The 144,179-nt window shown below is 40.7% G+C and overlaps 3 protein-coding genes across 5 annotated transcripts; all 3 read left to right on the plus strand.

Annotated features, from left to right (window-relative positions):
* The first annotated feature begins 4,259 nt into the window (after positions 1 to 4,259).
* On the plus strand, positions 4,260 to 14,495 carry CCDC112 (coiled-coil domain containing 112). 2 transcript variants are annotated; one of them, XM_056513081.1, is made up of 10 exons: positions 4,260 to 4,333; positions 4,676 to 4,791; positions 5,939 to 6,060; positions 7,624 to 7,713; positions 8,831 to 8,906; positions 9,469 to 9,859; positions 10,626 to 11,018; positions 11,773 to 11,868; positions 12,389 to 12,507; positions 12,588 to 14,495. In XM_056513081.1, the coding sequence occupies exons 1-10, from the start codon at positions 4,286 to 4,288 to the stop codon at positions 12,616 to 12,618; spliced, it is 1,482 nt and encodes a 493-aa protein (XP_056369056.1). In that variant the 5' UTR covers positions 4,260 to 4,285; the 3' UTR covers positions 12,619 to 14,495. The 2 variants fall into 2 exon arrangements, with proteins under 2 accessions (XP_056369056.1, XP_056369057.1); XM_056513082.1 differs by lacking the exon at positions 11,773 to 11,868 and having other exon boundaries at positions 4,262 to 4,333; positions 12,588 to 12,674.
* PGGT1B (protein geranylgeranyltransferase type I subunit beta) lies at positions 13,041 to 48,931 on the plus strand. Its single transcript, XM_056513083.1, is given in 10 exon segments — positions 13,041 to 13,177; positions 17,987 to 18,105; positions 26,189 to 26,256; positions 31,258 to 31,409; positions 32,797 to 32,929; positions 38,419 to 38,464; positions 40,124 to 40,308; positions 40,632 to 40,740; positions 44,399 to 44,533; positions 44,536 to 48,931. Coding segments are annotated over 10 exon segments (1,128 nt in total). The 3' UTR covers positions 44,580 to 48,931.
* An 11,635-nt stretch (positions 48,932 to 60,566) lies between these two features.
* On the plus strand, positions 60,567 to 95,144 carry TRIM36 (tripartite motif containing 36). 2 transcript variants are annotated; one of them, XM_056514308.1, is made up of 10 exons: positions 60,567 to 60,788; positions 70,480 to 70,714; positions 77,712 to 78,037; positions 80,977 to 81,123; positions 82,123 to 82,218; positions 83,090 to 83,343; positions 83,935 to 84,059; positions 84,847 to 85,140; positions 85,409 to 85,706; positions 90,336 to 95,144. In XM_056514308.1, the coding sequence occupies exons 1-10, from the start codon at positions 60,729 to 60,731 to the stop codon at positions 90,688 to 90,690; spliced, it is 2,190 nt and encodes a 729-aa protein (XP_056370283.1). In that variant the 5' UTR covers positions 60,567 to 60,728; the 3' UTR covers positions 90,691 to 95,144. The 2 variants fall into 2 exon arrangements, with proteins under 2 accessions (XP_056370283.1, XP_056370282.1); XM_056514307.1 differs by lacking the exon at positions 60,567 to 60,788 and adding an exon at positions 69,568 to 69,639.
* Positions 95,145 to 144,179: the final 49,035 nt, after the last annotated feature.

Raw genomic sequence — 144,179 nt, forward strand, 5'->3', positions numbered from 1 at the left:
TTCATTCAGAATTGTTTGCTTACTGGCATACTATCTCTTTTTGGTTCTTTCAAGTATGAATGTGGGAAATATTTTCTTTCTGCTTTTATAACAGAAAAGGAAGATAAACAAGGAGATAATAACAAAAGAGGCAAGAATGGGAAGCGATGTGAAAATAGATTAAAATAATTAGAGAACGGAGAAAAAAAAAGAGAAGGAAATAATTGGAGTGGAAAAGGAATTAGTAGGATTAATAACTATTCATTTATCTCTTATATAGCTATAAATCAGGATAAAGTGAAGAACACTAAAATGGTGTTCGCTTGGGACCCTTGGACTTTTCCAGGGTTTTCTCTTTTCCCCTTAGGTTTCTGTTTTAATTTTACTGTGAAATCTAGATTTAGTGAGGGTTCAGAGAAGGGGAGGGGAGTGGAGGGGAGGGAAGGGGAGGGAACTCATAGGAAAATGCGATGGCCCCTCAGTCCTCATCAAATAAAGAGAAGCTGATGGTATCAATATAGGGTCAGGTCATCCTATAAAGAGGGATAGAGACAGCCAAAGGGCTGAATGGAGACACTAAAAGCTTGCTGTTGGTTTCTAAAAAAGACCAAACCAAACCAAACCAAACCAAACCAAACCAAACCAAACCAAACAACAAAAACAAAAAACCCAAAACAACAACAACAACAAAACAGAAACAAAAAACAAAAACCCAACAAAACAAAACAAAAAAACTCCAGAAGCTAAGCCTGTAGTAGCTATCCTGTGCTTCTCAGATGACACCTGGTGGACAAAAGCTAAAGAGATGAAAGCATTCTGCCTTCATAGGACAGATCCTTGATCCTTGCTCACTTACTGCAGGTGCACCTATCAACTGCCCTCCACACTCTGCTTATTCACCCCACATCCCCAGTCCACTACTACAGTTGCCCAGAATAAGCACATATCACCCATATACCACAATAGCTTTTTTTCAGTGCTCATATCCATTTTATTTATTCTTAATTATTATTCTGACTCATGTCCTGAGTTTGTTTAATTCTGACTTGAAAGTCTGAGGCTAGGCTCAGGTGGGTACCCTATTTCCAAAAATGAAAATACAGGAAAAGCCCATGGTAGCAGCAACAGGGTGCTTTTATGGTGTGGGATAACTAGACAATTTTATGAATGCCTTCATAAGTGGATAGTTGGGCTCAGAGGGCTAAAAACTTTAGTTTCTTCTGATTATTAATTTACTCTTCCTCTTTTGAACTAATTCCAGTTTGCTTCTGTTACAGTCTGTCTTTTCTGCGTGATGCTTTACAGTTACCTTACTGCATCCCTGGTGAGGTCTCAGAAATAAGTTAGAAATATGAAGGTGGAAAATAGGCACTCTGAAGAGAAGTGTTAAGTTCTGGTGCAGTCTTGTTTCTCTGTTTGACTCAAAGGATTTCAGAAAATGGCAGATATTGCTGAATCAATGCTGTGCCATAGGAGGCCTCTGCCATAAATAAGGTGACCATGATCAATTGTTTGATTGCTGGCATTGCATCTTCCAGGTTAACAGCTTTTTTTCTTTGCCTTTTTTCCTGTTCTATGTATATTTTATTCCTTTAAATGTTAACAACTTTATTTTTTCCTTGGTGTATATCCATGTCTTCTTTTTGTGCCAAATCTTGGAAGATTTTATGAAACAAAACACACAGAGAAGTCAGTGATTCATTGACTTTAAACACAAAGCTAAGCTGAAAAAGAATGTGGTAGACATCAGAAGGAAATTACATAATTATCTAGATTACTTCTTCTGGATTCAGATTACCTGTTTGGCAAACAGGCCATCCAAGAGTCATGGCATCATATTTGGACTGGCTGGTAGAGTTAACATTCAAACAGCTGTGCTTTGTGTTTGTAAGCCACAACAGTTGAGAGCATGGGAGCATGTGTCCATCTGTTGGAAGGTAGGAGGTGCCTGCAGAGAGACCTGGAACAGTTGGATGGATGGGCAGAGTCCAATAAGATGAAGTTTAACAAGTCCAAGTGCTGAGTCCTGCATTTTGGCCACACTAATGCCCTGCAGTGTTACTGGCTGGGGTCGGTGTGGCTGGGCAGTGCCCAGGCAGAAAGGGACCTGGGGGCACTGACAGACAGCTGACTGAACATGAGCCAGCCCTGTGCCCTGGTGGCCAAGGAGGCCAATGGCCCCTGGCCTGGGTCAGGAATAGTGTGGCCAGCAGGAGCAGGGAGGTCATTGTTCCCCTGCATTCAGCACTGGTGAGGCCACACCTTGAGTGCTGTGTCCAGTTCTGGCCCCTCGGTTTGGGAAGGACGTTGAGACACTTGAGTGTGTCCAGAGGAGGCAACAAGGCTGGTGAGGGGCTGGAACACAAACCCTGTGAGGAATGGCTGAGGGAGCTGGGGCTGTTCAGCCTGGAGAAAAGGAGACTCAGGGGTGACCTTATCACTCTACAGCTTCCTGAAAGATGGTTGTAGGCAGGTGGGGGCTGGTCTCTATCACCAGGCAGCAATCAATAGAATCAGAGGACACAGTCTAAAGCTGCACCAGGGGACATACAGATTGGATATTAGGAAAAAGTTTTTCACAGAAAGAGTGATAAAATACTGGAATGGTCTGTCCAGGGAGGTGGTGGAGTCACCATCCCTGGATGTGTCTAAAAGACTGGATGTGGCACTTGGTGCCATGGTCTAGTTGAGGTGTTGGGCTGGGTTGGACTCGATGATCTTGAAGGTCTCTTCCAACCTAGTCATCCTGTGAATTCTGTGAGATCAGACCACGGCTCGGCTCCTGGTGAACAGTGTTCAGGTGATATCTCCAACACCTCCCACAAAGACCAGCAGGCTTGGGGTGTGCAAGAGGCTGGGAAGGGAGACACAGCTGGGACAGCTGGCCCAAACTGACCAATGGGACATTCCATACCATACAATGTTGTTAAAATAAAAGCTAAGGGGTGGTGAATTTTTTTTTATTAAGGTTTTTGTCTTCTAAAGCAACTGCTACATATACTGGAACCATATTCCCAGGAAGTAGCCAGACATCACCTGCTAAGAGCAATTAGAGAATAAATCTTTTTGCTTCATAATGTGGCCTTTGCCTTGATCTCAACCAATGAGTTTTTAATCTCATTTTCTCCCCCTGTCCTGCTGAGCAGAGCAAGAGATGGAGCACCATTGCGGAGTCCTGGTACCCAGTCAGGTACCCTGGAACCCACTACAGGCATACCCTGGCTGAAATAAGTTTTGCTCTGCAGAGAGAATGAAGTAATGTCCTGGCACTGCTGAAAGCTGGCATTCATTTTTATATCAGCATTACAACTTGATTTCCAAGGCCCTGCTGCCCAAAGCCAGAAGTAACCAAATCTAATTATGCTCTGATACCTGAAATAACCCTGCATATGGTCTCCAGAACAACTCCATGAAGTCCTCAGGATTCTGAGTAATTCACAAGTAAATTTAAACAATCATAAAGATTGACCAGCCAGAAACAGGTGAGCTACTGAACAGTACCTGAGTTACACTATAAGTGAACACATCTTATTAAAGCACTTTCTGAAAACAGATTTCTGTAGAGCAGTCCCCAACCAGTGACCAATTTGCTGCTCACAGTAACACAAAACTTGGAAGGGCTGACAATTACCAAAAGAAAGCTAACACAACTTACTTTTTTCTCTTACACCCAATAGTGAAGGCCAAGGCAAGGAAGCCTTTGAAGCACTGCTGAGAAGAGAATACTTTTACAAGCCTTTCTGTGAGAACAACCTTCTTTATTTTATACTGAAGGCTATTTCCAGGTTTTGAAATGTTCTCCTTTACTTTTTAGTTCTTAAACACAAAGAGAACAAGTATAGTCATAAAATACAAAGAGGAAAAATGTATCTGGAAAGTGCTGTTAAAAACATCAATTAATAAAATGTCTTCAGCATAGACCTTCGGGCAGATCTGTGAATCTGTTTGTGTCCTGCAGCCGGGAGAACACCGGCTCCTAAAATCTCCGTAGCAGGAAAGCCACTGGATAAATAATTATTTCTGTTCCACAGAAACGTTAAATAACAATCCGTTTGGAAATTCGATTTGCATACACGAGTGACAAACAAGACCTCAGAGCCCACCCCCAAGAACTTACTGAATCATGTGGAACTCTTCACATGCTGACAGGATAACGAGGGTACATCCCGACTTTCCTGAGGGAAGCGATCCATACAAACCCTCGAAGATGAGTGAAGCCAGGCCAGCGAGGGGGGCCAGGGAAATAAAGAGTTAAAGGGAGCCATGAGGGCGCGGCCGCCCCTCCCCTGGGCGGGCCGGCGGCAACATGGCCGCGCTGGCCCCGGCGCTGGCGGCGGCGGCGGGGCGGCTGCAGGTAAAGGCCGCCGGCAGCCGGGCACGGCGGGGCCCCTGCTCCCGGAGGAGCCCCTGCTCCCGGAGGAGCCCCGGCCCCCCGGGGAGCCCCGGCCCGCTCCGGTGTGTGGGCTGGCCGCGGGACCCAGCCCCTGGCAGCGCCCCGGGAACGCACCCTCGTGTGGGCGGGCGGGTCGCTCCTCACCCCAGTTCAGTGCCCGCGCCGCTTAAAATTCATTGAACCGCGCCACGAGAAAAGCGAACGCTGCGCTGTGGTGTTGTCTGCTTGAAAGAAACCGACGAGCGTTAAAAAAAAAAATTTAAAAAATTGGTTGCTAATAACAGTTGATTTTGTTATCTACAGAATGAAAGCTGTTCCAGTACTGCAGGTGCTGGCCGACAATTTCAGAGCCGGAAGATCAAAGCTGAACGAGCTAAGAAAGTTGAATTCATAAGAACTGCAGAAAAGCTAAAAGCTCAGTAAGTTAAACACTTTATCATAAGTCTGTTTTCATTCTGTTCTGGAGGTAACATTAATTCGAGGTTCAAAGTAAGAATACATGGTAATGAAATATTTAGGCTAAAGGTTTCCTTTTCAGGAGCTCAAATTCTTGTGGTTGTTACAGTAGCTCAGGATGGGCTTATGAGCTTCAAAATGCCCCGTTGTTTGAATTACCACTTGGACTTAGGCCAGTCATGTAGTAAGAATTTAGTAAGAATTGCTGCTCTTAGGTGCACAGAAAAGGAAGTGTGTGTGGCACAATTGAGTTCTCAGTCTTCCTTCTTAGCTGTGCTTACCCTCTAAAGCCCTTAAGACATACCGACAAAAGGGGAACTGTAGCAACAGAAGGTTGAAAGACTTCATCTCGAATATCTAGGTTGCTGTTTTGAAAAACAAGGGTTCAAGGCAGCTCAGGCACAGAGGTGATTTAAATCTGCTTCTCCACATCTTGACCAAGTGCTGATAACAACTACACTGACAGCAAAAGAATAGGGAGTTTTCTTCTCGAACAGATGAGCTTTATGGAGAATGGCTCATGTAGCCATCTGACTGAAGGAGAGGTTTGCAGTTGTGAATCCTGTTTGAACAGGGCACTTAAGTATCATACCAGAGTTTTACACTGCGTGGCTGAATCGAGTTCACCTTGATTACTTTGGATTTTGGGTTGTGGCTCAAAATTTGACTGCTGGGTACTGTAAATGTTCCCAAGCCACTTGAAATGAGGCATGCCATTTAACTGTGGCTCAGCATCCCTCAGTGATGTTGTCTGTGCTGGGGCTCCATCTAGGTGTGCCACTGCATTAATACAGCCTGCCTGTCTGCACTTTCCAGAGAAAACTTTTGCAAGGCTCCCAGAGAGAAAACATGCATATAAAAATTCAGTGTGTAAACCACTGCGTGCTGAGATGATTTCCTTGTTAAGTTCTTGTTAAAGTTCTTGAGTTACTGTGGTGTGTAGTCTTACAGCTGCACAAATTTTCCTTGAAAACAGCTGTAGAACAAACCAGGGGTTTGTATAAAATCTAAGACAGTCCTGGTTAACACAGCCTGCACACTAACCTTGGAAAATCCTGGGCCTTTGCTGAGTGTTTGTGCCTTACTCAGTGTGGCACCCTTTCTTCCTAGGCTTGCAAATATAGAAAAAGACAAAACTGGACACCTTTATAACAGGAAGAGTGATTTCAGGGTAGAATACAGATTACTAGAGGAACTGGAACACAGCATGACTGTCAGCAGGAAAATGGAAAGTAAGTGAAGTTTTATTTGGGCTTGTTTGCTTTTTATTTTCTTTAACATACTTTAATATACATGTTTTTGTAAATGGTTTAAAAATCAGAAGTACAGAGAGATGAATTTAGGTGGAAGATAGATACTGATAAGTGTAGTATTTCACCATGTGCTTATAAACACACAATTCATTGCAAAATTCAGAATCATAAACATTTTGGGCCTCATTTGTTATTAACTGTTTTCTTTTAGTCTTCAACATAAAACCACTGGTGGTGGAAAGGTACTGTTCAAGAAACTTGGAATCAATTTTGTTTGTGCATTGCAAAACCTAATGTAAGGCATTAGATTTTGTAGCTAAGGCATAGTAAAAATATTCTTACCTCAACATTCACACACTTGCCTTTAAATATCCTTTTAAACGAGTTTGTGTTTGCATTTTTTGAGTTTCTGGGCATGAATATTCCTAGTTCAAACAGTGCTGTGAAATGGTACACAGTCTGTCCTACAGTATCTCTTCCACTTACATACCATAGTACAATTCAAGAAATAAAATTACTCCCTTTACTCACAGTATTTGAATTCTTTCAACAATAATCACATAAATCATGGTATGCCATCTGATACAGATCAAACTAAGTTGAAGAAAGGAAAGGAACATAGAAACAATTAAAAGTATACTTTCTTAAAAATCTGCATATGTTCTGATGTGCACCTTTTATTTAAGGAATTTTAGAATATCGTTTACATCTTGCAGTCCTTAAGAAATGTAAATTTTTGAGGAATGACTAAGCTGATAAGTTTAGAATTTTTTCCATGAGTAAGAAGGGAGCATGGAATATGGATGGAAGTGATGGTAGGAGATAATGAAGAGGACAGTGATGAGAGCAGTACATGTCAGATGTGAAGAAGTATGTCCTAAAAGATATACTCCCCCCACAAAATCCTCATTTACTCTGTTGAGGTCTTTCAGCATGATCTTTGTGCTTTAAGATTTTCTGTGGTCTCAGCAGGAACCTGTACTTTCCTTAATCCAAATCTTTTAGGATAGCAGATACAGCTCCTTAGTATCTAAAATGTAGTCAGAACTTCATCCTCTTCAGTAGATGGAGTCATGAGTAGCCAAGTGGTAACAATGCAAATAAGTGCACACATGTTTGGAGCACATGGAAACATTGATTCTTCACTAACACAACAAATAAATTAATCTTATTGAAGTAGTGCATTCATATAAAGTTTGTTTTCTCTTCATAAATGGGTGTTTTGAAGCCTAGGTGAAAGTCTGCCTCAAAACTCTGAAGCTATCAGCTGCATGTTTTCAAAGCTCCCCTTTAGAAATGGGAGCTACTGATTTTAAAATCTACTTATGCTGTGTAGGGAGCTAACATGGACCACATGGACAGCTACATACAATTGCCAGTTAAAATGCTTAGTATTATGACAGTTTTTTATCATTAAACAGAATTTGTGTCCCTGCTTAGATTAAACCCCTAGTTTTAGACACTTCATTGCTGTTGTTCTTTTATTGAATGTAACACCCAAAGAAACTGCTTGAACTATCAGCACCGTATTTTGTTTAACAGAAGCTAAAATCCTGCAGCAGCTATCAAAAATACAAAACAACGTGAAGAGACTTCAGCAGCAATTAAAAGATGTGAAGCCTACACCAGAGTGTAAGTCATGATAACAGATTTTAAAACATTTTCCTCTACAGGTTTCTTATATAGATGTCTTTCTCTGCAGATTTGGGACACTCCTCCAGTCTTTATGATTTTCAGGAATCTGGAAAGGCAGGACTAAACCTAAAAATGGCAGAAGCCTAAGAAATTATGAAAGATTGTTCAGTTTGATGTGGAAACAGAAACTTACTTGGTCTTACAAGTGGTGTGTGTGTGTTTCTTGAGGCTGTTGAAAGCCAGATTCCTATTTATAACATTTGCCTAATGCAAAATAAACTTGGTATTCTACTACCATGTAACTTGCTTTGATCTGGTAAGAGGTCACAGAGTAGGTTCAACAGGGAACTCATTTCTAGCCACCACATGGTTTGAAATGTAAATTGGAATATTCTACAAAAAATGCTGCAGCAGTTTGTTCAGGTTGGATGTTTTAAAACTTTTGGGAAATACGCTCTGAAAGAACCATCCTTGTATGGTACCTACTACCTTTTGTGGAGCTCAGGTTGAGAGCCTCCTACTAGCCTTTCTGATGGTAGATAAAATGCATCCCATTTCATTTATTCAGTGTTTCATCTATTAAAAAGTCTAATCTAATGGATGGATTTTCTTCCACTACAAAACATATCTTCTCTGGACAGCTGCTATTACTGTCTCAAGTCAGGACTACAGGATGCTGACAGTACAGGACAAAGTATTACTCTGATGTTTCTTTGTTAGCCTTGTAAAAGTAGTGCCTGCAGGATCACTGAAGTCCTGCATAAACCAGAGTTGAGTGTGCTTAAGTCACTAACTGCATTGCTATAAAAAACAAAAGTGGAACTCTAGAATAAGTCTTATTTTGGGAATCAGTTGAAGGTTAGTCAAGATGAGACTTCTTCAAGGGAAATAAAGATTAATACTGGGTTTTGCATCCAGTTAGGTCCCTTCATAAACACCTTTTGAATAAATAAGAGTCTGTCTTCTAAGGCTGTTTGAAATGGAGATGCATGCTTCTTTGTACACTGAAATATGCGTTCTGAAAGTCTCCACAAGTCCTGCATTTCTGGATAGTGCTGATAAATACTGTAGACTTCCTAAGTTTTATGCTTTTTTTCTTCTTTTCCTTTTTTAGTTGTTGAAAAGATCAAAGAAATGATGGAAGAAATTGAAAATGCAATCAATGCTTTTAAAGAGGAACAGAGGCAAATGTATGTTTATACATGCTTCAGCTACTAGAAAAAATGCTTTCATGAGACACAATGAAAACTTAGCATTAATCTAGCAAAACTGTTCTTACTATTTACTCTTTTGGTAGTGATTCCTGTGGTATGTGAATCAGAGCACAAGCTATCAGCGTTGGAATCCTGATAAACTGCCTTTTGGAGAGGGTGTTTATACAGCTATTGCAGCACCCCAATGTAACAATGATTTCCCTATGAATAGGCTTTTTATGAGAGGCTGTAGAAGAGATTAGATTATGGGGGTTTTGTGGTTGCCCTTTCATTGTTTAAGTGGGTTTAGGGGGTTTCTTCTCTCTGCTGGTGTCAGGAGGGGATTGAGTTAATTGTACGTGTGGCACAAACGTATTCTTTCAGAAAAAGAGTTACTTAATTCTCATTGTGTAGAGCTTTATTATGGGATTATTACAACTGTGCTGTTACCACTTCAGTTCTTAATCTTTGAAGAACAGCTCTTGTGTGTCATTGAACAATTCCAAAATTCATTTTTGGTGAATGGACAATGAGTTTTTTTTTTCTTCTCACATTTCAGATATCAACAGCTTTTGAAAGAGGAAAAAGCTGTCATTAATGAGCTCAGTCTCTTCGAGAGAAAAGTGGAACTGTGGGCATTAGGGAGCTCAATAGCAGCAAAAGCTTGGAAATTACCATCAGCCAGGGTCACAGTTGATAAAACACTGGAAAATCATCTACCCAGAGAAGTAATAGAGTTTGAAAGATTTCTTCAGCGAACAGGAGGGCGGCAAGGAGGCTGGGATGATTATGATCATCAAAATTTTCTGAAAATACGGACAAAATACAGAGGAAGGCTGTCTTACATGGATGAAGCGCTTGAGTATCTCAGTGGAAGAACAAAAGAAGATATAGAACAGCATGACAAATGGTATCAAGAATATGTAATTTTACATGAAAGAAAGAAAGAGGTAAAGTAACCTCTCTAAGGCTTTTGAACATTTCAGAAAGCATACTTATTTTTGAAATGCATACTCTCTTCTTTTTGTATCTGCCTCTCCAGTAGTAGTGCTAGGCAGATTTCTCTTACACTTGATGGTATATAATGAGGTCTTTAGCATCCCCAACCTCCCAAAGTATTTGTCTGTAATAAATAATTGCAAATAAGCAAAGACATAACACAGAGAAGTGGGCTATGCATTGCCAAAGAATATTACAAATGCTTTTGAAGTCAGTAATCCAGGAAGTTATATGCCAAGCCCAGAGCAGTTAGTGATCCTCTCTTCCTGTTACATGTGCCTCTAAGAACCTCTGTCCCACTGTATAAGCAATACACCTAAGACAGACTGACATAAGTAATAAAAGATCTGTTGACATACGAACTACAATACAAGAGTGGGTTAATTGGGGAAAAAAAGTAAGAACTGAAATAAGTTTGCATTAAAAAAACATATTACATCAACATTCATAACTGCCCAAAGTTATTATGATTGCTGTAATTGAAACAGTTTTAGCAGACACCTGTTAAACCTGCTTGTGTGATCCATAAAATAAAAAAAAAAAAAAAAAAGAGAGAAAACATATAGGTACTTCTTGGTTTTAAGTTTTGCCTTCAGTAGACTTAATTCCTATGTACATTTTGTGTCCTTGGAACAAATGTCTTCATCAGACTGAATCAATGTGAATATGTAAAATTTTCATGAAAACCTTGGATTTTTTTCCTATGGTGTCTTGCAGTCAATTAAAAAGTGGAAAGAAAAGCAACAGCAAGAGAAAGAAAGAAATTTGAAGGAGAAATCAGAAAAAATGCTCAAGGAAAGGCTACAGCGTGAAGAAGCTCAGAAGCAAAAAGCAGAAGAAGAAAGAAAAAGAAAACAAGCCAAAGTTGAAGTCTGGAAGAAACAGAAAGTAGTAGCATTTGCAATAGATCAAGTGTCACAACTAAAACTAGAGGAGAAAATGCAACAAAAAGAGCGCCAAAGCCACGTGAAGTTACTGTTGGAAAGGAATACTTTGCAAAAAAAAGTAAAGGAGGAACTTGAAAAGCTTGAAAATGAGAAGAGAGAGGAAACTGAAAAGGAGGGAAGGAAAAAAATTGCTGCAGAAGAAATTTCTAAGTTTCAAGAGCATGTGCGTAATTTCATCTCCATTTTTGCATGTCATTGTTTTAAATTTCGTATTCCTCCTACAATATAATCAGCTAAATAGGTTTTAAAACCCAAGTTTCATTCATCTAAATCCACTATTGATTTATTGCAAATAACAGCATCTATTGCAGACAAACAGTATGAAACCTGATTTTAGACAAAGATGCTCCTTTTTTTCAGTAGTTCTACAGGATTACTCAAGCTTATATTTCTTTATCCACATAGAAGCGATTTGATTTCTTCAGAAAATAATTTATTTGGGAAAAACTACTTGGGCTATGCTGCCTAAGGAGACGTCAGGGGACTTGAGTGTTTTATTCAAATGGGAGGTAGAAAGAGTTGTTTGAATATCCTGTGGGTTTCAGTACCTGTTAGGCAAAGTCAGATCCCGTATCAATGTAAATTCAATTACTGGAGAATTGATATTACTGTCAGCGTTCACACCAAAGTTTTATAATCAGAGTTGAAACTATAACTTTTTTTTTTTTTTTTTACCAAGCCATGTAACTATAATTTGTTTATGCAGCACAAGCCATAGCATGTTTCACCTAGTGAAGCCTTATTCTTTAGTATTCCAATAATTTCAAACAAAAACAAACAAAAAAGCAACCAAAGAAAAAACAAAACAACCCCCTAAAAAACCCAACAAAATCAAGCTGTGAAAAGGCTATATGTATATTTTTATATAATTTGTTGTGCTTCCAAAGAAAAGTTTGCTTTTCCACTCATGTTTTCAGGCTCTACATAAACTGGAGCTAAGGGTTTTACAGAAACACGCTAAGGAGATAGAGAAAGAAGAAAGACAAAAAAGATTGGCAAAGTTAAGAGAGAAGGTAACCTTTTGTTTTAACCAGAGATGTGTGTGGCTTGGTGGTTGAAACAGAGTTTTTTCGTTAATCTAAAAAGCAATTGTTTTTAATTATCTAAATGGTTGATAAAGGAAAACAAAAACTTATGCCTGTTATCAGGAGGCAGAATTGCAGCAGGCATAGTTGTTCCTGAGTTTAAAAAAGCGGGGAAAAATCCCTGGTATTTATGTATCTCATGGCAGCCTTTTCCTGGATAAGGCCTACAGGTTATAAAAGTGTGCTACTAGATGGGTGGTGGCTTTTATTTTTTCAAATAGTTTTCTACCACTGGTTAAATAAGTAGGCTGTCTCCCAGAAGCATTTTGCGTGCACTGGGTTTTTAGGAGTTTAACCTTTTAAATTACTAAATTACTAAATTATTAAAATTTAATGGCGGCAAGCAGTGTCACCGCCTTCTATGGTGAAGACCCAGTGAGCGTGATGGAACTCGTTCTGTGATGAACAAAAAAGACTGATTATTTTTGGTTGTTTGTTTCTCTCTGAGGTCGAGATTCCGGTCACCAGGGACCGATCCAGGTTGAACAGACCTTCCAAGGGCGGCGAGGAAAGCAGGCAGGAGATGGCACCAGCAGCTGCAGAGCCAGCGCTGCGCGTTTCCCAGAGGTGAGGAGGGACCGACGGACCATGGTGCGGCACCATGCCAGTTTACTTGTGTGCTTTATACCTTTTTGCTTTGTTGCCAGAGCCGTGCCAGCCTGGAGAGGAGGGTCGTAGCTGCGCGCCAGCCTGTCCCTGTCGCAGGACGAAGCAGCAGCCGGCATTTCCAGGGAGCCGGCACAGAGCTGGCTTGACCCATGGCGTGTATTACCTCTGCATTCCTTGAGTGCCGGCTTTGGCACGCCGGCTGCCAGACCGGCCGGCTGTGATGTCCCTTAAGACGCGTTAAAAGCGCGTTTTCCCCGCTGGTGGCTGTGGCGGCCCTTGAGCGTGGGGTCGCCGCTCTGGCCCCCGCCGCATGAACTGAGGGGCCCGTCCCCCTTTCCTCAGCTCCGTCCCCCTTCCCTCGCCCCGCTCCGTCCCCCTTTCCTCAGCTCCGTCCCCCTTCCCTCGCCCCGCTCCGTCCCCCTTCCCTTCCGTTTCCCCGCCCCGGGCCGTGACGCGATCCGGGCGCGCCGGGCGCGGGCAGCAGCGGCGAGATGGAGATGGCGGCGGCGGCGGCGCCGTGCCCGGGAGAGCCGGAGCGGCTGGACTTCCTGCGGGAGCGGCACGTGCGCTTCTTCCAGCGGTGCCTCCAGATCCTGCCCGAGCGCTACTCGTCCCTGGAGACCAGCAGGTAGCAGCGGGCCGGGCTCGTCCGGCGGGCCCCCGCCCGTCCCGGGCCCGGCCGCGCTCCCCTCCCGGCGGGCGGTCGCGGTGGCGGGGAGGCCCCGCCGCAGCGCTGCCGCCTCCCGCGGCCGGGGACAGCGAGCAGCGCCCCGCGGCCGGGAGGAGAAATCCCTGTAAACCCGCCCGCCGGCAGACGGCTCCCGAAAAACGTGTGTTGATGTAGGGGTGTAGTCGCTGCTCGCGTAAACTGCTTGATGTCCACGAGGGAAGACTTGTTGATCCTTCTAATCGGTTTTAAATCCAGTGCTTCACTCCCTTAATCCGCCCTGGAAGCCATTTTAAAATAAATCACTTAAGCTTTGCTTCGGCACGCTTGTTCATGTAACATACTTGTTCATGTAACAAATATTTTTTAAGTCTTCATTACCTAGTATAAAAGACAAAATACTAGTGAAGTATGTTCCTTACTTTGAATTGGAGGGACATTTGTTCCTCTGATGGCTTCAGAGTGTACTTACTTGATATTCTTCAAGTCTTCATGTGAGATAGTTGCATAGGAGGTATAAGAATACTAGGAGTGTGATTACCAAGCTGCACATGTTGGAGACATGTAGACGGTTTGATCATCTTACTCGGCCAATAAAGTAGTAAGATTCTCTCCACTTTATAATGTCATCCTGTGAGGAATGAGCCATGGCTTTGATCAGGTCATCCTGCTTTATTTCAGTTGAGAGCGCAAACACCTAGAACTAGAGCATAAGCATGTAAGGACTAGAACAGATTGTGCTGGGCTGTGTGTGATATAACACAACTTTATATTGAAAAGTTAGAAATGGAGTCACTGGAGAGGGACTTCCAAGGTGGTTAAGGGACTGGAGCATCTGTGCTATGAGGATGGGCCTGTTCAGCCTCAAGAAGAGATGACTGGAGAGGGTCTTAGCAATGCATTAAAATATGTTAAAGGGTACATAGCGAGAGGATGGGACCAGACTCTTTAAGTGGTCTGTGGGACAGGGCAAAGAGCAGCAGACACAAACACAGGAAGGTCCTTCTCAATAAAAGAAAAAACTTCCTCACATTGGGGGTGACTGGTCACTGAACCAGACTGCCTGGAGAGGTTACAGAGTTTTCTTCCCTGGAGATATTCAAAACCTGCCTGGACACAATCCTGTGGAAACTGCTCTTGGTAAACCTGCATTAGGAGAAAGGGGTTGTACTAGATGATTTCCAGAGGTCCTTTCCAACCCCAGCTACTCTGTAATTTTGTTAAATTTTGTTTGCAGAATTGTAAGTAATTTACTCATTAAAAATTAGCTGGTGTTTCAGTCTACTTTCTCATTTATTTTAGGTGACAGCAAGAGGAAATCTAGGCCTCCTATGCTCAGCGTGTATAGGCTTTAATATTACCAGAACATGCAGCTGTACTAGGGCAATAACACAAACAGCTAGCCTTAGTCCCATTTGGAAACAGCTGAAGAAATGGGTTGTCTTTGGCCTAGAGAAGGAAGGATCTAATCAGTCTTCAACTAGTGGGAAACTACTTACAAGGAAGTTGGATGTGTACTGTTTGCAGCATACCATGGTGATGGGGTTGGAGGCTGTGGGAATGAGGGAAGAATTGTTTGGCTGTAGGAAAAATGTCTTCACTGTTAGGAGAGTTAACTGTGAAAAGCTTGCCTGTTCAAGTGATGGAGTCACCTCTGATGATGTGGCTTCTCAGAGTTCTAGGGCATCTCCTCTGAGGCCCCTTGTTCTTCAGAAGGTGGGACCAGTGATCTCCAGGGGCCCTTGACAACATAGACATATTCTGCAGGGGTGCACACCTGTCTCTTGACAAATTCTAAGCAGGGCATTGAACCACAAATGCATCATCTCCAGTTTGACTTCAAGGGTATTAAGTTTACCTTTTTGCCAAGTTCAAGGTCACCGAGTTCAGCAAGCCTTTAGCAAATCTCTGGAGTTGACACAGTTGAAGAAAGAAATGCTATTACTGTTTTATTCATATTTCCCCTGTTCCTGAATTGGAGTGGTTCCATTTTAAGTTAGATGGAAAAACTCAGTTAAATTAAAGAGATTTGTTAAATAAATAAATAAAGTTATTTATCAGATTTTTTTTACTGTGCTGCAATAGAAAACTGTGTGTGTTGTCACCAAACAAGGGTGGTAGGGACTGACATTTTCTTCAATATTCTGGTGCATTCCAGCTTAAGTTGTAGATTGTTAAACTGTAATGGAGAATAAAGAAAATTAATTTCATGTTCTCTGCTCAACTTCTTGCCTCAAAGCCTTTATAATTGTTCTTATCTGTAGTTATTTGTGTGCAACAGTAGTTGCAGCAAGAGTAGTTTTTAAACATTCTCATTGGTAGTGTTTCATATTCACTGATTGTCAGTGCTGTGAGAGTTTGCAGTAGAATGCAACTTTCCTGGTCTCTGAAGTCTTTAAGATTCTGATGCTTCATGGTGCTCTTTGTAGCACGCTTAATCAGTTTCTCAAATTTGTCACTTCAAATGCTTTCTGAATTTGTCTGAAATTGTAGTCTTTGTCCATGCTTGAAGAAAAAGGGGTCTGTAAATGGCTGTAAATGAAGTTTTTACACTTCTTGGCATGTGTCTGTCACGTGAGGTGCTGCTAAGAGTTGTTTTTGCTGTGACATATGTGTGATAATTTTCTGTGAGGGAGGATAGCATATGGAGTAAAGATGCAGTACCTAAACAGTTGTATTGTAACCTGTGTATGACCACTGGTGCCAGACACTCTTGCCCACCATAAATAAATTCTGTCACACTACAGGCTGTTCTTTAGTAATGCTGGAGACAGACAGTCAACTCTGAACAAGTAAACTGAACCCTAATTATATGTAAAACCACTTCTAAAATTCATATATCTGACATATGCATTTTTAACTGTAGATGACATTTGCTGTCTGTGTTGTATGTATTGCCTTGTGGTTTGGACCTATTTTGCAGTAGTTTCTAGTGCTGATGTTGACATGTTTGTGCCTTAGTGGAAGTAACTTAGCTGGGTAAAATATAGTGAAAATATCTTTTTAATAGTTCTAGTAAAAGATTTGTCAGAGTTAATGAAAATCAGAATGTACAGGCAGTATTTCAAAGAAATAGTTTATGGTAACTGAACAGTAACGTCCTTGTTTTTTTTTTAATAAAAGTAGTGATTTAAAAAAAAAAATTAGTTTTTTATTATCCAGAGTGAGATTTTGGGTTGAATCTGATCTGATGGATGGTAAAAGTTGATATAAACCTTGAAGTGTTAATTTTGCACAGTTGTCTTTGAAAGACAATTTCTTAGTAATCAGAAGGGTTAAAACATGCTCTTGTTCTTCATAGAAATACTTTTGGGTGCAACTTACTTTTTTGGCTTTCTCTTCTCAATTATTTGAAATAGTAACAGTAAAGATACATATTTTACCAGCCCACTGGTAGGAATATCACCCAGGAGGTTGTGCCATTTTGAGATTAGCATCTGTTGCGTTGTCATTTGGCTGGTGTGTTTTAATTATAATAATTATTTTGGATGTGTTCTTTGGGCTGAGTCATCACCATTTTTTCTGTGGTCTTACTGTTGGTGGTTCTAATGAGGAACCTCATGCAGAAATTGAGTGGCTGTGGAGGCTCCTGTCCACATCTGCCTCTTCAGGGTACCAACTACTGGTAGCCAAGGTGGCTCACCAGTTTGTGAGGTAAATTAAAACTTATTCTCGTAAGGAAAGTTGGTATCAACTGTTGCATTTTCTTGGCATGCTGAATTACAGTTTCGGCATGTGTAACAGTTGTTTCAGAATCCATCATCTTATCTGGTGTAAGGAGAACAAGAATTTCTAGAAGGATCAGCGGACAAGCGTGGGTGGCAAAATATACATCCAGCTAATTTTAGGCTGAGTCAGAATGTCCAAGGTACCATTACATGAGCATTTTCTCATAGCAAGTTCTCCCAAGTTCTAACCCAGTGCTGTTGCTTTGGTGCTCTGTCAGAGTGAGTAATGCACTGTTGAAGGGCCATGCCCTGTGTGGTTGCGATGGTTTGTGCTAAAACAAACCCAGCAAAGAAGGTGTTAGTTAGCAGGTATAGCTAACAGACATACCACACATTCATGGAAGGAAACAAGTTGTAGGAGAGATGGACATTCAGCATGCTAGCTACTCCACTGCTCTGTTGGATACTTGAATGTGACATGCTTAATTTTAGATGTTTAAGTAAGGTAGTAATCTAGGCTGCTTTACACCCAAGGACCAGAAATATGTACCTCTAGATGTTAATTCATCCTATATGCCTATTTATGCATTGTTTGCTTACAAAGTATGCTTTGCTGTTTGACATTGACATCTAAGCATCTGAAATTGGTTTTGGGACACAATGAGATGCAGCTTACTATAGTTAAATGTTACCTTGCATATGCACCTAATGCATGTTTAAGGGATTGTTCATGTAAGAATTCTCCACAGAGAGCTAGTGCTCCATATGTTAATTCCATAGTCTAGTTTACTGTGCAGTGGGTTGTTTTGTTGGGCTTTTCTTTTGAGTAAACAGGTGCTTAGGTAAATTTTTAATTGACATACCATTATTATATAAAAGGAAGGGCAGTTTATGTGAAAGACCTTGTTGAGGTAGAGGAATGTTTTCACTACAAAGAACATTATTTTGTCCAGTAGATGACTTTCATGTATTCTAAGCTAGGCTCTATGTTGCACCACTGTCAAAGGCTGAGAATTCATAGATGTATCTGTTGCTGCAACCATTTGTTAATTTCCCCATGATATTTATGGTGGGAAGTGTAAGTCTTATCTTTTTCTTTTAGGTTGACAATTGCATTTTTCGCACTCTCTGGTCTGGATATGTTGGATTCCTTAGATGTGGTGAACAAAGATGATATAATAGAATGGATTTATTCCCTGCAGGTCCTTCCCACAGAAGACAGTGAGTGAGTTTTTAGTTTTTTTTATTGATATTAACATTTTTGCTTTTGCTTTTTACTTGGGGAATAGTGGATGACTCTTGTTTTTATAAAATACAAGGTTGACCTTCCTGAGGTGCAGTCCTGATAATTTCAGGTAGTGATGTTGAGCAAATGCTGGATATAGATCCCTCACAAGGGATAAAGCCAGGAAAAGCAGAAATTAATTTGAAGATAAGCCAGTATAAAATAGTATAATAAAGTTGCACCTCTTGGCATTTCAGAGGAATGTTTCACCTGGTTCTAGAAGAAATGCATATGTTGTGAAATATTACAAGTCTAATAGTGGTTGTATTGCCACTCCAATGCGAGGAGCTGTGGTCACAGGCGTGGTTATTTACAACAGCTTTTGGAGAATTTGAGGAGTAAGGGTAAGAAGCAAAAAGGATAAACACAGTCCCTGGTTGATGTTCTTTAGATCTGTGAAGGTTGAATTTACCCAAAGTTTTGAGAAGGAATAATGCTGCCGCTAAATCCCAGCTGTCCTCAGATTGAAAGGTGCATGGTAGAAGAGCTGGGAGGGAACTGGCAGGAAATGTCCCTTTCCTGGTTGATTTGACAGAAGTTTGGGAGGTGCTGTTCCTGTGGGTTAGTTGGTGTTGGCAGTTTGTTTTGTGGCAGCCCAGGTGAATGGCTGGTAGCACTAGAAGGGCTGGGGAGGAGGGAGGGATACGTGGGTGAGGCACTCTGCTCTATGACAGAGGGTGCTGGCATGTTAAATGCTGCTGTGGACATAGCTCCAGGCTGCTGGAAAAGGCAGTTCCAGTTGCCTGTGTGTAAAATCATGAGTGTGTACTTTGGATGGATGTAGAATGAAAATTGTATGTTTCCTTTTATTGTCTTTTAAAATTATATACAGCAGATTAGATTTCTAAAATTGGCATTATGAAATAAGTATATGGAAGTCTGAACTGCTGATGCTTTCTTTTTACAGTAATAAAAAAAAATAATTTTTCTTACTCTGGACTTGGATTACATCAGATCCACCACAGGAACTAGTTCTGATAGATTTTTTTCTTTCTTGTATTGTATTCCAGGATTGATTCTTGAAAATTAGGAGTTCAAGTTACATAAATATTCCCACAAAGCTTTTTAATGATTAGAAGCTTCCTGTGCTTTACTGTTAAGAAATCTTTTCACAGTGTACATGCTTTGTTTCTAGGAGTTGCTTACTTTGTGACTTTTATCCCAGTCTTCAGGACTTAATTCCAGAAGAGCAGGGAAGTTTGCAAGAAGAGAGATTAGAGCAGGCATTTCTGTTTGCTTGTTTGTCTTTGACAGTATACAGTACTTCTCTGGGGGTTCTACCTGGCCAGTGTTTAAAATGTTGCTATTGTCTAGAGCCTCCTAGGGAGGGCAGTAAAAGTCTCAGCATGCAGATGTGGAGGCTGACAGTTCAGTAGAGATGTGCTCCTCTTTTTCTAGCTGTCATCCGCTCATAAAACTGAGAGGAGTTTTGGGGAGGGCACTTTTGGCAGCGCACTCTGTGCTTTTCAAGTAATAAATCTCTGCTTTTCATTAGAAGAACAAGCTTCCCTTCAGTCTTTTATTTTTTTATCATAATGTAATAACTCTTGTTCTTATGCTTTTGGTAATAACACTGCTCTTGTGTGGTCACTTGACCACTAAAACTTCAGCATTATTTGTATTTTGTCTTTGCTTTTTCTATTGGACTATAGAAAGTGCAAAATGTAAATGATGCTGATAACAACAGGTTGGGTATTGAATGACTGAATGTGAAGAAGGGAACACCTACACTCTGGTAATGTCTACTTTCAGTAAAATGTATTGGCTCTCTGCTTTTTAATCCTGGGTGGGTGCAGTGCTTGTTAGTTGGCAGTTTCCCAGCAGCAGTGCTACTACTCCCTCTTTCGGCCTCTTTGAAGAAGTAACTAAACTGTGGTAGCAAACAGACACTGAAGTTTTTGGTTTCAGAGTGCTTGTGCATCTCTAGTTAAAGAGGAGATTGCAAGTTTGATGGATTGGAATCTGTCCTGGTTGAAAAAAATACAAAACAGAAAACCAAAACCAGGAAACACAACATTTTACTTTTAAAGAAACATGCTATTGCAGCATGTTTTTTTCATGCATTCTGATAAATCTCTATTTTTATTTACTTCTTTTAATACTTTGAGAGTAAAAATTAAAATACTGTTTTATAATTATGAATTCCACCAGTTGAAAGTAACTGCATTGTATTCAATAAAAGTCTTCACTAAGTTTGGTTCTGGGACTGAAAACCAATTTAAAAGCTTCATTTTAACGGAAATGTGTTTTTACAGAATCCTGGGGTTTGTTCATGATTTCATCAATGGTTGAATTTCTAAAATTTGGTATCAGTCAAAAAGAGAATTCCTGTAATTCTTATTAGAAAAACAGATTTCTCTGCTTTTCACATTTGTCCCTCCAGAGATTCCTTTATGCACAGCGCTTAACTTGATTTTTATTTAAAGCAATTTTTAAGATGGCAAATTCAAATTATTTTGAGAGCTACTGCTACCTTACAGTCTTTTTTTTCCAGTGAATGGGAAACAGAGCTCTGCAAACTTAGCATCTGTTTATTTTTACAATAACTTCTAACTGTAGGTGTGCTGGCTGGGTTAGAATTAATTTTTTCCTGGTAGCCTCTAGTCTTCTATTTTGAGCCTGGTACTAAAGGAGTGTTTTGGTCTTTTAGCTATTGCAGAGCAGTGCCAGTTAAGGCTGGCTCTTCTTGCCTCCTCTGCACTCCTTTTGCCATGGCAGATACAACAGGGGACCCAGCCAGGACAGCTGACCGAGGCTGACCTCAGGACTGACTGGAGGGACACTCCACACCATCTGGAATAATACTCAGCAATAAAACTTGAGAAAATAAGGAGAAAGGGGGCAATACTAGTGGTTCTGGCATTTGTCTTCCTGAGTTACCCTTAAACTTGCTTAGGCCCTGCTTTCTGGGAAGTGGCTGTACACCTGCCTGGCTGATGGGAAGTAGTAAATTAATTCCTGCTTTGCTTTGCTGTGTGCCCACAACTTCTGCTACACCTATCAAACTGTCTCTGTTTCAATCTCTGAGTTTTCTCTTCACCTCTCTGTTTTCTTGCCTCAGCTGCTAGTTGGAGTCAGCCCACTGCAGCAGAGTGTTAGAACCTGCAAGAAAATTCAGAATTTCATGGTTTAGAGCACTTCTTAGATAAAGTCTCGCTATACCCTGTGACAGTTTTAAGTGATATGTTTGTATTTACTGGTGTGTTATATATTGATGGCTAATGATACCTTCACATCAGAGGCTTGTAGCCTTTGCAATTTTATGTGAAACTAAAGCTCACTAATGCTTAACTGGTGAGATCTTGATATACTGAGTAAGATAGCAAACATATGCTCTGTCAGCCTAATCAAAATGCAGTTAAGGAAGCTGAAGATTGGGGTCTGTCGGGATAGACTGTATTCTTCTGTGGGTTTATTGTAGCTATGATTCAAACAAATAATGTCCTTTAGGTATCATAATTTTAACTCAGGTCTTCCAGAGACTTGTTCTAATTTGGAGGGAATGGCATGTCACGTGTGCAAACTGACCCTTACACTGAAACACATTCTTAGCTTCCACTCACTGCTGCCTTCTGCTTGTTCAAAGGGCTCCTGTCTTCTATAACTCATGTAAATAGTTTGGCTTTGTCTTGCATAGATTTTTGGCCATTGTTACCTTTCCTTCCCTTTTAGTGAATGCTTTGCTTAGGTGCATAGCTACTACGTGTTTTGTATGTTCACAGCCAGAAGACCTGTTTCCTTTTAGAAAGAAGTTGAAATCTTAAGAAGTGGTTTTTGTTTCTTCATTTTGAGGAGATTAATGTTCTTTTACAAGACTCAACCAGAAATGATAACGTTTTAAGACTAACACATTATTTTTTGAAGTGTTAGTGAGATTGGGAAAGGGTTAACAAAAAACCCTCTTGTAACTAGTTACTTGTTCTTAAGATCATTATCATGTCAGTGTTTTACTGGTTTTGTTCTCATAGTGCAGCTCCTTGACAGAATTCCAAGTTTATTTTAACTACCTAAAATGCAACTCATAGCAATTTAAGAAATATGTATTCCAGTTTCTTGCAAGTCACTTTCAGAGCCAGTTCAGCACTTTTAAAAGAGAGTGAATCCAGAGCTTTGTACCCAAGTAGTGTAATTGCACAGTGGAAGCATGCTGCTTGGCCATATTCATCCACCATCCTCCCCCACAGGAACAGTGGTATTTGTTTGACCCTGCTTGAGAGCTTGCTGAAGTGGCAGAAAAACATGCATTTATTTATCTAACAGAAGGTTAGCTTTGTGTTGCACTGGTGAATTGTGTTGATTGGGAGTGCCAGTGCCAGTCCACTAAGGGAGAGGGAAGAAAATTGTTGTTTTTGACAGCTGGATGCTTCACTAGCTTTGCTGTACTAAGAAATGGAACCAAAAGGAACACTGGGATACACCTTATTTTTTGGTCTGAATCCCCAAGACACATGGATACCAGACTGAAAACCAGTATGCTACATGACAGACCTAGAACTTACTGTATCAAAGTCTAAATTTAGATTTGTGTTAATGATTCTTTCTTCTGATGTGGCAGTATTGAAAATAAAGTATAAAGTGACATTGACTGTTTTGAAATCATTGATGTATGTGTGCTTTCTGATCATGAGTTCCTTGAGCAAAAATACAAATTCCACCACAGCGTAACTTTCTTTTATGTCTACATTTGGAATATTTATCTGAACGTGTAATGGACTTCCATTTTAGATAATGCAACTTTACATTTAGTGACATCCTCTAGTGCTTTGATTTGCAAGAACAATTGCAAGCTCTAGTTCAGTGAGAAGAGCTTAGCCTTGCTTTTATCTGAATGTAATGACTGAATCAGCCTATATTAAAGCTGTGATTTTTTTTATATAAGATTTTAGTTATGTATGTAAACTCCTGTACTTAGCAAAAGGAGACAAGCCTTGCAGCCAGAGTAATGCATGGAAAATCTGAATGTGAAAAAGTAGTGGTAAAGGTTTATCAATCCTTCAGTGCAAGAGAAACTATAAAATATAAAAAACCAAAATCCCCTGTCTGTAAAAAAAGAGCTCTTAGGATGAGCTATCTGTGGTCATCACTTGACGCTCTTTTACATATCTTAAGGACTTTCTGGCTTAAGGACGCCTAAGTAACATCTTTATTTTCACAGCTCTTGATTTAAACATTAAGTCTTTTGGTTTTGGAAAAGGGTCAGTTTTCTTTTCTAATGTGTCAGGCGTGCCTTTTCAGCTCTCAAACCACCACAAATAGTTACACAGCTGTCTTAAGCTCCTGCAGAAAGTGGCTAAGTAAGGGTAATGGTGGAAGTGAACAGCAGGTGGTACCATTTCATAGCTGCAGTTGAACTGATGCACAGCAAACTCTGCTGGAGCTGAACTGGCTACCTGAGCAGATTTTCCCAAGGGAAAAGCATATAAGCTGTGATCTCATCCTTTTAATTTGGGTCTATTTAATTTTTAATTCTATTTCTGATTCTGACCACCCATTTTTTGTTCAGGAAAGTGAAGAGTTTGATTAGCAATACCAAGCTATGACATGAAAAAAGAAGTACAATTAAATTGCAATAAAATAGTGAAGGCAACTTTACAGAAGATGAAATTTGACATTGTAAAGTTTTTTTCATAAACTGAAAGACAATCATTTCCTGTAACTCACTTTAGGTTCTTTTTCGGTTTTCAACTTGTATGTTCACAGGATGCTAAAAACCCATTTTGAGACACTACCTCAGTGTTCCAGAGTCATGTGGTTAAAAACAAGCTTTTTTCACTTCCTGTTTTAATGCTTCCTTCATCAACTCAGAATTCTATTTTTTACTTCATGTACTGTGACTAGAGACTTAGCAACTCACTTGTAATACCAAAAGTCTAGGAAGCGTCTATTGCAGGCACATTAATGCATTTGGGGACAGGATAAAATTCCCTGCAAAGTTTGCCCTAAAGTTTTCCCCAAAGAACATGCTGGTCTTCTGTTTTTCCTAGAAGCCAGTGTGTGACTGGGGAGTGAGAGACGAGAAGTACTGACAAAAAGTTTCAAAATAGATTTTAAATTCATAGAAATACAGTTAAAAGTCTAAGTCAAATTTTGAAATTTTCTAGTTGGTAGGAGTTTAGTAGTACAAGAAAGGTTTTGAAATACTACATGAAAATTGAACATCTAAAGGAAGTAATAGATCGTGATTTCATTAATAAACTTTATTTTTAATCTACTTGTGTATAGCATCTGTGAATTTGGAAGGCAATCAAAGTGGCCCTGTAACAGCGCACTAACTTGGGTTTCATACTGCCATTTCTACCTTGATAATGAATTATAAACTATACTCCAAAAGGCCAGTGGTGGGGGTCAGTATTTCTGGGGTGAGCCCTTCTGTCTAGCAACTGTCAGCTGAGTTCTGTTCAGTTGCAGAGCTGTCTTAATTGTAGCATGTTTCCTTTGCAGCAGGCCAGAATAGCTGTGTTAGTAGCATAATAACTCTTTTCTGGATGAAAGGTTTCCATGCTAGTATATTTTCAAAGTGAGTATTCTAATTTGCTTAAACACTTAGGACACAGATTCATTTTTACTGAGAATGAATGTGAATGGTGATTTTTTTTCTTTTTTTCCACAATATTGGAAATCTAGGAAATCTGGGACTTACTGAGCAGGAATTCTAGGTCTTCTGTTACTGATTTATTCACAGTGTATAATTTTTGAAATGGTGATGCTTTTTTTGGGCAATGTCCTTCAGGACCTTAGATTAGTCTTAAGGACTCATTTAATTTTTTTGCTTTCCAGAGACTGAGACAACATGAAATGTGAATTTTGACTCTGCAAATGTACAGACAAATCTTCTCTGCTAAGAATTTTTATATTATAATAAAATAAAACTATTATTAATTTTTTGTTTCTGTTTCCTCTATGTGGATCTGATTATGGCACACAATATTTTAAGCAGGCTGAAGTTGCATTTGTTATGTGTGTAGAATCATTAAAAAGTGCTTTTAACTGAACTGTGGAGGAAGTGGAGAATTGCAGGTGTTGTGCTCCATGTCAGTTAGATCCAAAGACTTATGTTGCAGAGAAACTTGCATACTTCAGGCCAGCTTGAAATTCTTAAGCTAATAAAACCTTTCTAGTTTAGATTTTGTGTATGTACAGAGTAAATTTAAAATTAGAAGGTAATATGCTGCTAAATTACATTAGACCACATTGTATAGTGATGTTATTTAGAGCTTTCAGCTTTATAACTATTCATTCTTATTTATTCAGGTGCAGTTTTCCCTAATATCCATGAGGATTTTTAGCTTAAAGGCTGAATAACTCAAAAGAGGTGGTGAAATTTAGGAACACCCAGGTGCTGTTTGACTGTGACATTCGTTAGGCTTTTAGTTTGAGACACTGAGCAAACAGCTGAGGTTTTGCCATGCAAAAGCAGGTTTGAGCCTGCAAAGCTGTACTTAAATCTTGGCAGTGTTTGGTTCACTCTTCTATGTGCTAAATGCTCGGGTATTGTGACATGTTTGGAACAAATTACACTGTATCACTGAGAGAAATGTTAGATAGCTACAGTGTGCTTAAAACTGAGAATTGTTTGTCCTTCTAATGTTGGGAAGTATCTTGAAACAGTTCTGCTTCGGAACAGACGGTATTACCAGGCAGGAATCCAGAGAGGAATAAAAAAATATGTTAACTCTGGCCATTTTCCCAGGGGAGCAGTCCTTTTCTCTTTTTAGTCTTATAAGCATGGAAGACAAATCTGACGATACAAACTGTATTTCCACCAAATTAAAAAAAAAATATTATGCTTTGTATTTTGTCACTACAGCAGTAAGTAAATTAAGTTTGCTTGTGGTTTTTCTTATTTTTTTGTTAATCAGAGAGATAACAAACTAAGGTTGGGGACTGAGAGACGTGCACACTTTATTAAGGCTGTGAATAGTGTTGAACTAATGGGTCTTGATCTCATTAGAGAATTACGGTTTATAATTAATGTTTCAACAAAACAAGTTAGTTGAGTATTGTTTTAATCTTTTCCAGGATCAAACATGAATCGCTGTGGATTCAGAGGTTCTTCATATTTAGGGATGCCATTCAATCCCTCCAAGGTCAGTTAAGAATATGTATGTGAAATGTTTCCAATTAGGCAGTAAATGATCTTGTGTCTTTTTTATAATACTAACTGCTTAATTACAGAATGTGTAGAGGGTAGGGAATTTTTTGCTGTTGATGCTGAAATATTTGCAGAACTTTTAAGAAACGTGCATAAGAAGCATATTAAAATGATACCTAGAGTTTCAATTTTCACAGCAGTGAAGAAACTGACATACAAATTGTAGCTGTCTCAGTGCAGCCTCCTCCTTCTCTGATCTTTACTAACAGAGGAAAAGTTCTCCAGCTGAAGAATTGTCGTGAGGTAGAGAAGGGCAGAATGGCTTTAATTAAGTGGTGCAGAACATGCTGTTCTTTGGTATGATAGGAAGGTTCAGGCTGGAAAGGGCCTTAAGATCATCTAGCTCCTATCCCCTTGCCACAGGCAGGGACGTCTTCCACGAGACCAGATTGCTCAGGACCTCATTCAGCCTGGCCTTGGATGCTTCCAGGGATGGGGATTCCATGGCTCTGGACAATCTGTTCCAATGCCTCACCACCCTCACAGTAACAGATTTCTTCCTGATGTGTAATCTAAAACTGTCCTCTTTCAGTTCAAAGCCATTCCGCTTGTCCTGCCACTGCATGCTCTGTTAAAAATGCTCTCTTCCTCTTTCTTGTAGTGTCCCTTCAGGAAGTGGAAGGCTGTAATTAAGTCACCTCAAAGCTTTTTCTTATAGTAGAGGTCCTCCAACCCTCTAAAGCACTTAGTGGCTCCTCTGGATGTGTTCCAAGAGATTCCCGTCCTTCCTGTGCTGAGAACCCCAGGGCTGGACACATATTCCACATGGGGTCTCACCAGAGGGTCAGAATCCCCTCCCTCCCCTGCTGCCCATGCTGCTTTGGATGCAGCCCAGGACACACCTGCTTTCTGGGCTGTGAGTGCTCATGGCTGAGTTGTGTCCATCCTCTGACCCAGCAGGGCCCCCAAACCCTTTGCTGTCAATGACTTCTCTTCTTCTCCCAGTCTGGGCTTGTCCTGACCTGGGTGTAGTACCTTTCACTTGGTCTTACTAAATCTCATGAGGTTCTCATGACCCACTTCTGGAGCTTGTCCAGGTCCTTTGAGAAAGGTGATTTCCATCTGATGCCAAAGTGTCTGGTGCCATGTAGGCCATCCCGTTGTTAAAAAGCCACCTAAAATCTTGGCAGTGACACCAGCCAGGGAGGCATGTATTAACAGACTGGGCCTGACTGTTTTTCCAAAGCCAGTGTCTGCAGCTGCAACAGGTATTTCTCTTCCTGTGTTGAATCATGCATATTTGATTGCAGCTTATACCTACCTAGACTTAGGCTAGGCTCTGTTCATCCCTGTTTGTCACAACCATAAGAAAGCATGCTTTGAATCCCAGTTTAACTCAAGAGAGTTAAACTTTCACATGAAAAGAAAATGCCTTTAGTAAAAGACAGAAATGAGGTTAGCAAAGGCTCGTTTGGTGCACTCACAGATTTTTCATCCACTTCTCAGTATGATTTGACCTTTCACTCTCAAACACAGGACAAAATTACTGCACTTCTTTCACAGTCCTTCCTGCACACTGGCATCTACTTTCCTTTTCCAGCTGTATCACACCTTTACCAGCTCTACAGTGTAGTACTTTAAATCAGTGCATACTTTTGGAAGCCTTTTTTAAAATCCTCCCCAGTGTATAAAGCTAGAAGAGTTTATTCTGGATATAGTTCTGAGATCTTGTAAAGGTTCATGAAGATAAAAATTCTGTAAGATTGGCAGAGCATTGTTTACCCCTCCCAGCATTTCCTGGTGTTTTAATTAAATCCTCTACTGCCATTAGTAGATGCTTCATACTGAAATGTCATATTTACTGGAAATGTTTCAGTCCATTGGTGTCTTAGAATATGTTGGCTAATAAACATATGAAATAAAGGGGATGGAATCATGTTACCTGTAGAAATTAAATACAAGGTCACTGTCTTTAGAAAATTGTTTCCACATGGATGTGTTTATTCAGCATTGCAGTTCTTTTTTCATTGTATCTACATTTGAGGGATTGCATCTGTTTGATTTATTGGCAAAGAAGGGTTAAAGCATATCCAGCACTGTTGCCTGAAATGTTCTAAAATGACTCAGAAAAAAAGACTTGAAATTCACTGCTATGACTCTGGGGTGTGTTTATGGACACATATTTTTTCTTTTTTTATTATTTAAAAGTGTTCTGTTAAATCTGCCTTGAAAAATATTTTTTTAAAAAGTCTGGAAGGATTTTGGATTTGCATTGACATTTGCTATCTATTACATGCCTCAACAGTGATTTCATTCTTGAGCTATAAGAAGGTGCCAAACCAGAGGTAGCCAAATCTATTCAGTCACTAGGGACCCTTTTAAATAACGGAAAAAAGCGAGGGTTTTGTTAGACTATCCAGCTTTACTAAATCTCTCAAGGACAGACCATTTGGATTTAGTTTGGGAGTTGTGGTAGTTTAGCTGTTGCTTTTGAGGTGTTTGACAGTAGTGTCTTTGCAGCTTTTTGAGTCTGAAGCAAAGCTGAAACAAAAGCATATCCACCAACTCACAGCACAGCCCTCACGAGCTATAACAGCCTTAACTATGAACAAAGGCTGAGTGGCTCCTCTACCACATTTAAAGCACTATTACTTTTAGAATTAGAAGATAATTGTGTACTGAAATGGCTCCAGATTTTTTAGTCTCTCTGATTTGGTGTTATTGAAGTATAAACTAGTTTTTTAACTTAGGGGTGAACAGTCTCCTCAAAGTTTCAAATAGGCCTAGATCTTTTCAGTATATTTAAAGTGTTGTGAATCAGTTTTAGGGCTCAATGCAAAGCCTATATTTGCAACTTTTATGTAAGATTTTTAATTAACATATACTTTCATATGGGAGGGGAAAAAGATGTCTTGTGTTCCTAACACAATGTTGTATTTTCTCAAGGCTGCAACACTGATACTGGTGAAAAGTGAATAATTAAAAATATTTTGCAGAATGAATCACAAAAAAGATAACAATAAATAGAATATAAAAGTAAATGTAAGATAAAAATAAATACTATAAAGACCCAGATAAGCCTGGGCCAAAATACCTCTGTACTACATATTTATTTATTTTAAGCAAACATCTCTGTATTATATTTTTAGGGGTCTACTGAAAAGTGTCTCTGCCTGTGGCAGGAGAGTTGCAACTAGATGACCTTAAGGTCCCTTCCAACCCCAGCCATTTTGTGGTTCCATGAAATGGCAAGGTCTTGCAGAATAGTTGTGAAATGAGTAAAGAGATTAGAGAAGCAGTGACACCTTGAATTAGTGGTTAGATGGCAACATACCGTGACTTTTACTCAAATTAGCTAAATCAGCTAAAATCATGTGCTTTAGATGAAGTCATTAAATTGTGAAAAACACACCTCTAAAGCTGAGGCTACCCTCTTCCAAGTGAAGACCCCACACAACTGAACACCTGCAAAATGTATTCTGAAATACATCAAAGCAGGTAAAAGATAGATTGTGCAATAGCTGTTAGGTAGACATGTATTTAGAAATTAGATAACTGCATACTTATGTATTTTGAAAGCATAATTGTGCTTCTTGGCAGTAGTCAGGTGTGTTGGCTTGGTGGACTTAGCACCCAGAACACAGCTCTGTACAGAGGTGTCAAAAACTTAACTCTGTGTGCAGTTTGGCACCCTGGGTGGAGGAACCCTGTCTTGGTACAACAGTGACAGGTGTGAGAAAACAGTTTTTTGAAAGTGGGACTGCACCAGTGCAAGTGCATGTTTAGTAGCATTCCATTAGTGTTTGAGGGGATCTTGCCCATGCTTCTGCAGCAGAGTTCCTTAGCTCTGCAGTGTTCAGTGGGAATTCTTGGTGGCCTTGAGTTATGTTTTAATAGCTGTTCTAATTGATGTGGAAGGCAACACTGTCACATCACTGAGCCAAGTTTAAATGTTTGAAAGCTTCGCTCAACTTACATCTTTTAAGTGTTAATTCTTTTAAAGAAGGCTGAGATTGTGGAGAACATGATGGTAATGCCAGTGGAGCAGAGCTGTTTACTCCATCTCTGAGATCCAAGTAAGTCTGTTCCCTGTGGGACCTACAGACTAATTCTCACAAAAGGCGAAGTGAATAGAGAACAGGCCATGGCCATACCCCCTTTGTTGTCTTCTCTGAGTATGTCTGCACCAGTGCATTAGCTCAGGTCAGTAGAGACCACGTTACAAAAGCAATTTAATGTGCCCTGTATGTCTATTTAATGTGCAGGGTAGGAGACAGTGATGGGGCACTGGCAGTAGAGGGATGGGAGTGGGAGCTATTGAGACCTGTGCTGCCTCCTCAAGAGAGGGTACACGACTGGAAATGAGGGAGAGGAGGTGTTTCTCAGTTGACATTCTGTGATGCTTGTGAGTCCCTTTCAATTCAGGATATTCTGTGTTTTCATGATTATTTGGTGTATGAATATTTCATTTGAACTCTTGATTATTATTTTAAAATAGAGGTGAAAATAGGTAAGTGGCTAATTTGGTATTGCTTCAATTGACAGATTGCGAATAATCTCTCACACTGCTTTCTACTTGTAGATCATGTTGTAAAATCTCTGCTGAGGGGTCCTCCTGAGGTTTGGCTGTTAAGAGTGCTTACCCAGCTGCCAGGAAACTAATGCCTAGGTGGTGTGTCAGGACAAACTTCAGTACCATTGAGGACATCTCATGTTTTTCATTAACTATTTCGCAAATGGAACTCTTTGCAAAGCTTTTTTCCAAAGCTTCCTACTCACCAAGTGTTTAGAAGAGCAGCAGAGTTATGCAGTAGCTTAGTTTGATGAGGAAAGCTGTGCAGGATACCTTCAGTTTAACTGCAAGTTAAACTTGTGTGAGTGAAGGGAAAAGTAATTTGTTTACCTCTTACCTCAAAAAAAACAAAAAAAACAAACTTTGCTGTAGTGTAAGATCTTGTAACGTTTCAATATTTCTATTTTTTTCCTCTTTTTTTAGGGTCCAGGTATATCTCATCCCTATGATAGTGGGCACATAGCAATGACTTACACAGGACTATCATGTCTGGTTATTCTTGGAGATGATTTAAGTCGGGTTAATAGGGATGCCATACTGGCAGGACTGAGAGCTCTCCAGCTGGAGGATGGAAGGTAAAAGATACTTTATATGCTGCAACTCCCACAACCCACATGTGAAATTAAACATAAGAAACATGTTTTTTATGGAAGTAGCTATCTTTGTTCTGTTAGAACATAGTTCGATTGGTAGTCATGTAAGTCATAGAACATGTGCTGTCTTCTTGCAAGTAGTTAAGTCATCAGAGGATGCTAACTAGCTCTTCTAACCAAATGAAGGCTTGCCAAGCAGCAAATCTTAGAAGAAACAATTAAAGGTTTGTTTATTGTCACAGGTAATTCAGCCATTTACCTATATTGCAAAAGCATTTAGGTTGAAAAAGACCCTTGAGATGATGAAATCCAGCTCTTAATCCAGCACTAAACCATGTCCTTAAGTGCCATATCATGTCTTTTAAGTACCTTTAGGGATGATACCATTTCCCTGGACATCCTGTTCCAGTGCTAGACAACCCTTCTGATGAAAAATTTTTTTCTAATACCTAATCTACACCTCTTCTGGTGCAACTTGAGGCCATTTCCTCTGTCTCTCCTGGGAGAGGAGACCAACCCCACCTTGCCACCTTTCAGGTAGTTGAGTCCTCTAGAGTTCTTTTCTCCAGGCTGAGCTCTACAAGCTCCCTCAGGTGCTTCTCATCAGATTTGTGCTCCAAACCCTTCCGCAGCTCCACTGCCCTTCCCTGGACAAGCTCCAGCACCTCAGTGTTCTTCCTTGTTGTGAGGGGCCCAAAATGGAACACAAAGCTCGAGGTGTGGCTTCACCACTGGCCAGTGCAGGGGCATGGTTACTGTCCTGGTACTGCTGGCCACTTTCTGATACGAACATCCAAGTCCTGGGCATCCATCATCTTGAGAATCTCTGAGAATGTGCCAAAATCACCCAATACAAAAATTTTAAAATGTTCATAGAGTTTGGTGAGACTGTTACAATAACTAATGAAAAACTGATTCACCATTTGTATTAGAAATTATAGTATTAGCAATTACCTTTATATATACCTGGGAAACTAGTCCTCAAGTTGCAGCAAGAAAAGAAAGCCTTGTGAGCTATTAGGATTCCTAGGAAGTCAAATCATTCTGCCCAAAAGAGGAAAAATGGTAAGTCATGTATCTGTATATAGTGTAATAGGTGAAAGGCTCTAAGCATAAACATCTTGGAATAAATAAACACCAGTGTCATTATGTTGCTGGAAATAGTTACTCAGGCTCCTAAATGTTTATAGTTCCATGCATTTTCCTTGGCTTAGAATTGCATCTTCTAAAAAGAAAATGCAGTATAGCTTTGGGTTATATTTATGAGACTACTGTAAACTAATCTGTAAAGAAAACACTGTTCAATCCTTGAACTGCATTTTGTATTTTCTTGTGTAACAGTGTCTAAAGACAGAAATGTTTCTTTCAGTTTCTGTGCAGTGCTGGAAGGAAGTGAGAATGATATGAGGTTTGTGTACTGTGCTTCCTGTATCTGCTACATGCTCGATAACTGGTCAGGCATGGATATGAAGAAAGCAATAGACTACATTAGAAGAAGTATGGTGAGTGTTCACAAAATGTTCCTTCTTCCTGTGCTTTAAGGCATATAGTCTTTTTCTCTTAACTAAAAAAATGGCTAAAAAAATCTCTGTCCCAAATGTATTGCAGTAATTTCTTATTTTCTTCCTGCTCTATCGAGTTGAGAATTACAAAGTACATTGGTTTTTTGCATTTGTATTTTCATTAAAATGTGTCTGCTAGCAAGATAATTTTATTTGGTCTGTTTGTTCATTGCAAATTAACCCTCTTTATTTAAAATAGTTAAGCAATTGAAAGCAAGATTTTAAAAACTAAGGTATGATATTTGCATAACTTAGGAGAAGTGCATAAAGCACTTTTGAAAAGTGTGCCAATAAGATCCTCACATTTCATTGAGCTGTAGTACCACTTTTTAAATGATAGATTCAAATAAACTAATTGACATCAGTTCATGCTTAAGTGTTTCCAGCCATGCACTTCATAATTTATTTATTAGATTACTTGGAATGAAAGAAAATATTAATGAGTACGTACACTTTTTTTTCTATGTCTGTGCAAGTTTCCTTCATATTTGATTGGAGTAAAGGAGCTTTTCATTTTTTTTCATGTTGTTTTATTAATTTAATTGAGTTACATCTTCAAAGATTGAAACAATGTTTTAAGGAAGCTGAGCAAACTTGAAAATTGCAGTTCCCTGAGTGTGAGTAAACACAGATTAAACTCTGGTGGTCCACAAAGAAGACTCGAATTTATGATGACACACAACTTCTGTTGTAAATGAGCATTTTCAGCACTTGCTGCCAGCAGCAAGATTGTAAAATTTATGTGAGAAGCAAATTTTTAAAAAGACTTCAAAATCTCCTTCTTCAGACTGAACTGTTTTTTTATTTTTAAAGTAGGTAGTCGGATGTCTTAATATTTCTTGCTGTACACCTCAAGAAGCTTTCTGGCACACTGCTATAGTCCTGGACAGACTGAGATGATCAAGGTTGGGGCTCAGTCATACAAGGATATAGACCTGCAGTCTGGTCACACTCTAGTAGCACCTTTTATCCCATTTTCCCCTTTGTTTCCCCATACTTGTTCTTCCCCAGTCTGATTTGATATTTCTGTTTCTTACCATTGGCTCTTTCCCTAGCCATCCCATAGTAAGTTATGCTTACCCTTGCCCTGCATTCTCCAGAAAACAGTCCATGATAAGGGGGTTTCTCTACAGTCCTGGAATCTTCTCCCCTGCATCCCATAAGAGCCTTTCTCCTGTAGTTGGTAGCTCACCTTAGTTAGCATGGGTTCTCAGCATGAGAATATCCCTGCTGAATCCTCTCAGTGGGTTTCACCCTAGGACAGCGATTTATCCATTCTTTCACAGTCTGAGGGAGGAGCTTAGGCAGAGTGCTTGCTCTTACTGATTTGGTTGGTTGTTCCTCCTCTTATCCTTTCTGGCCTTAATGTTTACTGAGATCAGTCTTTAGTCAAATAGCTTAGCAGAGATACAATAGGACAATCAAATGTTTAAAAAGAGTAGAAAACAAAACACAAGAGCAAAGTCCTCATTGTAGTTCTGTATATCACATTGTCTGTTAGTTAACCTTATGAACATTTGAGTAGCAGTTTTGGTCCCAAGGGAAATGGTGGAACGAGGGAGGGGACAAGGAAAGTTTGGTTGAACTGTGAAAGGTATGAATCAGCTTGTGTAAACGGAGTGTTCAATATACTAGGAGTCTTTATTCTGGAAATGAGATTGTTAAGTAGAGTGTGAAAGAGATACATAAAGTAACAGGTAGCACTGAAAAAATAAAGGGAGTGAGAAGCAACTATTTCTTTCTAAGACAGAACAGCCAGCATCAGATGAGGCCACTAATGGAGCAGGCAAGTGGAGATTTTTTTGAAAGTTTAGACTTTTGAAGTGTACTGGAGCTTTACAGTGTAGTGTGATCTTGAACCAAATTTATACTTTGCTTGTAGAATTTAGCATTAATTGTTGTGCCTGCAAATTCCAGTCATTATGTTCCTACTGGAAAAATTGATACCATTTAAAAAAAAATTAATAGTTGAAGCCTGAACATGGCAAGACATCTTAGAAAGCCTCCTACTAATACTTCAGTTCATCAGTAAAGTAGAACTGACTCTTGGCCTCGTCAAAGTTCAGAAGACACTGGCTTATCACAAAGATTGTATCTTTTCCTAGCTAGGTCAGAGAGTAACTTAGGGAGATGCTATAAGTAATTCTGTAGGCAGCAGTCATCCTAGTGCGTGGAAATGTGCAGCAAGACATGCTGTATTTTTGTACAGTTTTACTGTGAATTGGTAGGTTAACTATACACTGTTCAGTAGGACTTTTTTAAGCCACTGATGTGCAGTGAATTCACTGCAGAGTTGGTATGCACGTGTGCACTACTAGTTCTGTGTTTTCTGGGTTTGCACTCCTTGGTGCCACCAGTATTTCAGTGAATTAATTCAGTTGCAAGGTAATTCTAGGAAAAGACACAAAACCTTTGCATCCTGCTTGGTCGCATTTAGAACCTGCATATGTGTCTGAAGAAGTCTCAGACATTCAGGGACTAGCCCATTGTGAATATCATTTTACAACAGTGGTTGTTCCTTCCTTTCATTCATTCATCTCTTTCCACCACTTTCCTTGAGATGTATTTCTGTTCAATTACCTGTCACAGGAGCCAAGTATTTCTTAAAAGTGTATCTTATAGGTGCAATGAGTGTGGAATGTGGCATCCAAGAATGTTTTAGCTTGATTTCTCTCATTAAGATTTTGTAGATGGTGCTAAAACTTACCTGTAAAATAGAACAATTTAAATAGATTATTTCATAAGTAACTATACAATTAATATTGCAATTTATTGTAAGTGCTTATTCCCGTTTTGCTACATCACCTCCTTCTGACACTTTTTTTTAGTTATAGAACGAAAGAGATTGCATTGCTCAGCACTAGTGCTTTGACAGAAAGGTGTGGTTTTGATTCACTGTTGTATGTCACTCGTTTGCACCTAGATGAAGCACATGACAGTTAACAGAACTTTTCAGTGTTTCAAAGTGGCATGCATGTGAAGTGCAACTGATCTGGACTGAGAGTAATATGACTGATTAAACACAATACTCTTTGTAATAAGCTTGTGGATTTTTTAGCTTATTCTTTGGAATTTGTTGCTTTTAGTGATGCACTATAAGAATTGTGATATACAATTCAATGCAGCTGAGTGGGGAAGTGGATTTGTGTAATTAGACATGTCAAGAACGCAAGGAGATTGGAACATAAACAATGTCTAAAATGTTAAAAATAATTGAATCTGTATACAGAATAGACAGCCTTCTTGTTGTCATTTGACTGAAAAAGTGTTTATACAATGCTGATCACAAAGATAATTCTGGATCAGTGTTGTTGTCAGTAGAATAGTCAGATTCCAACACACAATTTTTATCAGTGTAGGTTAATTCTTGTCTTCACATTCAAAACTCAGATATATCACTAATCAAAAGACAGCAGATGCTAGGATGATGAGATTTTGAATGACTTCCAGAGACTCAAAAACACTGCTCTTTGGAACAATGCTTGGTTTTTTTTCAGAGATATTGCAAGAAGCTTTAAAAATATCTTCTTCTTCTTCTAGTATAGTCTTCTTCAAATGCAGTTATATTGGTCTATTGATATAATTAAGCTGGTTGTAGAACTTGTAGGTTTTGAAGTGAAGATTTTACCCAACTGGATTTACACGTTTCCTGAGGATAGTATTTAATTATGCAGTTGTCATGTTGCAGTAATCAAGAGCTCCTTTTGCACACAATTTCTTGAGTCTTTTCAAAAGAACAAAGAAATAAAAGTCTTCCCTAGCTCTTCAGGGCACACAGGTCCCCAAAGAACAGCTGCTGTGTGTAAATAAATAGGCATCAGTTAGCCAAGGGTTGGCTATTGTGCAGTCCAACATAGTAGTGTCTGGGATGCACTTTACAGCTTTCCTCCAGAGCTAATTATTTTGTCATACATAAAGCAAGCCACCTCCTCTTTAAATTGCTGTTTGTAGAGTTAATTAGCTTTGCCAGCATAGCTTTGCTAATCAGCTTGCCTTTTCTTAGCAATTAATGTGTCTGTGGAGTGTGGTAGCACATTTGTATTGCATTCTCAAAAGGCAGTGAAAAAGTAAGAGTTCACACTGTGTGCTTTAACATTCAGAAGTTCATAGAGATTACTGAAATTTACTGCTTCAAACTTGAGAAATCAAACTGCAGCTTGAAGTGTATGTATATTAATCTTTTTAGTTGCTTCAGCTTGCAGCAACAACTCAAAACCAGGAATACAGTTTTAACTGTAGCTTCTGTGTCTTCTTCTGTTTACATTTTTCTTCTCAATGTCAACTTTAAAAGCAGATGTACAAAATAATCCTTAGGTAATTTCTAAAAATGTTATAGTCCTGTAGCCATTCCTTGGTTAGGACTGTGGGAGTTATTAGTGGTTTTCAAAGTGTCCTGGATCTACTAGCCACTGTTTTAGAGAAAACGTGAGAAATTCATAGTTATCACCTGGAGGATATGGGAGAAAGATTTTTTTTCTTTTCTGTTTGATCAGATACTGATCATTTATTGAGCAGTTGATGTAGAATATATAGGATCTATGTCATTTAACTTCAAAAGTTACACCTCATTGTTTCTACTAAGCAATTTGGTATTTGTTCAGAGATAATTCTATGGAAGTACTCTGTGAACTCTTGTAAAATAAACATTTTCCATTTTATGAATAATTTCTATATGATCCTTTGTTTCTTTTAATGTAAAATGATTTAATGGATTTTTAGGGAAGAAAGGTTATTATTCTTACATATACATGTGTTTCTAGATTGCTCATGACAGATGTGACCTATGATATTCTTGGTGCTTTGTCAGACTTGAGTTTCTCCTTTTGTTGCACTTAACAGAGTCATTTTTCAGCACTGTAACGGGATTTTTTAGCAGTAATATTTTATAGGCCAATTCAAGTTTATTCCAATGCATGTAGTAATTTTCTTCTTGCTTCTGGCTCCCTTCTCATTTTTTTAAAGCCTGATATACTTGCTTCTTACTAAAGTATTGCTTCGATTTGAGTATTCTACACAAAGTAGTACTTTGTATTTTACCTCTTTTTAATGTTAAGCTGCTCTTGTATTAGAGACCAATTAAATTACCTATTTAATTTTGTTTTGTTTTGATTACATATCTATTTTTTCCTTTTTATATCTGCATTACATGCTTTTTTCTTTGTGACAAAGATATGTTTGCCCTTTTTCAGTTTCCTAACATATGTCTCAACTAAAATTAATTCTATGAAAGTCATAAAAACTGCCTGCATTGAAACATGTCTGATTTGTTAACTCTTTTGTGCCAAGAACTTTCGGAGGTTCAGAATTTAATCAGGTTAAATTGTGGTAATGATCTGATGGTAATTTTGCTGGTGAGCTAAGAAATTGCAATGTCTGTCAAAGTGCTGTGGTTCTAAAGTAACTGCTTTGTGGGTTTTTTTTTCCTTCAGTCTTATGATAATGGCCTGGCACAGGGAGCTGGACTGGAATCTCATGGTAAGAATGTCAAAATGTTCTACACCTTTCAGAGTGATACTGAAAATGCTTTAGGAGGTGCAGGGTATGCCATACCTTTCCTTCTTTTCTGATTTTGAGGAAGTGGTGTGGGAAGGAGCAAGTCCAAAACATGCCTCCAAATATCACTTCTTCTTCCTTTAAATCTAGCTTAATATCTGAACAGGCAGGCTCTTAATCACCTCCATTGATCTTACCTCATGAGTGTTTTGTTGGAAGGTGTTGCTTGTAGGTTCTCAGCTGTTGCTGACAGAGCAAACTTTTTCCTCACGTGCCATTGTTACTCTGAGGATTTTTATCTGCAAGAGATTCTGTAATGTAGCTGATCATTTCCAAGTTCAACAGCTTTGGTAAAACCCAGAAACATTTCCTCTAGTAATTACAGCATCTCTTACGGGTTCAAATCTTGAAGCAAGAATTGGCAGATCTGAAGACAGGAATCCCCAGGAGACTGCTATTTTTAAGTGAAATGTTTCTATGCCATGTGAAAGTAGCAGTGATAGAGGAGCTTTTGACTTTCTGGTGATTGGTATTAAATCTAGTGCTGTGGTCTGTTTGACAAGGTGGTGATTAGTCAAAAGTTGGACTTGATGATCTTGGAGGACTTTTCCAATCAAAATGATTCTATAATCCTATCAAATGTTTGTTATCTTTATCTTTAGTGTTGAGTTTTGATAGGATTTTGTCGGTTTCCTTCTTGCTGGATCAATAAAGCTGAAAATTTTAAATTACGCCCCTAGGTATTATAACAATTGATTAACTAACTTTCTGTGGAATGTTAGTGATAATGAAGAGCAGTACTTCAGCACTGCATTTCAGTATCTGAAAATAATCCTGCAGCTCCTAGGGTCTTCCAGCACCAGGATATTGTAAGGAACTTTGGGGCCCGAATCACCTGTCAGCAGCATGTTTATGGTCTTTCCCAGCCTCTTACTTTATCATATCAGGTATTAGACTCAAAATAAACTTTGATGGGCTTTAAAAAATGATGTCAGGGCTACACATAGAACATGAGTTATCTTTTTTGCCATACAGTTTGCTTGACAGTAAAAAAATCCTTAGAAGCACAATTTGTATATATTACAGCCATGAGAGTCCAGTAGTCTTTTTCATCATATTAACTGTGACCTGCCGCTTTTTTTTTTTTTTTTTTTAATAATTTTGGTTTGAATTTTTTCTCTTCTTCTGCTCACCAGACACTTCCATCTGTTTATATCCTCTGGGGAATTGTGTCTGAGGCTGGCTTCGGCATCTCTGCTTCAGTCTGATTGCTGGAATTCCAACAGATTCCTTTTTTAAGCTACAAATGAAGAAATGTTTCTGTTGCAATGCCATTTACTTATTTCTGCACTGCTGTGTAATATAAATTGCACAGCATTGAGAGAAAAAACAGCTTTAAAAAAATGAGCTGGTTTATTTCTGCGAGAGCTGAGTTGAGGTTTTTTTCTCCCCCCTTTGACATACCTGCTGAACTAGAGTTTTCTTAGTTATTTGGATTTTAGACTTAAATTTAACTTCTTTGTACTTTTAGAAGTCCATTGATTTAATTGCTAATAACTTAGTTAAATCTCTGACTGAGGTCATACAGGCTTCAGAAAATCTGTATATCAAAGCACTGCAAACCCTGCTCTCCCTTCACAGGTGGCTCTACATTTTGTGGTATTGCATCACTGTGTTTGATGGGCAAACTGGAGGAAGTTTTTTCAGAAAAAGAATTGAACAGAATTAGAAGATGGTGTATAATGAGGCAACAGAATGGCTACCATGGACGACCCAACAAACCTGTGGACACTTGCTATTCCTTTTGGGTGGGAGCAACATTGAAGGTAGTGTACAGAACAGCTGTAGGGGTAGTAATTGGCTTGTTTTGATTTATTTAAGCACCATTTTCTTTGCTTGGAAGAGTTAGATATTTGACCAACATTTGTTCCAATAAGCATCAATGCCTATAAATGTCTTTTATCTTGCAAAAAATGCATGAAATGGAGGTTTACCAAATTAATTGGTATCTGTGCTGTCACTTCTTATCTGCCCATCTTACAATAGGCACTATATTCTACTGTTAAAAATACACTAAGACTTAGTTAAAGACTTAGTGTTAAAAATACACTAAGACTTTTATTACTGTTACGATCTAATTTCTTTACAGCTCTTGAACATATTCCAATATACAAACTTTGAGAAAAACCGAAATTACATCCTGTCAACTCAAGACCGCCTTGTTGGTGGATTTGCCAAGTGGCCAGACAGCCATCCAGGTAAAATAACTTCTCAAAATTGCAGTGAGTGTGTTCTAAGTAAGAAATACATTCCAACAGCCAGACATCTGAGAGATGCAAGAGAAACCGTAACCTTCAAAAAAAACCAAAAGAAAAGATAAACCCTCGAAATGTAATAAAGCTTTCATTCTTGAAGTGGAAAGAGGGAGATGAAGTTTGTCCTTGTTTAGTCACAGAGGAGGTGAGCTATTGTTGTTTATATTACTGTTAAAAGAATATCACTATCTGTTTAGTATGTATTTAACTGTTCTGCTTACAGGGAATATTGTGTTGTAGGTATCTCTCTAAATTAAGTTTAAGACACCAAAACATTTGTTTCTTTAGTAAATTAATAATTTAAGCTTATTCAGAAGGGATTGATGTATGTAAAAACAGTCGAAGTTTACACAGTTATATACTATGATTTATAGATTGTGGTCATATGAATATGTCTGAAAGCTAGTTACTACGCTTTTGGAACTGGATAATTTGAAGTAGTGGAAAGAACTCAAAAGGATGCTAAAATCTTTTAAAAGTTGTTAAAATTCAATTAAGGTGTTGCAAACTTGGGAAAACAAGGCTTGTGCCAGTAGTGTTTGCCCGTGACATTTTGTACAGGAAGATAAACTGTCTTTTAAACTAGCCAAATAAGATAAAAATTTAGTCATAATAAAGGAACAGTCTGTTTAGAATCTGTGCCCTGATATTTAATCCTTTCGTAATTTCATTTTGACCAACAGTTCAGAATTTTTCAAGGTGAACCCACACTAAAAATACAGTTCTTGTGATAGATTTGCTTCTGCCTCTTCCCTTAAAAACATCTTAGGATTTCTGAGGAATTTAGATGCGTTTACTCCTCATCGTATAGATCATTTGGAGGGAGTATTTTAGTTTATCTTAATGAACATTTTACCTTGTGAGTCAGAGATTTAAAAAGTCTGTTTCAAATACCCATCATATGCAAAGTGCCTTAACCTGTCTTAATTTCCTTTTATGACAAGGTTGCCCCCCTAGTTGACCAAGGGAAGCCAGTTGATGTAATTTAAGACTTTCAGTACTGTTGCTTCCAGGATCCTTCTGGACAAACTATCTAGTACATGGCTAGGTAAACACATCATGGGATGGGGGAGCAACTAGTCCACGCATTGGGCAAAAAGGGTTATAGTGCATGGGGTGACATCAGACTGGTGACCTGTCACTAGAGGGGACAGGTCTAGTCCTGTGCTCTTCAACATCTTCATTAATGACTTGGATGCAGGAAGGAGGACTGAGTGAGTTCACAAACAACTTGGGAGTAGCTGTTGACTCCCTTGGGGGCTAAAGGAGTCTTGCAGGGAGACCTTGGCAAATTAGAGAGATGGGCAATCATCAACCATATGAAGTTCTACAGGGGCAAGTCCTGCATGTGTGGATTGACTGGGAAACAAGAGGCTGAAGAGCACTGCTGCTGAAAGGGCCCTGGGAGTCCTGGTTGATGACAAATTAAATATAAGCCAGCAGTGCCCTGGCAGGCAGGAGGGTCACACCTGTCCTGCTCTGCTCTGAGCTGGGGCAGCCTCACCTCCAGTGCTGGGGCAGCTCTGGGTGCCACAACACAAAAAGACACTGAGCTGTCAGAGAGTGTCCAAAGGAGCCGTGAGGGTGTGAAGGGTTTGGAGGGGAAGCCGTGTGAGGAGGGGCTGAGGGCACTTGAACTCTGATCTGTGGTGACAGGGACAGGACATGAGGGAGTGGCCTGAAGTTGCATCCGGGGAGGTTTAGGTTGGATATTAGGAAAATGTTTTTCACCCAGAAAACCGAGGGTGTTTGGTCACTGGAGCAGGCTCCTCAGGGAAGTGGTCACAGCACCAGCCTGAGAGAGTTCAAGAAATTTTTGGCAACGCTCTCAGGCACATGGAATGACTCTTGGGGAATCCTATGCAGAGCCAGGAGTCAGACCTTGATCGACTTTGTGGGGTTCTTCCAACTCAGGGTATTTTATTATTCTGTGATTCTGTCTTTTAACACAATTGTGACTGTTTGAGATAAGATTTAACAAAGGCAAGACAAATAATTGTTTTTCTTTGTCGTATGTGTGCATGTTTGTGTATTTTCCAGGCTTACTGTAGCATTTTTTTTCATTAGGTGGTTGATGGCATGAGTCTGTGGTCATGTTTTGAAGGAAAAAGTAAAAAATTAGTGCAGTTCTGATATGAAGAAAGACTGTAAATGCAACATTGCAAAGATTGCTTCTGAGGACTTGTATTTTCATTGTTACAGATACGCAGCTGAGCTTCCTGCAAGCTCAGTCTCATGTCTGAAAGGCAAGATTTCTTTTGATCCTGTCTACACTAGAAAGATTCCTAAGACTTAATCAGAACTAGATTTTAACTTCTATAGCTCCTGGTTTACAAAAAGTCTGTTAAAATTTGGGGACTTAAGCGGTCATTGCTGTGCAACAATGTTTTTAGGAAGGCTAGACGAAATTTCAGAAGACGGTCAACTGCTTGTGATAATCTATGTGTTATATGGATTTGCAATATTAACAAGTAACTCTTTCCAGCTGATTATTCAGGAAAATACTATTTTGTAGTCTTGCTGTGTTCCCATGCTAACAGACATCAAAACCTTGTTGGTTGTGAAGGTCACTAGCATTATTTAACACAGAAATGATAGAACAAGATAAAACAACCTCAGGTTATACCAGAGGAGGTGTAGATTAGATAGCAGGAAAAATTTCTTCACCAGAAGGGTTGTAAAATGTTGGAAGAGCCTAGTCTAGGCAGTGTTTCAGTGACCATCCCTGGAGATATGATGTGATATGATATGATATGATATGATATGATATGATATGATATGATATGATACTTAGGAACATGGTTTAGTGGTGGTCTTGGTAATGTTAGGTTAAGGATTGGTCTCTGATCTTAGAGGTCTTTCGCAGCCTAAATGCTTCTGTGATCATTTTAGTGAGACATTATTGACACCTCCACAGAGTGCTATGTGTTGTGATTTTCCATGGGGCACATGAAATTCCCATTGTCTTTCGATCTTTCGCCTGTGATTTCGTGGGCAGATGATCCAATCTGACTGCTTGCTGCTACCCAGAGGAGATTGGCAAGCTGTAACCCTGGTGTAAGGTGGGCAGCAGGAGCGGCATGGAACAGGAGAGTAAGAGTATCCCATTGTGCTGGCAGTCATCTCTTGATCAAGCTGCATTAATTCCTATCCTTATGTAATCTCCCAGGAAAAAGGGAAGATAGGAACAGTAATGGCTTCTTCAGTTTCTCTAAGTCTTGTGGCTGGCAGCTGTTGGCACTAATTTTGTTGTTTCAGTAGTTAGGTGCTCATAAAGTAACCAGCCAAGAAATGCTTGCAAGAAAAAAAATTTGCTTTCTGGACCGGTTATTTTCAGATACTTAAATCCTTTTTCTTTGTGGCTGTGGCACTTAGAAAAAATAAAGTAATGCACAAGTTGTTATAAAAGACATCTGGACTATAGTTCATGCTGGTAGCTTTGGGCAGAACTGTTTTCTTTCCATCAAAACACAGGTTTAAAATACAGCACCTGATTATTTGTTTTCCTTGGCTGTAATTACTCAGAAGTGTTTGAATTTGGGAGCACTAGGCTGTTACAGCCTGAAATAATTTTATTTTTCCTTTTCTGTCCTTTTTTCAGATGCTTTACATGCCTATTTTGGGATCTGTGGTCTGTCATTAATTGGAGAATCTGGTATTTGCAAAGTTCATCCCGCCCTGAATGTAAGCACAAGAGCATCAGAGCGTCTTCACCACCTTCATCAGATCTGGAAAACACGGACTTTAAACAGCGTTCAGATGGCACACACCTCTCTACATGACTGATTTAGACTTGAATTTAGTTCTGGTAGCATAATTGTAGCCCAGGGTTAAAAGCCATGCATAACCAATGTGCTCTTTTAAGTGCTGGAGTCATACAATCAGATCTGTGTTGCTGGCATCACTTTGATATAGGGAGTTGCCTTCAGCAGGTTATTCTGCATTGTGAAAAGGGGAATATTTTGTTTATATAGAAGTTTGTCACCGCAGACTGTAAATGGCTTTTCAGATGGCTTTACTTCTGAGAAATCCCTTGAGGCATTTAAACTTCATTTTAATTTTATTTTTTTAAATTTGTGCATACTGTGTCAAACTATATAATGGGGAGTATTTTCAAAACTGTTTACATATCATACAGTATAGCACAGAACATTGAAGTTCTTTATAATCTTACTGTTTGACATATTTTTGGGTAGAGAATCTCTCATATTAAGTCTCAGTTAAAAGTTACCTATTATCAACTTTCAGATTCCATAAACTTTGTTTTTCACGAACAAATTAATTAAATACAAATAAAATTATTTTATTCAATATACTGGACTTTTAAAGTTGTGTGGCCTTACTAAGTGGATTTCATAATTCTTCTGAGTAGGTTTTACACAGATGCAGTAGATTGTTAGCCAGACAAAGAGTTTTCATCTGAAATAGTTTCTTCATGAGAAGTTCACTAAGAATGTGGCATATTGATGTGTGTCATTAAGAGATATTCAGCCCAGTCTTTTGGAAGCATACCTGTATGCAAGAGTAGCATTAGAACCTGCTTCTAAAGACAAACCTTTGCAATACATTGAAGTTGTTAAAATTAGAGTAATGATTAACATTCTCAGCTTCTTTTGTGCTTTACTAGTGCCTTACTTTGTATGCTTGAAGTGCTGTTCAGAGTTGAAGCAAGTAACTTTGCAGCTGGTGTGTTTGTGGCAGGTCAGTTTGTTCATTCAGTAGACACCACAATGTCTTTCTACTTGCCAGTCATTAACAGCACTTTTTTTTTCCTAAAGGTTCCAAAGACAGCTGAAGACTTCTTAAAACAGATTAGGTGCACCATTTGCCACTGCTGAGTCCAAAGAGACAGGATGTGTAGACCATTTTGGCCAGCAGAAAGAGCTTTGGGGATAAACATGATTCCTGTCTTGCAATGCAGGGCAAGTGAAAAGGGTAGTGTAGTTTAACTAGGTAGCTGCCTAACACATGCCAGAGAAGTCCAGTAGGTATCTTTAGGCTATCAGAACAATCCCATTGTCCAAACCCATAGCAGCCTTCCTACCTAAATACATTTTATTTCTATAGCAGATTGATTTATATGGGAGCATAACTAGTGATAGAGATCTGCCTGAGCAAGAGCAGATCTTTATCACTAAAGCACAGGAGGAGCAGGGTAAGCTGTGTGATCTAGACATATCCCAGTAGACACTTTACTTGGAGGAGGAGAGACTCAATTGTTGGAAAAACTAGGAAGTCCATAGGGGTTGGAACCAGGAGAAGTATGAGGTTAGTTCTGGAGAGTGGGGATGAGGTGCTTGAGTAGGACTACTGTAGAGTAGGAGAAATGAGAACTGGGAGACACTGAGGCTGGAGGCAAGAGCAAAGAATGTGGAGTAATAATGGAACCAAACTGGTGGAAAGGATTTGAGCTGCCTAGGGTAAGATTAGGGAGCAAAAGAAAGGTACTGACTCAAAAATATGAAGGAGTTAAGGGACAAAGGTAGAGCTTGGGAATTGGTTTTATTGCCCACATGCTGATATGACCAGAAATGCGGTCACAAGTAAAAAGAACTAGCCAGATACCTAAAAGAGAGGATCTGCCACATAGGGGACTAACTACAGCAGTTCCTGTGGGAATCCCATTTTCCTGAATAGGCTTAATGGAATGTTGGTCAGCAAAGGCTGATGTAGCTTCCCTGAGCAGAAATCTCTTAGGTCATGGGGGTCCATCTAGATGAAGGCCCATTTAAAACCAAACAACAAAAATCTTGAAGTAAAAATTGACCAAAAAAGCATGGTATTTTCTTGTCTTTATGTGAGATGGTGGCCACAAATTGACTTCATGGTAGGATAGGGTGGGTTTTTGGTACGTGGTGTAGTTACAATGGGGATGAGATGTAATTGTAGCTACCCATCCCTACCAGTGCTTCTCTGCCTTGCTGAACCACCTTTGGTTCACCTTAGTGAATCATCTTTGAGTTTTTTTCCCTGGTAGAGGGAATAGCTTTGAATTTCTGAAGAGTTGAATAAGGTGTTCTTAGTCTCTGCTGGGAAACAGCCTAAATATTTGTTCTTTCTTAGCTTCATGAAAAAGTATGTATTTGATTATCATGAGGCAAATCCACTGCACAATCCTAAACAATGGATCCTGAGTTACCAGATTGTCTCTGTGAGGGACATTAGAGTCCCTCAGCAGAAAATATGGGGATAACATAAAAAAATCATGAAAAATCATGTGAAAAAAATAATGAAAAATCATACTATGGGGATAACAGTGAAAAATCATATTATGTGGACAAGAAAAATTCTCATGGCAAGTAATTTAGTTATCTGCCTCAAAAAGCAGGTAACATTTCTTGCTATGTTTTCTGTATCTGTAAACTACCCTGGGTTCTTTATATGGATTTTATGTTTCTTACCTCCTTGGCCTCCAGTTATTTTGCAACATCTTTTCAGGCTGCATGTTGACAGCAGAGCTAGCCTTTCCCAAACATTGCATGAGGTGTATTTGTTTCTTGTTAACTCCCAAAGTTTGATGAAGGCCATAAAATAAATATGTTTTCACCTCACACTGAGTATCTAATTACTTTAATTCTTTTGAATTCTTTAATCTTTTTTTAAGTTGACAAAAATCTGTACTAATAACCAACACGGCATTCATGCTTTGTCATTCCAAATGTCCCAACTGATGTCAGGCAAACAATGATGAATGTTCCTGTATAGCAGACATTTGGATCCTGAGTGTATTGAATTGCCTCTCTGATTTTTGTGGTTTATTGTGTCTTCTGACTAGAAAAATTTTAAATGAGAAATTAGTGAACAAGAGTTTCACAGAAATCCATAACCTAAAATCACTTTTAAAGGGGATACATCAAAATAGAGCTAAAACTTAAATGTGAACTGTGAAGTTTAAATGTAGCTAGAAAAAGTAAATCATGTGATTATTACCTACCTCTAATAATTTTGTGTTAACCACAGCTTTACATTGCTGAGCCTGAACCTACATAAGAAATTAATGCATTAAATGACTTTACCATATAAAATCACTTGGTTATCGGGCTGACAAATGTGAGTGCCTCTGTCCTATCTGAAACTATCCCAAACTATGTGTTGCCCAAGTTTCTTTTCCAGACAAACAGCTTTAAAATGATACGTTGAACAAAGGAGGTCAAATGTATCTTTTCCATAGGATCTGAGGGCTGGGGATTTAAACATTGTCACGTTAGGGCTTTCAGGCCCACTTGGTCTGTATATAGCTGCTGGCAGATACAGTAACACCACTTTGGAAGGCTGCTTCCAAGCATGGTTGTATTTATACATTTTCATATTGAGAACTGTTTTTTCTAAGTGGAACAATCATCCTCGCTGAAAAAAACTAGCAAGTTAATTGGGTATTGCAGAAATACCTGAAGTACCAGTGCTGAATCACATATTAACAGTACCTTGCTCTATGCTCTATTGGCCAAGGTAAAAGACTACCTGAGAGCAGCTAAAGAAGCTGTATCAAATGTGCTTTCTCCATGGATGCCAGTATAAAAATCAAATACTCTGTAGAAACTGTTGTGTTCCCTAAAAAATACATTTCAAGTTTTTGCCTAGTGAGCCATTCAGTATGGGGTTGCCTGATATAAAAGGGAAGAAACAGTGATTTCCAAAGTCAGAGCCTTTTATGGGCAGCCCATCTCATAGCATTTTGGAGAAACACTGCTGTCAGTGTCCCTGTGGAGGTCAAAGAGATGTCAGGACATGCATAAGAAGCAGAGAGGCCCTAGGTAAGAAGATGCTATTGCTGTAACTAAATATGAGACATCTCCAAAATTCATCAGTTGAATGAGATTATTGGTGTGTTTACGTTGATGTTAAATACTGTGGTGGTTCTGAAAAACTCTTCTTTTGCTTTTGCAAGAAAAGACCACTTAAAAAGTTTTCCTCACTTCAGATGACATTGGATGAAAAAGATAGTCTCAACATCTTTATACTAAATGGTTATTAAATTACTCCACTGAAGTGGTTACAGTATGTTGTAAATTTACACTTTCCATTCACCGTTTTTAAGCTTTTGTGTTCCTGGTCTCTATTTGCCTGATCAGTTTCTGAGTTTAATAAAAATCAATGAACTGTTGGGAAACGGAGGTAAAACTCTAATTTCTTTTGAACTGTAGCTTTTGTTATGTCTTTTTTTCCAAGTTACACGTTCTGAGTGAGGACCTGTCTTCCCAAGGGCACAGAGGTTTTCAAGCTGAACCCACCAAAGGCAGCAAACCCTGACACTACTGCTTTATTTTTGAGGCACTGGAAAAGTGCCTTGTTTGATAACTACATCATGAGAACGTCATAGAATGGTCTGAATTGGAAGGGACCTTAAAAATCATCTGATCCAACCCCCAGCTGTGGGCAGGGAGACCTCCCACCAGATCAGCCCAATCCAACCTATATTTGAACAGTTCCAGGGATGGGGCATCCACACCTTCTCTGGGCAAACCTTTTCCCAGTGCCTCACCACCCTCACAGTGGAGAATTTTTTCCTAATATTTACTCTCTCTGTTTTAATCCATTCTCCCTTGTCCTGTCACTACATGCACTTGTAAAAAGCCGTTTCTGACTTTTTTGTAGGGTCCCTTTGGGTACTGGAAATACTCCTACTGCTGTAGGTCTCCCCAGAGCCACCTTCTTCCCAGATCAAACAACCCCTTCTCAGCCTGTTTTCACAGGAGGGATATTCTAGCCCTCTGACCATCTTCATGGCCTCCTCTGGACGCACTCCAAAAGGTGCATGTCCTTCTTATGTTGAGGATGTCAGAGATAGATGCAGCTCTCCAAATAGGATCTCACTAGAGCAGAGCAGAGGGCCAGAATCCCCTCCCTCCCCTGCCCACGCTGCTCTGGATGCAGCTGAGGACATGTTTGGTTTTCTGTTCTGTGAGTGCCCATGGCTGGGTCATGTCCAGCCTCTCACCCACCAGCACCCGCCAGTCCTGCTCACCGGGCTGCTCTCAATCCATTCTCTGCCCAGCCTCTACTCCTGTCTGCAGGATCTTCCACTTGGCTGCACTAAACTCCATGAGGTTTGAACAAGCCCTCTTCTCAATCCTGCCTATGTTCCTCTGGATGCCCTCCCTTCCTTCTGGTGTGTGGACAGCACCAAGCAGCTCAGAGTCACTGGCACACTTGCTGAGGGTTCTCTCATTCCCACTGTCCTTGCTGCCCACAGGGATGTGGAGCAGTGCCAGTCCCAATACCAGCCCCTGCACAAGGGGTTGACCACACACTGACCACATCACTGGTCCCTACCTAGGCGTTCAGGGTTGACCACAGCTCTTTTGAGTGAGACTATACAGCCCATTCCTTATCCATTGAGTGGTTCACCCTCTCCAGTTTAGGCCAAGGATGTTACAGAGGACAGTGTCAAAGGCTTTGCACAAATCCACATATATGATGTCAGTTGCCCTTTCCACACCCATCAGTCTAAGCCCATTTCAGAAGGTCACAAAAATTGTCAGGCACTATTTGCCCTTAGTGAAGGCTGGCTGTCACAAATCACTGCTTATTTTCCACATGCCTTAGCATAATATCTAGAAGAATTTGCTCCATGATCTTGCCTTCCACCAAGGTGAGACTGGCATCCTTTGAAACGTTGATCTGGTGGTACAGGCTCTGTACTTGAAAATGGCACTGGACTGGACTGGACTGGACAAGCTGCTACCACTGGAGAACAAGTCAGATTCTGAGGAAGAATATGGCCCTGACTTGCAGTAAAAAGAGAAAGTTCATCGAGGAAGAAGAAATCTGTGTAATAACAATCTTCACTCTCTCAATTGAAGAATTAAAAATGTTCCAGAAAGAGCTTTCAACTTGCCACATAAGTTGTTTATATTAAATTCACAAATGTGAGGAGGGAGATATGAATGTAGCAGCTGTGTTTTGACAATTTTAGCCTGCTTATGAAAGTGGCTTCCATGTTAACTCCTAACAGTGATGATAACCAAGCCCTGGTACGAGGATCAGGAGCTACTCTGTTGTGTCAGGTCTGGCTGAGTTGGTTTTCCCTTAGCTGCCCTCACAGTGCTGTGCTTTGCACTGGTGGCTGGAAAGGTGCTGGTAACCCAGTGGTGCTTTGGTGCAGCATCAGCAGTGTCTCCCCAGCATTCTTGCCTGCCCCATCAGTAGGCTGGGTGAGGCTCTGGGGGAAGACACAACCAGGCCAGCTGACCCAAACTGACCCAAGGGATATTTCATAGCATATTACATCTGCTCAGATATAAAGATAAGAAAAAGAGGAGGAAGGGGGACATTTTTTATTTACTATATTTGCCTTCTGGAGCAACCAATCCAGGTGCTGAAGCCTTTTTTCTGGCAGTGGCTGAATATGGCTTGCCAGTGGGATGTAGAGAATAAACCTATTTTTTTCTCTTTGCTTGTGCATGAGGAAACTTTCACTTTTGCTTTAGTAAACTGTCTTACCTTTTCAATCTTATTTTCCCTTTCCTGTCCAGCTAGGAAGGACAGTGATGGTGGCTTGGTAGATATCTGGTGCCCATCCCAGGTCAACCCACCACACCTGTGCACCCCTGGAGCATCACCTTGGATCTGGAAGAGCGTGGAGGCTTTCATGAGGCTATTTCTACAGGATCCAGCTTGGGCTTCCATCCAGAACTCTCCTGCTATTCCCTTTGCTCCAGACATGAGACAAAGGCTCTGCCTCACCCTGGGAGGGAGGATCCCACCCTATCCTTTTATGTGAAATCTGCAAAAGAAAAATTTGAAGTGAAAATTACAGAAGTCAAGGGAGTTCTTCTGTGGTTTATCACCTTTCATGAGTGCTTGTGGGACAAGTGCTTATGCTGCCTAGGAAGCTAACATGCAAGTCTGCTGTTGAAGTTGCATGCTGCCTTTGTATGATTTAAAGGTTCCCCTAAGCACAGAGCTATATTCATTTGCTGTTTTGCTGTCCAGAAGTCTTTGTTTAGCAACCTTCGTTAAATTACAGCCAAGTCTTACTAAAATAAGCTCACTTATTGCAAGTTGCATCTCCATCTTTGTCCCAAAATCCATTCTGCTTATTTTATCATTAAAATCTCCTTTGAATTCAGAGCCTGTCAACCTGTGGAAAGGTATCATCTGTATAAACCTGTTGCTCTGGTGCATTTGTCAGGGGTGCTCTTGCACAACAGGTTAGACTAAGAATTATTTGGCATGGTGTAGGGACATTTTATCCTGCCTTGGGGCATTTTAGTGGACTTACTTACAGTTCCTTGGATTCCACTTTATTTTATTTTTTTTAACAGCACACTACCTCCCCTGAACCCCTAACCTGTGAATTCTTAAACCAGGGAGAGTTTTGCTCTGGTGGGACAGTTTATTGTAGTGCCAGTCTGTGAGGTACATAGATGGGAAAGTGTCTATAAATATCACAAAAATACTTCAGAGGAAATCAGAAATCTTGGCTAGATTGGGCATACATGCACTCTGATCTGTACATTTGTACTTCACAGATCAGCTGCCCTCGAGAGGCACTCGCTGGCCAGCATCTTCCAAAATATCCTCTGAAATACGCTGCTCTCTGGTGAGGCCAAGGTCTGCTCAAGAGAAGACCTGGTGAAGCTTCCCAGCACAGGCACAGAGCTCTTCTGTATTTCTGTATGCAGCTCTATATATAACTCCCTGTGTGTGGCCAGAGTGAGTCCTGCAGGACGGTGATAACGTGCCCTCTGTGACTTCCCAGTTGCTATAGATAGCTTCCTGTGCAAACTGCTACTACCACCAAATTTTTCTGATGGCTCCATGCCTCGACATCTGTTTTCAGTGTAAAAAACCTCCAGCCTCAAACAACTTTATTCTACAGGATGAGGAGCTGCTGGTACAAGTGAGGACTGTGGTGATGGGCATCTAAAGAAAAGGTGTTAACTGAGTTAATAAGGTGAGCTTCCCTGGCCATAAGACAAGTCCTCACCCCTTCCCTTCTGCCAGCCCTGGTTTATCCTAGCTTATATTAAATGCAGGAAGGAGTGAACAGCAGAGGCATGTGTTTACTCTGCCCAGGATGCTCATTCCTTCTGCTGAGGGGCATTGCCAGCTCTGAGCACGAGTTGGGAACGGCAGCAATCAGTGGGAAAGCTGTTCCCCAGCCCTGTGACAGCTACTGAGCTCAGTGGCCACCAGCACAGACCAGCCAGGCATCCAAGCCTTGCTCTGCCCCTCAGGGCCCGTGCACAGCAGGCACTGAGCTCTGCGTACACATTTCTGCCTCTTCCCTGGGATGGTCAAACACTGCACTGCCCTCACCCTCTGCCTGCAGCCTCTCGGGTCTGCTGCAGGCTTCCTCATCTCCTGTGACTCCAAGCCATGGTCCTGAGGCCACAGGAAAGGCAGGTCCTGCATAAAGCAAGCACAAGCACACTGTTTTTGGTCCAGCAGAAGCCTGAGCAAACATGCAGGCATTTGAGATGTTGCGTAGCGTCTGTTCCCCAGGGAGAGCAGCTTTTTAAGCCAAAGGCTCCACTGACTGTGGAGAGCAACAGTTCCCACAGTTTCCCTTCTATAAAAGGAAATCAAATTCTGCAGCAGCTGTTGATATGATAGCCAGTCTGGGCTGGACCCCCCTCCCATCCCCTTAGTGGCTGCCCAGCCTACTCCAACTACCCACAGGCCACTTGTCCTGTCAGAACAAACTGAGCTTTCTGGTGCTTTTTGGTGCTGGTTGGATTTGGGATCAATGAGAATGTAAAACAAGCCTTTTCCTTTTTTTTTTTTTTTTTTTTTTAATAACTTTTTAAATAGCTAAATGCCCCAACCTTGGTCACTTCAGTGAGGTTCTGTGCTCTGGAAACACTGGCAAATGAAGATTCAGGCACTTTAGATGTGCCTTGTCTTAGGGGCTGAGACAGATCTAGCCTAAACACTTCTGCTCATCTACTGCTGTCAGTCAGGAGCAGATTATTCTTGTTTATTTTATACTAATGGTAAAAAAAATTAAACTGGGGTAAAATGTCCATTCTGCCATCATTTTACATACCTCAGTTCAACATAAATGCAGTAAAAATGTAATGAATAATGCAATATTCCAACCTAGTGTGAGTTTGTCTAACTTCTTTGAAATCCTTGCCTGACAAGGATTTATTTGGGGAGGGCATTGAGAGGGGTCACCCTTGGCACACTAACATGCATTTGACTTTCCTCTCCCAGCAGGGCAAAGTGAGTGTGCCTCTGTGGATTCAGTGTGTTGTAACTGAATTGGAGGGAAGTCTGTTCCACTCAGTCAGGCTGCTGCATCAGGGAGGCTCTTCCAGGTATGCTGATGAGAGCTGCTGTAGATGTCAAGCAGTCTGTAGAAGTCGAAGGAATGAAAATAAATTTGCATGGGAATCCAGAGAGATTCAATTTTCTACAAACTCCAGAAGAGTGAGTAGCACTTGTGGGCCCATGGCAGGGACTCACATCATGAGTGAGTGCTTCTGCCTGTGACCCGTGAGATGAAGAGAACCAAGGTCACACAGCAAGGCTGGCAACAGCTCACTTTGCTCAGTGGTACCTGTGGGACAGCACCTGGAGCCATGGCTTTCTGCTCTGCACCCTGTGCTGGCTCTGCACCTCATGGTGCTTTGTTTGTCCTGCATAGCAGCACACCTGGGGGCCAGGCAGAGTCACAATTTGGGGGTTTGGACCCCAAATGCTGCTAGCCAGCCTTAGCATCAATCTCAGATCCAGGACAAATGTATGCACCACCTCTCCACACTCCACACCACAGGACTAGGGAGCAAGAGTGTCACTGCACTCCACCCTTGGCTTTTTATTAGCACTAAAAGGAACAATTTTCTTTGCAGTGATTTCAGACAAACTCCCCCAAGTGACATTTCTGACCTTTTGCTCTGTGGTGCTCATCCCTTGATATACACAAGCCAACTTTGTTGGAGCCACCTTTTCTTTGACAGGTCACCAGAGCCTTTGTCAGCCTTGAGAGGAGGAAGGAGGTGCAGGAGCTCTCAGCAGTGCGGCGCTGCCTGCCCAGGGCAGCAGAGCCAGTGCTCCTGCAGGCACGCACTCCAGCAGCACGGCACTGCCTCAGTGCTGATGCTGGGGCTGGTGCTAAATGGAGCTGTTGGTGTGGGGGCTCAGGAGAGCCTCAGATGCTGGGCACACAGGTAAGGTGCTGTGTGACACTGGGAGGGGCAGCCCTTGGGCACAGCAGGATCTGCATCCGCCTCGCTCCGCGCAAAGTCGGTCTGCAGGGAGCTCAATCCACCTTCAGAGGGGATTTAAGACTTCATTAACCCACAGCTAAATGCAGGGGATGAATTTCATTGTAGGAGCGCAGCATGCTGTTTTGAAAAAGGAAAGTTAGCTCAAACCTAATCCTGGTATAGTTAAGCTGAACTATTAAGCTGAAATAAAAGTGCAGGAGCCCAGCTGACACACTTAAACCTCGAAGGCATGAATTGGACAGGCTTTGTAGAAGGGTGTACTAGTCTCTGAAGGCCAGCTGGGCCTAAAAAGCTTTCATGTCTATGCTTCATTCTTCAGAGCCTTTACACTTACAGACCTGCCCCTTTTTCAAAACACACAGAATTTCTAAAACATACATGATATTTGCATGCAGATCTCAGCAGCGCTCATCTTTCACTTATCCTTCTCTGATTTGCATGTCTCCGATTTCTTCATTAGACACATTGTTTAAAGTAACTGAATAGAATCAGTAAATTAACAGACTCAAGCTTGCTGTGTTTTGCTTAATTGATATTTGTTAAAAATCTAGATAGCCCAAATTCTCTTTGCATTATCCAACTTGATTAAGTGAAGTAGCAACAAAAATGGCAATTACATGATATATTCATGGTATGCATAATTATGTACTTTAGCTTATTCCTCATAAATATCTAATAATGTACTCAATGCATTAAATTTTAATAATGTCTACATACTTAACCCATATTTTTTAAATGAGTTTGTTCCCAGGGGCATGTGACACTCTGCTGGTATCACATGGGACAGGCTAGGAGGAAATCATACATAAAGATAATTTTTCAAACAGACTCAGTTTTCTCTCTATACTTTATTTTGTAGCTTGTGTCTCAAAAATATTGAATGAATATATTAATGGAACTGTAACAGTCTTTAAAGGCACCAAGACAAAAAGCCTAGAGATAGGTATCTCCAGTGTCAAAAAGGTCTGAGCACAAAATATCTGGCTACAGTATATAATGGATTGGGAATTAACTTTTTAATTTTATTTATAAAATTAAATGTATAAATTTTATTTATACATTTGCCTGTGCCCAAGAACATACAGCCAGAAGTAAGGAAAATGAAAGGTAAAGCAAAGGGTGAAAACCTTCCTTCAAGTAGGTTGTGTTAACCACAGAGGAGCAGCAGAACTGCATCAGCATCCCCTGTTATTTATTGGCCAAGTAAATCCTATGTGTTTAGTGACTTCATGTTTTTGCTATTTTCTATTAGATTAAAACATATAAAAAATAAATAAAACCCTGTTTCAGTTCATTGGGGAATGGGGGGGGGCAGTAAAAATTAGATCACTAAAGAAGTTTAGAGACATTGAAAGGGTAAAAATCAAACTGTCCAGAAGAAAGGTGTGATTTGGCAGCTGCATCAAGTGAGAGACCTGGGGATCCCAGGCTAAATCTGAATACTGAGAGAATTTAAACATGGTTGTCAGGGTGAGGGTGCAGGAGTTTGCCATCCTGAAAGGGATCTCAGTTAAAATGTAGAAGAGATGCAGGAGCAGACGGTTTTCTGACTGCTTGTCAAGAGACTTTGGAAAATTTTTCTTCTCTGTTTTGCCCCCGAGCAGCACAGGTGAGGGAAAAAATGGGGGGGGATAAATGATCTTGTGGTGCTTAGAAAATCTATAGAGATGGGGTTTATTGCAAGGAGAGGTTTAGGTCTGCATGAAGTACAGTGTTCTTTGAAATAGTTTGGTCTCATCTGTTTCATGGAAATTTTTATTTCTGCCAGTGACAGTTCACATCTACATCACTCCCTGCAGAAGGAAGGAGTTTATATAAAATTCATAAACTATTCACATGGATTCTCTTTCGTATTACTCAAGCTGGATGCAGGCCTCTGAAGGCTGTTCTGAGAGTAAAAGCAGGTCACAGTCTTTACCAGAGACACGCACACTCACATTTAGGAGGTTGTTTTTCCCCTGATTTCAAACGTTTGCTCACATGTACAATTCAACAGTGAAGCATTTCATGCTGAATACTAGCACAGTTTTCTACTATTTTTAACACCACCTTTTTTCACTGTTCAGTGACATAGGAGTCATCTGAGATGAAAGGACATCCACACGGATCCATTTGCCCCCTGCATGTTATAAAATGGAAGTGCTCTTTCTCTCCTCTGCACTGAATAATTTGTGCTAGCCCTTAACCATATCACCACCTGCAACTGGTTTCAAACACCTTTTAAGTAGATTTCCCCAGCTGATGATGGCCAATAAGTTCAAGTGCATTTAGAGGAGCACAGTGGGAGGAGACCAGCCCCACTGTGGTGCTAGACTGCTACTGAGGACATGTGCATGACTGGATTCCCTGTGCAATGGAAATGGGAAAATACCTCACTGTCCTAGGGGAACTGAAAGACAAAAGCATCTGAGTAGGCTTCACTGCTCAGATTTGGTTTAGAAGTCAACTAAGACAGAGAAGGAAATCAAAGAGAAAACCTAGAGCTGTCACTGTTGTCCTGGGAGAATCAACATAATTCACAGGTCAGAGAACACAAATTTCCTTTGTGTTTTAATTTGTGTACCAACATGCAACAACAGAACCCTGTGTTGCATGGCATTTCAGGATTGAAATACAGGACCAGTTTTTCCACTGATGCAAAATTATACCAATTAGTTTATATAATTTGATAATCTGACTGGTATCCTTATTTTTTTGGAGACCTGCTTCAAGTTTAAGTAACAGATAACAAATATGATCTTGTATGTTTCACTTTAAACAATATGACATACTCTTAGGTAATTTCACAACAACAGAAGGTTTGAATTGGTTTTCAGACATCCTGGTTCCTCAGAGAGGAACTGACGTAAAAGCCGGAACAAAAGAAGGAAGAGTACAAAAAGCAGTTTCATATCTTGGATTTATGTGGAACAGGTGAGGAGCTATTTTCAGCACACAGCCCACCTCAGTAAAGGTTGTGTAAAACACAGCCATCAGTTACTGAGAGGGGTGAAAGTCCCTGGGCCACCAGCTGCAATGCAAATCTCCATCTGTCCACAGCCTTCCAAGTGCACATTCCCCTGTCAGCCTTCTGCCACTCAAGACAAAGGCTAGCACAAGCTGCCTGCTATCCAAGGGGAAGTAAACAGGAGCCCTCAGAATGGCTGCAGGAATCCACATCTTCTGCAGAAGATAGTCCCAGTGCCTAACTAGTCTAGTGGAGAGACCTTGTGTAAACGATGCTGAGCTGTCCAGAAGGCTCTGCTCAGGCTTGCTGGACTTGCAGAAAAACACTTTTCTGCAGGGCTGATGGCAGAGAGTGCTGCTTGGGAGGATGCCATTGCTGAAGCTGTGAAATCAATGCAAAAGTGGTTTCCTCATGCTTTACTATCACTGGCAGCCATCTGAACCTGGAGTGCTAACAGAGCTAATCCTGAAACAAAACCACTCCAGGAAGAGATCATGAAAGAACCATCAGCTTCTTCCATCTTCTCCTATATCCTTCTTGCCCTGGCTGATTTCATGACTTAAGCTACATTTACATCTCTTTACATTTGCATTTACATTTATCAATTTATGGAAGTGGGACAGGAGGAGGTGAAGGAAGAGGAACAAGGAATCATCCATTTTTTGCTTAAGTCCTTGAATTACAGTTCAGGCTGACCAGAACCTACAAGGTTTGGCAGAAATAGAAAACCCACAACCCAAATACAATTATTGAAGAAAAAAAAAAAAAGACAGCAGCCAGAAATTCAGAGCACATAGTTCAGCGTACTGGTATGGTTTGTGGCTAAAGAACACAAGACAAAACTCTGATTTGGAGCAGATCTATGGTGTATGCACCAGAGGAGACTCTTGTCTCACATACTTTGGCTGATGGTTTTTGGGAGTTGCTTTACCTAAACATGACAAAGCTGCAGAGAGATTCAGATGCAGGTGTGCCTTCTGCTGAAAGGGTTCCAGTGGAGTGAGCAGCTTGTGCTGTGGGGCACAAAGGGCTGTAAATTCCCTGCCTTTTCACACAGCCTGTCATTACCGAGCCACAGGGTCAAAGGTATGTTTGTTCCTGGTGCTGGTTAACGTTTGGAGATTCACACTGGCATCGTGGCACACCCTTCTTTGTGACACAGCAGAGCTGCCACCCACACGGGTTCCTGCAGATGGCTGCTGGACTTTAGCAGCTTGGGACAAGCAAGGTATTCCTTCAGGCTGTCCCTGTCCCAGCCTCAGCCAGCACTCAACACTGGCACAAAGAAATTACAGTAGTGAAAATTTCCTACATGACTGCCATTTGGTGAGCTGCAATCAGGAAGGAAAATATCTCACACTCAGCTAAATTATATATGAAGGATTTCTCAGCTGTGTGGGTGATGACATCTGATTGTCCCCAGTGCCACTGTCCATTGTTTATTCCTGGGCTTTTTGCACAAAAGCAAGAAGTGGAGCGCTGAAAGCCTGTCTATATCGTAATAATGAGTTATTTGATTAATGGGTCATTTGATATACATAATTACACAATATCCAGTAACAGAAAAGTCTCGAGCTATTCATGAGTCCTGCATCCCGAGAAAGGAAGGATATACTATTTCAGTGAGTAGCCTGTAGAGAGAATTTGAGATAACATTACTACTATATCAATATCTTAGGAAATGCAGCCTCCGAGGGGATACATTATACTGTTATAAAATACTCTTTGGTGTGTTTTCACCACACAGGGGTGATGTGCTCCGTGGGCTACCTGATAGCCACAGCGTAAGAAGGGCTTGTCACCTTCCACCTCTCAGCTTGGAACAGGACTGTGAGACAGCAGTGGGCTGGCCATCCACCTGTCCCTCTCCCCCAGGCCTTGCCTGTATGAGGAAGTTTGACTCCAGAATTGGAAGGAAAGAGCTGGCTGAAGTGAACTGCAGTTCCTCTGCCAGAAGCAAGGTATATGTAAGGCCTGGAGTGGGGAGAGGCATGGAGCAGAAATGTGATGTCTGCCCCATGTCAAACACCAACACCCTTGCCCACTGTGTCTGGGTGGCTGAGCAGTGCTTCATCTGATTGCTGATCCTGCTTGGTGTGAACATTTCAGTGGGACTGAGGGTTGCATTCAACAAGCAGTGGAGGGTGCTCGGGTTGCTGGAACTAGTTTTTCTGTCACAATTGTATACAGGCATGTTATATCCATCTCATCCCTAGAAGCTGCATCAGGCCTGGGATGAAGAAAAAGAGATAATAGAAAGATTTCTTCTTTATGTTTGAGTTACCACACGACCAGCCAAGTGCAAACACACGAGGCAGATCATACATGCAATTATGCACATTAGTAGGTGTTCTCTGTTAAGACACAATTTGTCATTTAAACAAAAGCTTAGAATTCAATAAAACCAGATGGAGCCTGGGTACCAACGCACCCTGCTGCTCCTCAGCACAGATCCACTGCAAGCTGTGCTTTGAGAAGGGGCATGCCCACCTCGCACCAGCAGCATCCCGATGCCAGGGGCTCAGCGACGGACACAGCGCTCTGGGATTTGACGAGACGCCGGTAGGTGTAACTTTGCCAGCTTTAAAGCGCTCCCGCGGCATCCCAGCAGCGGCCAGGGGCGGTGCTCCGGGGCACCTCCGGGTGCCTGGCAGTCCTGCCCCAGGATGCGAGATCCCCGGGAGCATCCCGAGAGCCGCGAGCGGGTGGGCGGGCAGAGCGCCAGCGGCAGCAGGACAGCCCTCGGGAGAGCTCCGGGCGCAGGGCCGGCGTGATCCCGCCGGGAGATCCGCCCGGAGCGCGCCATGGAGGCGGCGGACAGCGCCCGGTTCGGCTACATCCTGGAGCTGCTGAAGCGGGACAAGGTAGGGACCCCTCGGGACAAGGCAGGGACGAGGCAGGGACCCCGCGGGACAAGGCAAGGACAAGGCAAGGACAAGGCAGGGACAAGGCAGAGACACCGAGGGACAAGCGCCCGCGGGACACACGGCTCGCTTCCTCGGGATTTCAATGGGAATGCGGGGGCAGGAGCGGCTTCTCTCTGCAGCCAAGGTACTCCGGAGGGTCGGCTGATGTTTGCCGCGAACTTCCGAGGCTGCGAGGTGGAAAAGTTAAAAAGTAAATTCGGTGCGAAGCGTCCCTCAGCCCAGCACAGCTGGGCGGGCATCTGCCGCGCTGGCAGCCCTGCTCCTGCTCCGTGTGTGAGAACTAAAGTTTCAGGTGTGCCTTCTATTCATTCATTTATTTGTTTATTTAATGAAGATGCCACAATATTTTTAAACTTAAAAAATAAGTGCGGCAAATAATGGTGCTGTTGGAAATACTGCGTGTTCCGGGCTCATCCTGATGGCTTTCCAGCATACCTCCACAGGCTGCCTTCACAGCCAGTTCTCTGTGCACCTCTTTCTCCTCCTCCCTCTCCTCCACACCCTCTGCTAAAAGTTCTGCAAGAACCTCTAGAGCAGGTGAATGAGGAGCTCCCTGGATGTTTTTCTGCTTCTCCTTGCCTGGGAGTAATCATGCCAGGGCTTTAAAGGAAAATTCAGTCTTCTTCTGTCCATTTTACACACCAAACAAAATCATAGTGTTTCAGGCCAGAAACTCCTTGTGCCTGGAATGTCCCTGTAGTGGGGTGCTACATCTGCCCCTTATCCCACAGTTAGGCAGTTTCTTAATTCTGTAATTAGTTCAGACACCCTCTGCAAGAGCATATGGCTCGATAGACAGCAGAGCTGGCACAGTAGTGTGAAATATGCATGTTTATTACAAACAGTGCTGTTGTTTATACATAGACAATGACATTGCCAAGTCCCATCATCACACTGTACATGTACACATGTACATTTGATGTACATGAAGAAAAGGAGAGCAGTGCCAGTTGTCTGACAGCCACGGGCTTTCCACAGTGGCGATCAGCTTGAGCTTCTCCAACACCCTGCTCTGAGACCTCTTGCCCTCCACACTTTCCTTTTGCATTTTTTGAACCTTCAGACCAGGGTTTTAGATTACAGTCTCTCTGTAATTTATTGATGTTATCCAGAAGCTTGGAGGTGTTCTGCTGGGATAATTAAACTGCTTTCTCAGATGACATAAATCATGCCAGCAAAAGGACTCTTCTGCATGGTAAACTGTATTTGCTTGGGGTCAGGGTATTGCTGCTTAGAGGTTCCAGCACTCCAGTCTTCCTATTCCCACTTCCCCCATTCAATAAAGCTTTTGCATTAAAGCCTGGAAGCATTAATATTCTTTGAGTTAATTGCATCTGGTTTTCACTGAACAAAGACCTATTAGAAAATCAGGATGCAACAAGAACACTTTACACTGGCACACTCTCCTCTCAATATGCAGGGTCCCTGCAGGTACAATGCATCAGCTCTTGAACCCTGGGCATATGACCCCTTTTGGCAGGCATGCTGTTTTTCCACTTAGCTGGCAACCTCCGTCAGACCTCTCAAACAGGGCAAATCATTATATATCACTTTTCCCTGGGGGAATGTCACTTCAAAAACCTGTTATCTTTTTTTAATGATCTGTACTCATTATTCTCCTGACTCCCCTTCGCACATACAACTTGCACATAGTACCTAGAACAGAAATATGAAAGTAGCACTTTTAGTTCCAATAAGACAGTCCTTGTGTAATCCATATATCCACCACATCTGTTTAGACTCACTACAATACTCTGAGATATTCTGGGCCTCCATGGCACCTGTCACAAATGTCAGAGTAGCATCTGAGAACTCCAAAATACCCCTGAGAGACAGATTAACAACTAACTGCATTTTGTATCAGAGGCACTGGTGCAGAAGGGGATTGTATGACCTTCTTTCAGGACTCTCAAATCTCAGTTCAAACCACAGCGAGGACACTCATCTGTCTCAAAATGATGTGTTATTCCAGAAATGGTCTCAGGCTTCTTCCAACCCTGCCTCTTCCCTATCCCTCCCCCATATCAATCCCTGTAAATTAACTTTTGCAGTAGTCAAAACACACACACTCCTATCCCAGTTATTCACCCAAACTCCAATTTAGTTTTACTTTCGTGGGGATAGGTTTTCTTTTTTGAAATGCATACAATTTTCTTTAGAGAATTTTTAGATGCTGTAAAGAAGCAATCGTATCTGATTGCTAAATGATACCATCTGTTTTGCAAAACCATTTTTGAGCATTTTTCTGTAAGTAGAATACAATCAATAAGCTGATATAAACCAATGTGAGTTTCAGAGGGAAGCTAACAACACCAACACTATCCCTGAGATCCCATTATTTAATTGAAATTAGGATCTTGCCATGCTCTATTTTTTAATCAAGGTCCTCACCCTCCCTTTTTTCCTCACTTGACTGCTTTGTTTTACCATATATTCCACATGGTTTGCAGAAACCAAGTTTGTGGCTCATAAGGAAGAGCTTTTAAAAGCTGTTCTCCAGAAAAAGCATTTAGAGAAATAGATACTACTGAAAACAAGCCCTAAAACCCATATGATATGATCATGAGAAAAACAGAAAAATAATTTTAAGATCATTTCAAGTTCTGCATGCTCTCCACCTTCAACCTGCAGGTGACGTCAGTTTCTGTCCCTGCCTTCTGCCTGATTTCATGTAATGAAAATTCTCTTGTGGTAGCATTTTAGCATTTGACAGTAAGAGGCAGAGTTATGCAGGGCCTCAAACTGAAATCTCAATGAGGATCTGGAGAGGAGAACTGCAACATTCACCTGTGGCTGTGGTGGCTGGCAGGTGGCTCTGGGCTGCCTGACTCCCCTGAACTGGAGCTGTGGTCCTCATGCTAAAGAAGATACGGCTTTCCTATTTCTTTCTTACGTGAAGGGAAGTGCTTCTTTGGGGTTTGGGTCCCTATGAGGAAAATTCTCTAACAGCAATTTTCTTCCTTCTACAGAGTATTGAAAAGCATGCCAGAATATGTGTATATTGTGAGGGGTATTTGCACAAAGAAGTGACTCTGGCTGAAAGATAACCTGGAGGTCAGTGTCAGGCAGGAGCTTTGTTAGGTACTTCAGAGAGGTCTGAATTTGAAATCTAGCAGTTCAAGAGCAGTTAAAATCCAACCTGCCTGTCTTGGCTGCTTTTAACCAGTTACTTGTCTGGGTTAGCCAGCCGTGTGACAGAGGTGTGTTTCCACATCTTAGACATGTCCTCATCACTCCAACAGTTTCCCTGAAGCACCTAGAAGCACATGGGATGTGACAAGGCAAGGGTGAGCTGCCAGCTTTGTCTTCTGTAACAGGGGTATCCACAGTCTGAAGTGAAGGAGAGAAGCTCCTGATGTGTCCCATGTGTACTGTACTATTGATTGTGTCGTATCTTTATGGTGTTAGAAACTGAGCCTGCGACTGGTTTTCTTGTATTTTTTTTCCTTTTTTCATGCAAATTGTTTATATTCTAAATCCTTTTCAAAATAACCTTGCATTTTCTTTCTGCTAAACTGTAATAATTTCTTTAGAGGTAGGACTCTCTCTTAATTCAGAGCTAGAAGATATTTTGATTTGAAGGTCTTTTATTTTGGGGAATCTTTTTCATTAGAATTCTCTCATTTGCTTGGTAAGTGATTACAATCTATGAAAGAGCAGATTCCTCTGTGTGGAATATTGTATGTAGCTGCTCCTTGGATCCTCTGCAGCTTTCCAGGTGTCCTGGAACCAAAGCAGAGCACTGTACATGTGGTAGTAAGTTAAAAAGCAAAGACACACTGAACCAGTCTAGCACACTTTGAGATATGCTAGCTACAAATCCTACCCAAAGCTAGTTTCAGACCCAGTATTCTGGCAGTTCAATGAGTGCAGTCTTTACTGACTCATCACTCTGCATAGCAGTGGCACGTGGGACCCTCTGAACTTGTCCAGTCCAGCTGATCAGGTTATGGGATCTGTTAGGAAACCCGTCCAGCCTTGAGGATTATGGTCTGTAGCACATCTCTGCAGAGAAGACAAACAACCCTGAACCAAGGGATTAGAGACTGATATTTTTGTTTTATGATGAGATCCTCAGGCCATAGTTATGCTTACTTTGAAACACCCAAGGTCTACAGATCCTTGCTAGCTCTTCAGGGTCACACAGTTGAAGGGCAGCCATCGTGAAGACAAAACTGAGCCTCTATTCCTGAGCCAGGCACATTTCTCTCAGGCAGCATAAACTCCTGCCTTATTGCTGAGGGGACAATATATCTTTCAACCTGCATGACTGGGAAAATCCTGTGGGTAGAAGTCATCTTCATTAGGTTCAACTGTTCAGGACTAAGCAAAGAAGCAAATTTCATCACTGCCAGTTTACAGAGAGCAGGAGGAGGCTAACACCCCTCTGAACTCATCCTGGAAGAAAATACATTGAGCAGGGAGAAAAATTTCTGTTTGATAGCTCAGTCCCCAGGTCAGTCATATTAGCTCTGTTCTCATCCTGCGTATCTCCACTGTGATGCATTGGATCTAATATTTTCACTCAGAGGAAGGCAGACCAGCAGGAAACTGACTCAGACTCAAGCTGTGGTTGCAAAAACAGCATGAAAATAAATGTTGTGAAAAGTTTTGGTCTGAGGACTTACTGAAGGCAGAAAAGGTGTTGGCAGAACCTTCCTGGTGCTTTGGGACAGGCTTGTGTTTTTTCCTGCAGTAGGACTGCAGCTGCACTGTTTAACAAGTGTAGGATTTTTACTTTATTTTGGAAGGCAGTGCTGCATCCTTCCTGAAACTATCATGATAGTTAATGCAAATGAGCACTTGGGAGATTTCTGCATATCAGTCATCGAATTTAGAAGCATATTTAACCTGAGGTGGGGGGGGAAACAGGATGGCAGTGCCCATCCATCCTAGTTTCTGTTTTCCTCTGCTGTCTTGGGAGTGCAGGGCATGCTGTAACTCGTGGTCAGACCCTGTCTGCCAAGGCAACAGGGCTGAATTTTGAAGGAGGTGTAGAGCTACTTAACCTGCCCAGGTAGTACTCCATGCAAAAGGAGTCCCTTGTGAGCAGAATGGGTGTCCAATAGATGCACATTTTTGGCTGGAAACAAAGCAGAAGGATAGATCTGACTTCTGTAACCATGCTGATCTTATTAACGCCCTTTTCAGAAGCTCAGGACAGGAGTCTCTTCTGACACTGGTTTGTGCTCTTATCTTTTTAATGTATCAGCCATTCCTAGCTGTTGCTTTTTCCTCCCAGTACCTGAAGTTAATGAGAATTTTGGCACAGCAAATTTAGTAGTCCTGAGTCAGGGGAGGATCAAAAGGCTAGTATAAAGATGTAAGTGCAGAAGAGGGAGTTTTGCCCTTTGGAGACCTTCAAAGACATTTTCTTCCATGTAATGTCTTTATGTGATGGAGGTGGTAATTAGACTCTTGCTCTAAACTATCCAGAAGCCAGAGCAAACAGGTACACAAACAAGATAATACCTTAATGATCTATTAAGAGATTGAACAAAGAATCATTCACAAGTCCTGGCAGTAACAGTAGCTGGCAATGTGGTCCATGTGAAGACTTCAAGAGGACAGGGGAAATGTGTGCTCCAAATGTGTGTTTGTGCTAGCAGCACCCACCTGTGCTGGCATCTGCACCTCTGCCAGGGAGCACAGAATGGTTTTCCTTGCTGAGCCACCAAGGACAAAATTTCTTTCTACTGTATCAAAGGCAGCCCTAGAGCCAAGGGGGCTTTGCTCTAGTCTGAGACTGATAGTTTATTTGGCCCTGCATCCACAACAGTCCAGAACCAGTGGTGGGTAGTGTGCTACTGCAGACAAGTGCTTATTAAAAGCTACCTGCCTGTAAGGAAAGCTGGAATCAGGAAAGCTGGGGATTAGTAGAGGTGGGTAAGATATAATGTACTTATTCAGAGGCTTGCAAATCATTATTCAAAACACAATTGGAAGGCTGACAAGACATGACCTTACCAACCAGTTCTCCCCACGCCCAGCTAAGCGACATGTTTCAGTTTGAATACACATACTGTACATTTACTGGCATTATCAGAACAATTTCAAGCAGAGAACTCTGTATTTTTACGACACTGGTTGCCAAAGTAAAAGCCAAATAATATCTTTATAACTCTTCTGCAGAAAGTTCTTCTTTGTAGTACTGGACATGTAAAAAATCACCTCTGTCTTCATGATTTCTGAGTGTAAATTTCCATTAAAGTTTTATATCCAAACCACTGAAACCCAGGTGTAAATAATGCTCAAATAAGGCATTTCAACTGTGTTTGTTTTATTGACTCGTGTGAAAAGTACTTTTGAGGGGAAAAGGGAATTTCTTATCCTGATGTTTTTCTTTGAATAGGCAAGTAGGTCAAATTTGGTCAAACTGGCAACGTTTCATCATTCACATAAGCCAGGCTTCATGTATTTTAATTAACTAAACCTCCTTCCACTGTGTAATGTGAGGACAGTGCATGCTTTCACTCCAAGCTTGCTAACTGGTGTTCCTTCTGCCCTAGGCTAATGCTATGTTAACTATTGCCACTGCAACAGTTGTGTCTGCACCTTGCCAAAACCTGAAGGTGCTGGTAATTTAAAAGTATTTTCTGTCTGTTCTGGTGGATGGTGAGAAGGGTATTTACTACCCCTTTTCCAATAGAAACATGCTGTAAGGGAAGGGTAGGATGTGCTGGCCATCCTAACCACTTCCCCACCTAATTTTCATCCTAGCTGCCACAAAAGCTGCCTGGTGCATGCCTCCTGCACGATATTTGAGAACCCATGGCAGCCAGACAAAGTCCCCAGTGACTGGAAAAGGGGAAACACCATACCTATTTTTAATTAGGGGGCAAAGGAAGGTCTGGGGAATTATAGACTTGTGACCCTTGCCTCTGTGCCTGGGAAGATCATGGAACAGATCCTCATGGAAAAATGTTAAGGCACATGAAAAACAAGGAGGTGGTCTGACATAGCAAGCACAGCTTCAATAAGGGCAAATTGTGCCTGGCCAAACTGGTCACCTTTGTGATAGGGTGACTGCAAGAGTTGACAAGGGAATTCTAAGAGATGACTTCTGTAAAGCCTTTGATATGGTCCCCTATGACATCCTTATCTCCAAATTGGAGAGACACGGATTTGACTGATGGACTATTTGGAAGATGAGGAATTGGCTGGCTGGCTGGAGCCAGAGAGACGTGGCCGATGGCTCTGTGCTCAGGTGAAGGCCAGTAATGACTGGATTTCCTCTCTTGGGACTGGTGCTCTTCAGTATCTTAATAAATGATGTGGACTGTGAGATTCAGGGCACCTTCAGCAAACCTGCTGATGGCACAAAGCTGAGCAATGCAGCTAAAACAAAAGAAGGAAGGGATGCCATCCAGGGGAACTTGGATAAACCAGAGGAGTGGGCCCATGAAGTTCAGTGAGTGCAAGTGCAAGGACTGCAACTGGATTGGGGCAATTCCAAACAGGATGACAGGCTGGGAGAAGAAGTCATTGAGACCAGCCCTGAGGAGAAGGACTTGGGGGTTCTCATGATGAAAAGTTGGATATGAGGCAACAGTGTGCACTTGCAGCCCAGAGAGTCAGTTTTATCCTGGGCTGCACCAAAAGAAGTGTGGCCAGCAGCTTGAGGGAGGTTTATCCCACCTGGAGTACTGCATCCAACTCTTTGGTTCTCAGCACAAGACAGACAAGACTGCTGGAGTGAGTCCAAAAGAGAGCCACAGAAATGATCAGAGGGTTACAGCACCTCTGCTGTGAAGACAGGCTGAGAGAGTTGGGACTGCTGAGCATGGAGGTTCCATGGAGACCTTATTGTGGTCTTTCAGTACTTATGGGGGACTTAAAAGAAAGAGGGAGAGTGAGTTTTTGCATGGCAGTAGTGTAAAAAGGGGTAATGAATTTAAACTTTAAGAGAATGGGTTTAGATTAGATATTAGAAAGAAATTCTTCACTGAGAGGGTGGCGAGAGCTTGGCACACGTTGCTTGGAGAAGCTGTGGGATGCTCCATCCCTGGAGTAAGGCCAGGTTGAAGAGGGCTTGAGTAATCCATTCTTCTGGAAGGTGCCCCTGGTCACAGTGGGGGGGGATTGGAATGAGATGTTTAGGATGAGAGGACATTATCTTAAGCTGAGTCAGGGGAAATTTAGGTAGGACATGAGAAAGAATTTCTTCAAAGCCCAGGGAGGTGGTGAAGGTATTCAAGGAAAGACTAGATGTGGCACTTAGGGCAAGGTCTAGTTGACAAGATGGCTCTGGGACACAGATCGGACTCGATGCCTCAGAGGTCTTTTCCAACCTGATTGATTCTGTGATTCTGCGATCTTCAAGATCCCTTCCACCCCAAACCGCCCCACGACTGAGCGATTCTGCGGCAGGGTACCTCGGGAGGCGGTCACCGGCGGGGCCGAGCGGGGACGGGCGGGTTTCCGGCGCCGCCCGGCGAAAGAGAAGGAGCCAAACAATAGCGGCGCGATCGGCGGGGTCCCGGGGCTGCGGGCGGGGCGGCTGGACAGCTCCGCGGAGCGGCGGCAGCCGGGGCCGCGCCCGCCCCGCCCCGCCCGCCCGCTCGCCCGCCCGCTCGCCCGGTTGCTCGCCCGGCTGCTCGCCCGGCTGCTCTCCTGCTCGCCCGGCTGCTCGCCCGGCTGCTCTCCTGCTCGCCCGGCCGCTCGCCATCTTGCACCGGGCGCTGCACAGTCCCGGGCTGAGGGCGCAGCAGCAGCAGCAGCAGCAGCAGCAGGAGGAGGAGGAGGAGGAGGAGGCGCGGGGATGGAGAGCGATCTGCTGGAGAGCCCGGTGAGCGCGGGGGGAACCGGCGGGGCGCGGCCGCCGGGCGGGGTGCGCCGTCCCGCTCGGAGCGCTGCGGGGGGCTGTGGGGGTGTGTGCCTGTCTGTCTGTCTGTCTGTCCGTCTGTCGGGCCCGTCCGTGCCGGCAGCCGGACGGCGGGCAGGGCTCGCGGCGGCCCCGACGGGCGCGGGGCGCGCAGGGGAAGGGAAGCGCTCCCGGAGGCGCCGCGCTGCCAGGGGGCCACGGAATTCCTCAAGAGCCGCACCGATCCACAGGCGGCTCTTTGTGCCACAGATAAAAGACGTAAATAAACGTATAAATAAATAAATAAGTAAATAAATAATGTTATCGACTCGGAACTATTGCCCTAGTGAATTCAAGACAGTGTCAGCCCTTAAACGTGAATTACACGGAAAAGCCTGTTGTTTAACCAGTTTGACACTTAATTTCTTTTTTTTTTTTTTTTTTTCCCCTCTTCGCAAGCCAGAGAGCAAGCTAAACATATGGACTCCTATTGTTAAGAAGTATGGTTGCATTCGTTTCACTAGGTCCTTGAGTGGAATTAAGACTACTCCCCTTCTTCCCTCCCCTGCAATGCAGACATGACCTAAAGATGAACTGAGTTTGCCTAGTGGCAATGCTCACTTCAGTTGAAATGAATGCTGTCAGTGCTTTAATAAATGTTAATTGAGATTTGTTTTAGCCAGAGAAGTGCCTCAAACCAGATAAAACTGTGTGCATTTATTCTGCAGAGCTGGGGTTTGGTGGCATAGAGCAGTGCCATAAGTCTTGGTGGCTTGTGTTTTGCTGCACTTACACTTTTTTTTTCCCCCTCTTTCTATCATGAAGGTTGCCATTAAGGGTATTGAAAGAGAGCTTATCTGCCCAGCATGCAAGGAATTGTTTACCCATCCACTGATCCTTCCCTGCCAGCACAATATCTGTCACAAATGTGTGAAAGAAATACTTTTTGCATTTGAAGACTCCTTTGCTGATGGAGGCTCCGAATCCTCTAATCAGAGTAGCCCTCGAATTAGAATCTCTGCTTCTAGCATGGACAGAATTGACAGGATTAATAGATCAGGTATGTATCAGAATTGTGCATGTTTTCCTGATTTTATTATTAGACTGTCTTGAGCTGAATGGTGTCTGCATTGGTAAAATGTCTTCCTGGTACTCCTGATGCGGTTATAGAGATGAGTTAGGGATAGTGTTACTCTTGTTCATTTTGTGTCAAGAACAATGGGAATATTTTTAAGGACAATGCACTCTGTTTAATCTAGAATAGATTTGTCTTTGTGGCATTCTATAAATCTTTATAACCATTGTGTTTGTGTATTTCTGCTTTTCAGTTACATGGAGATGCAATAGCATCATGTTCAGTAGCATGGTGATGTAGATTTTGGTGATTTTATTGCCTGCCAGTGGTTTGCTCTGGTTTCAACCAGCCCCAGTGCAGTAGTTTTGATTTCCTTCTGAGCCTGTGTAGACTTTGCAAGCTAGCTTTGTCCTGCCCACTTCATAACATGTGCAGTAAATAATTTTCCATTGGTTATATTATTGCATGGTTGTGGATTTGAAGGACAGCTGACTGTAAGCAGACAACCCTAACATTCCCCTTCATTGTGGTCTGCTTGAAGATTTAAGGAGTTCTTAGCCTTAGGACTCCTCATGCTCTTTGTAGTATTGAGCTAGAGAGATTCTTGCAGTTTTTGTAATCCACGGATGAGTTGGTTGGCTTTTATACAGATGCATTGAAAGTGCTTTGTGCATGCTTTTCTTCTTGAAAGGTACCTCATCTTGGTTTTCAGGCTTTCTTCTGACATAATTATCCACTTTAAAACCACACTCCCCTGTGCTCTGGAAGAGTTACCAACGAGACAACTCTAAAGCTCTGTCTTATATTTCATGTTACTAAAGTTCATCCTTCCCAGTTTTCACATATCAAAAGTGCAATTTCACCAACTTCTTTTAAACAACTACTTAGTACTGTATAGTACTGAATTGTTAGTGCTGGTATTCTTTCAGATCAGTTTGTTAAGCAAAAATCCACTAGTTCTTGCTACTGTCCTTGCCACCACCACCCTGTCCTGAGATAACATGTATACAAGTTGTTGCAGGAGTTGTAATCTTTAAAACCACTGTGGTCTGCCACCATCTCAGCAAACTGATGGGAATATATCTCCTCATCTGACCTGATAACAGAGGGTTGATTGCTTGCCTAAAGACCTGTTTGATGAGTAGCAAGGGAGGGTTGAGATTTGGAAATAATGAGCTTCCCCCTCTTACCTCAAAGAGCGTTGGGCAGATACACATCACAGGAAAATTATCGTCTCAGACAGTTCAGATTTGCAGAATGAAAAGTGTATGGAAATGGAAGCATTAAAGAATAGATTTTAAAATTCAGATTATACTGTCTTTGCTTCTAATGTTACAGGCATTATAGCTCCACTGCTATATTGAGTGTGAGATTTGCTCTCGATCCAGTTTGGTATCAGCAATGGTCTCCAGCTTGCAATTCACATTTGCATAGTTGTTGTCTTGCATCTGGAGTACTCAAACTGTGCATTGCCTTGCTAAATGAGCTTTGTGATCTGTAGGGGAATTTGCAAGAAAACACCTCCATAAGAGAGAAAATGCAAGGAAAGATCCAAAGTGGGGTCTCATACACATGCAACAAAAACCTGCTAGAACTTGTGGGAGGCTTGTGCAGGGCATGTCAGTGTCAAGACCTTAGTGTCACATTTCAAAATGCATATGACACCGTCTTCCCACTATGCACTTTTTTTAATTCCCCTCACTTAAAGAATTCCTGATGTCTCCATAAGGAATATAATCTATTTAAAATGGATTGGCATTTGAATTCTTTGTATGCCAGAAGGATCTGGTCTGTATTTGGTCATGTTCTGTATTTGCTGTACACACAGAGCTTGCAAGACATGTACAATTTATATTAATGTAAAAAGAGCAGAACTAATTGAAATGGAGTGTATGTGCTGCTTAAAATCCAGTGTGTTGGTTTAAAAATACTCCTCTGTTTATATTGTATTGAAAATAATTTTTAATTAACAAAATCTTGCTGTATGTAACATGAAAATGAAGGCCATTTCTTATTGCTGTTCCATTATCTCTAATGTTACTGTAATTACAGTGTTGGTGCAATTAAGGCATGTAATGTGGTTATGTTGACACTTGTGCAAATGTTTGAAATGTCTCTCCCTGTGCCCCTCCCCCCAATGCCTTCTTTCTCCCTTCTCCTGTTCTGCTTAAGTCTTACAGTTGTTTGATATGCTAGGAAATTAAACATTATTGCCTTTCAATCCTGCAGGAGTTTAACAGCCACAGGAGAGAAAAGAGTTGATGCTTTTCATTTGAACCATTGTAAACCAATGGTATATCTCATTTTTGATGTCTAAACAGCTCTCTGTTCATTGTTTGCAGCCTCACAGAGGAGGTCTTTTGGGTGCAGAGGTAGAAATGCTTCACTTCTTGTGTTGGCTAGAGATAGTCTAGCATTTAGATCTCGAGTTAAATATTGTTGGTTAGCATATAGCTTTTTGTCAGTGGTCAAGTCCACAAAAAAGCTTTTGCAGTGAGCAAAGGTACAGCAAAGAAGTTCTACAAGGACAGCTTTTCATTCTGTGCAAGACTGATTTAAAGGTCAACTGGACTGGAATTCAATTTAGGGTTGTATTATATTTTTTTCCCTTGTGTGTGTATGACTGAATATACATTGGTGGGTTCAAAAATGCACACAGAACCCCAGCAATCACCACACCAGCTCCTCCACGCCCTGCTTTTTAATCTCCAGGAGCTACATGGCCAAGTTTCAATGAAACTGCTGACTTACTGGTAATGAAGTGTGATTATTGGATTGGTCTTCCTTACGTTTACAGGTCGTGTTTGGCCATCCCTTCTAAATGGAATGCAATATTGGTTCTTTATTGTATCTAAGCCTGCTTAATTTGATGAAGAACAGATCAAACAGACTGAAATTTACACCTACCACCATGTAGGTAGTTCTGAATCTCACAGTTTATCACAGCACATGAATATGTGAGGAAAACTAAACATTTTACACTTACAGACTCATAATATTTGATGTGTCTAATGACTATCAAAGGATAGCCAGTCTTTTAATTATATCTCATTTCCAAAATTGAACTTGTCTGAGCAGCTCAGCCATTGCGTGGGGTTTTTTAATACTGATACTTGTTTTTTTTAATGTAATGGTCTGTCAAAAATGGGAGAGAAAGTCCCCAAATTCCTTGTTGCCACAGTTTGGGCAGACACATGAGCAATTCATACGAATATGGTGTCCTTCAAGAAAGATATGAACTGAGCTAAACACAAATCTGAATTTCACACTCAGTGGAGGACAAAGCAGCTGATCAGAAGAGGAAGTTTAAATTGCCTCAGTTGAAGGCTGAAAGTGTCATAAAACAGAGATACCATATGATACTGTCAGACCTCTTGGAAAGCTATTGTGTCTGCTCTTTTTGCAGAAAGCTCTTTTGATTTGTGAAAAACTAAAGTATCTGAATGTAACATTTTAGCTCTGCTGGCTGCTCTTATGAGGCCTCTCTGTTCTTCCCTCTCCCCTTTCCCTCCCTCCACCCCCCTCCACTCCCTTTTTCTCTCCCCCTTCCCTCTTTACCCCTTCCCCTTGCTATCCCCATCTGTTTTTTCCCCTTCCCCTTTTCCTTCCCCCTAAAAGCCCATCCAAAAATATTAACTGAGTTATGGGGTGGCAATATACATTTCTATTTTTAAAAAACCCAACCTTTCAAGAGAATCCAGTTGACTTTTAAATCTGTTTTTTTTAAACTTTCACACATTTAATGTCGTTGTCTTCCACAACCATAGAATTCTGGTAATACTGTTTACTTGAAAAACACAACTTTAAGATGTCTTATCCCTTTGCAAACCATTCACTGCAGCTTGGACTTTTAAATATTTTAAGTGTTGGTACCTCTCCTTGGGAAGATGATGTTTAAACATTGTCTTTAAAGGACATGCTTAAGATTGCTCTTTGACTTGAGTCTTTCCAATCTGTATGGTAATATTTGTGAGTCTGAGCACGAGTGTACGTTGTGATATTTTTTTTTTGTAACTGATTGAGCAACTTACTGCAAGTGGAGCAATCAGTTTACAAATCACAGTGGAAAATTTCATGTGAGGATTTCTAATATTTCACAAAATATATATTTGCTTGTTGTAAGCTGAACTCACAAAGTGTAAAAGAAAATGTGGGTAGGAGCAAAGTTTTTCTGAGCTGCACATCTAAATATGTCTATGAAATCCAAGGGGCTTGTTGCTGTTTTTTTGTGTGCGTGCTTTTTGTTTGTTTGGATTTTTTTTAATAACTAGGATTTATTTTCAGCAAATTGGACACAATACTGATAGGAAAGACAGTGTCCAAAGCAATTCATTATTTCATCAGTGCTTTCTTCTTAAAATACAAGTGTAGAAATCCTTTAAGAAGAAAGCAAACTAGAGTGTTAATATTTTAACACTCACTAGGCAAAAAAAGAATGTATTTCCTTATTTTTGAGTATTGAAGTGGCAGAGCTCACCAAGAGGCTTAGCAAATATATTTCCAGGATTTAAAACAGGAAAGAAAGAACCCCCAGCCTAGATTCTCACAGTGCTGTCAATGAAAAGGGATGAGACATCTGAAGGTGTGCAGGACTTCCTTTATATTGGATTGCTTTTTGTAAACAATGTCACCAGTCTTTGCAGAGCATGGCTCATGATGACAGTCCCATTTCGGTCCACCACAGGCAGAATGAAAGGCCTCCATTGGGATGGATGTGAATTTCAGATTGTATTTTTAAACTTGACCACTGCACCATGCTTTTTTTCCTTGTTATCTTGCTTTGTCATTGTTTGCTCTCTGGTCTAGCATTCCACTTGTAGGCAGTCCCAATCCGTGCCGCATTGTATGATTATTTTCTTAGTTGCAGCAAATGTATATATTCTATATCACTTTTTGTAGCTGTTGTTTGCATGGCACTGCATGTGAAGTCATCTTTTTGTCTAGGACATTGTAGAAGTCTGTGTAGAAGATTTCTCTGTGTTCCTGTGTGCAGTGCTAGCTTGCAGCATACACTGGAAATACAGTTTGTGTTTCACTGTTGTTGCTGTGCCTTGCATGCCTGTGTTGCTGTGTATGCCAAGTTAGAGGTACTGCAGGATGTGCAGTAATTAATTCACTTCAAGTAAGTACAAAAAAAAGTGAAATCAGACAAGAGTATCTGCTCCCTAAAGCAGAGAGTTGCATACCTGTGCCTTGTGTCACCCATCCTGTTCTGTAAATGCAGCCTAGCTGTTCTGCTCAGAGCTTACAGAAAGGCATGAGACCAAGCTGGGTGGGAGACTGTCAGTGCATGCACTCTTATCCATGCTCTGATTGTGACTTCTTAGCTGACAGTCATGCATAACTACCATGGGTCTAATTTCAAAGATATTTAAAGGAACTAATTCCTTACAGGACTGTTGGTTTGGTGTTTTATTTGAAGAAACTCAAAAGGGCATGATAGGAATGGAGGGTTTGGATTGTTAGGTGAAGGAGTAACAGGAGAGCAGCACTAAGTAAGTGTATTTTGGGTAGCATAAGAGGACACTTCAGTAAGAAATAAAGCATTAGCATTTTGGATGGGAAAATACTGATTAAATACAGAGAGGAACAAATTTCTCTTTCTGAAGAAGTGCTAATTTCAACACTAAGAATTCAGCTTTAAGTCATACCTCCATTTACAAATTTGTTAGTGTCCTGGTTTCAGTTTCATGCACCTGCTCTCTGATCAAGCATAGAAAACTGGAAGGCCCTGGATTTAGGGTAAGCACTACTTAGCAACTGCCAAAACATCAGGGTGTAATAACCTCATACTGAATCCAAACCACAGCGCTGTACCAGCTACTAAGAAAATTATTGCTAACCCAGATGAAATCAGAACAGTTAGTTATACCAATAAGCAGTGCTCTCAAAGAGATCTTAAAACAATGCACCAGCACTACAGAAGATGGGTTTTTTTGTTTGTTTGTAAGGGGAAGCTGAGAGGATGCAAGTTAAGCCTAAAGATTGGCTTAGCCTGCTTTTGAAAAACATAAAGGATTCTTTCTGGTAGTTGCAGCCTGTGGGTTCATGACTGAGACAGGATGAACTCCTGGCTTGATAACCTCAGGAATATTACCTTGTGAATAACGTCTCTGTGTGAGCCATCTCCTTAACAGACTCAAAAGTCTTCTTAAGTTAGTGGCTTTTCTTGAGCATGTGATTTTTTTTGGAGACAGGGGAAATTTGTGTAGCTGTTTGGTAGGAGTGCAGCTTCTCTGCAGTTCCCCCTTTAGAAATTAATAAAGATAGATGTACACTGGTTAACACATCCCTGGGGAGATCCGTGGCTCCTCAGTTCAGGGTAGAGTAACCTCTCAGGTATAACTACCTCAGATTCCCTTTGGTGTGCAGGGCTTATTTTTCAACCCTCCTTAACTTAGGCTTTTCAGGAGGGGCCAAATCAGCCTCAGCCTTTTTTGATTAAATGATTTGGCTGAGATGTCATACTGTTCCCTTGTTTTCCTGGGTTTTTTTTATGATGCCTCTTGGGTAAAGTAAGTTTGTACTCAGCCAAAGCAAACTTCAGGCTATGTATTTCTGTTGCTCTGGGAGTAGGCGTCTTTCACTTCAATATATTAGGAAGCTGTTGCTCTCTATCTGGGTAACCAGTTAGTCTAAAAACCCACTTTCCTTCCACGAGGTTTTGTGTTTCTTGTTTCAAAATGTTACAGCTTGAGTGCATCCAAAACTAGACAAAGAAGATAGAATTGCAAGAGCTAAATTTAAATAAAATTAAGTTTTAGAGTAGTAGTATGTAATGCCCCTTGGAGTGAGACACTACACTACCTTGTCAGGGCAATTGTATTCTCTTTGGCTTGGCAGACTGCATATGAATTGGTGTTGTACTGGTTTGGACCATGTGCTACAGTCTGGTATTGGTTCGTAAATTCCTGTGCTTCTTTTAAAATCTAAACCAGCTGGGTTTATGCTCATCCTGAATTGGGTTCTGTTGTCTACACAGGCAGAAAACGCAATTCACTGACTCCTAGATCGACTCTGTTTCCTTGTCCGAGTTGCCAGCGGGATATTGATCTCGGAGAGCGTGGCATCAATGGCTTATTTCGCAACTTCACTTTGGAAACCATTGTGGAAAGATACAGACAGGCAGCCAGGGCAGCCATTGCTATTATGTGTGATTTCTGCAAACCTCCACCTCAGGAGTCCACCAAGAGCTGCATGGACTGCAGTGCAAGCTACTGCAATGAATGCTTCAAAATACACCATCCTTGGGGAACTGTGAAAGCCCAGCACGAATATGTAGGACCAACCACCAACTTCAGGCCCAAGGTAAGTATACTGTACTTTACAGAATTCAGGTTGCAGCATTCTCATGTAGCTGCAGACATGTCTGTGCAATGATGGCTGCTTTTTATGACCATGATTGATTTATTGACTACTGCTGTTATTTACTGAGTGAATCACAAGCTTTTGCTCCTTGCTGATGGTCAAGTGGTTGTCATTGAAGGGGACATTGAGACCGTACTTGAAGGGTCCTGTAAAAATAAGGGGTTTTGCTTTGTGGAATGGATTGTGTTACTTGCGATTTGAGTTGTTCTTTCTTTTTTTTTCTTTCTTTTTTTTTTTTTTTTTTTTTTTTTAAGCCCTAATAATCACAGATCACAGAATATTCTAAGTTGGAAGGGACTCACAAGGATCATCAAGTCCAGCTTTTAAGTGAATTGTTCTTACAAGTGGTGAATCCACAGCCCTGGTGCTATTGGCACCTTGCTCTTGAGCATCTAGAATGGGAGCGCTTAGGGAGGATGCCTGTGTGTGGTAAACTTAAAAACTGACACACCTGGCCTCTTCCATGCTCCCTTTAGGCACATCCCCTTTGGATGTTTTGGGCTTGAACTTGATCCATCACCAAGCACGTTTGTCTCTCCTTCCTTACATCTAACAAGTGCAGAAGGTGGAGTTAAGGTCTACATTGGAGGAGCCCTGATTAAATGATGATTGAATTAAGTAAATTTGATTAATGTGCAATGTACAAGAAGCTCTTGACTGCTTGTGTACCTTCCTTGTGAGGCTGGAAAAATATGACTTTCTAAAGTTAGCAAGCTGGCAGATGTTGAACATCCAGAAGTCGACTGGGTGGTGTTTTTCTTGAGTCTAAAGCATTACTGCCAATTAAAAGTGAGCACGTGTTTCATTTGCTTTCAAATGTTCCTGCACACACATTGTGTGAAATGCCCCTCTGTTGGATAAATAAGAAGGATGATAGTTTGCATACTGTCTTCTAGTCCTTGCTTTAAAATGCTGTACAGCTTCTTAAAAGCTTCTCTTCTATGGCATCTAAACCCTCACAGCTGCAACATTGCTGTTTGAAAATACCAAAGGCATCTTGCAATCCCTGTGCACTCCTAGTGCCCTATGGTGTTATACTACATGCAGACAACATGTAGTATAAAACTACAGACAACTACATTCAGGAATAAAAGTCTGGAAAAGCTGAATTCTCTTGAAGCAGGACAAAATGGGGTGAAGTGTTTTAAATTATTTTGACACTGATGTATTGAGTATGTGTACACATGCAGGATTTAGAATTGTGTCTAATTACATGTGCAGATGTGAAGAGGGGAAAAAAGGAGAAAAGCATAGTGTAGTCAGCTTTAGATACATCTACTTTTTTGAAAACTTCCCCAATAGTGATAAGCTAATCTTTACTGTGATCTTACAGAAACTTTTCTGAGATTTGAGGAAGAAAACTGTCTTTTTTCATTGCACTGCATTTTTAAGACCTGAGCTGAAAGCATGAGAAATTAGTTTATTTTCTAAACAATGTTCTCAGTCACCACTTTAATTTACAGCCAGGCTGGAGAGCACTTTGTAGCATGTGTGGTGGGGATGGGAGAAGAACATACTGGGCTGATTGTTCTTGAGGTGTGAGAGAAGACAGAGCAGTCTGCTGACCTCTGCTGTCTCTTGCATGCAGGCTGTAATTCTTGCTTATATGAGGAGATGAATAAAAATATGGATTTTCTGTAAGGTGTGGCTGGCTATACACTGCTGTGGAAAAATTACTTTCACAGACTAACCGACTGGTTGTAGTTTTTGGAGATGTTTGCCTGCTGATTTTCTTGACAGCTTCCTTTTTCCCCTTTTTTATTTCCTTCCAAATCCAGTAGTCAATCCAAATGGGCTTGCTAATTGCAAATTTGGTTTAATGATAGCCTTAAAGTGCTGGTGAGAGTGGCATCTTTGGGCTTTTCACCATAGCCTAAGATAACATTTGAGACTTGAAAGCTGGTTTCAGGTTTTAGCTCACTGTGTCCATATTTGTGCTGCTCACAATTTTCTATTTTTATGCTCTTTTCTGACTTTTCTTCTGTGGGGGCATATTGAAACTGAAAAGCTTCCTCAAAAGCTCCTCTTTGGTAACTTCTATGGAATAGATGACCCAAATGATGCCTTTCAGTATTCTAGAGTGAGGCAAAGCAAGCATTGTTTGTTTTTTCAAACCAACACACACACACACAGACATACTATATATGGTTTACTCTGTTGCCTGAGCTTGGACTTGAGCAGCACATTTTAAGACTCTTTGAGCTTTTATTTCAGTAAGTTCAGTTTTTGAAAGATAATTTTTACCAAACAGCAGCTTTCTTGCAATTGTGTTTCAGCTAATCGTGCAAGTAGCACTCAGTGTGAACAGCTTGTGACTGGACTCAGAAAGAAAGATTGAAACACTGTAGTCTTTTGTCTTTCAAATGACTGTAGCTGGTGGTGGTGGCTACCAAGAGCAATGGATATGTGGTTTATCAAACTGTAGTTTAGACTTAAATTGATACAGTGCTATGTCAGGTCTTGCTTTAAGAAACAGTTCATAGCTGTTGCAAGACATGCTGGCATGAGCACGGCTAAGTTTGACAGGCTGGGTGTGTTATATATTGCATTTACAGCTCTGAGCAGGAGTGTAGGGTGCTTGAGATATTGCAAACAACATGGGCAGGGTTAGCAAAAGATTGATTGCTATATGGAAGCTACACAGACACTGCTGGAGGTTTACTTACTGTAAACCTTGTGAAACTGTGAGTGCTCATCTGGTGGCTTTCAGTGACGTTAACAGATATAAAAGATAGAGGACAAAATGACTATAAAAAATTCACTCATGAAATCATATGCTGCTTTGGGTTGATTGGGTGTTTTGATTTTTTGTTGAGAACCTCCATTTTTGGAAGTATACCTGTATTGTTTCTGCTATTCTTTTTTTTTCCCCCTCACAGATTTTGATGTGTCCAGAACACGAAATGGAGAGAGTAAACATGTACTGTGAAATCTGTAGAAGGCCTGTTTGTCATCTTTGCAAACTGGGTGGAGGTCATGCAAACCATAGAGTAACAACCATGAGCACTGCCTACAAAACCCTTAAGGTAAAAGAAAATATCATTGGGCCTGGCCTTAAGAAGGGAAAGAATACTTCTGATGTGAGAACAAACTCCCACTGGATAGAACCCAGGATGTGTGTTTAGGACACCCTGAACTAGACTTGAGGCCTGTTGTGCAACACTGGTTAATGTATATATTAATGTGATGCAGGGCATGTTTTAGAAACTAAACTGTGTTGGCTATGATGCTTGAAACATAATCCCTGATAAATGCTTTCATGTTATTTCAGATAATTGTACAGCAGTACAGACAATGCAGAAGGTGTAAGCGGTTAATCAACTTTACAATCAACTTCTTTTAATATAAGTGTTCAGGTAGCTTGTGGTAGAGGATACTTGAGAAGCACTTCTGAAAAATTTGCATCTGAAGTATCTGTTGATATCTTTGTATGTTTCTGAAGCTGCATAGCTGTTAATTTCCTAAGCAAAGCACAACAGAGAAGACTTGCAAACATCAAGTAGTTATTAAAGACAGCACCTACTTCCCCTTCTTCCTTTTCTTCCTCTGTTGCTCTTAGGAGGAAAAAAAAAAATCAGATGAATGCTCTTTGGCCTCCTCACCAGTTTGCAAGGCTTTTCCTGTACAACTGCTAATTCTTGCAGCTAAGGTAGTACAGGGACGGTCCTAAATCTGTGATTTGAACTTCTCATTTTTCTGCCAACTCTTACTACAAATGAGTTAATAACTGTCAATTTCTTTCTGTGAGTTTAATGTCCTGGAGCCTCTTTTTCCCAATCTAAGAGTGATTCCTGGGTGACTGGGAGCCAGCTGACCTCTGATCTTTAGAGCCTGTGCCACCAGTCTCACTCACAGTTGCTTTGCAATCACTGCAGGTCACCAATCAATTCTCCACAGGACTGCTGCTCATAACTGGTGTCACACTTGTCCTTGTGGCTAGATAAACTGAGGGCTTGCTGGATGACCTTCTGTGCTGGTTGTCACTTTGTGTGAGATGCCCTATTCTTGCTGTTTTACTTCAACAGGAGAAGCTTTCAAAAGATATCGAGTACCTCATCAGTAAGGAGAGCCAGGTGAAAGCTCACATCACACAGCTGGATCTGCTGCTGAAAGAAACAGAGGTAAGAGTGGCTTGCCTGGGGTTGTCTGGGGTTGGCCTTGTACAGACACAGGAAGAATTCAAACCTGTTTTCAGTGAAGTGTTTGAAACGTTGTTTTTTTCAGTGAAGTACTGAAACGATTTTTGAGCAGTTTATGGTAGTACTGAATCGATCTAGTCCTGCCAGTATGGGAAGCAGACAGAGGGAAGTTCATTTTTGGGTGCTGCTGTAAATTTTAATGAAATAAAGCTTACTTGATATCTTAGCCAAGGTGGGTTAAACATAGGGCATTTGTGTATTTATGATGGTGCACTATTTATGCTGCCTGTTTACCTTGAGAAGGTCAGAATTAAGGGCAGAATTTCCCTGCAGAAGAGTCACATACAAGCTGAAAAACATGAAGGCAGAAATTGTAGAGGCTTCTGGTACTGGTGCATCTTGATTACAGATTGTGTTTTGAAGTTTCTTTTATCCAGGGCAGTAGTCAGAGGTGGCACTATGGTTCAGAGGGCAAACATGGACCCTCAGTTCAGGGCGACTGGGGAAGGTGGAAGGGAATCTAGCTCTTGGGAAGACTTGAGGACTTCAGAGACTGATATGTTTTTACAGTGGTTTTTCATGAGCTGTCTAGACAAATGTAATACATAACTCAAGGCGTAATCAGAGGAATACTTTTCTGCTCTTCATCCTCTGTTAAAGACAGCAAATGCTTACTAGCTTGGGTGGTGTGCTGACCTTATTTTTGGTGCTGAATAGCTTAACAAAGCTCATTAGTCTTGTCTGTCAAATGGATGACTAGATTACTGTGATGTTTTGAACAACCTTAAGTATGTTTCTGTACAGAGCCACAGTGATACAGAATCTGTCTGAAATGTCTTTTGTTTGCTCCTAGTGCAACAGTGAAAGAGCTAAACAAGAAGCATCTCAGAGTTTTGAGAAATTGTATTACGTCCTGGAAGAGAAGAAATCTGCAGCTCTTAGGGCAATTGAAACTTCTAAGAATATAAGGCTGGAAAAATTGCAAACACAAGTGGAAGAATACCAAGGGCTCCTGGAAAATAATGGCCTTGTAGGATATGCTCAAGAAGTGCTTAAAGAAACTGATCCCTCCTGCTTCGTTCAAACAGCAAAACAACTTCATGTCAGGTATGTTAAATATCTTCTGTTTGAGGTGCAGGTATTCTCCAGGATGTCTATGCAGTTGTATTTTTGCCAGATGGTTCTGGTCATGTTCAGCTGGAATTCTGCATTAGCAAGTGCATCAGGAAACAACACTTAGGAGAGGAGTTCTCTTGTCCTGCCACAATGCCTAGCCCTGTTCAGTGGGACTGCAGTGGAAGGGTAGTCTCTTTAGCTCCCTGACAAATTCCTTGTCTCAGAGATTTTATCAGGTATTTGCAAGTTAATATAACAAGTCTCTCCTGTATTTAAGCTCTCTGATCATTGTGTTCTCTACAGCACCTCACATCAGTTTTGTTCTTTGAACATAATGCTCCAAATTGTTTAAATGCTTAGCCAACTGAATGATTACCTGTTCATTATCTTTACACTGCTGTGCAAAAGGCCCTTAAATTTTGCATATGAGGATCTTTCTAGAGAGACAAAAATTTCTGGGAGACATCAGTAAGTACATGAAAGCAGAACTTTTTTAAAGCAAAACATAGCACTTTTACTTTAAGGAATGTCCAACTTGAATTGCCTTTTTTGTTTGGTGCTATCCTACTTCTGTGTTTTCAGAATCCAAAAAGCCACTGAGTCTCTCAAGAGCTTTAGGCCAGCAGCTGAAACTACTTTTGAAGACTTTGTGGTGGACACTGCCAAGCAAGAAGACATCCTTAGTGACTTGTCCTTCCATTCCAATGGTAAATTCTGAGAGCGTTGGGTCTTTCTCAGTTTCAGCTTTAAAGACTTCTCTGGAGAAAGGCAAAACTTGACAGGGCAGCAGTTGCAGAGCTCAATGTTGTGACTTGCATCATTCCTTCTGTCTCCACGATTCAGAAAGCATTACCTGGCAGCAGTGTTAGCTTCAGCTTTCATAAAGAAGCTAAAATGATACTGCCTTCGGTACCAGTTTGCACTGGCTTCCAAAATATTGTAGTTTCATCACACACAGTCTTTCTAAAAGCTTTTTATTGCATGAAAGTAATAGTTTTTAAAGCTGCCAGAAAAATAAAAAAGGCTCAAGCCTTTCAAAGCATAAACAGAAAATAGGGGATTTATTTAAGTTTATGAACAGAGAACCATCCTCATCTACTCCTTTTAACTGAGAGAGTCAGATTGCCCCCTTAACAGTACTATAGCTCAACAGAGGGGTTATGTCTTGGTTTAAGACAGTATTAAGAGGTGGATGCTTTAAAAGTAATTTCTTTCCAGTACAGTTTTAACCAATCCCTTTTCACCAATAAGTAAAAACAGATATGAGTAGATAGAAGTGGAAAATTAACAGTTTACCAAAAAAACAAAATAGCAATGGGCCAAAAATAATAGTAATATAATAATAGTTCCTAGTTACAAAGTGACTGAAATCTCACTGGGCACAGATAGATGTGGAATACAATAACATTTTGGGTTACCTGGGACTGATTGTATGGTTAACTCCACAACAACATGTATCTAAATTTCTGAGATTTTATTTCTCATGTGTTCCAGGTCTAGAAATACCAGAAATCAATGAAGAGCAGTGCAGAATGTACAACAAAGCTCTGATCAGCTGGGAATGCCCTGAGAAGACAGATTCAGCTGATATCTATGTTCTTGAGTATCATAAGCTTAATAAAGAAGAGGAGAGTGTGACATGGCAGAAGACTGAAGTTTGTGGCAAAAGCAAAGTAATATCTGATCTTGATGATGACAGCAGCTATGCCTTTAGAGTTAGAGGGTACAAAGGGTCCATCTGTAGCCCTTGGAGCCGAGAAGTTATTATGCATACTCCTCCAGCTCCAGGTATGGGGTTTTCTTATGCCCGTCAGTGTTAAGAGCTGAAAGTAGTTTCCAGCTGCTCACAGATGTCTCCTACACTGTTACCAGTTTCATAAATGTTTAGAAGCACTGTTAGAGGTTAAGTAGGAAAAATACAGAGACTTAGCTTGCATGACATTCCTGGTAGCCTTTAAAAGTGACAAATTCTAATGCCAGTATGACTTAAAATGTAGTTTATAAGCACAGAGGGCCAGATACATAACTAAGCAGATTTTTTTTTTCTGTTTTTTAGTTTTCAGTTTTCTTTTTGATGACAAATGTGGGTACAACAGTGAACATCTCCAGCTGAACCCAAGAAGAACCTCTGTGGAAAGCAGGGCTGGATTTCCTCTGCTTCTGGGGTCTGAGCGCTTGCAGGTTGGATGCTACACAACCCTGGATTACATCATTGGTGACACTGGCATTGCCAAAGGGAAGCACTTCTGGGCTTTTAGTGTGGAAGCCTATTCATACCTGGTGAAAGTGGGAGTTGTTCCTAGCAACAAGATACAGAAATTGTTCCACAATACCCATGATGTGTCCAGTCCAAGGTGAAGTGCATACTCTTGCTTTAAGCATGTTTTACATAAGAAGATGGCTTTTCAAAAAAGTAAATTACGAGCAAGTCTGGTCTCAGTTAGTACACAAGGTGAAACTAACCAGTAAAAAGTTTGAAGGATATGGTGAAAGCAGGTTGTCATGTTCATCACTTACCATTAGCAGAAAGATGTCTTGATTATCCATTTTCTTTCTTTTTGGGAAAGAAGTCAGATTACTGTAGATGCCAAGGAATGTCTGTTAAAGCAAGAAGAGTAAAAGTAAGTGTAAGTTTTAAGATTGAAGCAATGCTTAAATATCAATAATAAGACTCTGCCTTATTTCCCTTAGCATGCAAGTTTTGGCAGCCTTTCAGAAGTACAGTGCTCACTGTACATATTTGTATGTTATTTCAGTAGCTGTGGATTCCAAGTCACTGGCTTACCCCAGGCTACGTGTTTACATCCTGTATTGGAGTGCTACTGAGCACAAGCCAAAGTACAGTGGACAAATCAGTAAAGAGACTTCCATCTCACAATCACAGCTGTAGCAAGCCTGGATGTGTGTAGGAACTGCAGGCAGGGAGGCTCTCTCCTGGGGACTCTTTTTCAGAAATTTAACAAATGTTTGGCTTCCTCCTGTATAACAACTGGAAAATGTGTCAGCACAGTCCTGAGCTGCTTAAAGTCAGATGGAGCCATTTGCAACGTGAGAAATTAGTTCTAAATTTCCTGATGCCTTTTCCCTTCTTCACATAGATATCTGCAAAATTTTAGCTGTCACAGAAACAACTGCCCCCACAAGCATCCCAAAACTGAAATCCCAAGTAGAGAATGTCTATAGTGGAGAACATGTGTTTGTCCATGTGTCTTTATCTGGGGACAGAGGTGGAGGGAAAAGCATGTAGACTGACCAAGAATGTCTGCAGACTCTTCAGTAACCATCTGGGGAACTGTTCTGGGAAGTCTTCAGACAGAGCACTTTAAAAAAAGCCCCCAAACTTAAACCACTAAAACACTACCTTTTGTTTTGTGAATTTTACAGATACTGTAGTATAGCAGCATCATGGAAAACTCACAGGACATGTTCTTGTCTGTAAGGATTAGTCATATTTGCTAAGTTACTGCTCAAGTTAACTAATTTACTGTGCCTGTTGGTTCATTAATGATTGCCTAGCATAAGTACATTTAGATACATCCACTCTTTAGTAAAGCCTTCTGTGATCTTGTCCTTATTGGAGTTCAGCTGTTATTACTCGTTCAAAGTAACCCAAATGAGTCTTCTCCACCTACAAAGTGCATCTTCCTTCCTGGCTTAAGTATATATCACTGGTGTAAGCAGAGCCTGATGGGATGAGTGCTGTGACTGGAGTGCCCTGTTGGTTACAGGCTCTTCAAGGGACAGGCAGGACAGATGAGGGGTGGCACTGTCTGTACATAACCTCTGGAATGTATGGAGCCTGCAGCTGGCAGTGCTGCAGTTGAGGACCTCTGGGTAAGGAGGACCTAAGGGACAAACAAACTGGATGCCATTGTGGAATCTACTGCAGGCCACATAGCCAAGATGAGGACACTGATGAATTATTCCTTAAGGAACTAAGGAATATCTCTACATCAACCACCCTTGTCTTGGTAGAGCACTTCAGCTTGCCAGATGTTAACTGGGAGCACCATATGGATGGTACAAACAGGCCCAGAAGAGTCCTAAAACACATGGATGATAACTTCTTGGTATGGTATAAGGGACCCAGCTGAGAAAGGTGCCCTCCTGTAGCTGTTTTTGGGAGGCTGGATGCCTTCCAACCCCCGAGGTAGCTACACAAAGTCCAGATAGCTCAGAACTTGGGTAGCAGAACCATTCAGCTACTCGCTAGCTAAGGATGAAGGCTTGAGGACGTGCTGCAACAGTTCCGAAGATAACTTTATTTCTCCGAAGGGAAATTGCTAGCAACAGTCTAATTAAATTAAATTGAACAACAAAGGGTATTTCTAGGTTTTTGGAGGATTGAACTTTTAACCAATAGAATCTACACTTTACAAAGTAACCAATTATTTTTAAATTCTAAGTAAGAAAAGAACCAATTATTGTAACACTTTAAGAACCAATAGAAATCCTAAGAGATAACGCGAGTTTTGATAAGGAAAGAGGCCCCTGTCCTTAGGAATTTCTTTGTTTTAAGGGATGAAATCCCAGGGGCCTTTTTTGGGGGAGGTAGAATTTCCTACACCCTCCTTGATTTTTTCCTTGTCAACAGAGATGATCTTGTGAGCAAAGTGGAGATGAGCAGCTGTGCTGGCCTCAGGAACCACAAAGCGATCACATTAAAATCTCTATGTCAGGAGGAAAAATGCCAGCAAAACTTCAACCTCAGGCTCAGTCAATAAAGTACCCTGGGAGACCATTATTAAAAATGCTGAGGTACATCAGTGCTGGCCACTTTTTAAGCACCATCTCCTAAGGGAACAGGAGCAGGCAATTCCAAAATGTCGTAAGTCAAGCTGGCAAGACAGAAAGCTGAGAGAGCTAAGGCAAAAAAAACCCAAAAGGGTATGGCCAGTAGAAGCAAGGTTGGCCAATGTGGGTGAAATAGAGATGCTGCTTGACATTTGAGGGAGAAAATTCATGCGACCAAAGCCCAACTGGATTTGAAGCTGGCCAGAACTGTAGGGAACAATAAAAAGAGGTTTTTAAAAACACATTAATAGCAAAATGCAGTCAGAAATACTACTGGCCTGTTACAGGAGGAGGATGGCCACCTCACTAAGAGGGACAGAGACAAGAAAGGGATGTTTATTGCTTTATTGACCCTGGTTTTCAGCACCAGTGGCTTTGAGGGGTCCCAAACCCTGAGGACCACAACTGTGAGAATGATAAATTCCCACCCAACCCCGAATTTGTGCAGTATTTACTGTTCCACCTCAATCCTCATAAGTCTGTGGGGATTGATGGGATTCATCCGAGGGTAGTGAGCTGGCTGATGTCATTGTGAGACTTCTCTGAATTTTCAATGGTCTTTGGAAGTGCCAGTCAACTGGAAGCTGGAAAATGTTGTCCCAGTTTTCAAGACTGGCAGGAAAGATGACCCTGGTAACTATAGGCCTGTCAGTCTCACTTCAGTGACTGGTAAATTTGTGGAGAAGATTATCTGGGAATTACTGAACAACACCTGAAGGACAGTGCAGTCAAAGGGGAAAGTCCTGCTTGAAAAACTTACGTTTCCTTTCATGACAGAAGTAACCCACTGAGCTGACCAAGAGAAGGCAGTTGGTGTAATCTCTTCTGATTTCTTTTGATGCTGTCTCTCCCAGGATCCTTTTGGACAAACTGTTAGGTGCACAGCTGAACCCATCGTGTGATGGGTGAGCAAGTGGCTCATGTTTTGGGCACAAAGGGTTACAGTGAATGGGGTGGCACCAGACTGGTGACCTGTCATTAGTGTATGTCACTAGTGGAAGCCAGTGGATGTGTAATCTTTTTGGATTTCTTCAGAGCTTTCGATATTGTCTCTCTCACAGTATTCTGGATAAAATATCCAGTGCTCATCTGGATAAACATGCAAGGGGTGAGCAGCTGGCTCAGGGCTCAGGCACAAAGGGTCACAGTGAATGGGGTGACACCAGACTGGTGACCTGTCACTGGGAGGTTCCACAGGGCTCCATCCTCAGCCCTGTGCTCTTCACAAATGGCTTGGACACAGGACTGGCCAGGATATTAAGCAAGTTCACAGATGGTACAAAACTGGGAGGAGCAGTTGACTCCCTCCAGGGCAGAGATGCCCTGAAGAGACCTTGACAAATGAGAGGACTGGGCAGGCACCAACCACATGAAATTCAACAAGGGAAAGAGCCAGATTCTGATACTGGAATGGGGCAACCCTGGAATTACAGGCAGACTGGGAAAGGAGGGGCTGGAAAGCAGAAATGAGTGCAGGAAAGGGTCCTGGGTGTCCTGCTGAGGACAAGCTGAGCATGAGCCAGCAGTGCCAGGAGGAACAAGCCTGTCCTGGGAGCATCAGGCACAGCATCACAGCCGGGCAAGGGAGGGGATTGTCCTGCTCTGCTCTGAGCTGGGGCAGCCTCACCTCCAGTGCTGGGGCAGCTCTGGGTGCCACAACACAAAGACACTGAGCTGTCAGAGAGTGTCCAGAGGAGCCGTGAGGGTGTGAAGGGTTTGGAGGGGAAGCCGTGTGAGGAGGGGCTGAGGGCACTTGGTCTGTTCAGCCTGGGGAAGAGGAGATTGAGGGGAAGAGGAGGGGCAGACACTTACCTCTTCTCTTTGGTGACCACTGACAGGACCCAAGGGAATGGCATAAAACTGTGTCATGGGAGGCTTAGGCTGGATATTAGGAAAAGGTTTTTCACCCAGAGGGTGATTGGACACTGGAGCAGGCTCCCCAGGGAAGCAGTCACAGCACCAGCCTGATGGAGCTTAAGAGGCATTTGGACAATGCTCTCAGGCACGCAGTGTAACTCTTGGGGTTGTCCTGGCATAGCCAGGACTTCGACTTGGATGTTTTTGTGGTTTCCTTCTAATTTAGGATATTCTGTGATTCTATGATTTTTTTTACCGCACAAGTTTTTTTGGTTGATCATGTGGTGTTGTCCATCTTACAAAACAAGAGCACATGTTTTTTTCTGCTCCAGGTATGAGCAAGACAGCGGTCATGACAGTGGGAGTGAAGATGCCTTCTTTGACTCATCTCAGCCTTGCACACTGGTCACTTTAGGCATGAAGAAGTTCTTTATCCCTGCTACACCTGCTGCTCCCAAGGATCCAGCAAGCAGAATCCTTCCCCTGCCGTCGTGCTTGGGCATTTGCCTTGACTGTGACAGAGGCAGGGTGGGGTTTTACGATGCAGGCTGCATGAAGTGCCTGTATGAGTGTGAGGTGGATTGCTCTGGTTTGATGTACCCAGCGTTTGCTCTGATGGGTGGTGCAGCTGTGCATCTTGAGGAAGCTGTCACAGCCAAGTACAGGGAGTACCACGACGAGATCTAGGGCAGTAGTCTCTTCCTGTTGCTGTTATCAGACAGAAAATGAAAGCAGAAGAATTCTACCTTAGCTTTTAGTCCTGATAAATTATGTTCTCCTACGTGTTGCTCACAAGCCTCTGGCCTAAGGTTTTTAAAAAATAAATGGTCCAGGCGCTTCCTGCACCAGAGGAATTCTCCTGCCTTTCTTGAGATCTGTGCAATGCTGTTCTCCACAGACTTCTTTTCCTGGGGGAAGCAGGGAAGAAGTCTGACTAGCAACCAAAATTTACTTTTCAGGACTAGCAACCAAAACTTACTCTTCGGGGTAGAATCTGCCTTTTATTTAACTTAAATCCTTACATAGTCAGTTTTGTATTTAATGAAGTCAAAGCTGACGGTGTGTGATTGCCGTTTTTCTTTTAAGAAATCTGCCTCTGCGGGGTCAAAAGATTTTCAGTTAACCCCTGAGCACCACTTGGGCCTTTCAGCACAAAATAGCATATAAAAAAATAGAATTTAAAAGAGGAAGAAATTAGAAATGGTGTTGAATGTTTAAGATATACTTGGAATGATGAAGGTAAACTTGAATTTCATTGCATGTTGTATACCCTTAATGTGATTGTAAGTAAAAACTCAAGTTCTGACACTCAATGTCATATAGTTGATGGCATAATGGTAAGTTTCTTTATTCTTCCAGCTTTTACTATAAGCTATCTAAAAGAAAGTGCAATTGTACCTTAAATGTTAGAATTTGGAGTCAAAAATCAGAGATGTTTGCATGTGAGAGTAATAGTACCTGGTATTTAGGCTAAAGCAAATGAGTTGCTGAAATGAGTAATCATATGTGAATTAAAAAAAAAAAAATCAGGTATTTCTTTTGAAACTTGCTTTTATAGATTACTTTTTTTATCTAGTAGCAGCTTGGATTTTTCTTAGTAAGAATGTTAAAAATGCACTGGTTAAGTTTTGAGACCTAATTTCTGCCTTAAAGGATGTCTCCCTTCAAATTTCAGTTCCTCTGATGTTAAAAACTGTATCACATAGTAGTTTTTCACAGAACCGTGGGAACAGCTTGAGTTGGAAGGGACCTTTAAAGACCATCTAGGTCCAAGCCACCTTGTTATGGGCAGGGACATCTTCACTAGATCAGATTGCTCTAAGCTGCATCCAATCTGACTTTGAACATTTCCAGGGATGGGGCACCCACAGCTTCTCTGGGAAACCTTCTCCAATGTCTCACCTCCCTTATTGTTAGGAATTTCTTCCTTATATCCAATCTAAATCTATCATCTTTCGATCTGAAACCATTGCCCTTTGTCCTGTCTCTCCAGGCCTTGGTAAAAAGTTTCTCTCCATCTTTCTTTTAAATCCTTTTTATATATTGGAAGTCTCTCTGGAGCCTTCTCCATGCTGAACAACTCCATGTCTCACAAGGTCTTCACAGGAGAGGTGTTTCAGCCCTCGAATAATTTTTGTGACTCCTCTGGAACCACTCTGTGCTGGCGGCCCCAGAGCTGAATGCAGTAATCCAGGTGGGGTGTTGGTAGAGCAGAGTGGGAGAATCATCTCCCTGGCCCTGATGGCCACCTGGGCAGCTTGTGATGCTTTCTGTGCTGCAAGCACACATTGCTAGTTCATAGCCAATTTTTCATCCACCAGGATGCCCAAGTCCTTCTCTGCAGAGCTTCTCTCCATCCCCCAGTCTGTATTGATAGTGGGGATTACCTGGATCCAGGTGCTTGGTCTCGGGGAACCTCATGAGATCCACATCAACACCAGTGCCAGTACGGACCCTTGAGGGACACTGCTCGTTACTGGTTTCTGCTTGGACATTGAGCTGTTGATTGTGATTCTTTGGGTGTAGCTATCCAGCCAATTCCTTACTCACTGAATAGTCCATCCACTTAAACCCTTCTCTTTCAAGTTTAGAGGTAAGAATGTTGTGGGGGGATCCTATCAAAGGCCTTACAGAAGTCCAGGTACATGGTATCTCTCAGCTCTTCCCTTATCCACTGGTGCAGTCACTTGGTCACAGAAAACCACACGGTGAGTCAGGCAGTGCTTGCCTTTGATGAACTCATCTAGCTGTCCCTGATCCCTTTCTTGTCTTCCATAAGTTGTGACCTATCTTCCAGGAGGATGTGTTACATGATCTTACTGGGAATGGAGGTGGACTTTATATAAACTTAGGTATAAAAAAGAGTAGGGTGCCTGCACTGTTGACTTATGGAAAAATAAGGTTCTAAAGTGAAGGATGTTTCTAATAAGTACTTGGTGCTTTCTAATTTGGGGATATGCTTTCTAATTTGGGGATATGCTTTCTAATTTGGGGATAGTGTTGCATCTTGATGAATGTGTGTGAAGTATGCTTACATGTATACAGCTGTAGAGCTGTGAAATGGGACCTGAAAATCACAATACAGTTAAGTGAATGTAGGTCATAATGCAAAACTTTTGTGGGCTTTGCTGTCTGAACTGTTTTACTGATCTGACCTGGAGTCCACCTCTCCCAGTGTCTTCTCTCCTAAGCTCTGACTGTAGCCACTGTCGGAAAAAACTCTCAAAAATGGTTGCCTATGCCAGCATAAGCATGACAGCCTTTTTGGGGCTAGAAATGTCCAGCAAGGGAAACTTCTTGTCTGAATCTTACTTGCAAATGTTTCTGTCTTGGTAAGGCTGTGTAGAAGTGCACTCCACAGATTCAGTGTAAGTTACATGAGAAACACTTAGATGTCCCAGCAGCAGGTGTGAAGTATGGGGTACCTTTTGGTATTTTCTCCTGCAGGAGAAAAGACAAACTGTGGCTTCCTAGTTAGCCTTTTGGTAATTTCTTCTGTTTTAGATGGTCATAATTATAGCCTTTCATTTCTGTCATTCCCTCCCTTTCATCTTCCCTCTTACTGGATTAAAGCCATTGCTTTCTTCTTGCCTGCTGAGGCTAACTGAACAGTCTGTCCATAAGACACTCTGTTGCTGTGAAGGATGAAAAAGTTTTGTGTTTCCTTCTTCTTATAGTCCTAAAAGCGTATTTACCGTTTTTTTTTGGTTGATACCCACGACTAGGCTGATGATGAAGCTTCTTCTGCAGTGTCTTTCATGCAGTCCTGATGGTTAGCTGTGCACTCAGGGTTATCCCCACCTGGTGTGCTGTTTTTCCTTTTTTCATGTTGATAATGCTTGTTTACCTAGTCACTACGTTCTGAGGACCTCCTGCAGCTCTTCAGTCACTTCTAGACTTGGATGTTCCTGAGTAGCTTCACTGGTAACACAAACATGCCCACGTTTTTGTTGGTTTGCTTTTCCAGGTCTTGGAGCAAACTGGTTGTAGTGAGTCTCAGCAGATCTCTCTGCTGTTATGATTTTTTTGTTCCTTCCACTTTTTCCCCCTCCAATATTTATTAAACCACAAGTCAAACAAACACTTAAAACTCTTACATTAGTCTGTTGAGTAGGTGAGTCATCATCTTGCATGTGAGTGCAGCAGTCAGACAGAGCCAGGAGAAAGGATTCTCACTTCAGTAACTGTGACTTTTCCCCTTGTATAAATGGCACGGCCAGTTCATCTACCAAACCAGCTATTGGCTTAAAACTGTAGGTTGTAGGGCTGAACTTTCTTTTCCAGACCAGATCTCCTTCCATAGACAAATGTTTCATTTTTGATTCCTCTGTTTCAGAAACTGGCCTAAATTAGAGGGTTTATGTCATGGTTAGCACTCCACAGTTCCACATTTAGATTTTTTTATTAGCATCTAGATTGGTATTATGAGACCTTTTGTTACTTTATGGCAATATTCATCAATGGAACACTCTATTGCAGATATGAAGACAGTGTCTCACACTCATTGATCTAAAAAAAAAGATTATTGGTTTGAGAATATACAAGTAAGAAATTTAAAATGTAGGGGCTTTTTTCTACTAGAGTTTGAAATTTATTTAATGTCTTCTGCTATGCAATTGCTTACTCTACTGGTCAGAAATTGATGCTACTTTAAACATTTATCTACCTTTTGATATATCTGTTTGTATTTATCTCATTCTGAGTTAAAAAATTTGGCTTTTGGTATTACTTGAATACTTAGTATGCATTCCAGACAGTACTCTTTGGTGCTTACTCCAGCTTATTAAATAAAAAAAACACACTGTCAAGAGGCACTGACAACACGCTGTGATATTTTTTCACTACCATGGAAGTGTCAACTTTCAGAAATACAGTTCAGCAGTACTTGCCTATCCAGATAATTATTTTTTCAAGTTTCTCCCTATGAAACAGCACTTTACAATGTAGACTAAGCTAAAAATGGTGTGGTATTGTGTGGACCTTTGTGCAATATAGCTGTTTGGTGACTGTGGTGTGACTTGCAAAGCTTCATGCAGGTGTGAATCATGTAGACACTTTTTAGATACCTAAAGCTTTAACAGAAAGGCCTTGTTTGAAAATATTCTGAAATGTAAAAGTGATGTCTTGTTTTTTTTTTTTTTCTTTTTTTTTTTAATAAAAGCTGAAATACAATGTCTTAGTCATTCACATTATTACATCCCAGCTCCTAAGTATCCTGGTGGAAATAGTTTTTCCTACAAAACATGACAATAGGTGACTTGTGGGGAGAAAGCACTACTTTGGTTCTCAAGTGTGCTCATATATCAGTACCTCTGATTTTAGGAGGACTAAAGTGTAGTTTGGACTGACTACCAGGCTTTTACTTAAAATGCTGATGTTAGGAACCTGACTGTCTGAGCCTCCCTCCATAGTCAGGGAAGGAAAATGTGCATCCAGAAGGAATTTGACTCTTGGGCATTTTCAAGGGAACCCACCCATTCCCTAACAGAGGAAGCAGATGGTGCTCAGCTCTGCAACCTGAACAGCTCTGCTAAAAGACCTCAGTTTGGGTGGACCTGCTTGGCTCTTCAGTTCTGAAAATTGGTGCCACTGCTTGAATCTGCATTCCTTTGCTTCATTTAATGTTTACATTTGTTGATGCTGTTGTTTGCAGGGCATTATAAAGTTCAGCTTCTGTTGATTGCTGCCTTCAGGCCAGCTGTGTGTGCACATGCAAGCAAGACAGGCTGTTCACAGGAAATCTCCTGTGAGCTGTGCCAGTGCAGTTAAAGCAGCCAATGTGTGGATGTGTATGCTTTAGGAGAGGCAGAGTGACACTCCTGTGGAAGCAGGAATATGGAAACCAACAGCAGCATTCTGCTGAATTTTCATGGAACCACAGAATGGTTAAGGTGCAAAGGTGACTCTGGAGATCATCTAGTCCAACACCCCTGCCAAGGCAGGTCACTGTCATGGTTTAGGAACCAATTAAGTATTCCTCAATTAAGTGTTTCCATGGAAACAGCCCATACATGTGCTGCTTTCTCCCTTCCTTCCCCACTGTGATAGGATGGAAAGAAGAATTGGAAGCACAAAGAGGTAAACAGTGGGTTGAGATAAGGAGAAACAGCAATTGCTAGAAACAGCAATGAAATAAGAAAATTAACAGCAGCATCAGCAATACTAATAACAGAGTGTACAAGACAGGTGAATAATCGACATAGGATAGCTCAGCAATGGAAGCCAGTGCCAACTGAGGCCACACCTGGCACACATTGGTGAAAAACCCCACACCCATTTGTCCCAATAACCTGGCTGCTGCAAAAGTTAACTCTGCCCTGGACAGAAGCAGGACATTCACTTAGAGCCAGGGAGAACAGGAATTCTTCCAGGTGGATTTTGAATGTCTCCAGTGACACCACACCCTCCCTGGGCAGCCTGTTCCAGTGCTTTCTCACTCTCAGTTTAAGTTCTTCCTCATGTTAATGTGGAACTTCTTGTGTTTGATTTTATGACCATTATTCCTTGTCCTGACACTGGGCCCCCCTGAAAAGAGCATTGGCAGTCACATTTGAGATACTTGTACTCATTAATTCCCCTCTCAGTCTTCCCTTCTTTGCACTAAACAGGCCCAGCTCTTACAGTCTCTCCTTGTGAAAGAGATGCTCTACATCCTTAATCATCTTTGTAGCCCCTGCTGAACCCCCTTCACTAGCTCCTTGTCATTCTCGTGCTGAGAAATTGGACACAGCACTGCAGATGTGGATCCCATTATCCCTCCAGATCCCAGGATCCTGTTAGCCCTCCAGACCACAAGGGCACTGCTGGCTCAATCAGCCTGTCATTCACAAAGACTCCCAGATCCTTCTCCACAGAGCTGCTCTCCAACAGGTCAGCCCCAGCCTGTGCTGATACTTAGGGTTATTCTCCCCTGTTGCAGTACCCTACACTTGCACTTGCTGAACCTCACTAGGTTTCTCTCCACCCAACTCTCCAGCCTACCAAGGACTCACTGAATGGCAACACAGCCTTCTGATACATCAGCCCCAATTTCATATCAGCAAACTTGTTGAGGGTGCATTCTACACCTTGTCCAGATCCTTGACAAACAAGTTGAACAAGGCTGGATCCAGTACTGATCCCTGAGGAATGCTACAGACCACAGGCCTCCAACTGGATTCTACTCCACTGACCCTCTGAGCTCTGACATTCAGCCACTTCTTGATCTGCTTCAGTGTTCATTCCCCTCATGCACATCTCCTGAGCTTACCAACAAGGATGTTATAGGAGACAATGTCAAAAGCCCTGAAGCCAAGGAAGGCAGCATCCACAGCTCCCCCCACCAACCCACCCTGCCATGCCATCGCAGAAGGCCATCAGACTGGTCAAGCATGATTTCCCCTTGGTATCCAAGCTGACTACTCTTGATCACCTTCTTTTACATGCTTGGTGATGACTTCCAGAATGATCTGTTCCGTCCCCTTTTCAGGGAGGGAGGTGAAGCTGACTGGCTGGTAGTTTCCTGTGTACACCCTTCTTGAAGAATGGGGGTAATATTGGCCTTTCTCCACTTATTAGGCATCATTCCTGTTCTCCATGATTTTTCAAAGATGATAGAGAGTGTCTAAACAGTGATATCTGCCAGCTCCTTCAATTCCCAACTCTCTTTGACCATGAGGAAATCTTCCTTTTTCCAGTATTCCTCTCTTAACCTGAGGTCTGGGATTCCTGAGAGCTGGTCTCAGCAGTAAAAACAAAGGTAAAATAGGCATGCAATAATTCTTCCTTCCCTGTATCTTTTATCACTAAGACACCCACTGGGTTCAGCAACAGCCCCATATTTTCTATAATGTTCCTTTTGCTGCTGACATACTTGAAGAAGTCCTTCTTTTTGTCCTTGATATCTCTTGCCAGACTCAATTTCAAGTGGATCTTGGTTTTCCTTATTGCATCCCTGCGTACTCTGATGATGTTCCTGTAGTTCTTACATGCAGCCTATCCCTTCTTCTACATCCCATAAATTGCTTTCTTCTGTCCAAGATCAATTAGAAGCTTCCTGCTCATCCATTCATGTCTCCTGCTCGCTTGCTTGAATTCTTTATCTTTATAGATAAAGAATATATCTATCTATATATCTATCTATATATCTATCTATATATCTATATCTATATCTATGTCTATATCTATATCTATATCTATATCTATATCTATATCTATATCTATATCTATATCTATATCTATATCTATATCTATATCTATATCTATATCTATATCTATATCTATCTATCTATATCTATATCTATATCTATATCTATATCTATATCTATATCTATATCTATATCTATATATCTATATCTTCTACATCTATATCTATATCTGTATCTACATCTGTATCTATATCTATATCTTTTTTATCACGGGGATACACTGGTCTTGAGCTTGGAGGAAGTGATGTTTGAATATTGTCCAGCTTTCTCGGACCCCTTTATCTTTTAGAGCCCTAACCCATGCTCTTCTTTGAAGAGGCTGAAATTAGCTCTCAAGAAGTTCAGGTTCTAGTCCTTAGTGGTTTACTTCCTCCATGAAGATCCTGTGTACAGGCATTTCAGAGAGGTGATCCAGCATCCAGGTTCCTTAGAAGGGGCATGAGAGGATTTACCAAAGCCATACACACCCTTGGTGTGGTTTGCCCTACGGTTCTCATCTTGAGAGGCAGCCAAGGGACATCTGTTGCTGCACTGGCTCTGCAGGAGGAAGCAGTGGCAGGAGCATTGCCACTTCACACACAATGCATCTCCAGCCATCAGTCCTTCCTTTTAGAACCTGTCTCACCAAACTGGCCAGCCTGCTGCTTCTTTTAGACAGGTGGTTCCTGCTTCTCCCTGTAGGTTATCATTAAAGTACAACCCGTTGCCATAAAAGCCAAAAACTCCTCAATGGCACCAGTCATGAAGTCAGATCTCTATCTGCACTATGGGTCTGCTTCTCTGTCTCTATTTCTTTCTCTCTTTCTTTCTACTTTCTCTTCTGTCTCTATTTCTCCAGCTGGTAGCATAGATAGGAAGAGGACTTGGGCACTGATATTTTCCACCTGCCTCACCAGGACTTTACAGTCTTCCTTGATCCTGCCCGTTTTTTGGCTTGTGTTATCACTTGCACCCACATGAAATAGTAGCAGCTACTAGTCCCTGCTCTTGGCAAGTTGGGCTGCTCTCTTGGCAACATCATGGATCTTAGCCCCCAGTAGGCAGCACAGATCTTCTGCCTCTCCAACAGGCTGGCAGATGGGGCCTGCAGTGCCCCTCAATAGAGAGTTGCCCACTATGAGAAAGCTTTTGCTTTGGCTGCCATTCTCTAGTATGTATCTCAAAGATATAAATGACAGGGGTTTTTTTGACTGAAATGTACTGAAACAGACAGAAGGGTGTCTGAAGAAGAAGGGCTGTGAAGAATATTTTGAGTACCCCACCAGCACATGAATGCAGAGCTGTCTGGTGCTTCCCAGGGTGTTTGACATCAGGGGAAACCTGAGATGGTTCGTGGTCTTTGGCTCAGTTCCTGCTCAGAACCAACTGTCTGACAGCCTATTTTGGTGCATCTGTGTGAAAGAGAACTTCAGTTTGCACTGGAGTCTCAAATTAGAAAGAGGTGGCTTTGACTTGGCCTGAAGGATATTTCTAGCTCCTTGGCAAATTAGTAAGGCTTTTTGTGTATTTATTGCCCAACTATAAACATTGCACTGAGAAAATCCAACTTAGCCTGAAAGGATCCATTTGTTTTTGCAAGCCTGCCTGGTTTGACAGCCTCAGTCCTTGCTCTTAACCCTTTTATTCCTCCTGACTCCCATAAGACATTTGCATGGGAGTAGTGGGGGGCATAAATACTATAATACTTATCTCCAAAACTATTTTTTTCCTATCTGTTTATTAAATTCTTCCTCTCTTTTGCTCTATCATAGCTGGTTTCCTGCTCTTTTCTCAGACCTGAAAACAACTAAAGCAGCAGTACTCTCTGCTCCTCTGCTCACTCTGAGTAATGAAGAAAATAAAGAAAAAAATATACAGAGCTATATTTAAACTATCAGATGAAAGTGGAGAGAAAGTGACCTAGGTAGAAAAGAAAACTTTCAATTTGGTAGGAAAAAAAAAATAAAAAGAGGAAAAAAAGGACAAGTATTTTTAGAAGACAGGGGGAAAAACTATTTTCTACTTCGGACTCTTTGAGTGACCATTCTGCAAGGGTGGTTGAGCAGGGAAGATAACCAGGCAGGCAGAGGGGGCTCTCTCTGGTGCTGTTAAACATGGACAACACACAGCACAGCCTGGCATATCATCCAGAACTGTTTTGGGGTTGGTAACCCACTGTAACCTGGTGGATTAAAATGGGAGAACAATCAGTTTCTTCCTATATGGTACAATGTGCAAATGACTTTGTTTCTGTCTGAACTTGAATAAAAGGATTATGTTTATACTGTCTACGTTGTTGATGCCCATCTCCAACAAAAATGTTGTCTCCATATCTATCCATCCTTCCTTAAAAAGAGAAATGTGGTATAACTTTCAAGGGTAGAATTTATAGCAATCTAATTTAAGTGAGTCATCATGCTTTGCTACATAGCATGCCACAAAAACACCATAACCAAACTGGTGGAAGAAAAAAACTTGAGAAATAACCTCATAAACACTTCAAAACCAAGGTAAGCAATATATGAATATTTAAAAATGAGAATTAATTTGAGAAGTCATTTCATTACAGAATTGCAGGGATTTGAACTAAATACTTGGCTATGAAAAACTAATTTAATTTTTCACATATAATTTCTCACCTATATATAGACATTGTGGGTAAGTGTACTTATATTTGTGCTTAAGTGCATGTATCTTTTTTTTTTTGGAAAGTTACTTGACTACTCATGACATTTTTAGGAAATTCAGAAGATGCCAGGACTTATTCAAATAATCCTGATTGTTCTTAGGCCCATCTTACTCAGAATTGTGCATATTGCTGGGCTAAGTGTGCTCACTGCAGGCAGGCATTTAAGTTATCAAGATGGCAGAGGATGGTCTGTTCCTTTCCTCACCTGGGAGTGAACAGGGAGAAGGGACAGTTTACTTGAGACAGAAGGACCTGAGCCAGTGCTGGTGGTGCATCCCCTCTAGCTGTGAACATTAAGCCAGAAGATGTGAAGATGTGGTATTGTACCCCAATGGAGCTGACAGGATTACTTTTCCTCACTTTTTTCCTCATCAAACCTATTGCCAACACAGACACTTTCAGCTCCCTCCCTGCCATTTCTTGGGAGTTACAACAGAACTCTAGAGTTGGGAATGATGTTAGGGAGCCTAATAAAATTGAGAGCCTGGAACATATAATATGGCAGCAAGAAAGAAATGTTGAAATATTTTTAAGAATGCATAGTCAAAACATATTGATGCATAAGTAGAAACAAAAATAGTTAGGAGAGATGGGCTATCTGGTTTCACAGCAGCAATCAGCACTATTTCCTGGGAGACAGGCTGAGCCTACTTTGTTCTGCTTCGTGTACAGTCAGTGCATGCTTTGCTTTATACAATCTGCAATCTCACAACTATCCATTTACTTCTCAAGGGAGAGGCCAAAAATTTAGAGCTGTGTGAAGTGCTCTTTGACTTGGGGCCACGGGAGGCTTTCCCAGTGCTGCTGGTAGCACTGGGTTGTCCTCAACAGACACTAGGAAAGCAAAGGCACAAGGCCTGGCTGCTTTGAAGTAAATCTAGGAAATTGTTCTTTTCCTTTGAAATGCAAACCTAATGGCAAAGCCATTGCTTCAGTGACTGCCTTTCTGCTCCCTTTGATATGGCACATTCAATGCAAATCTGTGCTACAGAGTGACTATCAAAAGGCTTTGAGAAGCAAAGGAAAAGAGAAATCGTATTCTTATTTTCCACAGCTGTTATGCTAAGCAATACACACCCTGTTGAAATAGAGTTCAACAAGTAGGTTTGAAGAGACCAACTTGTTGAAAATTACGTTAAAAACTTGCCCTTCCCCAGTGTGACTCAGGGGATGATTGTACTGTGTTTCTCTGTTCACATCAATATTGTTCCCATTTGCAACGTTTTTGCCAGAAAAAATCTAGGTTTGACTTTGCCAGCTTCTACACTGAGAACTCTGCTCGAAGTTCTTAAGTCATCACTAAGGAATTAGAGAAAAACATGTTTTATCAATGCAAAAAAGATTTCTTTTTTGAAAATAACTAGTTATTGCATTGATTTCTTAGTTACTATTTGTTCCTTCTGTGGAATTAGCAAAAAGTTGATTTTTTACACTTGATTATTTCTTTTTAAAGTGATACAGAACTTTTTTTCCCTGTGATTCCGTCATTTGTTGAAGATAACAAAAAGAAAAGGTTCTATTGAGAAAAAAACAAATAGACAAACCTACACTCTTTTCTAATTTCAAAACAAAGTTATATTTTACTTTAAAAAGGGTAAAACTCTAAATGATCTATGAATTATATCTTCCTGAACTGGGACTAAGAATGTAGATATCTGATGCAGACATAATTATTTCTCTTTTTCAGTGCAGACAGGATTTTAACCGTGTTCTTTAACCCAGCATATCTGTCTTTCCAGCCTGAATTTACCCAGTTTCCAAAGCAAGTTTAGGTTTCATTCACACATTTACTTCATGTGTGACTAAGATATTCAGCCCCCAACTGCTTGAAGCTATAAATTGGCTTTGTTCCATGGCTTGCTGAAGCAAGTAATAGATCAGAAAAAAACAGCATTAAGTCAAGATACTGAAAAATTAATAAAGGATATGAATATTGTGGAAAGATTAGGTAATATAACTTTGTTGTACAAGAATCTTCCAGATTTACTTCTCTTTTCTGTAACTAAGTTACCAGAATATTTTTATCTCTCTGCCCTTCTCATAAAAGATTTAGTCTAAATGCTTGCAAAATATTGTAAATGTTGACATACATAGTGGTAGAAATACTTAACAAGTGATTGTTAGTTTGCTTCATTTAACAGCTAAGGTTTTCTATCTTAACAAAGTTCAAAGACTACAATATTGCAAGTTACCAAACTGTTGAAGAGGAAGGACAATTCTATTTTACACTTTCATTAACAAGCTCTGATCTGATCCGTGGGTACTTCATTTGACACAGTTAATATCAAAAAGCTTCCGATTATTTAAGTTTTGTTAAATTTTTCATATTTAATTATTAAAAAATATTGCTGGATACAACAGAAGAAAGAAAAAAACATATGTTGAGCCTTGACAGGGAAACAGCAAATAATCTTTCTCATTTTGAAACATGGTTGTACTGTACTTAAGAAAGTACTCTATTTACAAAATACTGGCTGATCATTTCCTTTTGCAAAAAAACACATTCCATACAACAAGGCTGTCAAAACCAAAGCCAAGCAAATGGAACAAAACTAGATTTGAAACAGTAATTTAAACCTGTTTGCTTGTATTAGTTTCAAGACCTTACCACTGAACTTCCATAGCCTCATAAATTCCTGAATAGACCCCAGAAGAAGACAAGAACAATGCATTTCATTAAATTCCAAACTAGTTTTCTGCTGGAGAGATGCAAGTGTATGCTGACATGGATGTCACAGAATGGTGAAGATCTTAACTACAGACATAAAAGTCTATCACATTCAAAAGAAAACCTAGATTCCTGCAAAGAAATAGTCTTGGGCTTCTTTGTGTTTCAAAAAAATTCTCTGCTGTTTCCCTTTTCCCTCACCTACAAGTTTTACTTTCCATAGCATGACCATTTTTACACACAGTGATGGCAGGTGGCTGGAGCTCTAACCTTGGAAATCAGGGCAGTTAGCATGATCATCTCTGCTTCTACCAAAAAACTCAGGTTCAGTTTTAAATAAGTATTTCTTCAGCCCACTGGCACTGTGCTTTCTGCAGTCTTCCACGTCTGACAATTAATATCCTGCAGGAAGCAAGCAGTGAAGTCTGCAGCAGCAGGACCAGAGGCACTTTCTGGGCTGCTGGCAGTGTTGTTGCCCACTGCACGTTGCACACAAAAGTCACAGACCTTTGCCTGGTATGTCACTACCATTTTCACTACCACTTTCACTGAAGTTAGTAGGGAGCAGAGAGGGAAAGAGGGATTATACTGGGTACCCTCCCAGAGTGTCCCTGGAGCAGATGCCTGGCATGAATTTTGAGAGAAAGATTAGGCAAGAGCATATGGGAAACTCTTCTGCAACAGTACCAGCGGGGCCCTGCCTGTGTCCTGGCCATGGCATGGCTGGCCAGCAGCTGAGGGGCACTGACTGGGGCCAGTGACCCCTTCTCTAGGGGAGAATCCAGAGGAAGGCTGTGGTTTTGTGCAGACAAGCAGCTGAGGTTTAGACATCTCATTTCTGCCTGAGCTGATGACAGACCATAATGCCACAAAGAAAAATCTGTGAAGGCCAAGGAATAAGTATTTCTGCTTAGAGTGCCATGAAAGGCAAGGAGGCTGGGATAAGAAAGGGGAAGTTGGAAATAGGATACTTGCTTAAATGTAATACCTACAGCTGAAATGAATATACTGTACTGCTCAAAGTGAGTTACTGCTGGATTACTGCAGGTGGTAGAGATATAGATGCATTAATTCATGCTGCAGGAATAGAGGAAGCCCTCTATTAGGGTGTATTTCAATGCAGACAAGTATAAATTCGCTGCTATAAAGGAAAAATATTTCTAAATGTCAGTGAAGAAAAAAAGAAAATTGTACGTAGAAGGCCAAAAAGTGACTATCTGAATAGTCTGTGCCAAGGAATGTCTGGTCTCAAGCACCCACAGTACCAACCAGTTAAAAATCTGTTGCTTTAGAGCAGAAGATACTTACTTCAACTTAGCCATCCATTTGGATGAGACGCGGGGTTTTAGGAATGTGTCCCTTCCAGTGACCTTGGAAGGATCATGTGAACAAAGTTTGTGGCCCTAAACAGCTCTTTTAGGTGCTGAGGAGCACCCGACATGAAATCCTACCATAACCAGAGCCAGCTGCTCCAAACCGTGTTTCAAGGGACCCAGCCAAAGCCCAGGAATGCTCAGCAGATCTGTAAGCGCAGCAGGAGTTTCTGTCCAGCAGTAAGGGGTGGCAGCCGTATCAATTGACTCAAAACCCGTGCCCGAAAAACCCCCACCATCCAAACCGCAAGACGAAACAAAACAAACCAAATCAAACCAAACGAAAACAAAACAGAGCAACACCCCCAAACAACAAGCCACAAGCAAGCCAGCCGAGCCCAGGGCAGCCCGCAGTGCGCGGCGCTGCCGGCAGAGCGCAGCCCTGCCCGAGCGAAGCGCCGCCGCTCCCGTGGGCTTCCCGACCCCGGGAAATGGGAGCCCCCCGCCCGGGGATACCGCCGGGGCAGCCGAGCTCTCGTTACACGGCCGGATGGCCATCTGTGGGCCATCCAGGTGTGACAGGAGATGCAGGATCACCACTCCGCAGCGTGTCTGCTTTTGTTGCACTGCTGCTGAGACAACTGCTGCGAAGTGCAAGAACAAATTGTAGGATGCAAGCACTAAGTACACATTAGGTACTTGGCAGGGTATGTACATTTTACAGGGGTAAAAATCTGCTGTGCCCTACTAGTTGATATAAATAAGAGAGATTTCAAAAACTAGCCAACAGGAAAAACCATAAGACAAATGTAGTGAAACAAAACTGAGGAAAAAGTATATGTGTTCACTTGGCAGTGCAGAGGATCAGGCCTATGTACACAAAAAGATATTTCCATCTGCACTTGGTTAATGCACCTACCAAACATGCTTCAGACTTACAGCTCTGTTCTCTTTAGAAATGACAGAAGCACTCAGCTTTGTGCCACCATCACACAAACAACTAAAACGAAGTGCTGCACTGGGCACTAGGTTTGTTTTCTTGACTGCTGGATCAGCAGCTGGTCAGCGGTTGATTTTGTTGAGTACACGAGCCAACCAAAAAATTACACATTTTTTCTCTTCCTAAAAGAGTGCTGAGTTCCAAGCATGCTTTTGAAACACCTTTTTTTTTTTTTTTTTTTTTTTTCGTTCAGGATTAAATTTGAAGAGACAATACCTTCCCTTCTGCATCCTTCCCACGCTTGCAGTGGAGAGGCAGTGTCCTGCTCACAGCACCCACGCACTGCCTTTGTCCCCTGGCCCTGTGCAGGGCGACAATATGGTCTGTGGGCAGCAAGTCACCCCAGGTGAGGTGAAGCAGAGCTTTCCTCTGGCTGAGCTCTGGTTATCTCAGCTGGAGGCTGCCCTTGGCATATGTTCACTACATTCCCAGAAGGACATACAGCTTGTTCTAATACTGACCACTCAATTTGCAGGCACTGTGCATCCGAGACTATAAATAACTGCAAAACCAAAGGACTTGCAGAAGATCACACTATCATTTCTTAATCTGGTAATGAAGCCATTGGCGGAAAGAGGACACAACGCCCATTTATACAACAGGTTTCTCAGTCTAGAGGACATTTTAAAAAATTCTTTGTTTTTGAGGGTTAGGTTTCTTTCCTTTTGTTCCCTTTTGCTTAGGGAATTTTTCCCCCCCGTAAGTTGCAAAAAAGCCACTAATGACTGGGTACTTAAGAAAAAGAAGTGGCCAAGCTCAGGGGAGGAGGGCATCTAGTTGCACATCTCTTACCCGGGAGTTTCTCTTCAAGGGGCAGAGACACCACGAGAACTGGGCAGGTAAAGGACGGGGCTGGGACAGCTGTCGCTCTCTCGGGACTTTGGAGGTCGGTCGGAGCTGCTGCCACCGGGCCCAGCCGGGAGCTGCTGCTTCTGCCGTGGGGTGAGGCTCTGCTTATGAGAGCAGCCACTGAACTGGGACCTTATTGACACCTGCCTCACTGAGGGAGAGATCTGTTACCATCTGCTCGTGTGCCTGGGATCCCGAGCCCGCCTCTCCCTGCCCTGCTGGGAGCGGGGCTGCCGCTGCTCCATCCCCACCGCTGCTTTCAGCAGCCCCGCACCGCTGGTGCCGAGACATCCTGCTGGCACAGCTTGCTGCTCCCAGAGTCCTGCAGGGGCTCCGGGATCGGCTGCTCCAGGGTTTGTGAGGCACAGCCTCTCCTCCATCCCTTCCTGTCTGGGCACTGGGATTGGCTGCCCCAGGGGTTTTAGACCCAAGGCCTCTCCCATCCCTTCCCATCCTGGCCCCGCCGCCATTCCCGCGCTCTCCCCGCCCCCGCCCTGCAGCGCCCCCTGCCGGCTCGGAGGAATCCCCGCCCCCTGCCCGCCGTGAGCCCGCAGCGCCCCCTGCTGGCTCGGAGGAATCCCTGCCCGCCGTGAGCCCGCAGCGCCCCCTGCCGGCTCGGAGGAATCCCCGCCCGCCGTGAGCCCGCAGCGCCCCCTGCCGGCTCGGAGGAATCCTCGCCCCACCGCCCGCCGTGAGCCCGCAGCGCCCCTGTCGGCCGTGCCCGGAACTGCACCAGAGCAGGGTCCCTGGGCTCTGGTTCCTGTTAATGCTCGGTTGTTGTTTGTTTGTGTGCTTTATTATACACACTGGGAAAGAAATGCTATTCCTATCCTCATCTTTGCCTGAGAGCCCTTTAATTTCAAAATTATAATAATTAAGAGGGAAGGGGTTTACATTTCCATTCCAGAAGGCTCCTGCCTTCCTTAGCAGACGCCTTTTAAACCAAGACAGTTGTCTAGATGGAGCTGTAGCCATCTAAACCAGTTTCTTGGGTATCTGGATATCTGGATCTCCTACTAAGCCATGCAAGTATTCAGCTTTGTAAAGGATCTCTACTGACAAGTATATCAGCAAGAGTACACTTGATTTTTTTTTTTTTTAACTTTCTTTTACACAACACATAGGAGATAATTTTTTTCCATGATAAGTTCAGTAAATAATTCCTTTGTAATAAAGAGCCAAAATACCAGAATAATTGATGTAGAAGGGTCTCAGCTGTGGTGTGAATTGATCACTGATAATTATGTCCTGTAACCTAACGTGTCCTTAACCATTCCCTACATGAGAGTTTCCACAGATTGCCGAAACAGAACTGGTGGTGTCCCCGCTCCTGCAGCAGCATAACTTGCATGATTGAATTTTATGTGTGATGGAATTCAACAAACCACCCTCTTTGCTAGGCAGAAGTTTCCCAAATTTTAAAAAGTCCTTATTTTAAAGGTCCTTACATCACTTTCTGTTTCATCCTTTCTTTTTAAGTACAACAAATCTCTGCCAAATTCTTTAATCTGGCTCTAAAAATTGTGCATTCTAACTTGCTGATTGATTCCTCCACCCTCTCCATGTCCCTCTCAAGCGGCTCCTATTTTTATGGAAAGACAGGCCCAAAACTGAGCACAGAGCCAGGGAGAGCAGGCAAGCGCCTCACGTCTCATATTTGCAAGATGCCATGTAGAGTCTGAATTATGTATGTCTGTTTTCTCACACTCTTAATAGCTTCTTGCCTGTAAGTTTCTGCAGCTTTTTTTTTTTTTTCTCAAAGGGAAAAGAAAACTAATTTGAGAAGGACACTGCATCTCTAGGGCGGTCCAGAAACCTTCTAGCCAATTATGAAAGTTATAAGAATATTATTTTTGAAGGTGTCAACCAGAAGACTGTTCACCTGCCATTACTAAGCCAGTTTCACAACATCAAGGGCTTGATGTCTGCTGGTTTTATAAACTGTGTGCTTGAAGATGGCCCTGGGAAAAGAATGGATTGTTTTGGCACGTTCAGCTGCTTCAGTGTCCCTGAGTATGTCATGGCTCACATTTCCAAGGGATCCAGCATGCTGACTCTATTTGTTTGTGTGTTTTATCTGCTGTTTGCGTCTTTGTGGTTTTTTTTCATGGCTTATTACCTCAGCCTCACTTAGTAGCATCACGAGTTTATCCTACAATTAGCCCAAATATTGTAAAAATTTTCTCCTCTCTGACACATGCACACTGGTTTCTCTGAATCATCTGTGCCCTGTTTAAGGACTATGCCATCAGTGCTGTGTCATGATTAAGTGAAGAAATTATCTGTTTCAGGCCAAGGCTGCTAAGTCACATTTTCTGTAAAGAGCAGTGATGTAATTCTGTATTACAGTTTTAAGTAGCAAAGCTGATTTAAGAAGCTTCTGATCACATTGCCACCAGCTGCCTGGCTGCATTTTTCACACTCCCAGCAGTCATTTTTTAAAAGGACAGAGACTGATACTGAATGGGTGAGAATGAGCAATATACAGTGGGAAAGGGTGAACATCTTTGGCATTTAAACCACATTATGAAAATGTGATGTGCAATAGTAAGCTAGATACTCTTTAACCAGAAGAGGCATGCAGTGATTTATTATTTCTAAGTGTTTTTTTTCTTAAATGATTCATTTTTAGTCAGATCTCTTTTGGTTGTCTTTGATGATAAACAATGCTGTCAGGTTTGTGGAATTCTCTCCATTACTATGCTGTAATTTAACTAGATAAGCAATATTCTTATAGTCACACTAGGAAGCTTGGTGGGAGCCTGAGCAGTAGTGATCAGCACTGACTTCCAGAGGAGAGTACTCTCTAAAGTCTGGAAGCTTTATTTTATTAAAAATAGGTATCTATATATTGCTCAACAGACTGGGAATGATTTTATCCCCAAAACTGATAGGTTTGATACGTGTTTTGAAAGTTTCTTCTGGCAGTGATTTTTAGTGTTGCTTCCTGTGCTGTTCTGCTGATGCCAGTCCATCAAAGAGTGGAGGGCTTGGTTACAGTTTTATGACTGCTCCTGTATCGGGTTGCAGCAGAGGATTTCCTCCACAGATGGCTGAGTAGTTATTTTGTGTTGGGAAGTATAGTTAAATACCCTGATAGGGTGGCAAGAGACAAACAAGCCTCTGCAGGCTCCTCTGTAAGGAATCCTGCCTATCCATGCACATCCTGGTGAGCTGGGGCTGTTGGTTCCCAGGTGTAGAGGGGTGGCTGAGTCCTGGCTGGCCAAGTGTGGCTGCAGGGGCCACCCTGGCAGGCAGCACTGCCTGAGCCCAAGGCAGTGACAGTCATGTAAAAGGGCTCCAGGGAGCCTGGCAGTGACAGTCAATGTCATGCAGCAGAGGATTTTCCCTTTCCATTCAGGGGAAGGTTCATTTAGTGTGCATTATGTGGTGGAGGGGGATACAGCAGAAAAATCCAGTAAGCTTGACCTCTATCTATGCAAAGCCTGTGACTTTGCATAGAAATGTGGGGTTTGTTTTTCAGGGCAGTTCTGAGATCCACATATTTTCATATGCATGAATCACAAAAATGGGACCTTGCAGCCACAAAACAGCAGGAAACAACAAAATGCTGGTCAGGTCCCAAATTTTCTTACACATTGAAGAGGTTGTGCATAAATGCAGGTGTTTAATATATGTTCTTGTGTAAGGGCAAAAGCGTTATCACTTAATACATCCAATTCCGTGAGGTGTGTATTTCCTTGGACGTTTATAAAGATACTTTCATAATGGTCCTTATAAAATAAATTGCTTCCTTTAGCAATTAGGGCTATTTGCTATAATTCACTTACCTTTGGAAAATTCTAATTCCAGACTGATAGGCAAAGGAAACTTAAAAAAAAAATTGCATAATTTCTTTGCTTTGGGAGTTGATATTATCACATTTACTGCTCTGTGAAAGTAGCTGGTAAGAGGAATAAAAATGGATTTTTTTAAAAAATGTTCTTGCATTGTGCAGCTTTGATCTTCACTTGAATTGTAGTGAAGTGTCTTAACATCAGTCAGTGTTGTTTCCACAAAACATGATTTCATGAAGCTGTTGCTTTTTTTGAAGGACAAACAGACAACTGATTCCAGTCAGTTTTTTAATGGATATATTCAAAGTTCAAACACAAGAGGCACTATTTCAGGTTATAAAATACTAATTTGTAATCCCATGATCAAGTACCTGTGTGCCAGACACCTGCCTAATTGTGCTCAGAAATAGATTTCTTCAGTGCTTTTCAATCACTGTTTCTTAGCCACTTAGTGTTTTGCTGATGAACTTACCAAGGTTGGTGCCTTGTTAGTAAGGCCTTTTTAATAAGTCTATGGATAAAACAAGATGCATGGGATGGGGACACTTGTTTTGCTAAGATGTCTTTTAAGTATTTAGTATCTTGCGATGATTTTTCATAGTAAAAAACTGTTCTGGAGGCTGAAGTGCTTCTTCATTTTGCTATACTTCCAGCCTGGATAATAACTGTATAAGGTTGTCTGTCAGTCTTACTAATGCCTTCTTCATGAGGAGTGATAGAAAAAATGGTTGTACTTTCATGAGGAGGCTTGTTGCCTTATTTCCCCAGCTTGGTTCTGTGGTATCATTCCACAGTAGGTTTCCCCTGGCAGTGGAAGTGATCTAACCCTCTCTTCCTTGTTGCTAGCAGCTGTCCATGTTATAGTGCAGTGCTTACTTAGGTCACTGTGCAGCTCCTCTAAGGACATCCTGACTTACAAAGCTTTCTGCAATGTTCAGAATAGGCCAAAAATTCAGAATCTGTGTCATAGTGGCCAAATTCAGATGGTGATGGAGTCTCCAACTCACCTGAGTTTTTTCTGCTGACAGTGGAGGAAATTCTTCCATAGAAGTCTGGAGTAATGTAGTGAAGAAGAGAAGTGCTCCTGTTGCTCTTTATGTAGTCCTTGAGTTCCAGGGAGCTCAGGGCATTCCCAGTCCAGCAGCAGGCCTGTCAACCAGAAGGGGTTAGTCAAGGGGTGAGACCAAAGGATTTGGCTCAACACTCCCATTACAGGCAGAGTCTTCCAGTGCACAGAGCTGAGTCACTCCTCCATTTGAGTGAAGACACCTGATTTGTTTACTTTGATTACTCTCTGAAGAATGACTTGAACACACAAAGGGTCCTCGGGACAATGCCAGCCTCATAAGCAATGGGTATTTGTGCTGTGACACTGAGGAGTAGTGTTTACTTTGATGGTTAAAAGAAAAGCAATTCCATCAGATACAAAGGGCTTACAACAACAGCGAACTTGTCCCTGTTTTGTTGATGGCTATGTACCTCTGCACAGCAGATCTTCAGTTTGGGTGCTGGTGTTCTCTTTAGATTTGTCAGTAATCTGGGGCTCTTTTTAAATGCAGAAAAAACCCGAGGTTCTTCTCTTATTTCTCATTCTGCCTAATGTGTAGTTCCATGCTTATGTCTCCTATTTCCTAATAGAGGGACTAAGTAGATCCATTATCAGCAAATGTCATTTCCCTAAAACAACCTTGTCAAAATTCAACTGGCCAAGACAAGCATGTCGTCTAAACAGCCAGCCTGTCCAACCTCTATACTTTTGCTCCTTAGCTTGCTTCCTAGCACAGTCCAGATATGCAAAATTCATTATCCTGGCAGTCCATACATTCCCTTGATGTCTGAGAACACAGGAATGATTATAGACTAAGGAAGAACAGGCCTCCTGCAGTTAGGATCACAGCCATTGAGTTAGCAGACAGAACCATTCCCTAGTGTTTTACCTTTCAGGCCTTCCTGTATTGTTAGGATTATTCTTAAAGATGGATGGAAGGTGAAAATAGATATTTTTCAAGATGCAGTCCTGCTGTACATTTGGCCGCTGTCCTACAAACTAGATGAACAATATAGTGGCCTATTAGATAAACTAAAAAGAAGTTAAAAGCAATGTTCAACAATTCAGATTACTTGAAGAGAGAACCTCCCCAGTCTGAAAGAGTGCATGTGCCATAAAGTTTAAATAGATGTTGAGTGTACTGTAGTCAATACTGTCCATGTCTCTAAATAGAGATTCAAAACTAAATAATAATAGAACCATTAAGCCAGCTGCTGTCTGCAAAGGGTTCCATTGACAAGATGCTGCAGCATGAAGAGAAAGTGCTGAGCAGACAGCAAGCAACTATTTACAATGAAAAATATTTTTTATTTGCAGTTACCAGATACTGACAAAATAAACATGAAGTTTGGGCCTTAAAGGCCTCAGCAGAGAGTTTCACCTGTGACTTTACTGTGACTGAGATGCTCCTCATTGTTCTTCCTCTGGCCTTACTGGGTAAAATGAGACATACCACACCACGGCATTGGGACCTTGGTGCCAGGCTTAATTCATATCTTAGCATGTCCTTGCTGTTTGACTGTGTCTAGTTTTGCTTTCCTGTTATGCAACAAAGTGACTTTGACTTGTGAAATGCCCTCTGAACATGTCAGTAACATGCTCAGTTTTCTGAACTGTCCTGAAAGTTAAGATTTAAAAATCACTACATAGGAAAACATAGCAGCTAGGCCTACCTGAGTATAAACCTGTGTCTCCTACTTTCAGTCACTTTCATTTAATGGTGGAGATTTTGAAGCCTTCTGACATGCATTTTGTCATAAGTGCTATCTATTTTATAGGGGATTAGTTGCTACCCTAGTTTGTTTTCCCCTTCCTAATACTCTTCCAGATACACTGGTTTTTTTACTATTAATGCTGTCACCACTGTTAAATCTGGAGAAAGGGTAGTTTTGATGGCAGTGGTTGTTAAGGTACTCATAATAAGAAAGGCTCTTTAGAAAGCAATGAGATGATATTCAAAATCAAGTGAAGACAAAGCCCAGGGTCCTGAAAGGAAAATCATCTTAGAAGAAGTCAGAAATTTAGGACTACTTCAGCCAGAAGGAAGATGTGTGGAGAGAGGTGAATTCAAGAACAAACAGCCTGATAATGCCATGAGATGTTAAGATTCAAGTGTAATATGATGTAAGCAGCACATAATCCAGAGTTGTGACCAATTATGTTTCAGAGGGACTTACTTACTTCACTCAGCAGTGTTGCATTTCTCGTAATCCACAGCACATCCTAAGGGACCAATCCTCTTCCTCCAGCTGGGTACATTGATTCACACTGCTTTCCTGGTGCTTGCACTCTTCCTCACAGGAACAAGTGACTAGCCTGAGGAATCTTGCTGACGTGCAGGCTGCAAATTCCTTGGCACGGGACTGACTGTGCCCTCATATGCATTAAGATATTGAGGAGAGAATGGCCAAGTGGGGTGCACAAGAACAGTAGGGATTAATGAGATACCATCTCCATCTGCATCAGACAACGCAGGCTGGAGGTCCGAGTCCTGACAGTCTCCTCTGTCCAACAAGGGTACCAAGATGACAAGGAAATGCTTGTATTTGTGGTAGACTGAGCTGTGCCTACAATTTCTTGTAAGTTGTAATTGGGTGTGTTCCAAGAGACAAGGGAGAGTATGAAAGTCACGACAATATTTTTAGAAAGGTAAATGAAATGACTTGAGTAGTTTTAGGTCAATCTTGCATTGATTTGTGGCCCTAAGATGGAATGTTTAAAAGATTGAAGCAGAATTAATGACAGACAATAGAGCTTAAAATAAAATAGGGTTTGTCAAATGCACTTAATTTAATTGCTTTAGATCAAGGGTTTGGTTGATTAGAAGTATACCAGTTTTCTTGGACTAGACTTTTTTGTACACATGACAGTTTGCTATGCTGCTTCCACAGCCTTGACTATTGTCTGCTTTAGGATTGTGTGGGGGTTTCAGGTATTGTTTGTAGTTTGGTAGCCTTTATTTGCAGCTGCCTGAGCCTTGTCATGCAACTGAGAGGGCAGCCTTGTCTATAAGTCACAGATGCCTTCCCTGAGAACCCCAGCTGGCTGGACAGCCCTTTGGAGTGCAACAAATCACAGAAAAATTTTCTTTAACAACTATTATTCATGAAATTGCAATATATTCTTTTGTCAGCTAGCATGGATACGGTTACTCATATTGATTGTTCTGGTGACTCAGGTTACACTGAATTTAGGTGCTCTCACAATGAAATGGATGGTGAAAATGTGTGAGCTTAGGAAGGCACCATGAGGATGTGTTGGAGTCTGATCAATGGCCCTGCCAAGGGAGATTTATTAGCTTGGTATCTGGCTTATTTTCATTATATAAAAGTCCTTTCTGGGGTACTGTATCTAACTGTTTAGGTTTCATAATCTACTACATTAAAATAATAATGAGAGAGCATAAAAGTCAGTGAGAAAATGTATGCCTTGAATAATCCTGTCAAGAGTTAAGGTAAATAAAAGGTCAGTATTTTATGAGGAGTATGTCAGTTGATGTTTTTCTACATGATATATGTAGATTGGCCTCAACTTTTAGGTTTCTGGCAGGATACTTGGTGTCCTTTCATAGCTTCTGCTATTTTTGACTTGAATACCACTTATGAGCTGATCAAACCTACAGCAGTAAGCACCCACCAATAATTACAGAAGTACTCATCTTCTCAGGTCTGTTTCTTGAGTGAAATGCCTAAATTCATACTAAGTTATGCATTATGTTAGATCCTCAGCTGTTAAGGTTTTATTTAGCACTATCACCCTATAGTGATAGTCATTAGGCTACAGTCATTAACACCAGTCTGATTTTGCTTATGAGATGCCAATTCATGTCATTTCAAGGCAAGCACTTTAAATTCACTTATGTCTGGTATCTATATTGAGCATCAAATGGTAAATTTTTTAAAAGATTGTCATCTCTGGAGAACAAAACAAACATGTCATCTCTGGGGAACAAAAAGAATCCTTGACTTCCCTCTAACTACAGTAAAGTATTCAATCATTGTTTCACAACATGGCTGACTAGATTTATTAGTCATGTGCTCCTGCAATTCAGTGTTCAAATCCAAATATGACGAAAAAGAAATGAATAATGGGCCTTTGTTTTGCTCTAATCCTCCAAAACATTTTTTTAAATTTTGTCAAAAACTTTGACTATACTTAATGTTTTAGTCTAGAATAGAAACAAAGATACATGAGGACAGTCAACTGTTCTGTCAGCTCTGTAATATTTGACACGGAGAGTACAAACACACAGAAAATCCAACAATTTGAAGGAATAATCCTTTTGGAAGTACAACTTGCAACATCTATCTAGAGCACGAAAAGTGCTGTATTCCAGTGAGATTCCTGTAGATACTGATAGAGCTGATATATTGACTACAGTTTTTAAGGGTTGTAATAAATAAGCATATGCCTAGAAGTTTTGCTGGCTTCAAATTTATTTGAAAACTTACCTTAATCAAAATAGCCAATTAAATCAAGGGCTTATAAGATTTTTGCTGGTATAGCATCCACAGCAAAATACTATGTGAAAAATCCTGTGACTTATCATAACACTGTCTTCTGCTCAGCATCTCTAAATCCTTCCTTTTTTTTACTCCCTGTCATCTTATACTGCAGTAAAAAAGAACAGATAGCTGAATGTGTTTAATAAGTTATATTAAACTTATATAAAATTTAATATAACTTACTAAACTTTAATAAGTCTGAAGTTTTTATCTATATTGAATAGATATGTAAAATGCATATTCATTTCTCTAAACAAAATGAAAATCAAAAGTAGAAAATTCTGCATAATCACACTATGAAAAATCTGGTAATAGTTTACTTTAAAGAAGATAAAATTATAGACTTCTAAGATCATCATATGTATTATCACTAGTCAATCTTGCAAGATGCATCTTCATTCATACTCAGGAGAGTGCCTGATTTCATTTATGATAATTTGCTAACTCAGAACATATTTTGTATTTGAGCACTTTTTGTAAATAGCTATAACATCTACTTATTCAAATCAGTGGCTGTGTTTACAGAGAGAAGACACCATAAATAGCAGAGATTTATCATTCAGTACCAGACAGAGTGATTACTTATGGCTTCTGTGCTCTTTTCTCTTGAAAACACACTTGCCTGTTTTTCATGGCTGCCAGTCCTGGTCTTTCAGACAGTGAGTTCAATGCTTAGTTCAGAGGCATGTTTTATTTCTTCAAAGCTATTAAAAGAACTTGCAGTGGTCAGTGATCTACATGTGTATCACAGTCAGGTTCCTGATGGACAGCCCAGAGGAAAAAAAGCCACAGAGCTCTGCTGAACTCAGAAGTCTTTGGATTGAGTCTTCTGTGAGGGGAATGGCAGGAAAAGAGAAATGGCATACTAGTTCTAATTTTGACTGAAGAAAGCAGGTTACTAGGTCATGCTAGTCAGCTATCTGATGGGAATTGCTCTTTCATGCTTTCTGGAGTTTCATACAGCTTTTTATCTAGGTTGTATGCACAATTCATGAGCAGCTGAAACAAATAAAGACAAAATTTTAACAAATAAAATAAAAAAGACATCCAAATATAAAAGACTATAACGCAACAATAAGTGAAAAAGAATAGATTAATACTATCATAGCAGAGGCAGTCATTCACTGCTATTACTCATGGCTGTAGTTATGAATATTAATAAACCCAAATAGCTGCATCTGTAAGTCAGGCTGTCTTTTAGAAAAGGATTTCTGTCATGAAAGTCTAAATCAGTATTCAGAGATTGTAAGGTGAAATCAGTGAGACAAAACCAGTGAACCCTCCTCAGCGTTCCTGAATTTTTACCTGGTGGTGGTGAAACATATATTGATTTGTCAGGTCTTGGCTTATAAAAGTGGTTTTACAGGAGGAAGGAGAAAAATAACAGGCTGTGAAAATCTGAGCTTTCAAAAAGAATTCCATTACAGCAGAGGGAGGGAGGGAGGGAGGGAGGAAGGAGGGGATGGGACAGGACTGTGGGTTTTGAGATACCCCTGTGTAGATTGCTGCTGTGCTCAGAGTCCTCTGGGAGATTCGACATCCAAAAAGATTGCTCCCCTCTCCTCAGGAGAGGCTGTGAGCAGCTCAGGCAAGCAGGAATCTTCCTTAGATTGTGCCTAAAACATATATGTGACAAATTATAGTTGAGGGAAATAAAACAGCAATGCTCTGCAGACAGCCCAGTTCTGCACACATATCAGGCTTTGAATTTTGACAGATTCAAAATCAGCCCAACCCCATCTCATTGTCTGTTTTAGATTTATATTTGTGGTTAGAGGCCCATTTAACTCAAAATTTGATGGGCATCAATTAGGTCCCTTGGAACAGAACTATCTTTCATTTCACAGTGAACCTCTATAACTGGGCAAAAAAAAGGCCAGAACTGCAACCTAAAAATGAACATTTAAATCTTTGCAACTGTAAGCCAGCCACTTCAATGACAGACTCATTTGTCTCCAGGCAAAATTTCCAAGATCCCATAACCTCTACTTCTTTCCCCAAACAACTGCTCCGTTGTTATATATTAAAAGAGATATCTGCAGAGACCTGCCTGTTAAAAATCTGGGTAGAAAGCAAAGCAGTCATTGAACAAGAATGCAGTGCTGTGAGCTGAAAAAACCCAGGTGATGAGCACTCAGGACAGTGGCATGTGGCAGGTGCCTGTTCCTGCTGTAGTTATCTGAATTTACTCCAAGGACTTTGTATACAGCTTTTGATTTTATCATATTGTCCTGATTCTGGCCAGGACAGGGTTAATTTCTGCAATAGCCAGGAGAGGGCATGTCCAGGACCTGGAGGTTGTTATTTACCAACTCACATCATTTGGAGGGTTTTGAGAAGTTTCCTTACAGCAGGCTCCACAGTGAGCATTTTGCATGTGAACCACTCTCTCTTTTATTTAACGCTTTTGTTATTAATATTGTTGCTGTTACCAGTTGTGTTGTTATCTCGTTGTTTTCAGTAAATTGTTGTTATCTCAACCTGTGATCTTTACCTTTTGTTCCTCCAATTCTCCCGAGCCTCTAGCAGAGGGAGGGGAAGGGAGAGGGTGAGCAAATGGATGGCAGCATTGTTTTAGTGGGAGCATGAAACTGGAGAACACCACTCCTAAACTACAACACTTCTTAACAAGTGTCCTAAATGTGTCAGGAATATGCTTAGTAAAAGACACATGGAAGTTTGAGAGTTTACTTTGCAAATTATTGCATTCAAACTTGATTTTGATTGATTTTTTGAAAGTGAATTTGTTTTTTAAGTATTTTCCTTCACAAATGAACAATAAATTTGCTGTTAGCATTCATGTTGTTTCTTCCAAGCAAAGGACACTAAAACAGAATGCACATTAACATATGCATATAACATGAATATCCTACTGTGACACACAGCCAACCACAGAAACTTATCAGGCCTGACCACTCAGTCTTGATAAAAGGCTCCTATGCCTTCTTAATAGAAGTAATCCCATCTACCTGACAAACAGGATGCCAATTTAATACTAAATATTTTTTTTTAAATTTTTTTTGTTTTTGTTTTTGCATAAATTAGTTTTTTGCCATTTTAAAAATGCTACTTTAGGAAACACACTAAAGCAAAAATGTCAGATTTTGGACTGTTTTATGCATGTATATTTTTATAACTCTGCTTTGCAGATGCTTGATTTATGCTGTAATTTAGATATGAATGCAGCAGTGCTGAGCAGTACAGTACAGGACAAAGGATTGACAAAGGATCACCAAAGATCAACAAAGACTAGAAGTATTTCAGCATAATTTTCATGCTGTGAAATGAGATAGTGCTTGCATGAAAGACTAGACAAAAACATTTTCTGAATATGTCTTCCATGTTTTAAGAGCTATATGCTATTAAATATTTTCTTTAAAATATTTTCTCTTTTTTATATTCATTATTGAAATAATATGTATTTTCTTAAGCCTCTCAAAGCTTTAGGCAGAGAAACACAAGAGGGCACTAGAGTCCATTTATTTGTTCAAGCTGGTATCAAGGAGAATCCTCTCCACTACTGTGACCCCCTGAAGAGATAAACCAACAAAAAGGTATTTTCAGCACTCATCTTTCTTGCCCAACAGAACTAAACTGAGGACCATTTGTCAAACCACCAGCGGTGGTGGACTAGAAAAGAGACAGAATTGAAGAAAATGTGTTCTGTACCTTGGGAATGGAATTTGCTTCTTGTTAAACAAGTGGTGATCACCCCTATTTAAACTGGAATACTGGAATTAAGCACAGGTAGCTATAGGCAATTCGTAAAAAACATCTTAAAGATGGTTTTAGAACATGATGCTGCTGAATAGGTGACTTGCTTCCCTTTGGGTCTAAATCAGGCTGGGAGTACTAAAGTTCTGGAAATGTAAGCACATGAAATATAAATAATTTTTTTTTTTCTTAGACCTTGTTAATGAAATTTTCCATAGGAGCAAAGTTGAAGCCAAAGGTCAAGTAAAAATCATTCTGCAGTGGAAGTTCTTCTTAACTTCTGAGTTGGATTGTGATTATAAAAATGGGTTTTTCCCAGCCAGCAAGGCTATATTCAGCTACAGGATGTCTGCTACAGTCATCAGTTGATGCACTAAAAAAAAAACAAGCTCTGGAAGAGGATGCAAGGATAATGGCAGTAACCTATTTTCTCAAGGACCAAAAGTTTCATTATTTTGCTTGTAATGAGGTACTGGCAGAAGCACCACACAAACAGAAGATATCTTTAATGCACTAGAAATCTTTATGATCTTTGCTGATTTTCAGTGCAGCAGATTCCACATGTATTTTAATTTTTTTCTCTTTCTCATGCCCATTTTTAGTCTTTGGTTTTTTGGAGTGAAGGGGGGTATTTCAGGCTCCCTGAGGTTCAATTGTCCTTCACTATGATTCTGTATGGCCAGGGACATTTTGCTGATAACAATATCCCAAGTCACCATCCTTTCCAAAAACATACTTTTCAGGTTAGTAGCTGGGCAGACTAATTTTAAGTATTGCTGTGGTTTTAAGCCCAGCTGGAAAAGAAACACCATGCACCCACTCCTCAATTTCCCCCATCTCTTCCCCAACACGTGGAACGGGAAGGAGAGTCAATGTAAAACTTGTATGTTGAGAAAAGAACAATTTAGTAATTAAAAATTAAATGTAATAATAATAACAATAACAATAATAACAATAATAACAATAATAACAATAATAACAATAATAACAATAATAATAATAATAATAATAATAATAATAATAATAACAATAACAATAACAACAACAACAACAACATGGAAGAAACCAAGTGCTGTACAATGCAGTTGTTCACTGCCCACTGACAGATGCCAGAACCCCCCTGAACCCAGACTGGCTGAGCTTCTGGGTGACTTCCTGCAGTTTATGTGACTGGGCATGATGTTCTGTGGTGTGGAATATCCCTTGGCCAGTTTGGGTCACCCGTCCTGGATAAACTCCTTCCCATTTTGTTGGGTTTTTTGCATACCTCCTCACTGGCAGAGCATGAGACAAGGGGAAGTGTTTGACTTTGGGTAAACATGACTTAACAAAGCACGAAAAAATCAGTGAGTTATCAACACCATTCTCGTTCTGAATCCAAAACACAGCACTGTAACAGCTACTGAGAGAAATACTGCAGCTGAAACCAGGACAAGTGTTAAGTTGCACAGCTACCTGCCACAGTGTGTTGCATGCCTTGTTAGGCCATGCTGCTGAGGGCAGCCAAAATCCCCGGGCTCAGGCTTACCACAGTCAGGGTGCTTTTCTGCCTGGATAATAGCCCTTACCCTTGTAAGGAGTTTTTACTGTTTCTCAGTTTGGTTAGATTTATTGACAAGAAAGCACTGAGTGTTTGTAGAATTATTTCACCCTTTTCTGTCTGTCTGTCAGGACCTACCACAGTCAAAGGTTATTTTTAGGACCAGAAGGGACAGCAATTTGACAGGAGCTCAAAGGAGCTGGAGGCTCAGTTGCATAGGATGCAGTGGATTGTCTCTCATCAGTTCTCATTGGTATTGCTAGTTGCTTGGCAATGGGTGAACAAATATGAAAGTGATATACCACAAGCTCTTACTGGTTTAGATTCCTTAACACTGTACTTACCTAATCTGTTGGATATGTGCTTGATGTATCTGGCATATGAGTCTACTCACTGAGAAGCTTGTTTCCTTAGTTCAAGCTGTAGAGACACATGAAGGCACTGTCTGAATGCTAAACTTCAATTCCTAGTGTCAGCTGTGTTGGAGCTGCATCATATATCACAACAGCAATACATGTACTGTATACGACTGAAGAATTCCCTGAATGTTAAGCAGAACATAGTAGAGTCAAAGAAAACTAAAAACCAAATGAAAAGACAATTTTTTTCCCGTCATCACACAGGGAATATAAATAACAGGCATATATTCAAGATACCAAGTATTATGTTTTTCACAGATTAAAGTTTCAGAGAAACTTACTATTTTTTAAATATTTAACAGTCAGATGTAGTAAACCACCTCTTTGTATATATTTATAGCCATCATTAGAAATTATGTTAAATTTCCTAAGGCACAATGTTGACCTGAAAAATTCTTTTTAGCCTGTGAGATTCAATCTAGTCTTATTTTCATTGTTTATGAAGTGAGCGGCCAAGACAAAGTTTTTACTGAAACCTCACAAAGGTGATAAAGTACACCCGGAAGGGAAAAATTTTAAAATCTTTATTATTGAAATTAATTAGAGCGCCCATGATATATGAGGTGCTTTTTTAAGCACTCTGAACTTGGCTGAGGATCTCCTAGTGAGCTAATTAGGGCTGAGTTGCCAAAGGCCAAAGTGAGTGAGACAGAGGGATGACCCTTATCTTTGAAAGGCAAGGTCGTGTATGTTACTATAGAATATTTCTCAGTGTGCAGTTAGATTGAAAACCAGTTAATATACCAAAAATAATCCATATATAATGCAAGCATATACACTGTACATCACAGACACAAAGAAAATATAGTAATACATATATATATATGCTATATATGATGTAATATTTTATCTGTAATGTCACTGTGCTACTTTAGTGTCAGACCAAAAAAAAAAAAAAAAGCAAAAAACCAAAACCATTTTGTAAATAATGCTCTGAATGTTAACAGCTTTTATAATCCAACATATTTATTTGGCTCACAGATCACTTCAGTCTACTCCACACAGCTACAGAGGATTAAGAGAAGATGTGAATTTAGGAAAATACTATTGTAGCAGGGTATATTCAGATTGTATAAATAACCAACACATGTCTGAATGTGTTCACATTTTCATGCTGGTGCTAAGAATGGCTGGTATGTACTAGTTATTAAAATGTTCTTAATTTTTCTTGCAGAATAAACTATAAAAGGGTAATCTTGCTTCATTATGAAAATGTGTATATGAAGAGTTTATGAGGAGAAGTATAACTTGAATCACTGGTAAAATACTTGTATTTAGATAAAGCTTTCCACTTTCCTTTGAAAAGAGGATGGGATTGCTTTTCACTTCTTTTTTTACAAGAAGATGGACTCTCATTCATATGAACTTCTCATGCTTTGAGGTCTAACAGAGTCATGGGGTATTTGCAGGTGATGAGGGCAATGCTTGCTGGTGCCTGCCTTTACAGTCCGTGCACACCTGTGTTTTGCTGCTTCTCTGCTGTATTATCAGCCAAACTGTTGCTGGCCTTTCCCTGCAGGCTTTTCTCAGCCTCCAGGGGCGGTTGGAGCTACTCTCTGCAGGAGAACTTGTTTGCATTGCAATGTTAACAGGAATATCAGTGGGGAGGAGGCATGCTGAGGGCACCCCTCTGCTTTGCCTTTTGCTTATCTCTGGCTTGCTCTTGCTTGCCCTTTCCAGCAGTTGCAAACCTTTAGGTTCACTGAAGGGAGACCTAGTGAAATTTGAGAGGAAGCTGGACAGCAGCTAAGAAGCCAGGGACCAGCATTGCCAGCAATTGCAAAAAAACTAATTTATTTCTGTGGCTCTGTCACCAGTGAGCTGTGTAACCTTGAGGAGGTTGTTTTTATCACACAGCCTCTGAGACAAAGAGAAAGCGAGGGGGCTGCAGAGCTGCCGTCTGAGAGATGCACTAGCACAAGCCCTTGGGCAGGGCAGTGTGATGATTGCTGTCACCACTCCCTGCTGCAGCGGGGCTGGGAGGCCAGGAGCTCACAGCAGGGCTGTGCTGGCTAGCTGCAGCTTGCAGCAGTGCAGCAGAGCAGGGGGACCTGTGGAGAGCAGCTTCCCTTGCTGAGGAGGTGTACCGCAGGCAGTGCAGTTCATGATGTCCAGGCTGACTGCCACAAAGCAATAGGCTTAAAAAGCAAACTACTGATGGTCCAACAGCTTGGTCACCCCACATCTGAGAGTTGCCTTTAGCTGACACAAGTGCCAGCTGACAATTATTGCAAACGTTTTCTTCCTTTGCCTCAGTGTAACATATGTTCCTCTAAAAGCTGCAGTAGCGCTGGGTTTCGCTGCTGCTTTGCACTGTCACTGGGTGTCCCTGAGCAAAGATGACAGTCAGTGCCTTTTCTGAGTTGTCTCCCTGTGAGACCTGGGAGGAGGGGGGTTTTCCTCTGCCTGGCCCCAAAGTCATGCCCCAATTTTTGCACCCTCTGGTGCTGACATGGCAGTCAGCAGAGGTTGGCTTCCTCTGGAGAAGAGCCATAACCTTTGCAGCTTGGCACACTCCTTTAGGATTCCCTGGAAGACTGAATTTGGATAGATAAGATGACACTGCCATTAGCTTTTAGCTAACAAAATCAAAGTGCTCATAAATTATCTTCTTGGTAGCAAGGCCATAAGAATGAATCCATGCATTGGAGTATCTGAGCTATACTTCTTCTAAAATCCAGGGGAGGAATCAAAACCAAGCAGAGATCTTCCTCTGGGTGCCAGGAAATCCAGCCAGGCTGAGGAGGGCATACCTGGCCCTGGGGCAGAGGGGCCAGCAGAGCCAAGGGGAGGGTTGTGCCCTTGCTCTGGAGGTATTTAATGGGGTTCTGATCCTGTCTCCCAGGCTGCATCAGGATCTGCTGCCTCAAAAACAGAGAGCAATTTTTCTGGTTAATGAGTTATTAACAAAGTCCTTCAAATGCTGACTTTTCCTCTAAGGAAAAATAATAAACCAAAACAAAACAAAGAAGCAAATACCTGCTCTGTGAAGGAAATCCTGCAGTCTTAAGGGAGATCACAAGAGGAGAGCAAAGGGTCTTGACTGCCTCGCAGTTATATTGGCAACTGGAGAAATGCTATGAAAGCTGCAGGTACCAAGCAGTTGAATGGTCAGAGCACTGGAATTGTACACTGGACATGAATGTTGTGCCATATTGGTACAGAGAATCAACTTTCCATAGGCATATGTGTGATAACAGCCTGTGGTTCCCAGAAATGTAGGATAAGTTGGTGTCTTAACTCTTCCCAGCATTGCTCAGAAATTCAGAATAATATTTTCATTCTTTCTTTGCAGTTTCTTCCTGCTGTTTGCAGTTTCTCCCACATAATCTTCCTGATCTCTCTCCTTTTTCCTTTGCCACTGGTGGTAGGCAGGTTGCATACAGAAGAGCATTTTGCAGTACACAAATAATTTCTTCAGCGCACTGCTGAGTCAAAGCAGGAACAGTGGTGTTCATTGAAAAGGCTGGGGAACTTTGCTGGTTATTAAATATGTGTGTGTGCCACTCTGGTGCCAGCGGGCTGCTGCAGTTGCTGCCCAGACAATGCTGCCCTACCAGGTCACTGGGAGCCTGGAGAGCTTTGTGGGGGCTTTGTCAGAGCTGAGCAGCACGTTGTGTGGGGAGCTCTCACGTTGTATTGCTGTACTAGTGGTTATTTGTTTAAAAGAACAGCTTATGAAAATTAACATTTGTAAATAGGGGTTTAATTTTGTTAGGACTGCTATTACCTTCTGTGATAATAGAGTACTAACCAATTCTGAATAATATGCTTATCAACATTTATCTGCTGAGTGGCAGAGCTAGAAATGCACAGGGTTTTGGCAGGATAATAGCTGGGTTCTTGTGAGTGAACCGAGGCTTTCCACCTGCTGGTAGGTGTCTTATTCCAGAGGGCTGTTTCTCAGTGACATACCACTGAGCAGTGGATGGCAGTACTTAAGCACTAAAATAAACTTTAATTTGAATCATCAGGATCCTGTTCAACTTGCACCACATGGGCAGTGAAGGTATAGCAACGCAGGTCACAAAACCTGAGCAGCCAACACTTGATGTGGGGACTGACCAGAGACAGATGCCCCTTCCCACACAGAAGTCCCTCTGCATGGCTCATCTGGGGCAAATAGGCTTCAAATACACTACCCAGAGCATTGGTGGAATGGTGCCATACTGCTGCATCCCAAACTTCTGTACATGCAGATTTCATATCAGAAATTGAATTTTTATGGCTAGTTCCCAAGTAATTGTCTTGACTGATTGCTTTTCGCTAAGTAAATGTCATCCATAAGTAAGTTAGATAAATATTCCTTTACAGAGGTCTTACAGATGTCAGGTTCTTGAGCTTGATGTTTTCTCAATCTCATTGAAGTTTTGTTTATGAAGACTATCATTAACTTCTTGTGATTCCTCTATATCACTGATGTTTTCAGGACTGTCCATGTTGCTCTGGCTCAGTTCCATAGGTATTGCAATGAGCTGCTCAGTGACAATAGTGAGGGGAGTTTAAACCTTCCATTCTATAATGAGAGGAGTACAATAAAAACATCCCTATAACACTTTGTAGGAACACTGCTTGGTGACATTCTGAGAGACTTTTCCGGCTCAATTTGCCTCTAAGTGCAATGGGTCATCTTGTCTGACCCAAGTTCTGATCCCCAAGTTCTGGGGTTTTTATTATACTACCTGCAGAGAAATTATTTCTTTAAAAAGGCTCAACAAAATTATGAAGAGAATAGTTGATCAGACAAAATCACCTACTTAAATGAAGTAAGCCAGTGAAGTTTAAAGAAGTTTTGTGTGGAGACTTTGGTGCTCATGGCAAGAAACATTAGAAATATTCTGTTTATGATTTGTAGCTGCATAACTGCTTCTGTTTTTCTTGCCATTGAAGGCGATTTAAATAAAAAGAACTTGCCTTTAATGCAACCATATACTTCTGATTATGAGCTCAAGTTCTCTTACTGTTGTGGAAAATAAAAGGCAGATGTACCCCATTGCAACTGATGTAAGATGGTGCATCAGCAAAAGATGAAAACCAACCAGAAAACCACAACCAACCAACCAACACAAACCACAAAACCCAAAAGAAGCCATTTGACTTTGGATTCATGCAAATATTCAAAAATTATTCAGTATAAGGTTGTAAAAATGTCTTAACAAACTCCCAACATCATTCCTTTGGCCAAACATTAATGTATGCAACTTGCCTATCATACAGGCTTCTGAAATTAGTGTTGTTAGGTTATTGTCTGTGGAGCAGCCTAAGAAGCAACAACTGCAAGACAAAAACAGAACAAGAGAATTGCTTAAAAAGTCAGACTTGCATTGCAGGAAACTGACTCAATGCATATTTTAAATTTGGAAATGTTACTTAAAATTCACAAGACAAAAGCATTCTTCTAACTGAAGTAGTTTCCTTCTTGCTTCCTGTACATTGTACAGGAAAGAAGGATGTTTCACTTTCTCTGTCTTTCTATAGAAAATCAAACTGAAAGGGGTAATTCTGACCCTCTACACTCAGCAAGCACTCATATTTGGAGAAAAATGGGGAGCTTATATGATTTACAGTCTGCATGTCACTTGGTCATTAGCAAATCCAGAAGATGTTGAGGTATTTATTAATGTCTTCTATTATAATCACACCCATTTTATCTTTCTGTATTTTAAGAACCATTGTGTAATAAAAGCTGAATATCTGGAAATAGCTGGAAATATGGTTATATGTCTCATAATGCAATGAGAAGTCCATAAGTTATTTACCAGAGTAGGAGAAAGAAATAAAGATTGTATATGTGGAAGTGAGAGAACACAAAGTTTAAGAAGATGGAACAAGGGTTTCAACAAAGCAGTTAATTCAAGATGATGATTTGTAGCAGTTTGGGTGTGTTTTTTCACCATTTGCCTCTAATGCAAAAAGGACAAAAACCCTGTTTTTAAAAATCAGTTCTCTAGGTATTATTGATGAAATGTCTTGGCACTGTTTCAGAAACTAAAGACAGGAAACTGTAGAATAAATGCATATGTGAAGGCCATTTATTGTAATGAATTGTGCTATAATCAACGTTCATTCTCAAATTAAAATCTGAAAAGACAAAAACCAGTGAGTCTTAAAAATACCAGGGAATACAAATCTGCATATGCTGTATTGTAAATAGTGACAATTCTGTGGTTATTTTTAGAAAACAATTTGAAACAGTAACAGTGATGAAACTGTTTGAATGTCAGTAATAAATTGTGCCAAATAACCTTGGAATAAAAGATTGCTTTACTAAGAACCCAGTGCGATTAGGTTTCATATAGAAGACTGGATATTTTGTGTATTCACCAGTAGTACTCTCAACATAATCACACACTGCAGCTGTCAAGGAATGATTTGGGAGATTCTTCTCTAAACCAAGGAAGAATGGAATAGAAGGTATGACACTTCTGGATCTGCCAGGCCAGGCTTTACAGAGTCTGCTCTGCCTTAGCCAAAACTTCTCTGTATCCCAAGGTCCCCATGTCAAGAGTAGAGGTCAGACCTCAGGACTAGTCTTGCCTGACTGTAGGTCAGGGCACATAGATTTTAAAACACAAATAGCAACTGTGAGTTGAAGCACTGCATTTGAAATAAAGTTCTGCCAGTGCAGATGTGTGCTCAAACAAATTTCCTTCATTACAGTTTCTCTTTGAGAATAAAATTTCAGCTGAATTCCTCTGATTCAGACACTTGTGTGCTGGCCCCACAAGAGGTGGTGAGTAGTGGGGAAGCGTGATTCTGCAGATTCAAGAGAAGCCCAGCCTTGACTTCAGACCTCAGAGACACTGACCTTTCTCAACAGTCAGCTGAATATTTTCATGATCCCAGGGTTAGAAAGTTTGCTTCTTACTCAGAGGTTTCTCACTGCAAAGCTATCATTTGCTTGAGTGATGTCCTTGGTCTGAGATAAGGTTTGTGTTTGTATCATGCTAAGCACAAACAGAGACTTGCTCTTTCCCCAGAAATAAAGAAATCTCCACAAAGAGAAAATAATCCATCTGCCCTTAACTTTTCAGCTATCCACTTCAGTAACTACTTTTTCCAGTCTCTGTGCTTGACTATAGTAAGTGCTGGATAGCCTCTACTGCCTCCTGACCCTACTGACCCTGGGCAACCATGTCCCATAGTATCAAGGATATGCAGACTTTTGGGAAAGTGATGATCTTTTCTCCTGCTACAGTCTGCCTGAGATCTATTCTTTCAGGAATACTTGGGGGTCAGGGAGACTGGCTGAGTCATCTGTAGTTGTAATTTTCTATTTATACAGGGCTAGTACACAGAAGGTGCTGGAAAATTCCAATTGTCTGTCTCCTGAGCAAAGTCAAAGCCCGACTGGATGTCCCAGACAGCAACCATAATGCAAGCCTAACATACACAGTCCACTGTGAGTCAACTGTGTGCACATCACTGCTTCCAATCTGAACGCTTACGGTCGATGAGTCTAAAGATGACACACTCAAGGCAGCCCATACAGTATCTCAAAGTTGCCATCAGCTGCTCTCTTGTCACAAGTTGAGCTGATAGCATCCATTTTAGAAAATGTTATCACCAAACTCTGTATACCTCATTAAAACTTCATGGTATTATATAAAGAGCCACGCTCTGCTCTGTCTTTTGGCAATGATGAGCAAGTCACTCTCCAGCTGCATAGGCTTTTGGCAAATTGAGATCTCCTTCTAATTCATCTAAATATTCAGACCTCAGAATAGCACAAAGACAGCACTTCTGAGGATAACTAATGATATTTCACAAAATTCAAATTCTGGCCACCTTCCAGCATTCATTCTGCTAAATCAAAGTGCACTGTTCCTTTGTGAGCTGATCTGATACTAAAACTGAATGCAATTAGAGGCATTCTGAATAGTTTACCAGAAATCAAGTTCTCCCCTGACTCTGTAAATATTTCAGACTCATTCTAAAAGGAGGAAAATAAAACCTTAACTTCTGTTGCCATATCCAAACTTAATGTCAACATCACAAATTATAGTGGGATAAAAAAATGTGTGAACTTATGTCCTGTCAACCCCTGTGATACAGATTCTTCTTTACAAAAACAAGGAAGTTTCTCTATTTGTCACTATGGGGTAACATATTGGAAACTATCTAGTGCCTGTCACTGTGCAGGGTATGCCAAACAGCAGATAAACAGCAATTTATTAGGTGCCTGTACACTGTATTTCTTTCTTTTGGAAATTGAAAAGAATGTGTCTTGCAGACACATAGCCTGATAGCATTAGCACACCATAAACTAGGGGTTCCTAATTTTTTTTCCCTTAGGTAACACATTCAGTGGTAACTGTGGTCAGACATGGAGCCTGCCATTCCCTAAACTTCCAGCCTGGCTGTGTGCCAAACCTCTACCACTCTGGAGTGATGTATATAGTGAAGTCTGAAAACTCATTTCATACGCTGCATGTCCAGGTAAGCTTCCTTCATCACAAAACAAACAGAAAGATAGCAACAAAAAAAAAATCAAATGGGAAAATTATGCAACTATAGAGCATAATGGTTATTATTAATCAGCTCAATGTTGATTTACAAATGTACTCCTTATCATCAGGGGACTTTTGAAGGTAATTTTGGGTGAATTGGAAAGTTTCAGCCAACAGCTATGTGTGGTTTCTCTAGATCTGAACCTTTTCTCTCAAACCCGATTACTTCATAATTACAGTGGCTAAGACAGCCTCACTGCCTTATTGTTCTTCCCCTAAAAACACACCTTAGAAAAGAGATTTGTTTGTTGTGTCACCTTTTTGACCATAAAAACAAGAAACTCTCCTTTGCTATATTTTGGTGGGAATGTTGGAAGATTGACATTTGCTAACCAGTGGCTCCCTGTAAACAGCATGGCCTGAAAACTGTAGAATCACTTTATCCTTTGGAATCTGTTTGGTTTTGATGGAATAAATGTGCAAAACCCAGAGTCTTGCAGGGTATTCCTAAAAGAAAAAAACATGGCAATTTGGGCTGTTCTCTATGTTTCTTTTCTTCATAAGTGTGCACACAGTCCTGTCTGCTTGAACAGTGGAAGAATCAAACACCCAGAGCTCCAGCGAAGCCTCCAAGACTCTGGCAGCTGGCAGCCCGAGTCAGAATTGTGTTTAGTGCTCTTCCAACAGCAGAGGTTCAAAGATCTTTTCCTCATTTGTTTCCAAACTCTCTTTCTCAGCATTGTATATGTCGCATATACATCTGTAAGAAAAGGGAATCCAGAAAGCCATTTTGCCTATGAAATGTAAATTCAGACTTGGTCATTCATATTTTGGCCAGGCACATGCGCTCTGTGTTTCAGCTGCTAAAGAATGGGTAATGGCATGACAAAAGCCATCCCTTAGACCTGCAGAAATTAAGCAAGGCTATCCTTATCCTTGGGAGTCAGGTAATGCAGGATCCAGCTCCATTGTTGGTTCTTTCTAGCTTTCTCTCTATGTGGCTGAGAATACCTGTGAGACCTAGGAAGGAATCATGGAAATCCTCAGTGCTTGCAAGAAATGTGTTAACTGTAAGCTCTGATTGCTGCTCTGTTTGGCACTCTTTACCACTTCGTTGCCAATCTGAGGTGGCAACACAGAATCTCATTTGCATCTGGGGCTCCACATTATTCTGTATTTGAGAAAACTTTCAGCAGAACTTCTGAGCAGGTTTAAGAGAAACAATTATTATTTTTTTAAATTTACAGAAGACCTATAGCATCTTTTGCAGTCCATTTACCCAGCCAATTCAGGTCCAGTTTTCTGGTTGCAATGTATCTGGAATAATGTCCTAACAGCAAACAGCAATTTGAGTGCTGGAACCCAGAATAGGTAAAACCCCATATTAATACCTGGGCTGAGAAACAAACTGGGTTTGATTACTTTTCATGTCCAGTCAAAAGTGTTCCCATGTGGAGTTGTTTCCTTTGTTCAGAGCATTAAAAGGATATCTTTTACTCAGCTACCTGCTTTCCTTAACAATGCAGAAATTTAGAACATTAGCAGCTGCCTTCCATTCTTTTATACAATTCCTACTCATTCAACACCAGTTGTGCTAGTCCAGCTACTGGCAAGGACAGCATGGGGCATTAAACAAGCTCAGGGAAGCAGTGCACATTTAAACCATCCCAGCAAGAGTGTCTGTCTGGGAGCTGAACCAGCAGCATGAGCCACTTTATTTAAGGGGCTGTACAGAAGAAAGGAGATGTGAGCCACCAAAAGAAATGTTTACCATCCTTGCTAACTTGGACTGAAATCAGCCCCTCAACTCAGAAGCTGCCAGGGACATGAGTGCAAACACACATGCACAGAGGAAATGAGTGAAAAGGAAGCACTTCAAAGCAGGGCAAACCCAGGAAAACCTTTCCAGCCTAACTGCTTATTACATGCAGTAGGCATCTAGCTGAATCACTAGTGGAAGGTGAGATTTGTGCAGTGGAAGGCCTGTGTCAAGTCAACATATTTCTGCAGCTTACACTGGTTCCTTACTTAGATTTTTCTAGACCCACCTGCCAGAATTGTTTTGTACAAACACTGAGAGGGAATAACTGTCCTGTGAATGCTAAATTACAGACTTCTCTAATCATATGTCTGCAAATAGCAACTCAATATTTGAAGTTTTGGACTAAAAATTATTATAATCAGATTAATGAAATTAAGTAAAGGCGAGATACTAATTGAATTTTAAAAAATGCCTGAAAGGAAAAGGAAATATACAACACTTCACTCACCCCATAGTGTGAATTTCCTTGTTTTATTGAATTGTCACCAACAAGGACATTAGTACTCTTACTTGTATATGTCACTGCTGTTTTAACAATCTGGATTACTCATCCTGAGGAAATAGAGTGAGAGACATCTATTTAGCTTTATATTGCACCATTTTTGGAAGCCATTTAGGTTTTCTAATTTAAAATGCAACAGCAGGTAAACATATTTGCAACTATCCTTGAAAGGTGTGGGGTGGGGATGGGTGGATGGTTGAGAACAACTGTGTAATCAAGGCAATGGAAAAAGCTTGGGGTTTTGAATGTGAGCAGTTCAGCAAGAGGCAGAATGTACTCAATTTAACTTGACATAAAGTAAGTGAAGAATACACAGAGACTTGTCTCTTAACTGGGGAAGAGACAGAGAATTTGTCTCAGCTCTCTCAGTATCTGATAGTGCAATACACTAGAACTGCTGTATAGTATTATTGGTGTCTAAAATGTCACTTTGTCATTGATGTTTTAATTTGCAGTTAAAATAAAGTAATTTCTAATTTACTAGCCTTTTTTTTTTTTTTATCACTGGGTTTTAAGTGTAGAGGAAGCAGGTTCTTCTAGACTGCCTTATGCACAGTCTATTTTTATATATGCTTGCTTAGAATATTTTTTTTTTATTTCTCTCGTTTTATTTTCTTTAAATTTTGTTCTGATGGCATCTGACATCCTTGGCAGTGGGTTTCTTAAAATATGTTTCATGATTGCTTTTTTCTTTTTTTCTTGCCCTTTGGAGAGCTTTGAATATCTTGTAGGCAATGGGTGGTTTGGGTGGAACAGTGAATTGAGGATTGTGCCATTTCCCCATCACCTGCCTGCTAAGTACTTTTCAAACCTTGAGTTCACTATTCTTAATGTCAATCTCATCCACTTTCTGCTTTTTGGGCCATAGTATGTGTGATCAAGATATGGACAAGAGAGAAAGAGTCCAACTCTTTCCAGAGCCCAAACATCTTCTGCAGCTCAGGACAGCACCAAGGTAGAAGATGCAGCTTGGACTGCTCATCAAAAACCAGATGAATGTACTCAGAGAAATCAGAAATCTGCTTAGATATTACATACTAGAAGACTAAATTTTGACAATAGTATTAGCAGATAAAAATATCTTATCAATGGACATGTTCTCAATGGCTATCCTTTTTGTCCAGTGAGGACTGGAGTGGGACATGGTTATTTTGGAAACTGAAAATAATGGATGTTTTGAAAAGAAACTAACCATGGTTGGTAAAAGCTGCTTTTGCAGAAGAGATCTGTAAAAAGCAGGAAATGCTACTATCAAAGCTAAACAATGATAAAAAATTTCTTCAGATCCTTTGACCTAATATTCAAATGTATATCATAGCTCTGGATGAAAGAAAATAACTGCATGAGAAGTGACACAATTCCCACAGATTGCTTACTATATCTTTATTAGATTATCTTCCCACTTTCAGAAGTTTAATGTGAGCTGTTGTAACACTGAGTGAGAAGATTTCTCGTATCTTTCCCTCTTGTTTTTCTCAGTCTTGCTCTAAGCATTATTAAATGAATCTATGATGCAACGACGAGATACAGAAGAAGCAAGAAATATTTGCATCTGTGTCACCATTTTTTCTTTTTTTTCCCCATAAAGTCACGTTTTTACCAATTTTGGTGAGTGACAATTCTGTTGCTATGAGTACAGACCTAGACAAGGGTGCTTCAAGGAGTATTTGATGGCAGAAAACTGTTTGTGTAGAAGAGTAAGTCTGCATATTACACAGTCTTGGCTCTGTCTGTTTAGGCACAGATATGTAACTGTTGTCAGAAGTAAATTACTACCTGAGATATGTAAAACTGAAAAATAAAAATTTTACAAAACAAACTGAAGCTGAGAGCAACCCAGTAACTATATTGCCATATCAGATGTCTACCCAAGCTGGCTGACATGAAAAGAGAAGTGTTGGCTTTTGGCCTGTCTTCAGACCTCAATAGAAAAACAAGAAAACTCCAATATTAAAATAAGTTTGGATGAAAATTAAACATGAAATATTGAAAACTCATAGCAGATACTGCCAACATGTGGGTATGTGGTGCCGGACCTGAAGATGTTAGTGTTTTAAATTTTTTTTCTTCTTTTGAAAGTTTAAATATTTCTTCCAGTACAACAAGTACAATCAGACTTGCTCAAAAGTAATCTTGTGTAAAGCAGCCATGTTTCTTTTGGTTCTTCATTATGAATGGTAAGGTATTTTTCTTTGAAAGAAGAAATCTAAACAAACTTATCATAGGTTACAAATAAAGATAAAATTCTAATATTTAAGGGTATTTGTACATTACAAGAAATTATGAGGCCTCTGCAGAAGTAATAAAATCAGGAAAAGGATAGTATGTGAGAAGAAGGCATAAGGATTTTACCAGCCACAAAAGGCTTCAAAAATATCTCAAAACAAACAGTTTGCAAAGCCCAGGGCAAATATGTGCTACAAGAGAAAACAGCAATTCCCATGGAAACACACTGCTCATAGAGATAGAAAGCATTGCTTAGAAATCAGGATCTGTTATCACCTCCTCTGGAAGGGCACATCCCTGTTATTTTAGGGGAGCTATAACCTCTACACGGTTGTATTGCAAAAACCACCTATTCTTCCAAATTATCTTACTGAGAGCAAAGGTGACCTGCTCAGTTCCCAGACTTTTCCAGGGTTTTTTCTTCTGAATAGCTGCTCTGCACATCAGTTTTCATCTGAAACATGCTTCCAGCTTGTTCAAACACTCAATCTTTGTAAAAGTGCACACAGTCAAAAAGTAGATTTCTGCCCCAGTTACACAGAGATGTATGGTGTGGTTTGTTTTAATGAGAATTGGCCCCTTGGGTCATACATTAAAAAGTGTGCTGTCTTCTGTTTCTGTGTAAGCACTTAGCTGGCAACCTACAGATAAACAAAAGGTTTTTGTGTCCCAATTCAAGTACTGCAGCATGAAGAAGAAAACTCTAACCCACCAAGCTCAAGAGGAAACTGTAAACTCTCCATAAAAATAAGCTTCTTTGAGACGTCATTTTCAAGTGTTTGAATTATGTTATGGAGTGGTGAATTTCAACTGATTCAATCAGGGACCTATGAGTCTTAAAATATTAATTTCCTAAAACGAATGCTAGGTAGAGCAAGACACCATGGCAGAATTAAAAAAAAGAAAAGAAAAGGAAACATTGGAACTTGCATGTGGGTGCAACTGAAGAGATCTAGGAGGGAATAAGTTTGTCAAAGCTCTGAAAATGGGAAAGATTTAGTTGAGATGTCTGTTTTCAGTTGTCTTTTTGAGCCATGTGCTAGGGGAAACAAAAATATGTTAATTTCAATGTATGGGACAATACTTGCTTATAGACTACAATGAAATTCAATGCCACTATCAGGAACATGACAAGACAGTACCTTTCAGATATTTAGAGTCTATGTAAATGATAATTTATGCATCTTTGTTCTTACAGTCATGCATTACTTGAATTTCTAAGTACATGTATGCACATATGTGTTTAGGGAACAAGGATTAACATAGATATTTAAGTAATGTGTAGATTGCCTTGTATTGCAGCAATACATTGTTATATATTAGAATTCATAATGGGAATGGATGAAAACTAAAACTTGCTAGTGCTTTGCTAGTGCAAAAAAAGATTTAGTAGTAAAAATTATTAGGAAAAGAGTAGGGAACAAACCAGAAAATTACGTTACGCTGTGAGGACTCAATGCAGTTTATAATTAGAGTGCTATAAGTGCATCTATATTCCCTTCTCTCCAAAGGACATATTATGGTTTGGTAAGATGAAAGAAAAGTGATACAGAAGGGTGGTTGGGCTTCTAGAACAAAAAGAGATTATGTAGACATGTAGTCTGGAAAAGACTTGAGAGGGGAATGTGATGGAGAATTTGATAGATCGTGAAAAGGACAGGAGTGGTTAAAGGGGAAAAGGACAGGAGTGGTTAAAGGGGAAAAGGACAGGAGTGGTTAAAGGGGAAGAACTTTCAGTGCCAATGACAAATCCATGGGTCATCAGATAAAGCTAGGAGGTAGTTAATTTACACAAACTAAAGAAGAATATTTTGCACAAGCATTTACTGAGCTATGGAATTAATGTTGAGGGATAGTGAGGTACTAACGTGCTAGATGAGATCACAAATTATAGACTTGTTAAGTCCCAGAGGTAAAGGCCATGAGAAATTCCATGGGTGTACTGCAGAGGTCTCCCTGGGGGGTTGACCATGCCTACTCTTTTTCCTACTCTTAATGACCACCATCAGGGTGTTTGGTCTGTTGTTATACCAAAAGCTTTTTATAGAGTACTTGAATTCTAGCTGCATCTGAAAGAAGACAGGGAAGAAAACTGTCAAAAATATTCAAGACAGTGATATAATTTGCATTATTCTAGTAAATTCTTTATTACTGTTTTTTGCTTTTTTAAAAAAATTAAATACATTTTAAAATTATACCTCAATTCCATATTTTTTGGAAATATGTACATTATCTCTAAAGCAAATGAATCACCATAGGACACAGAATCACAGAACAGTTTGAGCTGAAAAGGACCTTTAATGAGTGTTTGATCTAATCCCCCTGCTATGGGTAGGAGTACCTTTGATTTGATGAGGTTGTTAAAATCCCATCCAAATGTTCTTTGAACACTTGCAGTAATGGACATCCACAACTTCTGGATGTATGGACAGCTAATTAGTACAGAATGTATGGATAACTCTTTGGTACAGATTCTGTATTTTGATTTTATTTGCAAACTAATAATGAATCACAACTTTAAATAAAGCTTAAAATGTTACTAATAATATTACTGTTTAAACAGTAATAATTTACACACTAAAATAATTTGTGTCTTCTCTTTTGTGTTTAGTGGAAAGACTCAGGTACCTACGTGCTAATAAGCATTTGTTGTCCAGACACAAAGAGGCTTACCTGACTAAGCATGGTGCTCGAAGATTTGGCCAAAAGTTTGAAAAGCCTCTTGTCATTATGTATGACTGTTGACATTCAAAGATAACAGTAGTGCCTGACTTTTCAAACATTTAGACTGTTTACCAGCCTTCTCAAAATGCAATCCTTAAGGTATAGTCAAAATTGTTCAGAAGTTTAAAGACAAAAACATAGGAAAAAGGGAATATTTACAAGTTAGGTAAGCAATGAATGCAGTATATTAACAATTTCTCTTCTTTTTGTACCACTTTTATCCTCTTTAAGAGAGATGATGATTAAATAGCAATTTAAAATAAATGACCAGGAGAAATTTATGTAAACATTGAATTCCATCTGCTGAATCTGATTTCCCTGAAGTTTAGTAAATATATCTTTAATTTAATTAATTACTTGTTCTGAAATGGCTAAAAGTGATGTTTGCATACAGTAGTCAAAAATATTTACAGTCTTCACTTTAAAATGTGTCATATTAAATATTAAAAATTAAATCAATCCACAAGCTGTTTGTTGTGCCCAGTTTCAATTCGAGAATTAGATGCTCAAACTTTTCAAAGTCCTTTCTTTTTTCACCAGAACATCATTAATGGCAATCAAGAATCTCCATCTATGTACCTCTGTTACATAATTTCTGTCCTTCTGCTAACAATTATCGATTTGCTCTGGCAAATGGTAACCCTGATAAGACTAGGGACAATGATTGCCATTCAGCTGTAACTCATGGACAAATCCCAGGTTCTGTTGCTGACCTGAAATGCCCAGGTAAAGTAAACAAAAGTCTTGTGTGCTTAAAAAATATAATTTTGCCCCATGCATTGCAAGTGTCAATCTCTTCTCTTAAGACTTACCTGAGCCTCACACTGCCCCTAAGATAAGCTATATCAAAACTATTTGGAATTGCATGATCATATATCCTGATTAGTTTTATCAGGTAAGAGATAAGTATGCAAATTGTCTTTCATGGGTTTTCCATGTGTGGTGTCCTTAAACTTACAAACAAACATGTACAGTTTTAAGAGCTGTTGGGTAGCAGTCAATATCACAAGGGACTGCAAAAGAATAATTGAAAGCATTTTTGCATCTTGCAACAAGTCACAAGTACTTTCCAAATTGCTTCCACCTGAAGTTGAATTACTGATGCAGTCATCCAGCTTGTAAGAAAGGCATAATTAGAAAAAAAAGATCAATAGAAACCTACCTAGTTGAAGTATCTAACAGATGCTTCTGATGATATGGAATTAGACATTACAAAATTTGTGGGATGTGGAAGTAGTGAGTATTTTTATGTGTGCAACGTTTCAGAATGGGAAAACCACTACTAAATAGCCTATAACATATTTATATTGTTGAAAGCCTTGTAAAATACAGAATTACTACTGTACACTAAAAATTCAGTGAAATATCTGAGCCAAACTGCAGCCTAATACTTTTAGAGAGCCCAAACTCCTCCAACATTCATGCACAAGTGAGTCTCAAAGCTAAAAAGACTCTGAAAATTATGAGAATTTCTGCTTTATTTTTCCTACATCTCATTTGTAACTCAAAGTTCTAGTCTAAAGCCCAGTATGAAAGTCTTCTTTGTGTTTTATATTGTTTTCTGAATAAGTTTCTGACAGCATATTTGCAATATGATCAGGTCAGTATTTAAATTTGAGGTAGAAACTTCCAGGGATAATGGTTTAAACTTTATTAAATTGCATTGTCAGGAGCATTTTGCTCATGAAAAACTATGCTGTAGAAGTTGTTGTAAAAGGATGCCTTCTAGTTAATTCTCAAATCAATTGTGCTCTTCTTGGTAAATGAAAAGCTTTGTTTTTTTAAGACATTTTTGCTGTCTAATTTCCAAGGGAACTGAAAGAGACCAACAGAAAGACAAAGGTAAAGAGCAAAAAGGCTGACACAACAAAGTAAATGAGAAAGATGGGATTAGTGAGGCTCAATGTGTAAACAATGGCACCTACATCAAAGCTCACGGTGCCCTGACAACCAAAACAAGTACAATTTTGAATTGGAGTTGGAAGAATTCAGTAGAACAGAAAGAGCATTATTGGTCTTTCTGCAGTTGAAGATTAGCCTACTTTACTGAAAACCGTGAATATTTAGTATTTTTCCTTTAAAGTAGTTGTGAATTGTGTGGTTTTAAAATGTTTCTAAAACAGTGACAATGTGTAGTACAGTGTGTACATAGATAGACCACATGTATTGTATACACTGTAAGTAAATACAGTTTACTTGGGCATAGGAATCTTTCTATTTCATGTGATATAAAGTATAATAGGCATGCTAGGAATACAGCTACACATGAAAATGGAAATGGAGAAATGAAATTTACAAAGGGCTCCAGTTTCTGTATGAGTTACAGCAAAACCAGAGCTGATTTAAAGATGAATTGTAATGTGAGGAGAAGGGTAGAGGCAATGATTGATTTACATGAAGGAATGTCCAAGCTCTATTTCAAAATGCAGGTACTCTGGCTGTGACTGTCAAGCATCCCTTTGTACTACTGATATTAAATTGTACCCTTCAATATGAGATGTACAGTGAAGCTTTATAATATTTTTAATAGTTTGCAAAGAGGATCTGAAAAGGATAATATTTTGTTACAAGAAGAATTCTAGCCATTCCTTGGAGTGGCAACCTAGACCAGAGGATAAACAAGGTTAGGAGAATAAAGTAGGTGTTTATTAAAGCCTTCAATAGATACATCTTGGGCAGTCAAAACCTCCAAGAGGGGCTACACTCGAGATGGATGGTGGTCATGAGTTTTTCAGGCAGATTAAAGTTTGGTCTACTTACATATCAGGGGTTAATCCTCCAATTCAGCTTCAGGTAATGAAGTCATATTCTTCCAGTTTGCTTCCCATCCCAATTCACTTTTGTTTATTCCTTTTGGGACCTGAGGCACCAGGATGTCCTTGAATTTCAGGCCTAGGATTGTTTTGTGTGACCAAAATGTGAAGACAATTAGCTGACTCCATATGAAGTTCAGAGTTATACACTAATGCAGTCCAGGATATGAAAAATATAAAAGCTAAAATCTTAAGGCATCACTAGTCCATCACTTTTTCACGATTTACTGTAAAAGACAGTATGTAATGATAATCTATACTGAATCATTCATGGTTCTCATAAGTTGAATTGGAGCAGCTCTCAGGAGATTAAATTACTTGTTGCAGCTGTACCCTTCTGCATTTACCCTCTTCTGCTGAAGACTGATCAGGGTAGTAACTTTGATATGCCTTCTTGTGTGCCATTTATGCACTTACATTTGAATCCATTCCAGTAGTACAGTCTGATTACCCATGATATAGCAATTGTGAAAACAAAAATCTTTGTACATTTTCACATTAACACCATAATTCATACTCAGACTGCAGGAGCTGTTTGCCAGAAGTAATTATATTAACATCATACATTTGTGAAACTTCTAGTTGGTTGCAACTTTGTAATGACTTTCAGTTTATTTTTGCTATGATATCACAGCTTTCTTCCCAATGTGGTAGAATTAGGATTAGGTTTTGGGACAGTGCCCCCAGTGAGGTCAGATTCTTTACTAATTCCATCCATCTCATGTGATGTAAAACTAAATTAGGGCCAAGATTACCAGGCAATTGTTCCATGTATGGGCATTCCTCTGTGTAGCAATGGTAGAGAATATCATACAAGAAGAGAATTTACTGTCTTAATTCCACAATATGAATGGTCTGTCCAGGTATCCAAAGAATAATTTGTAAAAATTTTGATGGTGGAGCTTAACAAGAAAATTCTCCCTGACAGTGTACTATGGGAGTATTTCTCTGAAATGTTCTTTAAGTATGTTCCCCTCAGGTCTCATGAAAGTCATCAGGCTTGATGAATATTGTATGGCAGAAATTCCTGATTTACTGGCAATGCTTTTTACTACAGGTAAGCTGCTTTTACTGAAACTCTCTCTTGGGCCCTGAATCAACAGATATTTAAAGGAATGCTGTGGTTCAAGGCTGGAGCAGCCTTGCTTCTAAAAATATAACTTTAAGATCATCAAATATATTACCTTTCTTTGTGATGTCAACACTGACAGCTGGGAAAATCTGTGTGGAGTTACATTGACATTGAGGCCCCCAAGATTTGAACCCCTCATGACCTGAATCAAACTTTACAATTTTTTTCAAGTTAATCACTAGCTGGGCAGTTATGACTAAGCAATTCCATTTTGAACATTGTATGCTTTGCTAATCTATTGTTTTAAGTAAAAGGGAAGGCAATCCCAAGATGAATGGGCTATCTGGATGAAAGCCACCAGGAGTGAAGTCAGCAGAACTGAGCTGACTAAGGCATTTCAGACATTGGGAGATCATGTCCAGCAAGACATTGACCACTCAAAATAAACCCCAGACTCTAATGGAGGGAAGACTTGCTCACATGAATTAATTAGCATGAGAAGTCAGAGCTGTAACAAGTAGGGGTTTGAGTACTAACCAATAAAGTAGTTCTGCAATCTGTAGCCAGAGAAAGCTGATTCCTTTGTTAAAATGGACAAACAGTGTAAAATTTTGGTGATCAGGGAGCCAGACTTTCACCACCCAGCTCCCTACTTAGCACATAGTAGAATAAAAGTTAGAAATACCCCTCCCTGCAGTGTGAATTGGCACTTTGCACTGGGTAAAGAGCCTGCATTTTGGACAACACTATCACTGAAAGGATATAATAACCAGATAACTTGCTCTGGAGTGCTAAACAATGTGATTCCTTTTGGTTTTTTGCAAGCTATTCCACAGGAATCTTTCTTTGGGTTGTTAATATTTTTTGACATAATAAAGTACTTTGGCCAGGCAGTGTGCTAAGCATTGTTCCAAAACTTAGTGACAGTGATGAATTCAGCTTATTTCTATAATTAGAAGCTGAGGCTTTACTCTGCAAGTTTTTGACATAAATGACTCATATAGTCTGTGAAGCTACTGTAGAATTGGCATACAAGGAATTTTAAGAGATGTAATTGAAAAAATCAAAACTGACTTGATGCTTGCCTTATCATATGCATAAACATAATTTTCCAAACAAGGTTTTTGAATGTATTTGCACAGTAGAACTAATGACATGACTAATTTATATCCATGTATGTTCATGGTGCTTTACAGATGTCATGTAAAAGACTATGGACAAAAGTTTTACCAGGATCACACACAACAAAATAGAGAGAGGCATAAGGAAAAAAAAGTCTTAAAATTTGCAGTTACTCTCCTCATAAGCTCTCTTTGTTTTACAACTTGATATAAAAACAATGATTCAGATCTGTGAGCTGCCATTTGAGGACTGGGAGCACATGCATGTTTACCCTACTGTCTGTTTATTGACTGTGGAGATATTAATCACAATCTCATTCCTGGCTTCCAATAAGATGGTACACAAAATATTCCATAAATTATGCATTTTTTCAAAATGGAGTTGAAAAATCTACTTTATTTCCAAACGTTTTGAGGCTTCTGGACATGCTAGGAACATTTGCAGTAAAAATGCTCAAGTCTGTATTGGGGGAGGAAGGAGAAATACCTAACTACAACTAGAAACTTCTAACTATGTAGAGACAAGTTATTGTAGATTTAGCAACATTAATAGTGATAGGGAAATGTTGTGAACAGCCTTCCTGTAATCCAGTGGTAACTCTTACAGTATTTCTTCTATAGTGCTTCACCTTGAACTAGAGTATATGTTACATAACCTTTTTTTCTCTGACTTTCCTTCCTCTAAGAAACACATAGGCAGCCCAGAATGCCATTTGGGTTGATAGTTTTTATACTTTATGCCAGTGTATTCTAGTACACTATAATGTATTTCCTTGTGGAAAGTATCAAGGCTCTCCATAACCAATAATATATCAAATAAATAGGACAGAGTTTTTTGAAGTCTATACTACTTCAAGTTCTCATGAACTCTCAAAATACCTGCAAAGGGATTTAGGTTTAGATAGTTGAAGATACTGTCAGAAGTGCCAGGTGGCTCTAGGTGAAGTGCAGTGCTCCCTGTCAGATGAGTACCTAATGCAAAGATGGGTCTAGTTGTTTTCATTGTGTGCCTTTATACTGCCCACTGTTTCCAGGTAAAACCAGTCTATTCTAAACAAATTGCAAAACAAAGAGTATAACCAGACAAATTGTCTCTGCTGCTGGTAAATCCTCTGTGTGTTCCCAAATGTCTTCAGTGTGACATTGAGTTTTATCAGAGATTTGCTCCAAGTGATGTACAAAGAAATGATGTGAACAAGTTTCAGTTTCTAACATGTTATTAAAAGTAGATATGAAGTATTTATTGCTTATGTTTAACTGTGTTTTAAGTAGTGGCCTTGGTTTTCCAAGATAGCCTATGTGTGTGTGACACCAATCACAACATGCCTTGTGTTTGTCCAGTCTTCAGGCACAACATGGTTCATAATAACAGTAAGGCTCATAAAGCCCCCCTATTTTCAATAACAAATATGTCTGAAAACATTTATAAAGATCTGAGACCATACAAAAATTCAGATTTCAATGAACTTGAAGGCATGGGAAAGTATTAGACTGTTCATTTCAGAACAATAGGCATTATTAGCATAATATACCAGGGATTTTTTACCTAATGTTTTGAAGGTTTAGTGCTATGGGATTCTTGGGTTAAATTTTGTTTATTTAACCCACACCATGCAAGAAAAAGCCTTTGTATATGCTCTTATATTTTGAAAAGAGAAAGTAAACATTTCTCTTGCTCTCAGTTTTCCAGCTTGTGTAATTCAGAGATATCTGTGGCGTGTCAAATCAAGGCTCTTCAT

This window comes from Oenanthe melanoleuca, chromosome Z, assembly GCF_029582105.1.
Source record: "Oenanthe melanoleuca isolate GR-GAL-2019-014 chromosome Z, OMel1.0, whole genome shotgun sequence".
NCBI lineage: Eukaryota > Metazoa > Chordata > Aves > Passeriformes > Muscicapidae > Oenanthe > Oenanthe melanoleuca.

Excerpts from the sequence above, each read along its gene's own strand:
- CCDC112 (XM_056513081.1), top strand. The coding sequence starts at position 4,286 with ATGGCCGCGCTGGCCCCGGCGCTGGCGGCGGCGGCGGGGCGGCTGCAG. Across the intron at positions 4,334-4,675 it reads CGGCGGCGGGGCGGCTGCAG|AATGAAAGCTGTTCCAGTAC; the intron begins GTAAAGGCCGCC and ends TGTTATCTACAG. Across the intron at positions 9,860-10,625 it reads TACATGAAAGAAAGAAAGAG|TCAATTAAAAAGTGGAAAGA; the intron begins GTAAAGTAACCT and ends GGTGTCTTGCAG.
- TRIM36 (XM_056514308.1), top strand. The coding sequence starts at position 60,729 with ATGGAGGCGGCGGACAGCGCCCGGTTCGGCTACATCCTGGAGCTGCTG. Across the intron at positions 81,124-82,122 it reads CTGCCTACAAAACCCTTAAG|GAGAAGCTTTCAAAAGATAT; the intron begins GTAAAAGAAAAT and ends TTACTTCAACAG. Across the intron at positions 82,219-83,089 it reads TGCTGCTGAAAGAAACAGAG|TGCAACAGTGAAAGAGCTAA; the intron begins GTAAGAGTGGCT and ends GTTTGCTCCTAG.